Raw genomic sequence first — 142,521 nt, 5'->3', positions numbered from 1 at the left:
GATTTTTTTTAAGTTTTTGCAAAAATTTTAAGTAAGAAAAATGTTCTAAGTAAATTTTCTAACTTAGGCAATAAATTACAAAAAAAAAATGTTTTTTTTTATTTTTAAAGCATCACTTAATTTTAATTTTAATGCTTTATTAGAAAGTTAATTAAATATTTTATTTCAATAGTTTAGCTTCAGGCAGTGGCGAGGCATTAGACCTTCTTGGTTATTGGAACAACAACCACTTTCTTAGACAAAGCCTCATAAAAAAATTTAACGTTTAATTTTCTCGCTAAAAGCCTTAATTTAAAGAGATTTAGTCTAGGAACGATTTTGGAACCCAGTATAGGTTACTTCCTACTGGATTAATCAAAAACTTAGGGGGTGCATAGTTTCTGGGAATTTTTCTAAGTTGTCCCTGATGTTTTCTAATGTACTAATTTAATTTTCCATAAATTCTAAGTTTTGAGTTTTGAAATTTATTTAAGCATGCATGATTATTTTTCAATTTTAATTTTTAATTTTTCATTCTCTAATTTAAAATTATCGTACATTTATAGAGGACATGCTTTTTCTAAGTTTAATTTTAATTCATCATTTTCTTTTTCTAATTTAACTGAATCTTTAGTAAGCATTTTGATAAAGTGAAAAGACTGATTAGGGGTTAGAGTACATACCTGACTTACCTCTATTTCTGATGCTCCCCCTTCATCATGGCTTTCTTCTTCTGATGATCCTCCCCCTCCATCTATGCTCATTTCTGAGCTGGTCTCATCTTCTTCTATTTGATAGTTGACCATCAGTGCTAATCCCGAGAAGGCTTCCACTTCAGACTCGGAGGATGAAGATTCATCCCATGTAGCTTTTAGACTATTGCGTTTAGAGGACCTCGGTCTTTGAGACTTCTCCTTATCCCTTTTCTTTAATTTGGGGCAGTCATCCTTGATGTGCCCTTCCTCGTTGTAGTTGTAGCATCGGATCGTCCTTTTGTTGCGTTGATGTTTTCTTGACTGCGATCTAAATTTATTAGTTTTAATAAATTTATTTAACTTCCTTATCAATAGTGTCGCTTCAGTTTCATCGATAGATGCTTCGGAGTCGGGATCGTCCATCTCCGCTTGTAGAGCAACATTGAGATTTACCTTCTCTATTTGTTTAGGTTCTGCAATTCGAGACTCATGAAGTTCAAATGTAGAAAACAAATTTTCTAAAGTACTTACCTCAAAGTCCTTAGAGATGTAGTATGCATCTACTAAGGACGCCCATTCTGGAGACCTTAGGAAAGCGTTGAGCGCATACCGGATCGAGTCTTAGTTTGTTACCGATTCTTCGAGGTTGTTCAGTTGCGTTATTAGCTCCTTAATTCTTTCTTGAAGTTGCGCTACCTTTTCGCCGTTGTTCATCCGGAGATTTATAAGCTGAGTCCGGAGAATGTCACGCCTTGCTAACTTCGCTTCTGACGTGCCTTCGTGGAGCTCCAGGAATTTCTCCCAGAGGTCTTTGGCGGAGTCATAGCTTCCGATCTGACTTACCTCCTGGGTTGGCAGAACACTGAGCAGATGGAACACTGACTTTCCGTTGGCCACGAAATCAGCTTGCTCCTTTTTCATCTAGTTGTATTCTTCCTTATCTTTAGGGGCTGCAAAATCATATTTCATAATTAGAAGAATATCAAATTCTGTTTTGAAGAATACCTCCACTCGGCGTTTCCACATAGCGAAGTCTCCGTCGAACTTCGGGAGATGAATACTTGCAACGACCATCGTGTTGATCTTTGTTGCTTCAGACGACGGTTTCTGAGATGGTCTGGCTCTGATACCACTTGGTGTACAACGGGGATGGCAAAAGGGGAGGAGTGAATTGTCTGAAAACTAAGAATACCCTCCTTAAAACTTTCAACTCAAAAATAATAGCAACAATAATAATAAGAAAATAAAATAAAGAAAAGCAGGAAGACTCGGCGAGTTGACTTAGTTACAACCAAGAAGGTTGTTAATCCTAGGCGGTTGAAAAAGCGCACTACGAATCTCCTTCACTGTAGGCGGAGAAGCCTTTTTACACACTAAGAAAGCTCAGAAATTGCTAGAAACTTAATACAAAGTTGAATGAATAATTCCTAGCTCCAGGGGCCTTTATATAGCTCTTGGAAATTCTATCTTGACTCTTGAGGGCGCCTCCAAGGGGATAAGCGGATAAAACTTTATCCGCTCGCAAAATGGTCAGATTGACCAGTTAAGGGCGCCCTCAACAGTGTTGAGAGCACCCTCAATAGTGTTGAGAGCGCCTTTAATGTTGAGGGTGCCTTCAATGGTGAGGGCGCCCTCAACACTGGTGAGGGCGCCCTCAACACTGGTGAGGGCGCCCTCAACACTGTTGAGGGCGCCTTCAATGGCTCTTTCAGCTTTTCTTCATCTTTCGAAACTCCGATTGCTTAGGTGATTGGGGCCAACCGAAATAGGGCTCACCCAAACCCAATTTCCGGCCTTCTCCTCGAGCAGGCTTCCGTCCCAGCTTCTCATCCCTCGAACGTCGCGCACGTTCTTCTCAACCACCGGTGTACTCTTCCGCAACTCTTTCATCATTCGGACGCATCGAGCACGTCGGCTTCTTTCCCGTGCCGTCCTTCTCGCTAGCTGCATCTTCCACTCGACTTCCTGCGCTCCTAAGCGCCTTCACACTTAGACACAGGGATCAAAACCAAGCAGGATCTAACCTAACTTGGTTGATCACATCAAAACAACCACGGGGTCCAACAATAAGAATGACTAACTTTCGATATTTATCAATTTGTTGTCATTTATAAAAATAATAACAAGTATAAATAAAATATCCAAAATTTTGAACAAAATACAATAACAACAAAAATTAAGTCTTATTCCACTAAATAGGGTGGGCTAAAAGATTGAGCAAGAAATCAAACATAAAGTGCATACCTTAGTAGACTTATTTTCATCAAAACACAGTACACATGAATTACATTTTCAACCGGTATAATATCTGTATTGATCACCTTAATTGTTATTCGTACAAAGTTAAAACAAGTCTGTTTGCAAAAAAACAAATCACCATAGGATACAAAATGCAAATTCATCAGCATGTTCTTGAGAAATTAACTTCTGCAATTCCAACATATTATATGTAGAGTTCCATCCTAGTAGCAGAGTAAAATGAACAAACTGAATGAACAAAAGAAAATTTAATAAGTCCTTCCTTATGGAGCATCCCTTCCAAGACACTTGTTAACAAGTCTACTGTCCATGCAGCAAATGGTTACCATCTTTCGTCAGTGAGAACAATCAGTACACATGGGCCATCCAGAGGTTGGCAACAAACCAAAAGTTCACTAATCGTAGTCTAATATCAAATAAAAGGATTCATTGAAACACTTCAACGAAACTCTATCTGAGTTTGCTCGTGAAGTTGATGAAATGTACAGAACATCTGTGAAAGCTAATTATGGAATAAAGAATGAAATTAGGGTGGAAAAAAGTAAATGATAATGCTTCTAATTAGGAGTGAATATTCTGTTAAAACTGAATCGAATCAAATCAAATTATTTGAACTGAATCGAATCGATTTTTTCGAACAAACCAAACCAACTGATTTTAAAAAAAAAATCAAACAAATTAAACTGATAAAATATTGGTTAATTTGATCGAAGTTTTTAAAAAAAAAGTTTATTTTTCGTAAAATTCAATTTCGATTTTAAAAAATAAAATCTAAAAATTCAGTTTAATCCAAAAATTCAGTTAATTTGATCTATTCGGTTTAACTGAATTAATAAGAAATTTTAAAATCAAAACCAAACAAAATTATCTGAAATGATCGATATTTTTAGGAAAATATCGAATTTCCAAATAAACCAAACCACATTTTAAAATTCGGTCAGTTTGTTCGATTTAACTGAATTTTTGCCTACCTATACTTCTAATAACAAAATTGTACCTCGAATAACATCCATGGCATCTAAAAAAAATTGGTGATATTGGTTGGGATCTCCCGTCCGGAGTAGCAAGAGAAGAGAAACAATGATCTCAAAGACAACTCCATGGCAGAAACTATGGTAACAGTAACGAAAACTATTGTTATTAGATGCAATGCAAATGTTATCAGATCTAGGGTTAGAATTGCTACCTGAAGGAAGGCTCCATGAGGAATGAGAAAGGTGGCAGCCGACTATAGGAATTATGCTAGCAACCCGATTGATCTTATCTGAGAGCTACGGGATGAAGCGCTGGGCGATGACGGGCGATGATTCCGGCGAAGATGAACAAAAAAAGGGGTGATCCGAGAAAACCACAGCGGATCTGAAGAAGCCCTGATGCAGAAGAGTAGACCCGAGAACACCAAAGCGGATCTATATGAATCACCTTGATGGTTGAACTCCAGCGGGATACTCCTGTAGAAAAGTAAATTCCGGTGAAGAACCCCACGAACTAGTGATAGATCGATGTTTCAATAGGCGACCCCGCTTCCTGCACATGACGAGACGAACCAACAAAGCATTAGTGACCTAAGACCGGGGTGAGAATCCTTGGCTAGGTCCTCCGACCCTCAAGTCAGTCCCTCTGTTTCGAAGAAGAAGAAGTATAGTAAAATTGAAGTGGAATTAGGGTTTGAGTTCTGATGTTGTGCGTGCCTTGCCAATAGAGAGGATTCCCCCCTTTTATACCACCTCATATAACCCCCACAGTCATGAGGTGAACTTAGGTTATTTAGAATTTGTTAGGAGATGACGTAAGCATAACCTGCAATAATAGTTTAAGTAATCTTTTTTGAACCCAATTGTACCTTCTTTGTCGTTTAGCATATCTACGGGAACTTCTAGAAGCTATTTCTCGCTAAGTTAAGCAAGCTGCCATATGATCACATATTATTTTCATATTACTCATGTATCACATGTTACATTAATCTCGACTGACTATGTTCAAGAAGTCTAATTTATACTCGATCGGCATCCTTTACTCGATCGGGATTTTATCATGATTACTTGTGTCCGGTCGGCCTTTACATGGCCGATAATATGCCAGAAACCATATAAGGTCGAATGTCTTTATGCTTGGTTGACCCTATATGCTCGGCCCGTATTCGCCTACCGAACATGTTCGGACATTTACTCGATCCACCTGTATAAGACTATGTGCCATTATACTCGGTCGGTCATTTAATTCCGTCCGTTCCTAGATTACCGGGTGTACATGAATATTCTTGTCTGGTCACTCTTTGCTCGGTTGATCACATATCAAAGCCGAATAAGGTTGAATCTGTTAGAACCCCAAGGTTATTTTGGTGTGATCAACAAGTTAAGTTAGGTCCTGTGTGTTTTTAATTTTTTGTCTAAGTGTGCAGGAGCTTATGAGCACAGGTTGTCGAGTGAAAAAACGCAGCTAGCGAGAAGGATGTCACGCGGTGCGTCCGAGGGATGAGGCGCTGCTGAAGAGTACACCGGCGGATGAGAAGGAAACGTGCGGTGGTTCCGAAGGATGAGAAGCCAGAGCGGAAGACTACTCGAGGAGCAAGACACACAGCTAGCGAGAAGGTCGACACGGGGTGTGACCGAGGGACGAAGACTGCGGATGAGTACGCTAGCGGACGAGAAGGAAATACGGGACGATTCCGAGGGACGAGAAGCCAGAGCGGAAGCCTGCTCAAGAAGACTGAAAGTTGGGTTTGGGTGAGTCGTATTCCGGATGGCAGAGGTCACCCAAGCGAGCGGAACCGGAGTTGAAGACTCGGACTGAGGCGACCTGAACCGGAGCAGAGGATCCGGACGAAAAAAGTCAATTGGAGTTGACTTTTAGCTCCGGGGCGCCCGGAACAGTCCAGGGCGCCCAGACCAGCCGAGGGCACCCGAAATGCTTCTGGGCGCCTGGACCTGACTTTTGACCAGATCGAGTCAAAACTCGATCTGAACGTTAGGGGATAAAGTTTTATCCCCCCAGGGCGCTCGGAACCCTTCGAGACGCCCCGACCAAGGCTATAAATATAGCTTTGGTCCAGAAGCTTTTCAACAATTCCAAGCAATTCATTTCCAACGCTTGTGTGCTTTAGTTTAGAATTGGGCTTCTATTTTCTACGCTTCATCGTTATAAGAGGCTTCTCTGCCTGAAGAAGATACTAGTGCGACATTCCTTGGATTAACAACCTCCTTGGTTGTAACCAAGTAAATCCCGGTGTGTCTCTTCCTTTCTGCTTTTCATTTACTTCTTTTATTTTGCAAGTGCTTGGTTGACTTTAAAGTTTGAGAAGGGTTGTTTTCATTTTTGTGTCTACAGGCTATCCAACCCCCCTTCTAGCCGGCCCAGAACAGTCCAACAAGTGGTATCAGAGCCGACGCGCTTCAGGAGGACTAACCGTCGATCGAAGCAAAGACGATGGTCGGACCGAGCATCTACCCGCCGAAGTTCGAAGGGGAATTCGCTAGCTAGAAAAAGCGAATGCAGGTATATTTTAAGATTGATTTCGAATTATTATTAATTATGGAATTTGGTTTTATAGCACCTGAAGGCAAAGAAAAGTACCAATGGATGAAAAAGGAGCAGGCCGACTACGTGACAAACGGGAAGGTAGAATTCCATCTGATAAGCGTTCTCCCGCCACAAGAAGTCAACCGGATCGGCAACTACGACTCCGCAAAGGAACATTGGGAGAAGTTCCTTGAGCTCCACGAAGGAACATTCGAAGCTAAGCTCGTAAAACGAGATTTACTCCGCAACCAGCTCACAAGCCTGCGACTTGGGGAAGACAAGACAGTTGCGCACTTGCACTCGATAATTAAGGAGATCATCACCGGACTCTCGAATCTCGGAGAAAAGGTAAGTAACCGAGATTCGCTCAGGTACGCGTTAAATTCTTTTCCGAGAAATTCAACATGGGCATCACTAGTAGATGCCTTTAATATTTCTAAAGATTTAGAAAAAAAATTCTTTGGAAGAATTATTCTCGACATTTGAAGTGCACGAATCAAGATGTGCAGGTACGAAGGAGCCCATGAACAACGTCACCCTCAAAGCATCGAGAGACGAACCTGAGTCGGAATCTTCTCTCGACGATGAGGAAATGGTAATGATGATAAGACGGTTTAAGAATCTTTGTAAATCTAGGAAATCTAACCATCCACAGGGTAGAAAGAAAAGGACAATCCACTGCTACCACTGTGACGAAGTAGGGCACGTCAAAAACAACTGCCCCAAGCTCAAGAACAAGGACAAAGATAAAGGGAAGAAGCCCGTTCAAAAGCGCACGACCCTAAAGGCGACGTGGGATGATACGTCGTCCGAATCGGAAGTCGAGGCATTCTCCGGACTCGCACTAATGGCGAGTCATCAACACGACGACTGCGATTCAAGCTCTTCTGAGATGAGCATCGAGAGCATCGATGAAGGGGGAGCTACGTTGGAAGAAAATAGCAGTTCAGGGGGAGACACGGACAACAAGATTGACAAGGTAAGTCAGGTACAATCTCTACCTCCTGATAAACTCTTTAAGTTCGTTAAGTTATTAACTAAAGACTGTTGTAGGTTAGAAAGAGAAATAAAAAATTTAAAAGTAATATTGGCTAAATCTTGTCCTTTAGAAGAATTAGATAAATTAAAATTAGAAAATGAAAAATTGAAATTTGAAAATGATGATTTAAAAATATAAGTTAATAACTTGAAAACCCATGCATGCTCATCTAAGACAAATATTAGAAAATTTAATCTAAATTGGTATTTTAGATACCATAAGGGACAAATTAGGAATGTTTCAAAAAGACATGTCCCTAAGAAATTTTTAATCAATCCAGTTGGCTGGAACCTATATTGGGTTCCAAAGTCCTGTTTGACTTGAACTTAATAGATTTAGAGCTTTCAGCGAGAAAATTAGACATGAAATTTCTTTATGAGGCTTTGTCTAAGGAAGTGATTGTTGTTTCAATAACCAAAAAGGACTAGTGTCTCGCCACGACCTGGAAGCCAAAATATTGAAATGAAGTGTTTAATTAACTTTCTGGTAAAGCATTAAAATTAGAATTAAAATGCTTTAAAAAGTTTTTTAAACATCCTCTTTTTGGAAATTATTCAAAAAAAATTTACTTATAAAAATCTTCAAAACTTTCAAAATTTAAATATCTTTCAAAAATTATTTTGGCCTAAAGTTCAAATTTCTTCAAAAAATTTAAAAATTACTGCTTAAATTTCTCTTTACTCAAGAAATTTTCTATCTAAAGTTTTACTTAGAAAAATTCTCAAAGATTTAAGTTATAATTTTGTTTTAAATTATCTAATTTAGATTTTTTTAAAACTTAGAAAATTTGTTGAAAATTCTTTTACTTAGAGTTTCACTTAGAAAATTTTACTTAGATTTTTTTTGGGAGACTGTTTATGTGTAAATTATTGCAAAATTTTTAAAGGTCTCAAAATTTTCTACCCTTAGATTTTTTTCTTGGAACCCCAATTTTTTATATGATCAAAGGGGGAGAAGAAAGAGTATAAGTCTAGGAGGAGATAGACAAAAATTTTAATTTTTTATCTGTTTGCACTTAATTGCAAATTTAGTTAGTTTATTTTATGTCTATTTTTATCATACCTTAACTTGGGTTGCTCACATCAAAAAGGGGGGGATTGTTGGAACCCCAAGATTATTTTGGTGTGATCAACAAGTTAAGTTAGGTCCTGTGTATTTTTAACCTTGTGTCTAAGTGTGCAGGAGCTTAGGAGCACAGGTTGTCAAGTGGAAGATGCAGCTAGCGAGAAGGACGACACATGGTGCGTCCGAGGGACGAGGCGCTGCAAAAGAGTACACCGGCGGATGAGAAGGAAGCGTGCGGTGGTTCCGAGGGACGAGAAGCCGGAGCGGAAGACTACTCGAGGAGGACGAAGACTGCGAATGAGTGCGGGGTGCGACCGAGGGACGAAGACTGCAAATGAGTGCGCTGGCGGACGAGAAGGAAACACACGGTGATTCCGAGGGACTAGAAGCCGGAGCGGAAGCCTGCTCAAGAACACCAGAAGTTGGGTTCGGGTGAGCCCTATTCAGGATGGCAGAGATCACCCAAGCGAGCGGAACCAGAATTGAAGACCCAGACCGAGGTGACCTGAACTGGAGCAGAGGACCCGGACGAAAAAAGTCAATGCTCCGGGGCGCCCGGAATGCTTCCGGGCGCCTGAACTTGACTTTTGACTAGATCGAGTCAAAACTCGATCTGAACGTTGGGGGATAAAGTTTTATCCCCCCAGGGCGCCCGGAACCCTTCGAGACGCCCCGACCAAGGTTATAAATATAGCCTTGGTCCAAAATCTTTTCAACAATTCCAAACAATTCATTTCTAATGCTTGTGTGCTTTAGTTTAGAATTGAGCTTCTATTTTCTGCGCTTCATAGTTGTAAGAGACTTCTCCGCCTAAAGGAGATACTTGTCACGCCCCGGAGGAGTCTCTGTCCGAAGAAATTTCGGCAGCATCTCCCCTGTACGGCGGACAATCTGAAACTTTCTACATATCCACATATCTCAGCCACATGCGGCTGGAATAATAGCAGAAATAAAATACAATCACAGACATTCCACGCAGTTTATATAACAAGTAAACAGAACAATAATACTCTGACTCGAAATCAACCCTACTCAACTACACTCGTAAAGCTCAAATCCGATTTTTCCTACTCCACTACACTCATAAAACACAAATCCGACTAACTCACCTCTTCTGTCGTCCAGGCAGGCATGTAGTAAAATATATCGAATAAAAATCCATCAACAAGGACAATCCATACAATATCCAGGTATCAAACAAAACCAAGTGTAAACATGGTCAAATAAGAAGCAAAACAAAACCAAAAGATCCATAAGTCTTCGGGGTCTTCAGGGGACCAGCAACTAGAACTCTCTCTCCTGACAGCATCATCCTGAAATATAACAACAATGGAGGCGGGGTGAGTCCAACACTCAGCAGGTACAATTGATATGCAAAGTAAGGAAATAACACCTAGCACTAATCATGCGTACAGTCTCCTGATAAAATAAAGGTAAATGCAAACCGAAGTAAAACAGGAGAGAAACTGTACTAACCAGGACCTGGGTATCAGGACAAACAGTCCGAGTGGTATATAAATCCTGTATGCATGTCAAACATAGGTATCCAAATAATATGCAGCATATAAATGCAGCAAACACAAATACAAGTAATAAATGCATCATGCATATGATGCCAATGTCATGGTCACCCCTGACGCCAGTCAGCCAACTCACAACAAAAGTGGGACCGAGTGGGTAGGGTTGTGACAACCGTGCACTCTGCATCACTACTCCTGATGAGTGACCGAGTGGACGAGATGCTGTCGGAGTACACACATACTCCTACCCTAAATCATAAATGGGGGAGCGCAATGCTCTCATCTCCCAGTACACGATGACGGGGAGGGGTCCCTAACGTGCTACACGCTGCGTCACACTACCCCTGAGCGGACCAACGGAGCACCGGAAGAGCAAACTAACGTGCTACCACGCTGCATCACGCTACCCATAAGCGTCACAACGGAGCACCGAACAGTAATGAAACTGGCAATGTGCTCGACAATAATAAAGCAATCTATCACATAGCATGCAATCATGCGAATGGTGCATGTCACTAAGCATGGTAATATACTAAACCAATCTATGGACATATAATGATGTGCACCATAGTGAACAAATCATATCAAAGTACACTGATCAAATAAGGTATCAAACCTAGGTCCTGAACATGGTGAAACATGGTTATATCACTACCCCTATGAGCATGTGTAATCAGGTACATAACAACATGAAATGCAAAACAAACAATCAATCAAGCAGGTAACAGGTAGTCGGGTAGTGATTAACCGAAACAAATGAGGAACATAATTAATGCAACTTGTTAATTTCATTACTATGCATATCAAAGACAATAAGTCAAAAGTACCCGCCTCTAAAGAAAGGTCCAAATCCGACGTTGAGATGCTCGTCTCGCGTTAAAATCCTGTAATATCAAACATATAGGGATTTAGCTAATTCCCTTGTATATTTAATTAGCTAACCAACCATTAAACCAAATCCAACTAGGTTTAACCTAATCCATTTCACAATTACAATGGATTAGATATCCCCAATTATCTATAATCAAATTGTATTAGATTAATACATGAACTAATATCTAACCATATAAAAATCCGAATTCTCTACAGCATGTATCACGATCTAAAATAATCAAATTACACTATGATCTACAACTAAGACCAAAAACCCAGTACCTTACCTTGATTCCTAGCACTGTTGTTGCTGGATGAATTTGATGTCGTAATAGAAAGTCCATAGAATAGCCTTTCTTGCTAGTATCCTTCATAAAATGGAACAAGATGAGATCCAGCAAGAAGATTACAAATCAAACAATGCCTAATCTCTACAGACCTATACAGAAAATACACACTTCCTACCAATCTGATCTCACTGATCTCAGCCATAGCTTACCCTAACTCAGTGCCGACAGCTTCCTCTCGTTGTAATCCGCTGCAGCACCGTCGCTTGGTCCAATCCGGCGAGCAAAGAGGGAAAATAGCACTGTGAGCGGCGCGAGGAGAGGAAAGAAAGTAGGGCCCTTGGCGTCGGCACCTAGGGCAGAAGCAATGGGCACGCTGGGTCGGATTTGGTGGGCGGCACTGTTCTGTGCGATGCCAATCTAGGGCAGAGGCGTCGTGAGGGAGGAGGAAGAAGGATCGGCCGGGCTAGGGCAGAAGCTAGGAGTCGAACCGAGGAGAGGAACGGAGACCCTCGGTTGGCTCTCGTCGGCCAGCGATGAAAAGCTCCGCGTGTGGTTTGTGCCGGCAGAGGAAGAGAAGAAGGAAGATGCTTCGGCGTCGCGGAGGTTAGGGCACAGGCGGTTCGGCGGGGGAAGAAGAGAAGGAAAGGGAACGGCTCGCGTGGGTTCGGCGGGGAAAAAGAAAATGAAGAAATAAAGAAAAAGGAATTAAGAAATAAACATTTCCTCGCTAAAACGGGGTAGCCTAAACAGGCTTTTCCGGACCCCGTTTTTATCCTCGTAAACTCGTCCATACGGTCTCCGAAAAATTCCAGAAAAATTTCTAAAAATTTCGGAAAATTCCCTTATCATTATTCGCCATTTTTCGATATTTTACAATACTAGTGCGACATTCCTTGGATTAACAACCTGCTTGGTTATAACCAGGTAAATCCCTATGTGCCTCTTCCTTTCTACTTTTCATTTACTACTTTTATTTTACAAGTGCTTGGTTGACTTTAATGTCCGAGAAGGGTTGTTTTCGTTTTTGTGTTTACAGGCTATCCAAACCCTCCTCCCCTTCTAGCCGGCCCAGAACGGTCCAACAGAATCCCTTTATACTCGATTAGTCATTTATTTACGTTTGCTCTTTCCTTAAAACACACTTAAACATCCTTGTTCAGTTAATTTCCCATGCCCGTCCGTTCGATCGTGCTTGGCCGGTGTATCGTTCTCGGCCGATATTATATTCTCGACCGATATTAGCCTACCGAGCGTATACGAACCCTCGTGCTCGATCGGCTTTCCCTCGGTCCGCCACATGTTAAGGATTATATAAGGCTAAATGCCTCTATGCTCGGCCGGTCATATATTCTTGACCGAGATTAACCTACCGAGCGTATACAAAACCTCGTGCTCGATCGCCTTTCCCTCGGTCGACTGCATGTTAAGGATTATATAAGGCTAAATGCTTCTGTGCTCGGCCGATCATATATTCTCGACCGAGATTAGCCTGCCGAACGTATATGAACCCTCGTGCTTAATCGACTTTCCCTCGGTTGGCTGCATGTTAAGGATTATATAAGGCCACATGCCTCTGTGCTCAGCCGGTCATATATTCCCGACTGAGATTAACCTACCGAGCGTGTACGAACCTTTGTGTTCGATCAACTTTCCCTCGATGAGCCTATATAAACCTTTTCATTCGGTATAACCTTTTTTTGGTCAACTAGTGTTGGGGTTGCAAGGTTGCAAACAAAGTCCCATATTAGAAACACATGAGAAAGATCATGGGTTTATAAGAGAAAAGATATCTCCATTGGCATGAGGCCTTTTGGGGAGAGCCCAAGAGCAAAACCATGAGGGCTTAGGCCCAAAGTGGACAATATCATGTGATTGTGGAGATATCTAAATTCTTTTCGATCCTACAATTGGTATCAGAGCCCGGACTGCCCACTTGAATTGACATGGTTGGTCGATCAAATGTAGACTTATTACCTGAACCAACAAAGTGGGATGTTCGGATCAAGAGGACCAGACACCAGGCAGGAAATCCTAGTTGCGACTAGGCAAGGAAGTCCTAGTAGGTCGGGTGGACCGAGGGGCAGGAAGACCTGGTGGGTCGAGGATCGGGCGTGGGAAGCCTATGGTCCTTTGTTTGAGGGGGGATTGTTGGGGTTGCAAGGTTGCAAACATAGTCCCATATTGGAAACACATGAGAAAGATCATGGGTTTATAAGAGAAAAGATATCTCCATTGGCATGAGGCCTTTTGGGGAGAGCCTAAGAGCAAAACCATGAGGGCTTAGGCCCAAAGTGGACAATATCATGCGATTGTGGAGATATCTAAATTCTTTTCGATCCTACAACTAGTTGTCATCATGCTCGGGCGACCTATTACACCCGGTCGAGCCTCGACTTTCCTAGTGCATCACTATTTCCTCATCCTATTCTTTTATCCTTCCTTATCTTATTATCCCCTTTCCTCCTTACTACAAAGAACTCACCTCTCATAACCCGTATCACTGACCATGGAAGAAGACACTTGGATAGTTGTGGGTTATGAATGAGAGCAGATTGAGAATGACAGTGATGTCCTTCTTGTTACTGATCAGAGGGACGATATAGGCATGGAGAAGATCAGGCAAGACTCACGTAACTTGGCCTCCATTAGTTCCTCGTTATTGGAGGATAACGCAACGACGGAGGCTGATGGGGAGGCGGAGATAAGCTCCCTCAACTTGAGGATGACGTTGGAGATGTTGGCCATAAGCTCCCTCAACTCGCAGATAACGAGGTGATAAGCTCCCTCAACTCATGGTGACAAAAGGCGAATACGCTCAGTGTAAGAAAAGTAGTTTCTATGGCTTTCGATCAAAGATCACTATGTGGGCACTCCCAAATGTGCGGCCAGATCAAGTCTCTTCTAATCTAGCTCCCTGAACTCATGTATCGACAGACGAAGGTTGTGACCTCTTTAGTCCAAGAATCACTTTCTTTGGTCACTCTTTCATTAGGTTTGTAAATAAAGTATATGTTCACAACTTAGTGGTCGGTTATAAATTGACCTCGTGATTTACCTTCCTTTTATATAACCTAAAACGAGCTATGAAGGTCATCTAGGGTGAAAGTAATCACGCTATAATGAACATAATTATAAACTATATTCTTTGATAAAATTTCTATAATATATTAAATATATAAAGAAGTTTTTAAAAAATAAAATATATAGAGATAAGAAGGAATGATAATAAATAAGAAAGAAATACCTTTTTAATGATTCTAATTAAGAAGAGTGTCTTTTTATTTATATCTTTTTTAATTGTAAATTTTTATTATTAAATTAGTATTGAAAATATTAAAATATTATATATTGTCATTAAATTTTATCAGCTACATTTTATTTAATATAAAAATATATTTAAAAGAGAAATAACATAGAAGTAAATTAAATTACGATCGATTAGAATCATGTCATGTCCAAGGTCTGCTCAAGGAATAGGCCACTAAGATATACCTAGGGCCCCTATTATATTGAGGTCCATTATATTTATAGCATGCACACTCGTCTGGTGAGCGACTCATAAAAGACTCTCTATGAATTTGGGTGCCCTGAGTGGATTTCGGCCACCTAGGGCACATCATATATTATTGATATATGAGTTTAGATAGTAAATATGTGAGATCTCGGAAAATTTAAATAAATAGGGTTATTTCAGAAATAGCCTTATGGAATTTTTTCGGAATTTTTAGAAATTTTCTGGGAATTTTTCGAAGCTCGTATAGAGGGTTTTGAGGGGATCAATCGACGGGCACGGATAAAACCTGTTTGGGATATCCATTTATGTGAGGAAATGTTTTATTATATAATTCCTTTTTCTTATATTTCCTCCTTCCCCTAAAAACGCCGACCCGACTTCCCCCTCCTTCCCCGATCTCCCCTGCTCGAAGCCGCGCCCTTCTCCCCTCTCTTCTTCCTGATCTCTCCTCTGTGCTCTCTCTCGCGGACGAGTGATGCCACGGGATTAGGGTTCCAGCTCCGGCGATCTTTCCTCGCCAGCATCGACATCCATTGAGCTCCGATCCAGCCAAAGCCCTTCTTCCTCTCACTCTGATCTCCCCGACGACCCTTTGGTGGCTAGGGCACGGTGAGGAACAAGGTTCGACGCCGCTGGATCGAGCCAAGCCATCGCCGATCACCGGCGTGAAGGGATAATTAGGGTTCCACGGGTAGGCAATCAAACCTTCTTTCTCGCTGTGGTTGCGTTCTGGTTGCTATCCATGCCCTAGATCCATTGCCGGTGCTTTGCCCCTTCGGATCATTGGTGCTAGATGTTTACCCTATCAGATCTTGATCCTTATTCTTCTTTGCGGCTGAATTAGGTCACGAATTGGAGGGGATCAATGAGTCTATTCTGTGGGGATTCGGTTGAAGAGGTGTTTCTTGAGCTATGGTTGTGCTTGATCAGTAGTCTTCTTGCTGGATTCCTGCTTGATCCGATTGATAACAGCAAGGTGAGGTTCTGTTCCATTTCTGTGGTGTTGATTTCTTGATCGCCTGAGATGTTATCTTCATCCGATCAGTAGGAAGGACTTAGCAGCGAGGTTGTGTTGTTGTGATGCTGGAATTGTGGTCATTGAGGTGGTTTACAGCAGCAAGTTTGATCCAAACAGAGGAGTTGATCCCAGTAGATTGTTCTGTTCTGTTGTGTGTTCCTGTTGGGCAGCAACCCCATTCCAGAAGCTTGATTGAGGTATGGTGTTAGGATTTTCGATCTTAGTTGTAGATCATTGTGTGATTTAAATTCTAGATGATCTTGTTCTAGATTGGAATTAGGATTTTACTTAGTTGTTATGTGGAGGGATTTTGATACATGTTGTAATTAGTTGTTAAAATTGCGTAGATGTAATTGTGTAGAATAAATCCAATGAAATGGTTAGGGTTAGGGTAATTAACCCTAATCAACCGTTGGATTTCTAATCTAATTGGTGATTAGGGATTAGGTAACTAATCCTAATTAACCATTAGATTTAATTATGTAAGTTGAGATTGTGGATTAGGGTTTTATCCTAATTTAGTGTTAGAGATTTTATTTAGCTATTCATGTGGATTTAGCTAAATAAAATATATATGTTGTTTGACGCAAGAGTCTGATTTGAGACAGGCGTCTCGACGTTGACTTCGGATTTGGATTGTACCTTCTATTTGAGGCGGGTACCCTCTGACTTATCTTTTGATAATGTCTTATGATATGTGTAGCTTATATATATTTACTAGTGGTAGATAGTAGATTAATTCTTCCCTGGTCTTAGCTAGTTGATACCTATCACATGCTTCATCTGCTAGTTGCTTTACTTCAGGATTGGATATTTTATCTCTTGCCATGTGTATATATGTTCATAGCGATGCATATCTATAGTGCTTTACTCTACTGGATTAGTTGCTTTACATGTGTGATACATGCTCTTGGATTCATGATACTTACATCATTGTTATATGTGATGTCTTTGGATTTATGCTGTTTATATCATGGTTATATATATGCGTTTACCTTTGGGCACACATATATGGAGGAGGCTATGTTCGGTATGACATCGTAGCCGCATGCACCATATTGCATGATTGCATCTTTGGGCGATTGACGACTCCATTATTGTTGAGCTCGTCGGCCGGCCACACCCGCATACAACGTTTCACTGCATGGGTAGTGGCACGGCACTCAGGGTGTGTGAGATTGCCCGGTAGTGCTCCGCTAGGACGCTCATGGGGTAGCGTGACAGGGCGTGGTAGCACACGGGTCCCTCCCGTCATTGCGTCAGGGAGATGAGGCGTTCGCTCCTCACTATGTTGAGGCGGGAGGATAGGTGTACTCGACAACATCCCGCCCACTCGGTCACTCAGGGGTAGTGAGTTAGCCCTACCCACTCGGTCTCACCATTGTGTGTGAGACGACTGAGCATGGCAGTAGGGGTGACCAGGACATGTCATTTGCATCATATGCACAGATTGCATTATTTATGATTGATGCATTTGGGTGATTGCATATGATTGACATGCATACAGGTTATATGCTTTTGCTCTGACTATTTTTATCTGTGTATGTTCACAGTCAAGCCTCGCAGGTGAGTACAGTTTATTTCAGTTATGCACTTCTTATATTCTTGCAGTAGATTGTATTGCCTGCTTATTGTTGGTTACTGCAGTTTATTTAGTCTTGCATACCTGTTATACTTAGGAGACTGGACTATATAGATTGTATGGTTAGAGAACTGTACTACTGATCCTATGATTTAGGAGACTGTACCTTAGGTTTTTACTGGTGGATATATATTGATGTACATGTCTATTGGTTTACCAGCTGAGTTCTTTGAACTCACCCCGTTGTTACTATTTTTCAGGTTGAGGCCGTCAGGAGAGATTCCAGTCGCTAGCCCCTTTGTCGCGAGGATTTTCTTTGTCGGATTTGTTCTGCTTTTGCATCTTAAATACTTGTATTGTGGGTTGTATTGTGGACATTGAACATTCGGGTTTACTACTATTGTTTTCCGCTGCAGATATTTTCATTACTTCGTGGATTTGGTTTTCTTCGATGTAGTGGAGTAGGATGTGTACATATATTTTCGAGATTTTATATCGTCTTTCCTTATTAAACTGCGTGATTGATTATATGTTGAATTATGTGGAATGTTGATATAAACTGCGTGGCTTGTTCTTTTGTATTGTATTATTCCGGCCGCGTGTGGCCGAGGTATGGAGATATATGTATACTGAGCTTCATATTGTCCGCCGTACAGGGGAGATGCTGCCGAAATTTCTTCGGACAGGGACTACCTGGGGGCGTGACAATTTTTGGTATCAGAGCAAAGTTTTGCGATACCTACTTGTCGGGTTTCGAATTTACGATGCTTACTTTCGTGAGCCTTTCTTGGTATTCTCGGATTGTACGGATTTTCGTCGATTTTCTCGTTTCGGAATTCCGAGGTATTTTGACGCGGTTTTATTGGTTCTATTTGGGGCTAAGCAGCGACAGGATATCTCCAGACGGCAATAGGTAAATCAGGTAATTTTATAGTTTTCATACCTGTAGTGATATCTGGATATATATGATACGTGTTCTAGTACTTAGACGTGGTCGCACATGTATGAGGGCGATCGATTCTCTAGAGACAGTCTCCAGAGAGTTCTGTTAGGGTTGAGCCTGTCCGTCAGGGATAGACTCCTCAGGATATTGTGACCACGTTAGACCGGGCGGATCCGACTTCAGAGGTACCTACCTCGCCTGTACCGCCAGTAGTACCTACAGGGTACTCGGCACCTTCTCTAGCCGTGCCTACTGCGTACTCGGTACCACCACAGACATCTGTGCTGGTTACTACATACTCGGTACCTGCACCAGTAGTACCGGTTACATCTTACCCGGTACCGCCCATCGTACCTTTAGTCGTCCCTACTTATGCCTACTCTGTAGTTCCACTAGTGGTTCCTACCCTGTTTATGTGGCAGCACCAGTGGTACCTCTTCCAACCTATCCATCAGTACCACCCATAAGATCAACTCCAGTGATTCCGCCAGACCTCAGCGATATCTACGATATGGTTGTGGCACGAGCATGGATCACCTTGGCGGAGTTGGTGAAAAGCCAATTCACGCTATTTCGCTGATCCGAGCGTGGCTCAATCTTTGATAGAGTCTATGGAGCGGACATTTTTTCATGGCTCGCTCGAGTGGGAGAAGGTGGTGGCTGCTTACCACTTACGACGGCAGGCGGAGATCCAGTGGGACACAACGATTATAGCGGCGACATGTTATATATCTAGATTTAGAGACATTCGAGTCAAGTGTTTTCGGGCGATCGGATGACACGCTGGCGGGATTTCCTGAGTCTTCGGCTGAATAACCGCCGGTGATGGAGTATAATGCCGAATTTAACGGTTGGTGGATTCGTCCCGAGTTGGTTATGGATCTCGGATGCTTCATTGTCCAAGGATCGGGCATCTTCATCAAGATGTCGGTTTTGTACTTTGTCATACGAGATCGGATGGAGCTCTCATGATTGAGTCTACTCATCAGTAAGCCGATAAGAAGAGGAAGCAGATCGGATGCGGGGCGGAGCCCACGAGACTACGGGCGCAGAGCAATCGCACTCAGACGGGTCAGGGTACTTCTGGGTCATCTGGCCGACCCCAGAAGTTAGGACGATCTTCATCAGGACGTTCCCGGTCTTCTCAGCAGAACCGGAAACTATCCACGGGTGACTCTCACGGCACCCGATGTGGGTCCCGAGATCACACCACTTCTGCATGCACCTTGGGACAGTCAGTTTGTTATTATTGCAAACTGCCTGGGCACTTGAGCCGAAACTGTTCGCTGAAGGCTCCGCATGTAGCTTCTGGGGTTTCTGTTCCGAGAGGACAGTTTAGTCAGTCCAGGAGATCCGCAGTTTCTTGGGCTTGGTTGGATATTACCGACGATTCGTTGAGGGTTTCTCCAGCATTGCTAGGCCGTTGACACGTCTGACTAGGAAAGGCGTGAAGTTCACGTGGTCAGAGGCTTGTGAGACCAGCTTCCAGGAGCTGAAGCGGAGATTAGTATCAGCACCAGTTCTGGTTTTACCTTCTGGTGATGACGGATTCATACTTTACACAGACGCATCTCTTCAGGGCTTGGGCGCTGTTTTGATGCAGCACGGTAGGGTAGTCTCCTATGCTTTTCGTCAGTTGAAGAAGCATGAGAAGAACTACCCAATACATGATTTAGAGCTAGCTGCTATTATCTTTGCTTTGAAGATTTGGCGACATCATCTTTATGGTATTACTTTTGAGATTCTTACTGATCATAAGAGTCTCAAATATATTTTCACCCAGAAGGAACTCAATCTCCGACAGAGGAGATGGATGGAGTTCCTGAAGGATTATGATTGTACTATTAGCTACCATCCGGGTAAAGCTAATGTGGTTGCTGATGCATGAAGTCCAGAGGGACTTTAGCTTGTCACCGATTGTTACGGACTTGATTCAGGATTCTCCGAGTTAGGCCTTGAGGATGGAGAAAGCAGGGTATTCTTGTTACCATGATTGCTCACTCGTCGATCGTGATGAGGATTCGAGAGGCCCGGCGGAGATCGAGATTCAGATTCATTGGCGGCGATAGCTTCGACTGCAGGAGTTTACACGAGATCGAGGTATTATTATTTCGAGGAAGATTATGTGTACCTCAGCCTCACCGGTGGAGGAGTTACTCAGGAGGCTCATCGTTCTAGATTTGCTATCCACCCAGGTGGGACTCGTATGTATCGCGATTTGAGACGTTCCTATTGGTGGAACGGCATGAAGAAAGACATCGCAGATTTTGTAGCTAGATGTCTTGTTTGTCAGCAGGTGAAGGCTGAGCACCAGAGACCTGCTGGTTTACTTCAGAGGATCCCTATTCCAGAGTGGAAGTGGGAGCACATTACTATGGATTTCGTGGTTGGTTTGCCTAGGACTCGTCGAGGCCATGATGCGATTTGGGTAATCGTTGACCGATTAACCAAATCCGCACATTTTATAGCGATCCGGAAGACTGATTCTCTGGATCGATTAGCAGAGTTATATTGTCGAGAGATTATCAGATTGCATGGAGTTCCGTTGAGCATTATATTTGATAGAGACCCACGTTTCACGTCCCGATTCTGGCAGAGTCTGCAGCAGGCCTTGGGCACACAGCTTCGTTTCAGTACGGCATTCCATCCGCAGACAGATGGGCAGTCAGAGCGGACTATTCAGACATTGGAGGACTTGCTGAGGTCTTGTGTCATGGACTTCAGAGGTAGTTGGGAGGACCACCTGCCATTAGTGGAGTTCGCCTACAACAACAGCTATCATTCGGCTATCCAGATGGCACCGTTTGAGGCGTTGTATGGTAGGCCTTGTCGGACACCCATCCTCTGGGAAGAGGTTGGGGAGGCTCAGTTGGTAGGACCTCAGAGAGCTCAGCAGGATGCAGAGCTGGTTCGCACTATCAGACGGAGGATGTCAGAGGCCCAGGACCGTCATAAGTTATGCTGATCAGAGACGGAGACCCCTGGAATTCTCCGTTGGTGATCACGTATTTCTTAGAGTTTCACCCACGAAAGGGGTGAAGAGATTTGGTCTCCGAGGTAAGCTAGCTCCCCGATATATTGGACCATTCCAGATCTTGGAGAGGATTGGAGCAGTAGCTTACCGTCTGGCGCTACCACCATCTCTAGTCGGCATTGAGGAGATACGTATCCGATCCGGCACATGTTCTGTCAGATATATCTGTTCCTATTCAGCCGGATGTACTTACGAGGAGGTTCCGGTACGGATTCTGGACCATAGAGAGCGTCGGTTGCGGAACAAGACTGTCCGGCTGGTTAAAGTCGGATGGCAGCATCATTCTGACGAGGAGGCTACGTGGGAGTTGGAGGATACGATCCGAGCTCGATACCCCCATCTTTTTACTTGAGGTATGTGGGTTAGAGTTTCTTCAGCATTTATACTGCATGGTTATATTTCAGTGTTTGCTGTTGGTTATAGCGAAATTTGGGGATCAAATTTTTATTAGTAGGGGAGGATGTGAGATCTCGGAAAAATTAAATAAATAGGGTTATTTCATAAATAGCCTTATGGAATTTTTTCGGAATTTTTAGAAATTTTCTGGGAATTTTTCGGAGCTCGTATAGAGGGTTTTGAGGGGATCAATCGACGGGCACGGATAAAACCTGTTTGGGATATCCATTTATGTGAGGAAATGTTTTATTATATAATTCCTTTTTCTTATATTTCCTCCTTCCCCTAAAAACGCCGACCCGACTTCCCCCTCCTTCCCCGATCTCCCCTGCTCGAAGCCGCTCCCTTCTCCCCTCTCTTCTTCCTGATCTCTCCTCTGTGCTCTCTCTCGCGGACGAGTGATGCCACGGGATTAGGGTTCCAGCTCCGGCGATCTTTCCTCGCCAGCATCGACATCCATTGAGCTCCGATCCAGCCAAAGCCCTTCTTCCTCTCACTCTGATCTCCCCGACAACCCTTTGGTGGCTAGGGCACGGTGAGGAACAAGGTTCGGCGCCGCTGGATCGAGCCAAGCCATCGCCGATCACCGGCGTGAAGGGATAATTAGGGTTCCACGGGTAGGCAATCAAACCTTCTTTCTCGCTGTGGTTGCGTTCTGGTTGCTATCCATGCCCTAGATCCATTGCCGGTGCTTTGCCCCTTCGGATCATTGGTGCTAGATGTTTACCCTATCAGATCTTGATCCTTATTCTTCTTTGCGGCTGAATTAGGTCACGAATTGGAGGGGATCAATGAGTCTATTCTGTGGGGATTCGGTTGAAGAGGTGTTTCTTGAGCTATGGTTGTGCTTGATCAGTAGTCTTCTTGCTGGATTCCTGCTTGATCCGATTGATAACAGCAAGGTGAGGTTCTGTTCCATTTCTGTGGTGTTGATTTCTTGATCGCCTGAGATGTTATCTTCATCCGATCAGTAGGAAGGACTTAGCAGCGAGGTTGTGTTGTTGTGATGCTGGAATTGTGGTCATTGAGGTGGTTTACAGCAGCAAGTTTGATCCGAACAGAGGAGTTGATCCCAGTAGATTGTTCTGTTCTGTTGTGTGTTCCTGTTGGGCAGCAACCCCATTCCAGAAGCTTGATTGAGGTATGGTGTTAGGATTTTCGATCTTAGTTGTAGATCATTGTGTGATTTAAATTCTAGATGATCTTGTTCTAGATTGGAATTAGGATTTTACTTAGTTGTTATGTGGAGGGATTTTGATACATGTTGTAATTAGTTGTTAAAATTGCGTAGATGTAATTGTGTAGAATAAATCCAATGAAATGGTTAGGGTTAGGGTAATTAACCCTAATCAACCGTTGGATTTCTAATCTAATTGGTGATTAGGGATTAGGTAACTAATCCTAATTAACCATTAGATTTAATTATGTAAGTTGAGATTGTGGATTAGGGTTTTATCCTAATTTAGTGTTAGAGATTTTATTTAGCTATTCATGTGGATTTAGCTAAATAAAATATATATGTTGTTTGACGCAAGAGTCTGATTTGAGACAGGCGTCTCGACGTTGAATTTGGATTGATTGTACCTTCTATTCGAGGCGGGTACCCTCTGACTTATCTTTTGATAATGTCTTATGATATGTGTAGCTTATATATATTTACTAGTGGTAGATAGTAGATTATTTCTTCCCTGGTCTTAGCTAGTTGATACCTATCACATGCTTCATCTGCTAGTTGCTTTACTTCAGGATTGGATATTTTATCTCTTGCCATGTGTATATATGTTCATAGCGATGCATATCTATAGTGCTTTACTCTACTGGATTAGTTGCTTTACATGTGTGATACATGCTCTTGGATTCATGATACTTACATCATTGTTATATGTGATGTCTTTGGATTTATGCTGTTTATATCATGGTTATATATATGCGTTTACCTTTTGGGCACACACATATATGGAGGAGGCTATGTTCAGGTATGACATACTGTAGCCGCATGCACCATATTGCATGATTGCATGCTGGGCGATTGACGACTCCATTATTGTTGAGCTCGTCGGCCAGCTACATGGACCCGCACACAACGTGTTCCTCTGCATGGGTAGTGGCACGACTTTCGGTGTGTAGGGTAGATTGCTGGTAGTGCTCGCTAGGACGCCATGGGTAGCGTGAGCGTGGTAGCACAGGGTCCCTCCCGCATTGCAGTCGGAGATGAGAGCGTTCGCCCTCACTATGTTGAGGCGGGAGGATAGGTGTACTCCGACAACATCCCGTCCACTCGGCCACTCATCAGGAGACAGAGTGCACGGTTGTCACACCCTACCCACTCGGCCTCACCATTGTGTGTGACATAGCATGGCGAGGGGTGACCAGGACATGTCATTTGCATCATATGCAGATTGCATTATTTATGATTGATGCATTTGGGTGATTGCATATGATTGACATGCATACAGGTTATATGCTTTTGCTCTGACTATTTTTATCTGTGTATGTTCACAGTCAGTTGCACAAGCCTCGCAGGTGAGTACAGTTTATTTCAGTTATGCACTTCTTATATTCTTGCAGTAGATTGTATTGCCTGCTTATTGTTGGTTACTGCAGTTTATTTAGTCTTGCATACCTGTTATACTTAGGAGACTGGACTATATAGATTGTATGGTTAGAGAACTGTACTACTGATCCTATGATTTAGGAGACTGTACCTTAGGTTTTTACTGGTGGATATATATTGCTGTACATGTCTATTGGTTTACCAGCTGAGTTCTTTGAACTCACCCCGTTGTTACTATTTTTCAGGTTGAGGCCGTCAGGAGAGATTCCAGTCGCTAGCCCCTTTGTCGCGAGGATTTTCTTTGTCGGATTTATTCTGCTTTTGCATCTTAAATACTTGTATTGTGGGTTGTATTGTGGACATTGAACATTCGGGTTTACTACTATTGTTTTCCGCTGCAGATATTTTCATTACTTCGTGGATTTGGTTTTCTTCGATGTAGTGGAGTAGGATGTGTACATATATTTTCGAGATTTTATATCGTCTTTCCTTATTAAACTGCGTGATTGATTATATGTTGAATTATGTGGAATGTTGATATAAACTGCGTGGCTTGTTCTTTTGTATTGTATTATTCCGGCCGTGTGTGGCCGAGGTATGGAGATATATGTATACTGAGCTTCATATTGTCCGCCGTACAGGGGAGATGCTGCCGAAATTTCTTCGGACAGGGACTACCTGGGGGCGTGACAATTTTTGGTATCAGAGCAAAGTTTTGCGATACCTACTTGTCGGGTTTCGAATTTACGATGCTTACTTTCGTGAGCCTTTCTTGGTATTCTCGGATTGTACGGATTTTCGTCGATTTTCTCGTTTCGGAATTCCGAGGTATTTTGACGCGGTTTTATTGGTTCTATTTGGGGCTAAGCAGCGACAGGATATCTCCAGACGGCAATAGGTAAATCAGGTAATTTTATAGTTTTCATACCTGTAGTGATATCTGGATATATATGATACGTGTTCTAGTACTTAGACGTGGTCGCACATGTATGAGGGCGATCGATTCTCTAGAGACTCGAGAGTTACTCGTAGGGTTGAGCCCGTCCGTCGGTGATAGACTCCTCGTGATATTGTGACCACGCTAGGCCGATCCCGGCCGACTTAATACCTACCTCACCTGCCTAGAGGTACCCACGGTACTCGGCACCTTCTCTAGCCGTGCCTCACACTCGGCACCACCACGGACATATCCGGTTACTACATACTCGTGACTGCACCGAGTAGGTTACATCTTACCCTGCCCATCGCACCTTTAGTCGTCCCTACTTATGCCTACTCGTAGTTCCACTAGTGGTTCCTACCGTTTATGTGCACCAGGGGTACCTCTTCCAACCTATCCATCAGTACCACCCATAAGATCAACTCCGGTGATTCCGCCCAGTACCTCAGCGATATGTACGGATCCCAGCCTTGGCGGAGTTGGTGAAAAGCCAATTCACGCTATTTCGCGGAGAGGCCAGCGTGGCTCAATCTTTGATAGAGTCTATGGAGCGGACATTTTTCATGGCCCGCTCCGAGTGGGAGAAGGCCGAGCTGACTACTTACGAGACGGGGCAGAGATCTGGTGGGACACACAGCGCTCGATTATAGGCGAGCAGCATGTTATATATACGAGATTTAGAGAGACATTCGAGAGTCAGTGTTTTCCCTGGGCGTATCAGATGACACGTTGGCGGGATTTCCTGAGTCTTCGACAGAATAACCGCTCAGTGATGGAGTATAATGCCGAATTTAACCGGTTGGCTGGATTCTGTCCTGAGTTGGTTGCCGATGACAGATCTCGTATGCTTCAGTTGTCCAAGGACTGGACGGGCATCTTCAGCTGAAGATGTCTGGTTTTGGTACTTTGTCATACACCGAGATACTGGATGGAGCTCTCATGATTGAGTCTACTCATCAGAGAGTAAACGCTGATAAGAAGAGGAAGCAGACTGATCGGACTGCGGGACAGAGCCAGCAGCCACAGACTACGGGGCAGCAGAGCAATCGCACTCAGACGGGTCAGGGTACTTCTGGGTCATCTGGCCGACCCCAGAAGTTAGGACGATCTTCATCAGGACGTTCCCGGTCTTCTCAGCAGAACCGGAAACTATCCACGGGTGACTCTCACGGCACCCGATGTGGGTCCCGAGATCACACCACTTCTGCATGCACCTTGGGACAGTCAGTTTGTTATTATTGCAAACTGCCTGGGCACTTGAGCCGAAACTGTTCGCTGAAGGCTCCGCATGTAGCTTCTGGGGTTTCTGTTCCGAGAGGACAGTTTAGTCAGTCCAGGAGATCCGCAGTTTCTTGGGCTTGGTTGGATATTACCGACGATTCGTTGAGGGTTTCTCCAGCATTGCTAGGCCGTTGACACGTCTGACTAGGAAAGGCGTGAAGTTCACGTGGTCAGAGGCTTGTGAGACCAGCTTCCAGGAGCTGAAGCGGAGATTAGTATCAGCACCAGTTTTGGTTTTACCTTCTGGTGATGACGGATTCGTACTTTACACAGACGCATCTCTTCAGGGCTTGGGCGCTGTTTTGATGCAGACTGGTAGGGTAGTCTCCTATGCTTTTCGTCAGTTGAAGAAGCATGAGAAGAACTACCCAATACATGATTTAGAGCTAGCTGCTATTATCTTTGCTTTGAAGATTTGGCGACATCATCTTTATGGTATTACTTTTGAGATTCTTACTGATCATAAGAGTCTCAAATATATTTTCACCCAGAAGGAACTCAATCTCCGACAGAGGAGATGGATGGAGTTCCTGAAGGATTATGATTGTACTATTAGCTACCATCCGGGTAAAGCTAATGTGGTTGCTGATGCACTTAGCAGGAAGTCCAGAGGGACTTTAGCTTGTCACCGAGTTTTAGTCACGGACTTGATTCAGGGATTCTCCGAGTTGGGCCTTGAGGAGCAGGGACGGACAGAGCAGGGTATTCTTGTTACCATGGTTGCTCAGTCGTCGATCAGGATGAGGATTCGAGAGGCCCAGGCCGGAGATCAGCATTTACAGTTCATTAGCAACCAGATAGCTTCCGGACAGCAGACCGAGTTTACACGAGATGCTGAGGGTATTATTTATTTCCGAGGCAGATATGTGTACCTCAGCCTCACCCGGTCATGGAGGAGTTACTTCAGGAGGCTCATCGTTCTAGATTTGCTATCCACCCAGGTGGGACTCGTATGTATCGCGATTTGAGACGTTCCTATTGGTGGAACGGCATGAAGAAAGACATCGCAGATTTTGTAGCTAGATGTCTTGTTTGTCAGCAGGTGAAGGCTGAGCACCAGAGACCTGCTGGTTTACTTCAGAGGATCCCTATTCCAGAGTGGAAGTGGGAGCACATTACTATGGATTTCGTGGTTGGTTTGCCTAGGATTCGTCGAGGCCATGATGCGATTTGGGTAATCGTTGACCGATTAACCAAATCCGCACATTTTATAGCGATCCGGAAGACTGATTCTCTGGATCGATTAGCAGAGTTATATTGTCGAGAGATTATCAGATTGCATGGAGTTCCGTTGAGCATTATATTTGATAGAGACCCACGTTTCACGTCCCGATTCTGGCAGAGTCTGCAGCAGGCCTTGGGCACACAGCTTCGTTTCAGTACGGCATTCCATCCGCAGACAGATGGGCAGTCAGAGCGGACTATTCAGACATTGGAGGACTTGCTGAGGTCTTGTGTCATGGACTTCAGAGGTAGTTGGGAGGACCACCTGCCATTAGTGGAGTTCGCCTACAACAACAGCTATCATTCGGCTATCCAGATGGCACCGTTTGAGGCGTTGTATGGTAGGCCTTGTCGGACACCCATCCTCTGGGAAGAGGTTGGGGAGGCTCAGTTGGTAGGACCTCAGAGAGCTCAGCAGGATGCAGAGCTGGTTCGCACTATCAGACGGAGGATGTCAGAGGCCCAGGACCGTCAGAAGAGTTATGCTGATCAGAGACGGAGACCCCTGGAATTCTCCGTTGGTGATCACGTATTTCTTAGAGTTTCACCCACGAAAGGGGTGAAGAGATTTGGTCTCCGAGGTAAGCTAGCTCCCCGATATATTGGACCATTCCAGATCTTGGAGAGGATTGGATCAGTAGCTTACCGTCTGGCGCTACCACCATCTCTAGCTGGCATTCACGATGTATTCCACGTATCTATGCTGAGGAGATACGTATCCGATCCGGCACATGTTCTGTCAGATATATCTGTTCCTATTCAGCCGGATGTACTTACGAGGAGGTTCCGGTACGGATTCTGGACCATAGAGAGCGTCGGTTGCGGAACAAGACTGTCCGGCTGGTTAAAGTCGGATGGCAGCATCATTCTGACGAGGAGGCTACGTGGGAGTTGGAGGATACGATCCGAGCTCGATACCCCCATCTTTTTACTTGAGGTATGTGGGTTAGAGTTTCTTCAGCATTTATACTGCATGGTTATATTTCAGTGTTTGCTGTTGGTTATAGCGAAATTTGGGGACCAAATTTTTATTAGTAGGGGAGGATGTGAGATCTCGGAAAAATTAAATAAATAGGGTTATTTCATAAATAGCCTTATGGAATTTTTTCGGAATTTTTAGAAATTTTCTGGGAATTTTTCGGAGCTCGTATAGAGGGTTTTGAGGGGATCAATCGACGGGCACGGATAAAACCTGTTTGGGATATCCATTTATGTGAGGAAATGTTTTATTATATAATTCCTTTTTCTTATATTTCCTCCTTCCCCTAAAAACGCCGACCCGACTTCCCCCTCCTTCCCCGATCTCCCCTGCTCGAAGCCGCTCCCTTCTCCCCTCTCTTCTTCCTGATCTCTCCTCTGTGCTCTCTCTCGCGGACGAGTGATGCCACGGGATTAGGGTTCCAGCTCCGGCGATCTTTCCTCGCCAGCATCGACATCCATTGAGCTCCGATCCAGCCAAAGCCCTTCTTCCTCTCACTCTGATCTCCCCGACAACCCTTTGGTGGCTAGGGCACGGTGAGGAACAAGGTTCGGCGCCGCTGGATCGAGCCAAGCCATCGCCGATCACCGGCGTGAAGGGATAATTAGGGTTCCACGGGTAGGCAATCAAACCTTCTTTCTCGCTGTGGTTGCGTTCTGGTTGCTATCCATGCCCTAGATCCATTGCCGGTGCTTTGCCCCTTCGGATCATTGGTGCTAGATGTTTACCCTATCAGATCTTGATCCTTATTCTTCTTTGCGGCTGAATTAGGTCACGAATTGGAGGGGATCAATGAGTCTATTCTGTGGGGATTCGGTTGAAGAGGTGTTTCTTGAGCTATGGTTGTGCTTGATCAGTAGTCTTCTTGCTGGATTCCTGCTTGATCCGATTGATAACAGCAAGGTGAGGTTCTGTTCCATTTCCGTGGTGTTGATTTCTTGATCGCCTGAGATGTTATCTTCATCCGATCAGTAGGAAGGACTTAGCAGCGAGGTTGTGTTGTTGTGATGCTGGAATTGTGGTCATTGAGGTGGTTTACAGCAGCAAGTTTGATCCGAACAGAGGAGTTGATCCCAGTAGATTGTTCTGTTCTGTTGTGTGTTCCTGTTGGGCAGCAACCCCATTCCAGAAGCTTGATTGAGGTATGGTGTTAGGATTTTCGATCTTAGTTGTAGATCATTGTGTGATTTAAATTCTAGATGATCTTGTTCTAGATTGGAATTAGGATTTTACTTAGTTGTTATGTGGAGGGATTTTGATACATGTTGTAATTAGTTGTTAAAATTGCGTAGATGTAATTGTGTAGAATAAATCCAATGAAATGGTTAGGGTTAGGGTAATTAACCCTAATCAACCGTTGGATTTCTAATCTAATTGGTGATTAGGGATTAGGTAACTAATCCTAATTAACCATTAGATTTAATTATGTAAGTTGAGATTGTGGATTAGGGTTTTATCCTAATTTAGTGTTAGAGATTTTATTTAGCTATTCATGTGGATTTAGCTAAATAAAATATATATGTTGTTTGACGCAGGAGTCTGATTTGAGACAGGCGTCTCGACGTTGACTTCGGATTTGGATTGTACCTTCTATTTGAGGCGGGTACCCTCTGACTTATCTTTTGATAATGTCTTATGATATGTGTAGCTTATATATATTTACTAGTGGTAGATAGTAGATTAATTCTTCCCTGGTCTTAGCTAGTTGATACCTATCACATGCTTCATCTGCTAGTTGCTTTACTTCAGGATTGGATATTTTATCTCTTGCCATGTGTATATATGTTCATAGCGATGCATATCTATAGTGCTTTACTCTACTGGATTAGTTGCTTTACATGTGTGATACATGCTCTTGGATTCATGATACTTACATCATTGTTATATGTGATGTCTTTGGATTTATGCTGTTTATATCATGGTTATATATATGCGTTTACCTTTTGGGCACACACATATATGGAGGAGGCTATGTTCGGGTATGACATACTGTAGCCGCTTGCACCATATTGCATGATTGCATCTTTGAGCGATTAGCGACTCCATTATTGTTGAGCTCGTACCGGCTACATGGACCCGCACACAGCGTGTTCTATGCATGGGTAGTGGCACAGACTCGGTGTGTAGGGTAGATTGCAGTAGTGCTCGCTAGGGCGCTCGGGTAGCGTGGCGGGGCGTGGTAGCACAGGGTCCCTCCCGTCATTGCGTCACGGAGATGAGGCGTTACGCTCCCTCACTATGTTGAGGCGGGAGGATAGGTGTACTCGACAACATCCCGTCCACTCGGCCACTCATCGGGGGTAGTGACGACAGAGTTGTCATGACCCTACCCACTCGGTCTCACCATTGTGTGTGAGACGACTGAGCATGGCAGTAGGGGTGACCAGGACATGTCATTTGCATCATATGCACAGATTGCATTATTTATGATTGATGCATTTGGGTGATTGCATATGATTGACATGCATACAGGTTATATGCTTTTGCTCTGACTATTTTTATCTGTGTATGTTCACAGTCAGTTGCACAAGCCTCGCAGGTGAGTACAGTTTATTTCAGTTATGCACTTCTTATATTCTTGCAGTAGATTGTATTGCCTGCTTATTGTTGGTTACTGCAGTTTATTTAGTCTTGCATACCTGTTATACTTAGGAGACTGGACTATATAGATTGTATGGTTAGAGAACTGTACTACTGATCCTATGATTTAGGAGACTGTACCTTAGGTTTTTACTGGTGGATATATATTGATGTACATGTCTATTGGTTTACCAGCTGAGTTCTTTGAACTCACCCCGTTGTTACTATTTTTTTCAGGTTGAGGCCGTCAGGAGAGATTCCAGTCGCTAGCCCCTTTGTCGCGAGGATTTTCTTTGTCGGATTTGTTCTGCTTTTGCATCTTAAATACTTGTATTGTGGGTTGTATTGTGGACATTGAACATTCGGGTTTACTACTATTGTTTTCCGCTGCAGATATTTTCATTACTTCGTGGATTTGGTTTTCTTCGATGTAGTGGAGTAGGATGTGTACATATATTTTCGAGATTTTATATCGTCTTTCCTTATTAAACTGCGTGATTGATTATATGTTGAATTATGTGGAATGTTGATATAAACTGCGTGGCTTGTTCTTTTGTATTGTATTATTCCGGCCGTGTGTGGCCGAGGTATGGAGATATATGTATACTGAGCTTCATATTGTCCGCCGTACAGGGGAGATGCTGCCGAAATTTCTTCGGACAGGGACTACCCGGGGGCGTGACAAAATATTTAAAATTATAGCTCAAATAAATTGTAGTTAAGATTTATTTTCATTGAAAATTTTAATTTTTTTTTGCTAGTCAAATTAGATTTCATCAATAATTTTTAATTTTTTATAGATTAAAGTTATTTGGTTGTTTTAAATTTTTTACTCGTTAAATTTAGATTTTATTGATAATATAAAGTTTAGGTTTGGTTGTTAATTTATTTTTTTTATTAAAATTTGATGGAGAAATTTTAATTTTTTATTAATAAAATTTAATTTACCGATAAAAATTAAGTTTGATTAATAAATATTTAAAATATTTATTAATATAAAGTTTCGGTAAATTTTGTAGTTTGGAGCAGAAATACAGACCGAACAGCTTCAGTGTGACCACCAGAAGGAACACCCCACCTCTCGCAGTAGAAATCCTTCCGGCCACGGTGATTACCGCACTTTTGCTTTATTTTTCAAACTTAATTTTTTTTAAGCAATTTTTTCTCTTTAAATCTACAATGAATTTTTTGATTTTACTTAGCTAAAAATTTTACAAGAAAATTAATTCTAAAAAGCTAAGTGTTTATCAAAGTATATTTAACCCTCTATTTTTCTATCTTTTTGAAAAATAAGATAAAAACTATTTCTGGAAGTTAAGGGTGTGTTTGGTTTGCACGTTTTTCATTTTTTTTTAAAAACGTGTATTTTTGAAAAATAGTGTTTGGTTTGCATTTTTCATGTCCGTTTTTTAAAAAAATAGATAGTTTTTTCTGGAAAAATAAAGAATGACGAAAAGTCATTTTCTATTTTCTAGAAAATACATGTTTTTCAGAAAATAAAAATGGAACATGCCTAAACCAAATACACCTTAAGTTTTCTCAAAACAAGCTAAGGCCATTGATCACTGTTTTTTTTTCTTTTATCTCTCTTTACTCTCTTGTTTATTTTAATATATGACAAAGCGGGAGAGTATAAGGAAATTCAAAGAAAAATCAAAAATTTTGGGAAATTTAATTAAGGGGGAACTTTAATTAAGGGGGAGCCTTGTATAAAATTTACATTTATGCTATGATTATTCATTTATGCTTGCACTCTTATTATTATAGCATTTCTTTATTCTACTTAACTTTGAATTTCGGTTACCATAATCAAAAAGGGGGAGATTGTTGGTGTGGGAAGCATCCGACGATCGAACTCAAGTTTTGATAATCGCAAAAGGATTCAAAGTTAAGATTATTTGTTATCTAATGTGTCTGATTGAGCTTGCAGGAAAGTCCTAAGTGTTTTTAGGCAAAAGTCCTAGCTGCGGTTAGGCAAGGTGAAAACCCTAGAGGGTGGTAAACCTAGGTCTTAGGGGGTAGTAACCCTAGGTGAAGGAAAATCCTAAAGGGTGGTAACCTTAGGTCATAGGCGATGGTAACCCTAAGTAAAGGAAAATCCTAAAGGGTGGTAACCTTAGGTCCTAGGGGTGGTAACCCTAGGTGGAGGAAAATTCTAAGTGGGGGTAACCTTAGGTCCTAGGGGGGGTAACCCTAGGTGGAGAAAAATCCTAAAGGGGGGTAACCTTAGGTCCTAGGGGGCGGTAACCCTAGGTGAAGAAAAATCCTAGAGGGTGGTAACCCTAGGTCTTAGGGGTGGTAACTCTAGGCGGAAAGTCTAGTCGGTCTGGAGGACCGTTTTGGTATCAGGTAATCTCTCCTGAGGAGAGTAGGTGATGACGCGTTCCCCGGAAGAGGAAACAGTAGATGTCGGTTCGACCTAGGGTTTCCGATCGGAAATCCGAAGTCAGAACCGGACAGTCCGATGACTGTCAATCACTTGATTTATCATGTTTATATCGATTCTAACTTTGTTTTGCAGGATGTGTTTGTGTTTGTGTTTGTGGACTAACATGTTTTGCAGGGTCAAAAAGACAGAGTTTAGCCTCGGATGAACAGTACCCGAGGCGCCCTCATGGAGCTTGAGGCGCATCGGGTGCAAGGCTGAAGCTGGTTGCACAGTGGAGCTGGAGGCGCCTCAAAGGTGAAGTTGAGGCACCTTGGACACTTCCTTGGAGGCGCCTCCAGGCAAGATAAGCAGCACGCAGCGAAGGCTTATCGACGCGATCCAATCGGGATGAACTTTGGTGTTTGAGGCGCCTCCATGGGGCATTGGAGGCGCCCTCAACAGCCAATAAAAGGCAGTCTCGAGGCAGCAACAATTGGAATCACCTTCTACGCAACCTGTATGCAACAAGCTGCTAACAAGACGCTCCGACAAAGTTGCGACTTGACACCGACGACTTGGAGCTCAGAATCTTCAGTTTTTCTTTCATCATTGGTAAATCTAAGTTGCTTTTTAATTGTACTTTCAGTTGAAACATTTTTACGAGATTATAAGTGTTGCCCAACGTAAACGCTCAACGAGCGTGGGCCTTGAAGTAGGAGCCGCCACAGGCTCCGAACCAAGTAAACCCTTGGTGTCTTCTGTGTTTGCATTTTATTTATTTCCGCTGCATTATTGGATTGTTTTTACTAATCCGAGACGCGTGAAAGCCACGAGCGCTATTTACCCCCCCCCCCTTCCCCTTCCTCTTCCTCTTCCTCTTCCTCTTCCTCTAGCGCTTCTCGATCCAACAAATTCAACTTCATTTTGAAAGTCTTTTTCTTCATATATGCTTCATATGTTTGGCTCAATAATGAGGCATGTGTAGCCTGTGTTAAATTTTTTTCTGCTCTATTCTTTAGCTTTCTTGGTCGTAGAATAATGCTCGTGCCATGGGATATAGCTAGAACGTATTTCTTGCTCCAACATCACATTCCAAGTGATTTATGCTCCATTTTTATAGCAAAAACGCGTCCTATCAATCAAAATAAGCAAAAAAACAATTCTCCAAATCAAAAGTCTCAAAATGAAACACAAAGAGATGAAAACATGAAATATATACATATAAAATATGACAAGATGTATGTCAAACTATAATAAAAATATATGATTTTTAAAAAACTTTATTTATTTGTTTTTATTACAATAAGGTAAGAGATCAATTCAGGGGCACATATTTTCAGGAAAAAAAATTCCTCTCACCCTTATTCAACTGAATGGTCGACTATAAACTAATAAATTAATCTTATAATTTACCTTCATATAATTAAACACAGCCATAAAAAATATTTAAGATAAATGTAATCATCTTCTACTCTCTAAGTACATTATTTACCTTCTCAAATATCACAGAATGAACTAAATTAAAAATCTCAAAATAAATACAATGATTTACCTTCTTCAAAAAGTGATGACTACAAATTTTAATTTAGACTTCATCTTCGATACTTGTGATTCAATTTCAAATTCTCAATTCCACGGTGAACACTAGCATTTCAATGTTAACAAAATTAAAAATATTGCATGTCACAAAAATAATTGCATAACAAATTTTAGTTTATCAATCAATTACAAAGTCAGAAGAACAATTAAGAATTAGTTACCCCATATAATCAATCAGGATCCTCTGGATCACATCTAAAGGATGGACTATATAAGATGATTAATTGATGAGGATGAATATTATCTGTTTAATAGATAAAATCCATTTCTATAAAACCATAGATATAGTAATTCATTCTCTCAATCTTAATTTGCGATCCAAAAGATCTGTGCTCCCCAGATAATGGTGCCAGGTATGATATTTTCTTTTTACAATTTTTCAAACACATAAAACTTGAGTCTTAAGTTTTGATAAATTAATGATAGTTTTTTTAATAGATAATAAGTCATCCATTAAGTACCTTCCAATTTAAATTTTTTTTATAAAATCGAACCAATCCCCTCCAAATTAATGAATGTAAACTTAATATCTAGTAAAAATTCAAAATTAAAAATTACAAATTTCGACAATTAAGAGATGATAGATTAAAATTGCGAGATCGGAATCGAGAACTAGAGAGTTCAATTAAAATTTATAAAAAATATAGATTAAAATCCATTCCTCAACTACTCTACTTGACTGTTACATTAACCAATTTAACTAAACTTTGAATTTTATAACAACAAAATTAATCAATATTTTAAAAAAAATACCGAAGTGAATTTCTAAAATTAAATCATTTTGACAGATTATTTCAATTTAATTAAATTTTAATCGCTCTCAGTAATTATCCATTATGAAAAAAGATACAAAACAAAATACAAAATTATTATATTTTACTCATTAAAAATGCACTCTTTTATCATTATTATTTTCTAGAGAAAAGATAGCTATTAAATTTAATATTTGAAAATACTTGAGAAGAAATCTCAAACTTGACTTCTAATATGTTTCTTATTCTCTTTACGAAATTGTTAATTTCAAATACTTGAGGCTTGTCCCTCTATTGAGGAAGCAATCAATCATTTACATATTGCACAAAGCATTTAGACTAGGCAGTCATTTAGTAAGAACTTGGTACTCACAAATTCATTATGTAAAAATTCATGTAAGACCCTTGGGTTTTCACCTTCCAGTCTAATAGGAAAATTTATGCCAAGAACATCAATAAGTTAATAAAAAGTAATAGCTCAGCAATCTAAAATATATTAAACCAATAGCTGTGAAATGCTCAATATGTTAAGTAAATGTCATAAGTCATATAGTCCCACAACTCATTGATAAATGACGATCACAAGTAGAGAATTCTGGATAACTTACGGTGATTGAAATCTAACCCCATAATCATGCAGCACTTGATACTATAGACTGACTGCTTTCCCATCATTTGAACAAAGAGTTAACTTCTGGAAAGCCAATTAGGATTGATAAACAGGATAAAGATAATATCACTTCCGTAATACCTGATTTCACCAAACGGTCAAGACAGACGGTGGTGCATCAATTCTTGGGCCAGTAATACTATTGTAAATATAGAGTTTTTTGACAGGTAACATATCGCGCCGTAAAAGATCACGCCGTGAAAGATCACGCCGTGACTGCAACGTCCCTGCATTCTCATCAATAACCTCCACGCTAAGCCGTGGCATCTTCTTAGCTAATAATCTGCATTCCCCCAGTGTCACAGAGCATGATGACATCCAAAGGCATCGCATTGTCTTCAGTTTATCTGCATTGTCCAATAATGCCTTGATCCCAAACGGGCATTTCCTAATTTCCAGCATGCGTAATTTCCTACAACCAGATAGAATGTAATGAAGACCTGCATCCCCATCACCAGCAAAACCAACTGAGAGCCGCTCAAGACGATTTGCTGAGGCCCCAATAGTTTTGAACACACGATCAGTAAGAAGACCAGACATGGAGAGACGTCGGAGGTCCTTGCAGGATTCAACAATAGCCCCAAAGCCAGCATCTAGAGGTTCTTGAGTAATATAATCAGGGGTGTAAGGCTTGACGATGCAGAGCCGGAAGCATGTGAGATTGGGGCGATTATTAGCAATAGTAAGGAGGGCAGAATTAGTCATCTGCCGGCAAAAATAGAGAACAGACTCAAGCATTACACAACCAGAAGACACAGCAATAAGGCCAATTTCTGTGAGAGAACAGTGAGGTGGATCAGAAGGAACTATTTGCAATTTTCGGAGGAATTTGCAGGATGATGCCACAGCAATAAGCCCATCATCTTCAATTAAGTCCCTAACCTGACAGTATGTCCCTTGTTAATATGTACACACAAGCAGAAGCACGACATAGTATCAGGGAAATAAAACAATCATATCAACTTTTTGTGAGTAATGACAATTCTACTAATAAAATTCATCAAAAAATAAAACCAACAATAAAAATTTAAGACTGCCAAAAGTGAATTGTACGAAAAGATGTGCACAGAGAAAAGACAAACTATCAATAAGGAATAAAAAAACTATGCATGTGTAAAAGTGAGACCCTATCACTGGAATAGCTGGATAGCATATCAAAAGATGCAATTGCTTAAAATGAAGAAAATGATATTAATTAGACGAGGTCATGAAGATGTACCCATAGTTGTTGAAGATTTTTACACTGGCTAACTACTTTTGAGAGCTCTGGTGCTTGTATGCTAGAGTCAAAGAGATGCAGTGTTGTAAGACCTTCACAAATTGGATATATTGCAGGCAAGTATAATGGTCCAGCTTTCCAAAATAGATTCTTCAGATGTTTCAAGTGAACAAAAGCAGATTCAAGCTTGGAGAAAAGTCCTGGATAACCTTCTCCTATGAGAGTGCCAATTCCAAGGTCTACCAGCTGTGGAGCCCTGTATAGAAGGCTAACAAGTTTTTCTAGAGGAGTGGCATGATTGAGTCTGAGGGTCTTGAGATAGGGACATCTGCTAATGAGGCTCTCAAGAATAGATACATTCATCTCACAATCCAGACATGCAATGTTGAGAGTAACCAGGGAAGTAAAGGATTCTGGAAAATGAGATATCCAGTTTATACAATTCTCCTTCGCTTTATATTGATGCAGATCAAGTACCTTCAGATTCCTGTCGTGGAGGGAAAAAAATCATCATAATAAATCAAAGCAGCAAAAGGATACTCGTTAGTAAAAGTAGGAGTAAAACCTATCGAGTTTACATTTGCTGAACAATGTTAAGAGAATTGACTATCAAAATGTTCAAGATAATGGTCGCATGTGGACATAATCTTTTAGCATAAAATCAAATATCTAATTAAGCTTAAGAAAATTCTTCTCACTTGCCAGTTAAATCAGCTAGGCTGGTAATACTTTGACAAACACTTTTAACATTGAGAAGGCAGCTAAATGGTCACTGATTGAGAATCATGTTCACTTTCAGTAAATTTGCCCACAATACTAAAGATGGAGTGTCTCTGCCAACTTCCAGAGCAGCTCAATGGACAGTTTACAATTAAGGCAAATAATGAAGATGCTGGTTTTTGTCAGTAGATGTTAAATATATATTCTGATACACAGTAAAATTCGAGCACCTCTATTCTTAAGATTAATGGGTTTCAAATCATGGTGCACTTGAGCAACACCTAGTCAAGAAAGTCACCTCATAACAGTCTTCCCAGCAATTGGTTCTGACAATCTTTTATTTCATTGGAAGTTTTTCTAGTTTTCATAAATCATCTCCACATGCAGTTTCTTCTTAAAAGAGCTCATCAAAGCAATCAAATCATTGGCAATGTTATTGTCTAGACTTGATGAAGCAAGAAGTTAGGAGATCCAGTATTCTAACAAATGCTGGTTTAACTCCCCGTTCATGGCATCTCTATAATTATCATCAATATCTGAATCATTACAATTGAAAACACTACCAAAAAGCATAATTATCATTTATACAACAACCAAATCTTATCCCACCAGGTGGGGTCAGCTAAGCATAATTATTTTTTATAATAATGATATTTTTCTTAAAGTGTGAGATTAACATGAATTCCCCTGTTGTTTAATTTAATTTAACTACATAGTGCACATGTATTCCTGCCTTTGATTTTACCATGTTTCAACAATGAAAAGCTACGAAGTTGACAACAAAAAACTGTCTCATAAGTATACAAGTTACGTAAGATTAAGCTAGGATTATAAGATAGTTCTACTGTTGATTGAAAGAATTATAATAATAATAGCGGTAGTAACATGTTCTTCATGAAAGAAAATCCATAAAACATAAAAACCTCTAATCTCATAATTAAGCACAACTGAGGATATGTAAACAATAAGTAGCTACGAGGTCATTATTATAGCACAAAACAAGCAACTAACTAAGCTTTGGTGGATAAAACAACCAAATTACCACACAAGTGACACTACCTATCCATCTGAGTCAAAAATACAAACCAACAAAAAGATACTTAAATTTAAAGAGTAAAAAAGATGTCTATAAAGGACCAAATTAAACCAAAATTTGACAGGGGAGAAAAAATGGGTTTCCCTTCAACTCCAGGGGAAAATATCCCAGTACAAAGCAACTCATGGTACCAATGTGGAGTTGATTCGTTTCAGGTAATCAGGCTAATGGATCTGAATATCCATCATTAAATGTCAATTAATGGTCAGTTAAAAAGTAGATAGAACTCAAAATTTCAAATTGGAAACTAAAAGTAAGAAGGGTGAAATTTGGTGCAGCACCAAATGATCTTTCTAGAATTAGAATACCAAATTATAACTCTAAGGCCAGAATTGAAAGTAAAAGTGAAAATTAAGAGAAGTAGACATGCAAAAAAGAAAATACAGACTCTGACCTGCAGTTGGCTGCAATGGCAGCCAGCCCGAGAGTGCTGAACCCTTCGCAGAAGACTAGAGACAAAACCCTAAAATTCTTAAACGACTGGGCAATAAGCTCGAGGCAATCATCAGAGACCACCATTCGCTTGAGGCGAAGCTCCTCTAGAAGTGGCCACCCCTCGGCCATCCCTTGGATCCATTTCCCCGCCTCGCCGCCCCAATTGGAGCGCAATAAATCTGCAAAACATGGCTTCCCCTTGATGGTTGCCGCCCTGACCTCCGGGAATCGCCGCACCACTGCGGCTGGTGCCACCGCATAGCAGTTCCGCACGATGATCTTCTGCCTCGACATCCGTTCTATCTGATACCAAGAGCGGCAAACCAGGGACACAGCATGGCGGTCAGCGTCAGTCGGGAGGAAAGAGAAAATGTGCTCCCACACCTCGTCGAGTAAGGTGGCCGCCCAGGAGAAAGCTCTGTCCTACAATTATAAAGGTAGAATGTTTTTGATCAATATATAAAGGGCTATATAAATTTCCAGCTATTTTGATTTGATGTAGCAACACTAGTATTATCAAATGCCTTCAATTACTGATTTATGATTAAGTAATTCATCTATGATAGAGCAACCAAAATTGCACAATGGCTCGTCAAAGAAGCAGCTTTTTTTTGCTACAAATCAAATATCTTCAACAAAAAACCATTTTTCTATAATAAGAACAATTAAGAGAGATTTGTGATTCTCACATCTTCATCTGAAATTGCATTAACTAAAACAGGGTCAAATTCTTTTTTGTAAATTTTATGCATCTCGCTGGCAACAGCTCAGCCAATGAATCCTATATACACAGTAGGACAGAACACAAAAGTGAGATTCTAACATAGTTTCAATTCTCGTTCCGTTTCACATAGAAACACTTCGTTCTGCTCGCGGACCGACAAAGGCACGCCTCCCGTGGAAGCGCGCCTTGATATATATATATATATATATATATATATATATATATATATTATTTTTAATTTTTTTTAATATTTAGATAAAAATTTTATTTAATATATTTTATATTTAAAAAATACCAAAACTATATCGGTATGATACGATACCGAAATTATATCGTTCTTGTCCGGATCAAAATCTCGGCACGGGTCGAGATTTTAAATCATGGATTCAATAGGAAGAATGAGAATAACACCAAACCAATAGTGCATAAAGATTTGAATATTTACTTGATGAGCCTCAAATGAAGGATTAAATGAACAGCCTGGTGGCTCCACTTCAATAGCTAGAATGATGGAAGCCTTCTGTTTCTGCGAGAACAAAAATGGGAAGAAGTTATTAAAAGGATATGTTAAAATCAAGTGGTTGAGAAATGAGAAACTTCTATGCTTATTAAGGAAGGAACAAACAATAAAAAGGAAAAGCCCTAATCCGATGTTAAGAAAAAATGGCACAACATGATCCAACAACATCATAAATAAATAATCCATCTTGTCAATGAAAGCAAAAAACTATTAATCATATGCTTATGGTACATTATGAAAATTGATTAGCTCAAGCAGTTTTAAGGATTTTATCTTCTCTCATTCAAAATATTTTATTTAATTCACATAACAGTTTGGAATAATCAAAAGATTAATTTGGCTCTCTATACAATATCTTAAATGGGCTTTCTATCTTAGCTGGTAAATGCTATAGCAGCTATTCAGCATTTTCCATAGGCCCATTTAAGGACAGTATTATGCAGAAAAAAGATTGATCATATAAAATTTAGTGGCATTAGTACTTGTCCTACTAAACGATATCAACAACACAATATCGTTTTGCATCACAATTTACAATCACAGTGGGGGAGCAAATGCTCATTTCAGATATTAATGGTTCAACTAATGAAATGATCAAGATAGTAGTGGTGATACGTTATCATGTCTTGTATTGGACCAAAGACAAAATCAAATAGACAAATAGAAAATTCAAGTCCCTTAAATTTACCAACAATTTTTTGGGATCCATTACAAGACTATGAATTTCGGAAACAAATAATTATCAGACACTTTCACATGGGTACCAATGACTTGTTACCCAAAATTGATTGCCAAATAAAGAAAAACTCACCTTTTTAGGCCTATCAGTTGCTTCACCTGCAAGATTTAGAGATAACTTATGATGTTGAATTCAACTTTTAGAACTTAGTGATACAATAGACCAAATGAGAAGTAGAGAAGTCAGAGAACCTTCATTATTCCATATGTCAGTTAGAGTGGAAGTTATATCATCTACCTGAGGACATAAACAGTATAGGAGATGTATATCATAAACTTTTATATATAAAAAAAGAACACTTAAGAGAGATTGTACCTGTGAAGATTTGTCAGTCTCTATTATTTGTGTGTTCACTTGTTTCTTTTTCCGCTTTGATTTTTTTGAAGAAGACGATGGAACAGCTTGGACAAAAGGATTTTTCTGAAGCAAGCCATCATAATGGAGGACTTTTTTATTGTGTTTCTCAATTTTTCTTTTCACAGGAATTTCTGCATCAGTCGATAACAATCAGTAGACCACGATAACATGGTATTCTACCTACTTAAGTTACTAAAAGAACTACTACCCAAACAAATGCAGCTACTGATTGCAGGGAACCAATTGAATTCACTAAATAGCATGGTCATGTACCATATGTGGCCAAGCTACTACTGAATTGGAATGAGAATTTCACATGGAACAGAGAGAAAAGCAGCATTCAAAGGTTGCTTTCCAAGTTGTTTCATACCTCAACTAACAAGATAGTAAGATACTCAAATTTATCCATCATACACTTGGGAGGAACATAACTTACACACTTGAGATAGAATTTCAACACTTTCTATGTTGTATTCTAAAAAGAAGAAAAGTATATTTTCTTATCCATCTCTCTGAATAGCATCTCGTCAAACCACAACTATTAGTTTTAGTTCTTGGTTTTTTTTTAAAAAAAAAAAACTAAATTCATTTAAGGGAATACGGTAGCAATGTATGCCACATTCTTCTTGGAGGTAAGAGAACTTTTGGCATATCAAAGAAAAATATCTTGAGAAGGAGAGAATATTGAGTGGACAGTGTCAATGACTTGGGACACTCCCAATAACTTTAAAAAACATAGGAAACTGTGTTAAACAATGAAAAAAAACAATGTTAATTTAGTATGTCCAACATAAGACCTGACCGTTCACCGTTCTTGATATTTCCAGTGGGACACCAATGATATTAGTTTAGTTAGACACAATAAAGCCTAATCATCATCTGATATACGTGATTGGATCTTCACAATAAAAAATATGCTAAGTAATGTGTAAACCCTGTTTAGTACCCTAGTTGAAGACAACCATCACCAGTAAATTGTCAAATACTTGAGTTTGACAAGTGAGAAACGATGATGGGTTTTTATTTCTATGTGCAGTTACAACACTGTGGATCAATCACTCGGTTTAGATAGCATTGGACAATTTCTCATTACCCAAAAAAACGAACTACCTATCCTATGGTGTAACTATTTAAATCAAAAGTAAGATCATTCCGATCCTCAAATATCCCAATTCTGCAAGTGATCAGCATAACAGAACCACGTTTTTTTCCCTGAATGATTATAATGCCCTACAGCTCCATAGCCTCCATTATAGTCCACATTCCTAAGTTTCTTCTTCTTCATAGAAAAATTCATTATTGATCGATCAAGAAATCGTCAATCCAAGACCAGCGTCGTCATTCACAGCGTAAAACGGGAGAAACAAGAGCAAGAGTACTGGGCAGGATTTAGCCTAACAAAAAAAGGAAGAAGTAGAGGACACTTACTGTCAGTGGATTTCGTGTCGGAGGCCTTGCCGGTGAAGGCGTCCCTGATGGACTCATCGAAGTAATCGTCGATGTGGTTGGTGGTGATGTCGGGCCTCCATGGCTTCTTCCCCTTCCGCGATCCCTTGGCCGCCTTCCCCATTCGCTTCTCCGCCAACCTCTGCTACCAAATCAGAGGAACAAGAGAGAGAGGCAAAACTGCGAGTAAGAAACAATTTCGGTGGCTGCGTCACCTAATGTTGGGATTTATAAGAGAGATTATTTATATTTGTTCAATATATAAAGATATATCAATTTTATAAATAAATAAAAGTGATATAATATTAAATTTATTAACCAAATTAAAAAAGATTAAAAATATACCAATTTTAAATAATCAAATCAACTTAAATCAAGAGTTAGATAATACCTAAGTCTAAGTGAATGAAGTTCAAGCTAAATTTAAAAAAAAAAATCAAATCAAATTTGAATAACTAATTTAACGAGTTGATTTATTTAAGGACCTTTAACTCAGTTATTTTATTAAAAAAAGTTTAAATATTATGAAGTTTAACTCGGTTTATTTATTGTTAGAACAATCTACTAAGATATAAATCCAAATATGGATGTTAACTAAAATACTCATCGTATGATATAAGAAGGTCAATTTTTTCCCGTGAAAGCGCAATGATTAAAATACCCTTCCATTGAAATTTTCCTTTAAATCATGCAAAAATTCTTAATTGTCAATTGGTTTGTCATCTAAGTCAGCAAAGGATCATGACCAGCCTTCCCACCTCACCTAGATTTCTCCATCCAAGTCATCAATTTGGATTGGATAATTTAAATATGTGGGATTAAAAATTTATCGATTCAATTAAAAAAGATGACTAATCAGATGAGGCAGGGAAGGATTTTTTTTTTAAAAAAAAAGAAACTTAGATTATGAATTTTGGTGATATATATTTTAAAATGAAAATTATGATTTTATTTATAATTATTTTGACTAATATGTATAAGTGTAAAATAAAATTTTAAAATTTTATTGATGTTTTTTTTAGAAATATTTATTTATGAAATCATCAAATTCAATAAAGAAAAATAGAGTAGGAATATTTATTTATTCATCAACATCTTTTTCAATGTGAATATATAATTGCTAATTAAACCCGATAAATAATATAAAATTGTTTAATAAAATAAAATTAGATTGCGAAAGAGCCAACGATTTATACTATTTTTTTACTATAGCCATTTTATTTTACTTTAAAACATTAAAAAAATAAACTATAATTCAAAATTTAAAATACTATTATTTTAAATTATAAGATATACGATTATCAATAAATCATAAATTTATAATCAAATTAATATAGTCTTTAAAAAAATCTAGCTTACTTATAATTCATTTTTTTCCAACTTTAAATTTTTTTCTTCTTAAGAAAGAGACTTCAAAATTTTAAGTTGAAATCATCCAAATTCCAAATGAAGCTCAACATATTTCTAAAAATAAGTGTGAAAGAAAACTATTAATGAAATCGTTTAACAATGAAGATGTACTAGTTGACTTGACTGATTAAATCAATAAACATCAAATATTTACAATAGCTTAATAGTTGATCAGACACAAGAGAAGAGAGATTATAGTGTTGGATCTGTAAAAGAAAAGAAGAAAAAAAACATTTCACAGAACTTGGGATAGCCAAAAATGCATGTGAAAAAACTATATTGGTCCTCTCTAAAACTCTATAAATAAGAAAAAAAAAATATAGATTTTTCATCTACATCTGTCATTGCTACTATGAAGTGCAAGAAAAAGGGATTATTCTAAGTTGAAGGAAGGACATGTCCTTCAATAGTTAATGATTAAGGATAAATAAAATTTTAGTTAAATTTGAATAAATTGATCGAATTTTAAAATGTAGTTTGGTTTATTCAGAATTTTAATTTTAAAATAATAGTTAATTTGATTTTAAAATTTATTATTCGATTAAATTGAATAGACAGAATAAGCTAAAATTTTAGACTAAATCAAATTTTCAGATCCTAATTTTTACAGTGAAATTAAATTTTGATAAATTGAATTGAATTTTTTAATTCTAATTAGAAAATTTCGATTAATTTAGTTGAAAACTAAATTAACTGATATTTTATCGGTTCAGTTTATTATTTTTAAAATTTTCAATCGATCAGTTAGTCCGGAAAAAATTAATTTAATTCAATTCGATTTAAAATCAGTTTATTATTTTTTTAAAATTCAATCGATCAGTTAGTTCAGAAAAAAAATAATTTAATTCAATTCGATTTAATTTTAAACAAATACACAACCTTATTAATGATAAACTAAAACTTCCACCATGCTATGTTTAGAACCAAGGTCTTCACCATGTTCACATCTTGTTGAGATTTTTTAGCGTGATGACTTCTTTGACAAGGCGCTGGGTTGTCCTTCCACGGTTCATGGTAAAGAAGTGCAGCTTGATGTTGCTGATAACCCTTTAAAATATATTAAATGTTGAAAGATTACGTGAAAGATGAAAAAAAATGTAAATATGAATTAGAGTATTTTCTTTCCACTCAAGTTCTTTCTATAACTTCAACAAAGAAATAAAATTCATACTTTATTTGCTTGCTTAGAAGTAATTAGAGAGGAGAAGTTTATTAATTAACATAGTCTATCTTGAATTTAACAAAGTTAATTGTAAATTTACCTGAAGTTCACCTCTCTCTATGCCACATATGGATCTAGAGAAAGCATTAATAATCTCACCAAACGATAGATTCAATAGTCTTCGCTAGACAAGAAGAATGCAGCAAATGAAGGCAAGCACCCATACAAGAGTCATGTTGTGTTTCTTCAAAGAATTAATGCATCATTAGAAAGTTGAACGTAGTACTTTCTAAAAAAAAGTGTAGCAAGATAAAGTTTACAGTTGTCTCAAACAAATAAGACCGCGAACTTTTACTAACTTTCTATTATCTAAGAAGAGAAAAAAAAAAAGTTTGAGATCATCATCAATGGTTAATGAGTGAGCTATTTCAAGTTCTTACAAAAAAAACTCTCCAACACTACTAAACTACTAACCACATTAACATCTAACTAGTTGACAAGGATTGAATGACCATTAACATATTCTTACAGATGTGGTACTTTATTTTTTTCTCAACTTCTTATTCAATTACAGTAATAATCTCCTCCAAGTTGTTTACATTTATTAAATATCAAATTTTTATAACCTCCATGTAAAAAGTTTAAATATTATGAAGTTTAACTCGGTTTATTTATTGTTAGAACAATCAACTAAGATATAAATCAAAGATGGATGTTAACTAAAATATTCCTCGTATATGATATGATAAGGTCAATTTTTTCCCCGAATGATTAAAATACCCTTCAATTGAAAATTTCCTTTAAATCATGCAAAAATGCTTAATTGTCAATTGGGTTGTCATCAAAGTCAGGAAAGAATCATGACCAGCCTTCCCACCTCACCTAGATTTCTCCGAAGTCATCAATTTGGATTGGATAATTTAAATATGTGGGATTAAAATTTAATCGATTCAATTAAAAAAGATGACTAATCAGGTGAGGCAAGGAAGGATTTTTTTTTTTAAAAAAAAAACTTAGATTATGAATTTTGGTGATATATATTTTTTAAGTGAAAATTATGTTTTTTTTTTTTGTGATAATTATTTTGACTAATATGTATAAGTGTAAAATAATATTTTAAAATTTAATTTTATTGATGATTTTTTAGAAATATTTATTTATGAAATCATCAAATTCAATATAGAAAAATAGAGTAGGAATATTTTAGAAATATGTCATATAATCATTTAGATATTTTAAAATTTAGGTTCTTACTTATGTGGTTATGTAAACGTTTTCCTCTCACCGTTTTAAATTCACATTTTCTTTTATCATGTTATTTTTTCATCAACATCTTTTTCAAAGGTTAGTCAAAAAAACACAATCTCAAGTCTAGCTACGATAGGGCAAGCGATAGGGCAAGCGTGTGTTGGGTAGAGCAAATTGTGTTGAAAATTAATTATATAACTAAGTAGTCGAAATAGTGACATAAATAAATAATTATTTTTAAGTAAACAAAAAATTAATATTAAAATTTATTTAAATAAAAATATTGAGACTAAACCAGAAAGGTATATTCATAGATAGATGTGAATATATAATTGTTAATTAAAATCGATAAATAATATAAAATTGCTTAATAAAATAAAATTAGATTACGAAAGAGTCAACGATTTATACTATTTTTTTACTATAGCCATTTAATTTTACTTTAAGATATTAAAAAAACTATAATTCAAAATTTAAAATACTTTTATTTTAAATTATAAGATATACGATTATCAATAAATCATAAATTTATAATAAATCAATATCGTCTTTAAAAAAAATCTAGCTTACTTATAAATCAATTTTTTTTTCAAACTTTAAGTTTTTTTCGTTCTTAAGAAAGAAACTTAAAAATTTCTAAGTAGAAATCATCAAATGCTTAACATATTTCTAAAAATAAGTGTGAAGGACACTATTAACGAAATCGTTTAACAATGAAGATGTGTTGACTTGACTGATTAAACCAACAAACATCAAAATATTTACAGTAGTTCAATAGCTGATCAGACACAAGAGAGGAGATATTACGGTGCTTGATCTGAAACTGAAAACAAAAGAAAAAAAAATATCACAGAACTTGGGATAACCAAAAATACATGTGAAAAAACTATCATGACCCTCACTAAAACTCTAGAAATAAGAAACAAAAAAGGATAGAAGATTTAATAGCTATGTAAATTTATTGTCTACATCGGTCATTGCGATTATAGTTAATGATTAAGGGTGAGTATAAAGTTAGTTAAATTGAATAAATCGATTGAATCGGTTGAATTTTAAAAAGTAGTTCGGTTTATTTAGAATTTAAATTTAAAAACAGTTAATTCAATTTTAAAATTTATTATTCGATTAAATCGAATAGAAGAATAAACTAAAATTTTTTACTAAATCAAATTTTTAGATCCTAATTTTTACACGAAATTAAATTTTGATAAATTGAATTGAATTTTTAGAGACTAATTAGAAAATTTCGGTTAATTTAGTTGAAAACTAAATTAACTAATATTTTATCAATTTAATTTATTATTTTTTAAAAATTCGGTCGATCAATTAATTTGAAAAAAAATCAATTTAATTCAATTCGTTATCCTTTCATAGTTAATGGTAAAGAAGTGCGGCTTCAACCTTAATCATAATTCCTTGAAGGCGTATCTCGATGTTGCTGATGACCCTCTAAAATATATGAAATGTTGAAAGAAATTTAAGTGAAAGAAGAAAAAAAATATAAATATAAATTAGATTATTTTCTTTCCACTCAAATTCTTTCTGATAACTTCAACGGATAATTGCAAAATAAATAAAATCCATATTTTATTTGCTTACTTAGAAGTAATTAGAGAGGAGAAGTTTATTAATTAACACAATATATCTTGAATTTAACAAAGTTATATTATAAATTTATCTGAAGTTCACAGCTCTCTGTGCCACATATGGATCTAGAGAAAGTATTAATAATCTCACTAATGGTAGAATCAATAGTTTTAGCTAGACAAGAAGAATGTAGCGAATGGAGGCAAGCACCCATACAAGAGTCATATGTTGTGTTTCTTCAAAGAATTAGTGTATCATTAGAAAGTTGAACGTAGTACTTTCTAAAAAAAAGTGTAGCAAGATAAAGTTTACAGTTGTCTCAAACAAATAAGACCGCGAACTTTTACTAACTTTCTATTATCTAAGGAGAGAAAAAAAAAAGAGTTCTGAGATCATCATCAATGATTAATGAGCGAGCTATTTCAAGTTCTTACAAAAAAACTCTCCGCTACTAAACTACGAACTACATTAGCATCTAACTAGTTGACAAGGATTAAATGACCATTAACATATTCTTGCAGATGTGCGACTTTATTTTTTTTCTGAACTTCTTGTTTACATTTGTTAAATATCAAGTTTTTATAACCTCCATTAGAAAAATTAAATAAACTCACAAACTAGCTTGTGGGATTAATGAGAAGAATGGTATTAAACTCTATGTGAAGATCAAAAGGAGATAGTGTGAAATATCATTTTGTAGATAAGAATGACTACCTTTTGGCATTATTTTTATGCATATTTATCAATTTGTTACCATTTCTAAAAATAATAAGTATAAATAAAATATACAAAAGACTAAACAAAATATAATAACAATAATAGCAAGTCTTATCTCACTAAGTAGGTAGGTAAAAGATTGATAAAGAAATCAAACATAAAGTTCATACTTGAGCAAACTTATTTTCATCAAAACATAGTACGCACACTATTAACAAATTACATTTTCAACCGGTATAATATCTACATCGATCACCTTAGTTGTTATTCATGCAAAGTCAAAAAAGTCTATTTGCAAAAAAAAATCACCATAGGATATAAAATACTATCTTGATAGCACGGTAAAAGTGAACAAACTGAATGAACAACAGAAACATTAATAAGTCCTTCCATGAGACACTTGTTAATAAGTCTGATTGTTCATGTAGTAAATGGTTGTCATCCTTTGTCAGTGAGAACAATCAGTACACATGGGTCATCCAGAGGTTGGCAACAAACCGAAAACTCACTAATCGTAGTCTAATATAAAAAAAAAAGATTCAATGAAACACTCCAACTAAACTTTATCTGGGGTTGCTCTTGAAGTTGATGGAATGTACAAAACATCTATGAATAAAAGCCATTAAGGAATAGAGAATGAAATTAGATGAAGCGGAATAGAGAATGAAATTAGAATGAAAAACAGTAGATGACAACGCTTCTAATTAGTGATGAGTATTCTGTTAAAACTGAACTGAATCGAATCAAATTAATTGAACCGAATAAAATCATTTTTTTTTAACAAACCAAACCAACTGATTTTTTTTTTAAAAAAAAAATCAAATAAACAAAACTAATCAAATATCAATTAATCCGATTGAAGATTTTTTTTAAAAAAAATCATTCTATTTTTAGTAAAATTCAATTTCAGTTTTAAAAAATAAGATCTAAACACTTAGTTTGATCTAAAAATTCAGTTAATTCGTTATATTCAGTTTAATTAAATAAGAAATTTTAAAATCAAAACTGAACAAATTTATCTAAAATGACCCATTTTTTAAGGAAAATATCAAAAGGAGATAGTGCTTTTGATATTATTTTTGTCCATATAAATAATAACAAGTATAAATAAAATATCCAAAAGACTGAACAAAATATAATAATAATAATAACTAAATCTTATTCCACTAAATGGGGTGGATAAAAGACTGAGCAAGAAATCAAACATAAAGTACATACCTTAGTAGACTTATTTTCATCAAAACACAGTACGCACGAATTACATTTTCAACAGGTATAATATCTGTATCGATCACCTTAGTTGTTATTCGTGCAAAGTCAAAACAAGTCTATTTGCAAAAAAAACAAATCACCATAGGATACAAAATACAAGTTCATCAACATGTTCTTGAGAAATGAACTTCAGCGATACCAACATATTATATGTAGAGTTCCATCCTAGTAGTACAATAAAAATGAACAAACTGAATGAACAAAAGAAATATTAATAAGTCCTTCCATATGGAACATCCCTTCCAAGACACTTGTTAATAAGTTTATTGTCAATAGAGCAAATGGTTACCATCTTTTGTCACTGAGAACAATCAGTACACATGGGACATCCAGAGGTTGGCAACAAACCGAAAGTTCACTAATCGTAGTCTAATATAAAAAAAAAAGAATTCATTGAAACACTTCAACGAAACTCTATCTAAGGTTGCTCATGAAGTTGATGAAATGTAGAGAGCATCCGTGAACAGAAGTCAATTACGGAATAAAGAATGAAATTAGGGTGGAAAAATGCAAATGATAATACTTCTAATTAGGAGTGAATATTATGTTAAAACTGAATCGAATAGAATCAAATTAATTGAATCGATTTTTTCCAACAAACCAAACTAAATGTTTTTTTTAAAAAAAAAACAATCAAATCGAACCGATAAAATATCGGTTAATTCGATTGAAGTTTTTTTTTTTTTTTTTAAAATATTTTTAGTAAAATTCAATTTCATTTTTTAAAAATAAAATCTAAAAATTCAGTTAATTTGATATACTCTGTTTAACCGAATTAATAAGAAATTTTAAAATCAAAACCGAACAGAATTATCCGAAATGATCGATTTTTTTAGGAAAATATCGAATTTCCAAATAAACCAAACTGCATTTTAAAATTTGATCGGTTTGTTCTATTTAACTTAATTTTTGCCTACCTCTACTTCTATAACAAAATTATACCTCGAATAACGTCCATGGCATCCAAAAAACTTGATGATATTCGTTGGGCTCTCCAGTCCGGAGTAGCAAGAGAAGAGAAGCAATGATCTCAAAGACAACTCCATGGCAGAAACTATGGTAATGGGAACGAAAACTATTAGTTATTGGATGCATTGGAAATGTTTTCAGATATAGGGTTAGAATTGCTACATGAAGGAAGGTTCCTAGTTATGGGTTGTGAATGAGAGCAGATTGAGAACGGCAGTGACGCCTCTCTTGTTACTGATCAAATTAAAGGGACGATATAGGCATAGAAAAGATCAGGCAGGACTCACGTAACTTGGCCTCCATCGGTTCCTCGCCGTTGGAGGATAACGTGATGACGGAGGCTAATCGGGAGGCGTAGATAAGCTCCCTCAACTTGCGGATGACACGGCGATAAACTCCCTCAACTCATGTATCGACAAAAGAAGGTTGCGACCTCGTTAGTCCAAGAATCACTTTCTTTGGTCACTCTTTTGTTAGGTTTGTAAATAAAGTATATGTTCGCAATTTAATTATCGATTATAAACTGATCTCATGATTTACCTTCTTTTATGTAACCTAAAACGAGCTATAAGAGTCATCTTGGGTGAAAGTAATCACGCTATAACGAACATAATTATAAACCATATGCTTTGATAAAATTTCTATAATATATTAAATATATAAAGAATTTTTAAAAAAATAAAATATATAGAGATAAGAATGAATGATAATAAATAAGAAAGAAATACTTTTTAATGGTGAAGAGTGCCTTTTTATTTATATCTTTTTTAATTGTAAATTTTTATTATTAAATTAGTATTGAAAATATTAAAATATTATATATTATCATTAAATTTTATTAGCTACATTTTATTTAATATAAAAATATACTTAAAAGAAAAATAAATTAAATTAAGATCCATTAGAATCATGTTATGTTCAAGTTAGACTCAGAGGAATAGGCCACTAAGATATGTCTAGGGGCCCTTATTATATTGGGGTTCATTATATTATAGTCTACATTTATTTGGTGAGCGACTTATATAAGACTCTCTATGAATCTGGACGTTCTTAGTGGATTTCGACGTCATATATTATTGACATATACGAGTTTAGATAGTAAATATTTAAAATTATAGCTCAAATAAATTGTAATTAAGATTTATTTTCATTGGGGATTTTAATTTTTTCGCTAGTTAAATTAGATTTGGTCAATAATTTTTATTTTTTTTATAGATCAAAGTTAAATTTGGTTGTTTTTAATTTTTTTTACTCGTTAAATTTAAATTTTATTGATAATATAATTTTTTTACTTAATTAGATTTGGTTGTTAATTTTTTAAACAAATTTTATTAAAATTTGATTGAGAAATTTTAATTTTTTATTAATAAAGATTTAATTTACCGATAAAAGTTAAGTTCGATTAATAAATTAAAAATATTTATTGATTATGCTCGATATTTTTATACTTTGAAAGTCTAAACTATATTTAATATTGTACTATTACTTCTTTCTAAATTTTATTTTTTTTTCTCATTCTTTCTTTTTCTTCGTTATTATTTTTATATCTTTAGTGTTGTAGTCTTGTTCTTATGTAAGTTATTATACTCTCTTTCTTTTTTTAATTTGTAATCGATGTTTACCAGCTAAATTGTTTAACTAAATAAATTTAATTGATAGTTTATCAAAATTAGAATCGATAAAAATATAAATTGATACATAAAACTCTTTGCTGGTTATTTCTACTACTCAACCTATTAAATTGATCGACAAAAAAAATTAAATAACAATTAAAATATATATTAGTAGTATTATTATCATTTGTTACTCATTATCAAATTAGTTAGTATTCTTAATATTTTATTGATGAAATTTAACTTTATTTATTTAATTAAAAATATTTATTAGATAAATATATTAATTTTTATTAAATTATGCTTGAAAGTTTTACATAAAAGAATTTTTATTTTTTAAATTTTACAAATAAAAAAGCTCACTTGATACAAGATAAAATAAAATTATTGATATGTGACCTAATTAGCCACCACTTTTGATTGCGGTTTTTTTTACAATGTATAAATTGTCCTTTTAAATTTTGCTATTACAATTAAATATTTATTATAATATTTTATTAAAAATATATTTTTACAAAAAGAGTTTTTTATTTAAAAAAATATTAAAGTTTTAAAAAAATTGGCCATATCAAAGAAAAGGATTCCCTAAAACACTTGAAACTCTATCTAAGTTTGCTCCTGTAGTTGATGAAATGTATGGAACATGCATGAACATAAGCTAGTTATAGATCAGAGAATGAAATTCTCTAGGAGAGAGAAAATTAGTAGAGGATAATACTTCTGATTAAGGGTGGGTATTCAGTTAAAAATTAATTGAATTGAATCAAATTAATCAAACAGTCCTAATCAATTTTTTTTAACAAATCAAACAGACCAAATTTTTTTTAAAAAAATCAAACAAACTTAACTGATAAATATCGATTAATTTGGTTGAAAATCGAATTAATCAATATTTTTTTTAAAAAAAATATTTTTTTAAAATAAAATTTGATTTCGGTCTTCAAAAATAAGATCGCCAAATTTGGTTTGACCAAAAATTTAGTTAATTTGGTCTATTAGGTTTAACTGAATAAGAAATTTAAAAATAGAAATGGAACCGAATTAATTGAAATAATCAATTTTTTAAAAATTTAACTGAATTTTCGATTAAACTGAACCTAATTTTAAACATGATTTGTTTGGTTTAACCGAATTTTGCTCACTATTACTTTTAATAACAAAATTATACCTCAAACAACGTCCATGACATCCGAAAATAATTGACGATAGACTTTGGGCTCTCCAATCCGAAGTAGCGGGTGAAGAGAAGTTATGGTATCGAAGACGACTCCATGGCGGAAACTACGGAAATGAGAAAAAAAAAAACTATTAGTTATTTGATGCATTAGAAATGTTTTCAAATCTAGGGTTAGAATTGCTATATGAAGTAAGGTTCCGTATGGAATGGAAGGAGACGACCGACTACAAGAAGTATGCCAGTGACCCGACCATGAAGAAGACATCGGGGCAGTTGTAGACTGTGAATGAGAGTATATTGAGAACGGTGGTGATATCCCTCTCATTACTGATCAGAGGGATGATAAAGGTGTCGAGCAAATCGGGCAAGACGCCGTGTAACTTGGCTTCCACGGGTTCCTCACCATTGGAGGATGATGCGACGACGGAGGTTGATCGGGAGGCAAAGATAAGCTCCCTCAACTCACAAATGACAATGAAGATGTTGGCCAAAAGGCACGGATCGGTATACAAAAGTGGCAAGCTTGTCAGTCAGTCTAAGAATTAATTTCTTTAGTTAACCTTTTGTTAGGTTTGTAAATGAAATATATGTTGGTTATTAGTATTAACGTTCATGAACATAAATTTATAGAAAAAAACATATATACAGAGGTGAGAAGGAACGATAATAAACTAGAAAGAAATACCTTTCTAATAATTCTAATTAAGATGAGTGTCTTTTTATTTTTATCACTTTTAATTATTTATAAATTTTGATTATTAAATTAGTATTGAAAATACTAAAATATTAGATATTATCATTAAGTTTTATCAACTACATTTTATTTAATATAAAAATATATTTACAAAAAATAAAATAGAAGTAAATTGAAGGATGGTCCATTAGAATCATGTTATGTTTATATCTAATGCAACACAATTCATATAAAGATAAGTTTGCTAAGCGTAATCCATTTTTATCGGGCTAAATGGGGCCACAAATACCCAATTAAAGAATGCTTAAGTTGATAACCTTACCTTTGTTCGACATTATAACAAAGTGATGGTGAACATACTCAGCTACATGTTCTCCACACCACATTTCAAAACTTTAGTTGGGGAATCAAAAATTAATTAAATAATAACAATCTTAAAATGATATAATAAATAATAATATTATTATATATTAACAAGCTCACATATGCCATGTCATAATCAATAGATCTCTCCTTTTTTAAAATTAAACTTAGAATTGAAAAAGATTGTTCGTGTCTTCATAATTTATGTTAATTAAGTTAATTAATTTGGGCTATACACGAATATCAAATCTTAAAGATTTCTTCATTAATCTCTTTCTTCGATATGTATAAACTTTGCAAGTGTATCTTAAATTATGGATCGATTATATAAGCTCACACTAGTATATATAAATTAGATTAAGTAAATCGAGTAAATAGAGCGAGTCAATTCAACTATCGCTGATACTATCTTTTAGAAAATGGTTACTTCTTATTCATTCCAATATTTAAGACTAATTATTTTATTTTTTATTTTTGTCACAGCTGTAAATCATGGAAGGAGCTCATCTACTACATCAATTATATGTTCTTTTTTTTTTAAAAAGAAAAAGTGTTATTAATTGATCTAAAAATAATTTATTTAAATTGATGGATGAACATGAATCAAGTGTAAGCACAGTGACAATACAAGCCAGCCACTAAGTCAGGTTCAATTTCAATATTCATTTTTTTTAAAATAAACAATAGCATTTTTTTAATTATAAAATTTAAGCAAATATTATATATATAAATATTAGTGGAAAAATAAACTAGTTATAATTTAATGGTGCCAAGTAAGCTCCTGATCAGCCCATTTATCTTTTTCTTTGACTGAGAGATTTCACATATTTGATATTATTAAGAGATTGGATCAAAACAGAAATGTCAATTTCTTTTAATAAAAAATATATTAAACATTAGAAGTCAATTGAAGATTTTTGAGCTGGTAAGAATTTCTAATACAATGGAATTTCATTTGGCTGAACTAGATTTTATTGTAAAATTTTAATTATACAATATTAAATATTTTTTATTTAAGAAATATAGTTTTAAATAAAGTATCGACAGACGAAGGCTGCAACCTCATTAGTCCAAGAATCAATAGGTTATAAATTGACCTTCTGATTTAATTTCTTTTACATAACTTAAAGCTAGCTATGAGAGTTATTTGGGGTAAAAGTTATAATCACGCTATAATGAACATAATTATAAATTATAATATACTAAATATATAAAGAAATTTTTTCAAAATAAAATGTATAGAGATAAGAAGGAATGATAATGATTCTAATTAAGAAGAGTGTCTTTTTATTTTTTAAATTGTAAATTTTTATTATTAAATTAGTATTGAAAATATTATATATTGTCATTAAATTTTATCAGCTACATTTTATTTAATATAAAAATATATTTAAAAGAGAAATAAAATAGAAATAAATTAAATTAAGATCCATTAGAATCATATTATGTCGAAGGTCAGCTAAGGAATAGACCACTAAAATATACCTATGCCCCTTATTATATTGGGATCCATTATATTTATAATCTGCACACTCTTTTATACTTTTGAAAGTCTAAACTATATTTAATATTATACTATTACTTCTTTCTATTTTTTTTTTCTCTTTCTTCCTTTTTCTTCATGAGGTCTTGTTCTTCCGCAAGTTATTATACACTCTTTTTTTTTTATTATTCATAATCGATGTTTAGCAGTTAAACTTTTTTACTAAATAAATTTGATTGATAGTTTATCACATAATTCTGGGGAATAATCTATTATACGTAGTGGTTATTTCTACTACTCAATCTATTAAGGTTTCATCATAATAATTTTATTGTTGTGAGACTTTTCTTCATAAAAATAAAATTGATCGATAAAAAAATTTAAATAAAAATTAAAATATATATTAATAATATTATTATCATTTGTTACTCATTGCCAAATTAGTTAGTATTTTTAATATTTTATTGATGAAATTTCACTTTATTTATTTAATTAAAAATATTTATTAGATAAATATATTAATTTTTATTAAATTATGCTTGAAAGTTTTTCATAAAAGAATTTTTATTTTTTAAATTTTACAAATAAAGAAGTCAGCTTTGGTACAAGATAAAATTATTGATATGTGACCTAATTAGTCACTATTGTGATTTTTTTTATAATGTATAAATTATTTTTTAAAATTTTACTAATACAATTAAATATTTATTATAATATTTTATTAAAAAAAAAAAATATATATATATATATATATATATATATATATATATATATATATATATATATATATATATATTAAAAATTTATTTAAAAAATATGAAAGTTTTAAAAAAATCAGACAGTCTGATATCAAAGAAAAGGATTCCCTGAAAGCTAAATTCTATATGAGGTTGCTAATGTAGGTGATGAAATAGAACATCCATGGACAAAAGTCAGTTATGAAATAGAAAATGAGATTCTCTAGAAGAGAGTGAGAAAACTAGTAGAGGGTAATGCTTCTTATTATGGTATGGATGAGTATTTAGTTAAAATTTAACCGAATTGAATCAAATTAATCAAACTGATTATAATCAATTTTTTTTCTGAAATAATCAAACCGATCAAATTTTTTTACAAAATCAAACAAACTTAACTGAATCAATATTTTAAAAAAAAATCAAATTTTTAAAATAAAATTTGATTTCGGTCTTCAAAAATAAGATCTCCAAATTTGGTTTGACAAACAATTTAGTTAATTTGTTCTATTATATTTAACCGAATAAGAAATTTTAAAATAGAAATCGAACAAAATTAATTGAAATAATCAATTTTTTAGAAAAATAAGCTGAATTTTTGATTAAATTGAACCGAATTTTAAACATGATTTGTTCGATTTAACCGAATTTTTGCTTACTCTTACTTTAATTAGTAACAAAATTGTACCTCCAACAACGTCCATGACATTCAAAAATAATTGATGATAGACTTTGGGCTCAGGCCAGTTCGAAGTAGCGAGTGAAGAGAAGTTATGGCATCGAAGACGACTCCATGGCGGAAACTACGGAAATAGGAACAAAAACTATTAGTTATTTGATGCATTAGAAATGTTTTCAAATCTAGGGTTGGGATTGCTATCTGAAGTAAGGTTCCGTATTGAATGGAAGGAGATGACCGACTACAAGAAGCATGCCAGTGACCCGACCATGGAAGAAGACACCGGGTAGTTGCGGGCTATGAATGAGAGCAGATTGAGAACGGTAATGATATCCCTCTCATTACTGATCAGAGGGACGATACAGGTGTGGAGCAAATCGGGCAAGACGTTGTGTAAGTTGGCTTCCACTGGTTCCTTGCCATTGGATGATGATGTGGCGACGGAAGTTGATCGTGAGGCAAAGATAAGCTCCCTCAATTCATGGATGACAGTGGAGATGTTGGCCATAAGCTCCCTCAACTCGTAGATGATGCGATGATAAACTTCCTCAACTCACGGATTGGTATACAGAGGTGTCAAGCTCGTCAGTCTAAGAATTACTTTATTTAGTTACCCTTTTGTTAGGTTTGTAAATGAAGTATATGTTCGTTGTTAATATTAACATTAATGAACATAAATTTTTAGAAAATGACATATATACAGAGGTGAGAAGGAATGATAATAAACAAGAAAGAAATATCTTTTTAATAATTCTAATTAAAATGAGTGTTTTTTTATTTTTATCACTTTTAATTATTTATAAATTTTGATTATTAAATTAGCATTGAAAATACTAAAATATTATATATTATCATTAAGTTTTATCAACTAATTTTATTTAATATAAAAATATATTTAAAAAAAATAAAATAGAAGTAAATTGAAGGACGGTCCATTAGAATCATTATGTTTATATCGAATGCAACACAATACATATAAAGATAAGTTTGCTAAGCGTAATCCATTTTTATCGGGCTAAACAGGGCCACAAATGCCCAAGTTAAAGAATGCTTGAGTTGATAACCTTATTGTTCGATATGATAACAAAGTGATGGTGAACACACTCAGCTACAAGGTCTCCACACCACATTTCAAAGCTTTAGCTGTGGAACCAAAAATTAAATAATAACAATCTTAAAATGATATAATAAATAATAATATTATTATATATTAACAAGCTCACATATGCCATGTCATAATCAATAGATCTCTCCTTTTTTAAAATTAAACTTAGAATTGAAAAAGATTGTTCATGTCTTCATAATTTATGTTAATTAAGTTAATTAATTTGGTCTATACACGAATATCAAATCTTAAACATTTCTTCGTTAATCTCTCTTTCTTCGATATGTATAAACTTTGCAAGTGTATCTTAAGTTATGGATCGATTATATAAGCTCACGCTAGTATATATAAATTAGACTAAGGGGGCGTTTGGTTCTTTCCTAGGAATAGGAATCGGAATGGGAATCATTGTATTGTGGAATGGGAATGGGTATGAGCATGGATATCACTCTTAAAAGCAATGTTTGGTTAGTTGTATATCTTCTATCGGAATAAATCAAAGTTTCCTTTTTTACCCTTAAAGGAAAATAAGAGAAAAAATTAGATGTGAGAGAAAGATGAATGTGAGAGAAAAATATGATGAAAGAGAATGATGAGAGAGAAAGTATTATGAGAGAGAAAGTGTGATAAGAAAGAATGAAGAGAGAGAAAGTGTGATGAGAGAAAATGAAAAAAGAGAGTGTGATTGGAGAGAGCATGATGAGAGAAAATATGATGTGAGAGAAAGTATGATAGGAGAGGATGAAGAGAGAGAAAATATAGTGAGAAAAAATGAGGAGAGAGAGTGTCATGAGAGAGATTGAGGAGAGAGAAAGTATGGTGAGAGAGAAAGAGAACAGTGAATATGATAGGAGAGGAGAGAGAAAGTGTGTTGAGGAAAAAGTAGTAAGTGTGATAAGAGAGATTGAGGATAGAGAAAGTATGATGAGAGAGAAAGTGTGTTGAGGAAAAAAGGAGGAAGTGTGATAAGAGAGATTGAGGAGAGAGAAAGTATGATGAGAGAGAAAGTGTGATGAGAAAAAAGAGAAAAGAGAGTGTGATGGGAGAGATTGAGGAGAGAGAAAGTGTGATGAGAGAGAAAGTGTGATGAGGAACAAAAGAAGGAAGAGAGTGCGATGGAAGAGATTGAGGAGAGAGAAAGTATGATGAGAGAGAAAATGTAATGAGAAAAAAAGAGGAAAGAGAGTGTGATAGGAGAGATTAAGGAGAGAGAAAGTGTGTGATAAAATGATGAGAGAGAAACTATGATGAGAGAGAAAATATAATGAGAGAGAATAAGAAGAGATAAGTGATATGAAAGAAAAAATAAATAAATATATTTTGATATTTAATATTAATGGAGAAAATTTTAGTTTTAAGTCAAGGGTATTTTTGGAATAAGGGAATATTTTGATTGATGAAAATAGGGTAATGACTCATTGAAGGGGGGGTACATAGGAATGAGTCATTACCCAATTTCAAGGATTCATTGCCTTATTTGTATTCCTATTCCTATAATCCAAATATTAACAATGGGAATCAATGATTCCCATTCCCATTCCCCACTCCTATTACCTTAAACCAAACGCCCCCTAAGTAAATTGAGTAGATAGAGCGAGTCAATTCAATTATCGCTGAAACTATCTTTTAGAAAATGGTTACTTCTTATTCATTCCAATATTTAAGACTAATTATTTTATTTTTTATTTTTGTCACAGCTGTAAATCATGGAAGAAGCTCATCTACTACATCAATTATATGTAATTTTTTTTTTAAAAAAAGTGTTATTAATTGATCTAAAAATAATTTATTAAAATTGATGGATGAACATGAATCAAGTGTAAGCACAGTGACAATACAAGCCAGCCACTAAGTCAGGTTCAATTTCAATATTCATTTTTAAAAAATAAACAATAGCATTTTTTAATTATAAAATTTAAGCAAATTATTATTATTATTATTTTATTATATATATAATATATTAGTGGAAAAATAAACTAGTTATAATTTAATGGTGCCAAGTAAGCTCCTGATCAGCCCATTTATCTTTTTCTTTGAATGAGAGATTTCACATATTTGATATTATTATGAGATTGGATCAAAACAAAAATGTCAATTTCTTTTAATTAAAAATATATTATAAAATTAGAAGTCAATTGAAGAATTTTTAGCTGGTAAGAATTTCTAATCCAACTGAACTAGATTTTATTGTAAAATTTTAATTATACAATATTAAATATTTTTTATTTAAGAAATATAGTTTTAATTTTTGAGAATTAAAGGAATGAAAAAATCGTTGTTTGGGGTGCTATATAATAGAACAGAGAGGAGAACGAGTGAAGCAGAAAAAGAAATCGTTCCTTTTCCTGTTGATGCATCTGAAGAAGAATTGCGAGTAGAGAGATCTTCGATCGGTAGGCGATAGATTGGATATTTGTTGCTGTGATTGTTCATTTTGCGGTCATCTGCTAGCTTCCGTACCCGTGAATCGCTATGAAATCCCGGAGTCCGTCAACGGAGGAACAGGGAGGTTGAGGAAGCGGCGGCTTCTCCGGCGGGAGGTCAGGAGGAGGCTTTCCGGCTGCATTGCGCTTGAGAAGGAAGCAAGGAGCATTCCCGCCACCGTCCGTCGGTAGGTTTCGGCTCGGACGCCCGCTTTCGCCGGTCGTTATTTACGTTTTCCCTTTTTTTGCTCAAGGATTTTGAGATCTTTGCTTTTTACTTGGTAGGTTTCCGCTTAAGGTTTTCGATTTTTGTCGGGTGAAATAGGGAAACCGCTGGCGAGGGTTAGGGTTTATATCATTGGTTTGGGCATTTCCTGCCTGTGGATGTTTCCTAATGCGATTTCTCAGAATTTTCTGCTCATGCTGTAACGAGTAGCTGATATCGTTGGAAGAAGTTGAGATCTCTCGTTTTCTAGTGAAACTCGCTTTTTGTGATTTGGAACGCAGTTTTGAATTTTGCCTCGTAGATAGTCAATTTTTAAGGTCAACGAGTGAAGGTTGACCTAGATGGATATTACAAGTGAAGTCTAAGAGATCCATCTGCGGTTGGCTTGTTGTTCATCTCGTGGTCTTCATCTCTACAATTTGATGATTTTTATTTGAGTGGCTGCCATCTTTTGTATAATTTCCCATAATCTTCAGTCATGTGCTGTGAATCTCTTACAATGGTGCAAATGAAGGATTGTTTTGTAGCTAGCTTTGAATGCTTATTTCATGTTAGATTGAAATTATGTGTGCAGTACATCGACGTTGGCCACAGAAAATGCAGGGAGCTGTTCTGGTCGCCATTGCTGCTGCAATTGGCAATTTCTTGCAGGGATGGGATAATGCCACCATTGCAGGTAAAACCAGAATCAAATGTTCAATTTTTTCCTTCTCGAATGAAAAGCAAAATGTTTGATATTGATCCCTATGATAGTGCATCTAATCTCATCATGCTCAGCGTGATCTTTCTATTAAATTTTCTTGGAAGATGACCGGAGAAAAGCTTTGCTTCTTGATTCTCACATGCTTGTATCTTTCTCAGGCTCTGTTATTTATATAAAGAGGGAATTTAAGTTGGAAGATCAACCAACAATGGAGGGATTAATAGTGGCCATGTCACTTATTGGTGCGACTGTCATTACGACATTCTCAGGAGCAGTATCAGATTGGATTGGTAGGAGGCCTATGCTAATTATCTCTTCAATTCTGTACTTCCTCAGTGGCCTCGTGATGTTGTGGTCTTCAAATGTGTATATGCTGCTCCTTGCAAGGCTTATAGATGGATTTGGAATCGGTTTAGCAGTCACCCTTGTTCCTCTATATATATCGGAGACAGCCCCATCTGAGATAAGGGGATTGTTGAATACCCTTCCACAGTTCACTGGATCTGGAGGAATGTTTCTCTCGTATTGTATGGTTTTTGCGATGTCATTACAGATCCAACCTGACTGGAGAGTGATGCTCGGTGTACTCTCTATTCCTTCCCTTCTATATTTTGTGTTGACTGTATTCTTTCTGCCTGAATCACCGAGATGGCTTGTTAGCAAAGGGAGAATGAAGGAAGCCAAACAGGTTTTGCAGAGGTTGCGCGGAAGAGAAGATGTCTCAGGTTTGTTCTATAATAAAGTGCACCACCTGATAGTCATTTTTGCATAATCTTCCATGTGTGTTTATGGCTTAGTTTCATTATGACTCCTTAATCTATTTCTTGAGCTAAAGAACACCGAAGAGAATCAGTTTTTGCATGACCTTTCATGTTGGTTTGAAATTTTAATTTCTGTTCGTTATCCTCTATTCTATTTTTTATTTATTGGATGACTTCAAGTCTTATGTTATCCAATTGCATTTAGCAATAAAGTCGAACAGGTAGTTTAATACATAATCGATGTGTCATTGCAATTACTGGAATCAAAGTCCTGAAATAGATGGTGTTTACTGAACGAAACTTGACACTTAACATTTACTTAGATACTCCAGTTTCTTTTTGCTCGATAAAATTTGATTTTTGATGTGAGATTCTTAGGAAGGCACAATGAGTTTCAGGAACTTGCAAGTTTTGGCTTTTAGAATGTGCTTCGTAATTGCTTATGTTCAGACTAGAGTTTTTCTTTCAGCAAGAAAAAGGTGTTTTTTTAAAAAAAGTTTTAGCTAATGCAGATCTTTGCTCAAATACAAAACTTTATTTAATTAAAAAAAAAGATCAACTTTTTTTTCATCTACCAGATTAACTAAACTTGCTGGCTTGTTTAATACTTTAAATGTTGATGTTCATCTATAGTCAATGTATCTTCTGTTTTCTTTTTACAGGAGAAATGGCACTTCTTGTTGAGGGGTTGGGAGTTAGTGCAGATACATCTATCGAAGAGTACATAATTGGACCTGTAAATGAACACCTCGATGAACAGGACCCAACAGCTGAAAAGGAGACGATAATGCTATATGGCCCAGAAGGCCTCTCGTGGGTTGCACAGCCAGTTACTGGTCAAAGTCATCTTGGAAGTGCCTACGGTCTCGTATCACGCCAAGGAAGTATCGTAAACCAAAACATCCCTCTTATGGACCCTCTAGTTACCCTATTCGGGAGTGTCCATGAGAGGCTACCCGAGATGGGAAGCATGAGAAGCACTTTGTTTCCAAATTTTGGCAGCATGTATAGTGTGGCGGAGCACCACCACAGAACCGAGGAATCCGACGAGGAGCAAGGTCTCCCCGAGGGTGACGATTACATTTCTGATGGTGCAGGTGGCGACTCCGATGACAATTTGCATTCCCCGTTGCTCTCACGCCACGGAACCGGCATGGGTGGGAAAGATATGAGGCATAATAGCAACCTTATGCAAGGAAATGCTGGAGAGGCAGTTAGCAGTATGGGAATAGGAGGCGGGTGGCAGTTGGCTTGGAAATGGGTTGAAAGTGAGACCGCAGATGGAATGAAAGGAGGCTTCAAGAGGATCTATTTGCATCAAGAAGGCGTGCCTGCGTCGCGTCGAGGTTCCCTTGTTTCAATTCCCGGTGGTATCCCAGAAGAAAGTGAATATATTCAAGCTGCAGCATTGGTAAGCCAGCCCACCCTGTATTCGGAAGTCACTGGCCATCATCCAGCTGGTCCAGCAATGGTTCACCCATCGGAGGTTGCTTCCAAAGGGCCAAAGTGGCACGACCTTTGTGAGGCAGGAGTTCGACATGCACTATTTGTTGGCATTGGCATGCAAATCCTTCAGCAGGTAATTACAAACAATAGTATAAAGAAGGAAATGATCCATTTTCCTAACCTTTCTTCGAAGCAATATAACTGCCTTTCTAATAGTCATCTACTGGTTTCTTGTCACCAGCATAAGCATGAAGTCGAAAGAAATATCTCTTTTTGTATTTAGATTTATTCGGGAAACTAGTTCCTCTCCACACGAGAGAAATGTAGAGAATGTTAAAAGTATTCTCTTTAGATTGAGGTTTTATATCGACTATGAGACAACTATGAAAGTAAATAACAAAGAATAGCATTCTGATCGGGTAATATTGTTGTCAGAAAACTTATCTTTCTCTTCATCGAAGTATGATTGTTCTTGTAGTTTAATGATGACTTAGCAGTCCTTTCGGACTCACTAGCAATATGAACTATAATTGCTTTCCATTTCCCAAGATTGCCTCATTCACTCGAACCTAAACTGTCTCGTAAACTATCGTGAAAAATTAACTTCATTGTAGTGAAGGTTTACTTTCTTTCAGTTCAAGGTTGTTAATTAGTATGATACTGTATTTTTATTAACTGAAGAACATTGTCACTTGGTACAATTTGTAACTCAAGTTTTGCTAGCCGGTTGTTCTTATATTTAAACTCTTGCAGTTTGCTGGCATCAACGGAGTTCTTTATTACACTCCACAAATTCTCGAGCAAGCTGGCGTGGAAGTTCTTCTTGCAAACTTAGGAATTGGCTCTGATTCGGCATCCATACTTTTAAGTGCTCTTACAACTTTACTGATGCTTCCATGTATAGCGGTCGCGATGAGGCTCATGGATGTCTCCGGTAGAAGGTAAACTCCCATCTCAACTCTGACTACACTATTCGTTTTCGATATCGTGCTCATGCAATTTATTGTGATTTCCTTTGTGCAGAACTCTTTTGCTAGCTACGCTCCCCGTGTTGATTGCTTCGCTTTTCATGTTGGTTCTCACAAACCTTGTCGACTTGGGGACCGTTGCTCACGCTGTGCTCTCAACCATCAGTGTTGTGGTTTACTTCTGCTGTTTCGTCATGGGCTTCGGTCCAATCCCCAACATCCTTTGCTCCGAAATCTTCCCAACTCGAGTCCGCGGCGTGTGCATAGCCATATGTTCCCTCACCTTCTGGTTCTGTGATATAATCGTCACCTACACACTTCCTTTGATGCTCAACACCATTGGTCTCGCAAGTGTCTTTGGAATATATGCTGCCGTCTGTCTCGTGGCTTTGCTGTTTGTTTTCCTCAAGATTCCTGAAACTAAAGGCATGCCTCTCGAAGTGATCATCGAGTTCTTCAACGTCGGGACGAAGCAGCTCACCAGGGACTCGTTCAAAGATTGAAAATGGCATTGAAACATAGTACAAGTATACTTTTGAAGGGGCATGTTTACTTTGGATGCCCATTCTGGTTGAGGATGGAAATTTGAAAGGAATGAATTTGTTTCTTTATACTCGTTTCGTTATCGATCTGTTTGGTGAGCTACTTCTGTTGCACATTCTATATTCAAGCTTTAGTTTTGTTTGTCGATATACTCGTCCAATAAAACACTGCTTTGAAAGAAAGAATATGTTCTTGGGAATTTTTCAGTGTCTTTTGTCGTCGGAGTTTGTCCTTATAGATCCAACTATTTCTGCTCCGACGGTGAGCTTATCGTGTTGTTGGCAGCTTGGTCCAGTGGCATCGTTAATGTTCATGTTGTCGAGATAGTCGAGACATCCATTAGCGCAGGCATACTCCCCTTCAATTAGTTGGCACTCCCCTTGGTCATTGATATACCTTTCGATTTAGTCGGCGGCTTTTGAATCAATTTACTCAACCCTTTATGATGGTCCCAACAACAACTTGTCATTGGTCATATTGAGATACCCTTCGATTCTCTGGTGGCAAGCCCTGTAACGAGTACCAACTCGATACATTCTACAATATACAATTTTGATCTCGAGAGGTCACAACTTTGATTTTAAATGCTTGATCGATATTGCTTATGTATATGACGCTCATAAACTATGCTCCAGTACAAGCTCATTTCTTGATTGTTTTTTTTATGTCGTTTAACTAATGGGACAGAGGAGACACAAAATTACAGGACAGAAGATTCAACCTTCATCTGATCAGGCCATACCGAACCGATGAATAAGCAGACGGGATCCTCTGTCCCAGAATCTTGCATCCCCCGTGTACCACACGCCATGGCCCACCCACCGCCCGCGGCTGCCGGCCCAATCTAAACTATATCTTGAGAGAAAGGTGAATCCAAAGGGATCACGGCTAACACGATTGCGGCCGAAATCTGCCAGCAGAGGAGCAGGAGCTGGAGTCGATGGCGGAGGAAAGCCAAGGTCCGACAGTGGCATGATTCCGATAATTATTGTGCCGGCCACAATCCCCTTTGGTTCACCTTCCCATAGTATAATTTGAGTCAGGTCGACACCGTCCGATAGCAAATTGCGATGAGTGTGACACCGGGACACGGGATTTTGAAACCGGGGATCTCGTTTGATGAATAAGATGATTTCCTTCGTCACTTGAATAATTTTAAATATTAATTTATATAAATGAATATAAATGACAGTTTTCTGTTAAATTTATTAATTGATCTTATAAGGCTTGTCCATTTGGGCCCAGCTGGTATGTGCTTGGCCCAATATTTTTGAACCTGCTAACTCAATTCACCGGCTTGAGCCAGCTCAAACCAAATCGTCTGTGTGCTGAGATACCCAATTAGAATTTTAAATTAATCGAACGTTTTTAAATAAATTTAGTATTTAGCTTGATGTTCATGAATATTCGTGAATAAGCTTAAACAACACGTTTAACTAAATAAAAATACTTAAATTTATATGTATTCAATTCATTAATGCTCATGAACGTTGTTTATGTGATAAAAGGTGATTCGTTTGTCCTCAGGTAAATCACAGATAACTACTAACCATTAGTGTAAATGATCAAGACATGAGGGAGGATGTGGTAACATCCCATATCTTAACCATCGTACTACCCCGAGGGGACCTCATGAATGTTGTTCACGAACAATATTTATGAACAATATTTATAAATAATATTCATGATCATATTCAATAACTAATCTCATAAATTCAATTCAAACTCACTAAATAAATATAAAAATATTTAAAATAAACAAATAAATTTATATAATCAAGTTCAATAATTAATCAAATAAGTTTAAAATTTAAAAATTTTATACAATTAAATAAGTTTGAATTGAATATTCAATAATATCTAAATGAAACAAACTTAAACTAAAACTAAGCTCATAAACAAAATCAAATTAAATTTGAATAATTATTTTAACAACTTAATTAATTTATTTATTTTAGACTTGGTAGAACTTGTTTACATATGTGATCTGGAAGACCGGTATCGATGAAGCCAATTTAGCCGGACTCAGTGGATGTTCGACCGGGTTTAATCGATTTGGGCCGCCCATGGAGGTCGGAGTTATCGATGACGAGCGGCAGTTGCCCTTCTCGAACTCATCGACCATAAAAGCGCCATAATCCCTTGCGAAAAGGATCAGATTGCTGAGCACCATGGCGGCGATCGCGAGCTCCCTCGTCTCCGTCAACGGGCCCTACCTCCAACGGAACTCCGGTAAGCTTCGTGCCTTGGTTCTCGGGGTCCTGGCGTCGATCCCCCATGTTAATTGTGCTGTACCCCTAATTTCTGTTGATTCTGTGTAAATCGCACGGTCTGCCGTCTCTCGTGTTTGTGTTTTTTTTGGGGCAATTCTTAAGATCTGATGCAGGATTATGGTTACATTTGTTCAGTTCTTTAGTCGAAAGAATTTTTTTCCCGCCGATTTCATGGCTCTATTGGTGTGCTCAGGATCGATTTTTTTTTATACTTTTTCGTTCCAGGAAATGCGTTGAAGATGTCGGAGAAATGTTTTGTCATTTGCCATCCTCTCGGTTTGTCTTCTGCTCCTCTTCGCCGAAAGAGTGCTGGAGTCGCAATTCCCAAACGTCGATGCATTCTCAGAGCTTCTTATAGGTGATTTAATTGCTAAAAAGTGCCTATTTTTTTTCCTGTTATCTGTTTGTTGATTTGCTAGAATTTAGGCGCTTGCGCAAGAACTTAATCTATTAAGGGAGAATTCTATCTGTATGTTATTGTATGCTCAACCCTCCCCTTTAACTGTTGATATACAAATTAGACACACCAATTGATTTAACATAACTATAGATCAGTAGCAGGATTCTGACTCAAGATCTGAGATTTTTTAGTGTTGGTTTAAATAAGTTGAGTTTAGTGTTTATTAACCAAACCAGGGCTTAGGTTCTGGTGTAAATTGAATAATGATTCACATAATTGTTGTATAGTTCTTTCCAAGGACTTGCAATAATATTGTAGTAAATTAGACATTTATGAACTGGCAACCATTACGGGCTCTTAGGCATGGATATTCACTTAAGAAGCCTGGTTGTTTAATCTTTTTAGATGATGCCAAATTTGACACCACTATATAAGTCTAGTGGATTCCCATTAGTGATACAACTGGACTCAAATTTGAGGCCTGTCACAAAATCCAGAAAGGAGAACTGCTTTATCAATTTTATGCACCAAGGTTTATAATTATAAACTGTGAAGAGATTCAACTTTCTTCCTGTCTAAATAAGCAGCAATTTGTTGTGCTTTGTGCAATCAAAATAGAGAGGGGGGGAGGTCAAGCACTGCGAGCTCATTCATTGGTGGCTTTTTGCTGGGAGGAATGATGGTTGGGACACTTGCTTGTGTCTATGCGCCTCAGGTACAAAGTGATCTTTTCTTTGTTAGCTATCATCTCCATTTTGATATGTTCCATGTGTGGATGACTCAACTTCAGCATAATATGCAAATTCTGTATCATATACCGCTAATAATGGTAAAACTTCACCTTTTGCATCATTTTCCAGTTGTAACTGAACCAGATCCGCAGTCTTTATAAATTAAGCTGTAGAGGTAAAGGGGAGAAACTATAACATTTGCTGTTATCTGACTTCAAGAGTACATGAAATCTGTTGTGTTAGGGCATGTGCATGCGTGTGGCGTTTCTATGTGCATTTTGATCTTAAATCAGTTCTTTTAAAAATGTTCTATAATGATAGTAAATGATTTGTAAACTTTCATTTCCAGATTATGCAAATGACATTCACAAAGTTCAGCCGTGATCATGTCATTTTTCTATTCCTCCTGATAAATGATTATTATTCCAGATCAGCAAAGCACTGGCTGGCACAGACAAAAAAGAACTTATGAGGAAGTTGCCAAAGTTCATCTATGACGAGGAGAAAGCTTTGGAGGTACGTGTTATTGTAACAGTATTAACATCTGTGGCAGAAGGACCTTGCTACAACCAAACATATATATACATGTTGAAGTGGACACCGAAACAGAACTAACGATTAGGTTTTCTGGACACATCTCTTTCCTCTTAGTTGACTCACTGATCAACTCTTGTTAATAAATAGAATGACATAATTCCTCTAGTGGTAGAAAAATAAGTAATGAATCATATGAACTTTGGGAAATTGAAGAACAACTGAAAATGAAAATTGTTTGAAATCAATATGTCTCATGTTGGAAGATCAACCAATAGATTGTAATATTTGTAACAAGCTTCCTTGATAGTTATTCTGGATTTGACACAATTAAACAATTATTCATCAATCATAGTCCCTGAACATAAAGGAATACCAGTCTGTAAAGAAGATTACAGATTTGCAACAACAGTTACACGAAATGGAGTTTCCACTGGCCATTATTTGCGGAGCTTACATAAGGCCAGGATATGATCCTTGTAGCTAATATAGTTTGGTCATACATATTACCACTAATGATAGATGTGATTATTACTTGGAGCACAATCGCAGAATTAATCACATAGCCAACTTCAAATAGGTGTTATTCCTTGATGTGGCTGAAAACAAGGTTTTAAATTCAAACTTATCATTCATCCCTGACTGCAATATGGAGCACTTTGAACTCAGTTCTGCAAGTTGTGAGAACCTTATTCAGTTCCGGGCTAGCATTTTCCACAGCCATAAGTGTCATCTGCAATTGTGGTGAGCATCTGCAGTTTTGGCTGCAAGCAGAAGTGGGTTGGTAAATTCATGGGGTAGGCTGATGGATAGTTGCTGTTGGGTCTTCCCAAAACCATGATTGTCGGCTAGGGCAGATTCAATGAGGTAAATTGTGAGCCTCTCTTTTTCTCCCTCTTCAGCTTCTGCTGCTCCTTGACTCCACTCCCCTACTCATCGATGCTACTAATTCCATCTGTTGACCAGCACCGCATCAATACTATTTTATCCTTGCTGGAGACTCTACTTTGGCTCAAACGAAATTGTAAACTTTGGTAAAAGGGGTGAATATGGATTCATCACATCTGTTCTACATTGAATGATTGACTTAACTAGTCATTGGACACATAATCAGGAGTTTTCTAAAGGTGATGGGACTTCAATCTCAGGGTTAAATGAGTAGTCACAGATTCGAGTTATGAAAATAGCATGGGTAAGGCTGTGTAATAGACCCTTCCTTGGGACCATATATTAGTGGAAATTTTGTGCACTAAGTTGCCCTTTTTTATATCTTAATAAAGGGCAGAGGCATCTCCAAGCTAATCTTGTGTCTTTTTGGTTGCTCCAGACAATTGAATTCTAGTTCTATACTGAATTAGCAAGTTCATATCGCTCACAGTTTCGCTAACTTGACAAAGAATCTATACTTTCGTGCCTTTACTTTATGTTTAGCCCAGATTTGGTACCTGATTTGAGCTGCACTTATGCTCACGATAGCGAATTGGTGATTACAGAAAACCAGGAAGGTGCTGACACAAAAGATTGATGAACTTAACCTGGCTATCGATGAGGTTTCTTCTCAAATCCATGCAAATGACAAGCCAAATGGAGTGGCTGTGTCTCCTGATGAGATTGAAGCTGCTATATGAATATCAACTATGTCCAGCAGTTGTGTTCGCTAAGCTAGTTCTCCTTTTACCGTCTGCTTCTTTTCAAGTTGCAACTTGTCGATCGGTTGGAACTCGTCAATGAATAATATGGTTCTTGATTCACTAAAATATGTAAACCCTAGCCGCTTGGTTGGGTTGCATGGATTGTTAGACTTTATGATTGCATCACAGTGAAATTTAGTTGTAAGTGTTTATTAGAATTTCTGCCTTTTTAATCACCGATGAAGAATATGTTTCTTTGTTGCAAAGATTATGCTTTAATGGGACATTTGGTACATAAAAATTAGCTGGAATATTTTTTTTATTTGACGATAAAAATAAATTAAACATTTTAATTCTCATGGAATTGCTGTTTATTATTATATATATTTTTTATTTGAAGGAATATGTATATTTATTTATTTATTTATTTATTATTCTATATTTTGTTTAATTCTCCAAGCAATATGTATGTTGAACTTAAAACTTATATTTTATGAATAAACCAGGTCAGCCAGGTAAATTATGTCTGGATGATCTAGTACGTAAATATTTAACTTTTAAAAATTAATTTTGAAAGATAATAATTCAATGAATCCATTTATTTATCTGATGGACGATATTGGACTCCCCATAGTGTAAAATCGGACTGGTCATCCCAAGCTCGAGGTTATTAATCATTTTTTTTTCTTTTATCTGAACTTAAAATTGGCTATGACTTATGAATATATATATAACTTATATTTTAAATTTATCTGAACAAGTTGAAGAGGTTTTCAACTCCGAAACAATTATTTTCTTCCATATCAAATTCATCCAACACGAGTGAATAGACAATAGGCTCCAAACATGTCCAATAAGATGAAAATAAAATTAGGATCGTATCAAGTTTAATGATATAGTAGCATTGGCTTTGAATGCATCCCTCAACTTCAAATCAAACAAAAATGATAAAATGGTGTCTTCGTATCAACTTTCGGGTTCACGATTGGATTCAAATGTTTGTGATATCTCCTAAAAAGAATCTTTGGTTATCGTTTGATTTTCCGCTACAGCTCTCCGTGATCCATCGCGGAGGAACCACTGCAACCAACACAACAAAACATCAGCTTAGTATATAAACTGTACAAGTCAATCATGAAGCACAAGGACGTACAGATATATTGTTATGAGTGCAAACCGGGAATTGTGAAGATTCTTATCGATGAAAGTTCTAGAGGATTGGTATAATGCAACTAGATTGAAAGAACCATACTTGTCTCATGAACAATTTCAAATGTATCATCAAAATTTTACGACCGCTAAGATGCTACTAAATTGGAGAAAAAAGTTGCAACAATTTGATCACTCCATGTTTGTATACATACACCCACCATTTTAGGGGGCCATAATTATTTATCAAAAGTTCTAGGAGCATTGGGAAAATGTTACTAAATTGAAAGTTCTTTCAGCAAAACTTTCAATAACTTGACTTATACATGAACCAACTATTTTAAGAACCTTGTCTCTTGACCAAGGTTTCAAATGCCGCGTCTAAAAGTTTTAGGACCGGTAAAATGCTACTAGATTGAAAGCATCCCACTGCTAATCAAATTAGTATATCTCTTGACCAAGGTTTCAAATGCCGCATCTAAAAGTTTTAGGACCAGTAAAATGCTACTAGATCGAAAGCATCACACTGCTAATCAAATTAGTATATCTCTTGACCAAGGTTTCAAATGTCGCATCTAGAAGTTTTAGGACTGGCAAAATGCTACCAGATCGAAAGCATCACACTGCTAATCAAATTAGTATCTCTCTTGACCAAGGCTTCAAATGCCGTGTCTCAATGTTTTAGGACCAGTAAAATGCTACTAGATCGAAAGCATCACACTGCTAATCAAATATTAGCATTGCGTTTGATCACTCCACATCAAATGCATAAATGAATCCCACAATAAAGACCGTACTTGTCTCATGGGCTAGACCCAGAAGAGACCGAGGCCTTGGAAATTATTAAAGATGCGCTCAAAGACCACAAGCTATGGCACAGATAAAAGAATGTTCTGAATTAGTAGGATCATGCACCCGAAATGTGATCTACGAGTTCTAATGGCAGAAATAGCCAACAGGAGATCACCACAGGGATGCTAATTACCTGGAGTAGCTGCAGTGCTTACTGAGATCTTGACAAAGGGCTTTGCTTACACCGCCGGCTTGCGTGAATCCTTTCTTTATCCACTCCGCAAGCTGCGAAAAGAAGATGTTCTTGAGTCAGTGTTGTTGCAGCACTACCAAGAGCAAAATAATCGATATGTCTTGTATTGGCTGTACTTTTGGTTGGGTTAACTTTGTGTTGGAAACAGATCGACAAATAAACATTGGAAAAACAAAATTATCAAGGATGCAAAATGAAACCTCAGCTCACCTCATCCTCTGTGTCCTCCAGCAACCTGAAATGCAACAAAACATCAGGTCACTCGATCAAACAGGGTCTCCCTATGGCACGATGTCAATAGGAACTGACAGTTCTGATGAGTTAAATTTTGTAGATTAGCTAATCCATCATCTAAGATATAGAAAGCTTAACATTATCGACACCATGATGAGGTACTAAAAAGAGGAGTACAAGGTCCACATTACCGAAAACAATGTTAAGAAATTGAGATTCTCATAAATAGGGTTGAAAGCGAACTAATATTAGGGAACAAATTCAATACTCACCTAAATAAGAGTTCGTACATGTTCGTTTCAAATAAAAAAATATATAAATGAATGCTCAAAGACTAGTATGCTCAACTCATTGATATTCATAAACAAAGCTCATTGTGATCTTGTTTCTTTAGTTTTTAATTCAAAGATACAAAAGGATATAAAACATGTGTATATTTTGCAACCTTATAAATTCCAAGTTTCAAATTATCTGTAGTAGGTTAAAAATGAGTAATAATATCAGATTTATTTATTGGATCAATAATTTAACTAAATAGTTAGGACAGACACATCATTAGCGAGCTCATATAAGTAAAAGCTGATTTTTAATAAACAAATTCAGACAAGCTTGACAAGATAAACAAACAAAAAAAGATTGAATACCCTCAAGCAAAAAGCATGGAAGATAAACGACAATACGCGGGACAATAATACATAATCTACCTTCCACAAAACGAGGATAACTGTTTCGAGTATGCTAGTGCTGCTTGCTTATCTGCCTCCAGTAAACAAAAAGAGAAGAATAAAATAGAATCAGAATACTTTGATAGATAACAGTTAATTTTCTCCCCACATAAATAAACAATCAAAGTGATTAGCATGAGGGAGTAATGTCCTCTAAACTGGGTCTACATTTAAGAGCAACAGTCTTAACCGGCCATTAACTGATGTATCATAACTGCCAAAAACAAATGCCCAAGACCAGAACAAAAGCAATCATCCATCTCGGTCTCTTTAAGAGGATAGATAGAATACAAGAACAAGAAACTGTCTGCAATAGCAGAAATATAATATCATGAGGATTCTTTCTTTCTTTTAGTGGCCAGAAAGAAGGAGCTATATTACCTAGAATTTAGAAATAAGGAAATGGAAATATAATTCATCTTATAGGAGTGAAAGAAAGATTATTGCAATAGTATTATTCACAAATTACATGTGATAAAACACATCATACTTCCTTTACCAAATAATGAAAAAAAATAAAACAAGCCTTTTTCTATTGCTCAGTTCTTTCAATTGCACATAAGAATTAAATTTTAAAATTGATTGCATAAGTGATTTGCAACTTTGTGAAACACAAAAGACGAATAGTTTAGCTACTCACCACCTTCAATCCTGTCCCAACTTCTTACTTTTACCCACATTTGTTCGCCTGAATCTGACTGCAAACATTAAATAGAAGTCATTAGCAGGAAACATAGTTACACATTTTCCATTTCTCTGTTTCTAAGGCAGAAGTGAAAATTGTGCAGACTGACTAATGGAACTCAATTCTCTCGAAGAGAAAACCTACCTCCTCAAGAGTAAAATCCTGCATTTTTTCACAGAGACCATCAAGGAGTTCAACCACCCTTAACTCACTAACCCTGTTTGAAGTGAATATCAAATACGTTAATCAGATAAAAATAATCACAAAGAACCCAATAGTTTCTGTGTGATTCATTGGCTCCATATAGAAATCCTTCCATTGTAAGGTAAATATAATAGAATTTATAAAAAAAAAGCAAGTTGATTTTTGGTGCTTATCAGGAAAAATTAAGCTTAAGAATTGAGTTGTCAATATATGAAGACACATCTGCTGCAGACTGATAATGAATACTATAATGTATGCAGTACATTGATACCTGTAATCAATTACTTTTCCTTCACGCTGTCCTCTTGAGTCCAATCGATGGCGCATATCTAGATGATTTCTTGGTTTCTCCTGCAGCAAAAATCAATTACAAAATCATCACAAAATCATCAGCATCTGCATGTGTGTCCACACTTAAGTTCACATAAGACCATGAACAAGATAGCAAAAATTGAATCAAATAACATAATCCAAATTAGGTTTATTTTGAACATGTTTTTATCTGTGCAACCTTAAAAATAAGAATCGTGGGGAGGGCAGGAAAATAAGATGGAATTTTCAACTGACAAATGGCCTCATCAGTTGATCTTGAAATATTCTCCTAATTTACATTGTACAAGGTATTCAACGGTAGCGTTTTAACTTGAAGTGACTGTTTATGGATCCTATTACTAGGAAACCTTCCTTCAGGCACTCAAAAATCTACAATTGTACTGTAGGATTCCGTAAATAAACTATTTGACACCAGAATGTAAAATATTATGTTGTTTTATGGTTGCCAAACTCAGCTAAAATTCCCCATAGTGCTTTTAGGTAATGAAAATTACAGCAATTGAATTCAAGTCATGATAACTGTGACTAGTGGAGACACACATGTAAATGCCTATTGATACTCGATGCTGATAGACATGATAACGAACTTCCTTGTATAAATACCTGTCTCATGCAATGTTTGCAACAAGCAAGAATGCATATATTTGTTCACAATACCAATAAATTAAGCAATGCAAAATAACTATAGAAACCTCCATCAATCACTACATTTGCTTGCATCTTTATTAACATCTGATGAATGTAATTGAGTTAGAAATGAGCTTTGGGCAAAGGTGTCTTCAATTTGAATCACAAAAGACAAAATTGAGATCGTTCTAAAAAAAGATGGACACACAGTATGTGGAACATGAAAATAGAACATAATACATGATGTGAGAGTCCAAACCAATATGTTAATAGTGAATGGAGCAACAATTAACTAGAAAAGTAGATAGTGTGATACTTACATTAGAAAGTACAACCTCTATTTCAGCCTGCAAAAATTTACAATGTATCTCATGTAAGAAAGGCAGAAATCAAGGATAAGATACTGGCTATTGATGTTTGCACAACTTAGCAAGTAATTTGATAATTCTGTTCACTAGGTGATAATCAGTGACAGATATGGCAATTATAATATAAACATTACTAATTACAAATTTCAAATCTTCAAAAGGAATCACAAAGAATAACCTTGCCATCAATAGTAAGGTTAGTCCATCACCTCACAACCAAGAGTGGAAGTGAAGAAAGTGTCTCTATTTATATGGTCGGCCCTCTTCCAAAATGGGGAAAAAAAACTAAAATGCCCTCTTCTACAACATCCACCTCCAACATCAAATTGCAACATCACACGTTCACGAGCATCATCACCCACAAGCTCAGTCTTGTTTTGCAACCAGGTGTTGGAAATGGGTAAAGGCATAATGGTCGTATTTGAGAAGATAGTATCTTTCTTCCCAGATTGTTGTAATCAATCATCATTATCATCATCATTGAGCCATGTGCCCCAACTATCTAGGGTTGGCTACATGAATCTTAAAAATTCTATACAAGATCATATTACTAGCAATAACTATGACTTCATTGAGCTTTCTGAGGACCATATTACTAGAAATATCCAAATTGGAGTAACCAGAAGCAATATCTATCCTTCTCAACAGAAACGGGTGCTTGAGGCTCGATCCTCAGAATTATTAGCAGCTACTTCATTCTTGCACTTCAATATAAATTTCGAAACCTCACCGTCTTGGAAACTCATGGCAAATGTTTTCAAGACTAAAATTCGAAGTAAATACGAGAAATAGACAACGACATCATCGTCCAGCTACAAATACTCGTAAATAACTTCGGGATCCACGGAATCCACGATAAAAATTACAAATATAGCAACACGAAAGGGAGGCGAAAGGTACCGCGACAACGTTGCACGCGGCGCATCTGTCATCTATTGAAGCGACGGAAACAAAAATCGCTAGAAACGCAACGAGCTGCAATGCGGATCCGGCGATCGCCGCCGCCGTGATCTTCCTCGTCGCCTTCATCTTCGCCGCTACGCTGCGATCGACAATTGGCAAATGGGGATTCACTGACGAAAGCCCTCGTTAATTACCTCGCTAATCGGGTCGGAACATCGTGGCCCAATTAAGACCCACTAAGTCTAGTTATAGTCCACTATTTTCCATGGTTATTATATATATATTTTTTAATTTCTGCAAAATTTTCCCCCTACTTTTATGAATTATTAAATATTTTTCAATGAATTGATTATTCAAATGTATAAAAAAATTAAAATATTTATTTCGGTTTACAAATATGAGACAGTATTTTTTTCCATTTAATTTTAACAAACAACTTTATATATATAATCAAAAATCAAAAGAGTGCTCTTAAAAGTTTTGACACCCCTCTTTTTAAAAATTATTAAAATAATATTTCATTTATAATTTGCTACTTAAAATATTTCATTAATAACTTTAGTTAAAGTTGCTACATTAAGGTGGTGTAACTTTGATCCAATTGTTACTATGACGTGGTACAATTTTAATGACAGATGGCTCGGGTTAGGGTAATGGTATAATGGTAAGATGTCTTTTTAGTTTTTTTTAGATATTTAAGGATTGAATCCAGTTTTGATGAATTAACGAATGAATTTCTCTTAACGTATGATTAATCAAAGAATGATAGATAATGGATCATCCGTTATAAGTACTTTCTGATTTATCTGATGATCCGATAAGAAACTTTTGTGTTGCCAGACTAATTTTTCCTAAGATTAATCGACATAATTTGGATACTGATATCAATTTTTTTTTTAATGAAAGATGCTTTAAGGTGGTACAGTTCATCAAAACTTCTCTGAGGTAGTGTAACTTTTACGAAAATTATTTAAAAGTGGAGTTAAAAGGATATTTCGAGTGTCCCAAAAATATCATTAGGCCAGTAAATGAGCTAAATTTGATAGTATTCAATTTTTTTTATATGATAATCGATCCAAGTTAATTCGAGCTTAAATGAATCAAATTATTAATATAGTTGTTTTTGATTTTTTTTTTTATAAGTTTGAGATTGATTTAACTTAATTTATTTAGATGTTTTCAAATTCTCAATTTAAAATTATGCGATTATTTGAAACTTTTACATTTTAAAATTTATTTAATTAACTATTGAGTTTCATAATACAAGTTTATTTATCAATATAGATAAGAGTTTGCTGTTGGGTAATAGTGTAGTGTCTTCTCAGTTTCTTAAACATCAAAAAATAAGCCTCACTCTCGATGATTAATAAAAAAAAATTTCTTAATTAACGATTAACCTAAGAACATTGGGTTAATGGGTCGTCTGTTATAAACGCTTTCCAATTTATCCTAGTGATCGATGGAAAACTTTTATAAGATCAAACAAAAAGAGACGGGTAGGTTAAATGAATATAAATAAACTTTTTAAGCTAAATCAAACTTCTCAAAATGTGTAGTTGATTTATAGCTAAGCTTAATGTAATGGTTGGTTTGAACTTGATTTGGGTTTGATTTATTTAGTTGTTATCGAACTATTGAGCTTAATAATACAATCTTATTTATTAATGTTGATATGAGTTTGTCCTCAAGGCAATGATAAACGATACGACAAGATGTCTTCTCAATTTTTTAGATATTTAAGGATCACGTCTTACATTAGATGAATTAATAGATTTTTTTTTAATCGACGGTTGACCTAAGAATTAGGGATGACAATGGGACAGATTCAGATCGGGTTTGGCCAATCCCAGAACCTGCCCCGCCAGAAAAAATGAACCAAAACTTGGACTCGGCCCGCTTACTTTTTCAACCTGCCAAACCCCGAACCCGCTCAAAACTCGAAGGGTTCGGGGCGGGTTGGACCCACCAACCCGCTATATATATATATATATATATATATATTTTGGGGGCGAGTTCATTGAAATTTGTAACCCGTCCAGAACCTACTTCTAAACTCGATCAACGGTTTTAAACTCATTCCGTAACCAGTTTGACTTGGTTTACACCCACCCCGAATGGGACGGATTTAATACAGGACCGAGTTTAAACCCAACTTATTATTATCCCTACTAAGAACACTGGGGCGATTGATCATTTATTGCAAACACTTCCCAATTTATCTTGATAGTCAATAGAAAACTTTTTTAGGATAGGACCGATCACCTTTAGGATTAGTTGATATAAGCTAGATATCTAGTATAAATTAAGTTTATTGATGAATATGATTGATAAATTTTATTCTTGAATATTATTTAGAAATAGTTTACAATCTATTTATATTCATTTAGTTTAACTAGTTATTCAAATGTATCTATTTAATTGATCTAGTAGATTAAATGAATATAAATAGATTCTCAAAATGTTTGGTCGGTAGCTTGAATGAATATTAATAAATTCTCAAAATGTTTGGTTTGTTTATAGCTAATTGTAATTTAATGGTAAAACATTAACTCTCAAATTGGAAAATTTAAGTATTATTATAGTATCAGTTAATTTTGTGGGCCGGAGATAGTAGACTTAAACCGCTGATATCTGTCGTAAGATAAACGACTATCTCTCAGGCCTCCTCGAATGATTCTATCATAGAGGTCAATGATAGATAATAACTCCTCCAAATACAAGTAGTAAGAGAATTAGAATTTAAATTTAAAATGGAATAAATATTTTAAAGGTTGAGAAGGTGCTTGGTATACATTCAGCAATGAAAATGGTAATCGATTTTAATTGAGGGGTTAATGGAAATGTGAAGAATGTTGGATTGATGGTACTTGGTATAGATACTGAAATTTATATTATTTTCATTCCTGTTGCTTGGTTTGCCTTAAATTATGGAATGAGAATAAGTAAAAAATTTCCATTTTACCCATATATGTAAAATACAAAATAATCACATAAATTCATGGACAGAACAGTTTTATGAAAAAACAAAATATGATGAGTATTTTTCCAATGTACAAAGGACATAATAGAACACAATAATATCTTCAAAATAAACCATCATCATATATTAAACAATTTTATCAATAGTTTTGCATAATCAAAACATTTACCAAGGTAATCAAAATAATGAAAATTATTTCATATACTTATGTTGTGCAGTTGTAAAATTACTTGAATATATAGATTGAAATGACGAACTGTCTCACCAGGGGCGGTCCTGAGAAAAACTAGGTCGAGGGCAAAACTATAGATTTGGCCATTTGGGCACTCCCTCTTACATGAACTTAAAAACTCGAGAGAGGGCAGCATGGTGAGGGATGATGTCGTCGTGCCGTCACACCATCGTGCTGTTGCACCGTCGTGCCGTCGTAGGGAACTTCGGAGTACGGCAACGATGACGACGAGGGGGGGGGGGGGGGGCAACTAGAGGGAGGTCGCAGCAAGAGGGAGGGTGACTGGGCGAAAGAGTGGTGGCAAAAGGTGGCAAAAAGGCAATATCACTCGCCCCCAGCGCCCTCTGCCCAAGGCCTTCACGAGGGAGGTAAATCACGGTAGCTAGAAAAGTTAGTGCGCAGTGAAAAGAGGTACACAGGGATCAGGGAATTACGTCCTGACTACCCTGCGGTTCGAACCCACGCTCTCAAGTGGCAAGCTTCTACGCACTAGGGAGAGAGGGAGGACGAGAGAGCTAGAGAGGGAGGGCGAGTTCGCTTCGACGAGGAGGGAGAGGGCTAGGGCGAGAAGGTTTCAATTCGGTGAGGAAAATTTGACGAGGAATTAAAACTATATATTTTTAATAATATATTAAAATAAATTATGGGGCCCCACCCAAAATGGACCTAGACAAATAAGACTACAATTTTATTAATAGTGGCATTTTTTATGACTTTTAAACCCCTAACATCTTCTACCATATAACACAATATCTTGAATGTTCTCTTATCTATTCGAAGTTCACTAACGATACGCAAGTATTGAACACAATATCTTCTACCATATAACACAATATCCGTTTATCCTCTCTAGTTTTTATTTGACGAATCCTACTTCGACGATATGCAAGTATTGAAATTTGATAAAGTACGATAACCAAACAAACCATGAGCATTTCATACATATTCCACAAAGTGCACATTAATCTAGTTCTTCTATGGTTAAACGGTAGTCGTGTCATGTTTATCTACATACGATGACAAATTAAACACAATTCCGAAATTAACTTAGAAAAAATCATAATTCCAAAATCACTCGGATAAAAAGATTTACTTACATATATTACAATTTTTTCCCGATGGCAGCAGCTTCGATTGGAAGGAGGAAGCTTCGATACGAAGGAGGAAGAGAAGGGGAAGGGGGAGAAGAAAGGGAGGAGAAGGAGGAAGGAGGAGGAAGGGGGAGAAATAGTTTCGATGACAACAACTTAATTCAGTTGGAAGGATGAAGCTTTGATGGCAGCAGCTTTGGTTGGGAGGATGAAGAGAAGGGGAAGGGGGAGAAGATGGCAGCAACTCGGACCACCGAGCAAGGAGGAGGAGGAGAAATAGACGCCGAGAAGAAGGGGGAGAAGAAAGGAGGCATGATTGAGAGGAGGAGAATGGAGGAGGCTTGGGCGGGTGGAGAAGAGGGGCGGAGAAGAGGCTCGTGTGTAGAGGAGGCTCAGGTGGAGAAGTGGCTCGGATGGCTTAGGGTTGTCCGAAAAAAAAAAGAGACGAAGGAATAGGGAGGAATAAGTTTAGGGAGGAAGAAATAGGGAGGAATAAATTTAATGATAACTTAAAAGGAGGGTTATGAAATCAGGGGTATCAAATATTTATTCTGATTCCTACTAGTCTACCAAGCAACAAGAATGATAATAAAATAGATTTCATTTCCTTTTCAACATCCTAAATCCACTTACCAAGCATCTCATGATTTTTCAATATTAAATAAATTGTTCATTGAATTTATACATTTATCTTTAAAAATAATCCGTTCCAAATATCTAATCCATTAAAAATAAAAAATATTATAAATATTAAATTATGGATAAAATATTATTTTAATATTTTTTAAAAAAATAGGAATATTTGTGTCCTTTTAATTTACCCATCAGCATGAAATTTGTGCGAGATCAAGTTGACCATCACATAATTAATGGGTATAAATTGAATACCAGATGCAACTAAAAATTTAAATAATAATAATAATAATAATATTATTATTATTATTATTATTATTATTACGAATGAAAACGGAAGAAAATAGAGGGGAAGAGAAAATTAAGATGGAGATCAATCTAATTCCTCGCATTCTTAATCCTAACCCTAATTTGTAGCTTCCCCGAGATTCCCCGAAGACCAATGGATCCCCTCCTCCCATCGTTGGAGGAGCGTCAGCTTCTGGTCTCGTCCTTTCTCCAGATTGTCGTCGGCCAGACGACCGCCATCGCCACTCAATTCCTTCAAGTACGCCGGCTTTGTGCAAAAGTTTGTTTGTGCTTGTGTAGTTCTCGATCAGTCAGTTCCTCTCTCGGCGTTCCCGTTTTGTTCCCGATTTGATCTGTGAACTCCACACAGGAAGCAAGATGGAATCTTCACGACGCTATTCGACTATTCTTCTATGTCAAAGACAGCGGTGGGGTTTCATCGCATTCCATGCCTCCGCCGACCAATGGAAATCTCAGGTGAGCTTGGACGGATGCCGCCCATCAGATTTAGTTCAATATTGGATTTTTTTTTCTCCCGAAAATTTTGCTTCCTGCAGTGAACTGGAGAGCTCTATTGGCAACATAAGTTTTGTGCGAGATGATCCAGTGGATGAAGCTCGACCTTCGTCGTTAGCTAGGTATAAGATGATTTCTGGTTGATTCATAAAATATCCAGTTTCATTTACTTAAAAAAAAAAAAAAATCAAATTACAGTCTTTTCATTCACAAGTTGAACCATTTAGTTAGAACTTAGAACGCCCAAAATGAGTCTTAAATTTGGTGAACAAGTGACATTTTCAGTGCTCGAGTAAAAGATGAATGTGTGCTTTCATCAATCTTATTTTTCAGTCAGGGAAACTTGGAACTTATTAGTTTACTTATTGCATTTATTTCAACTACAATGGATTGGAAAATTCATCTTTTAAAGTTGTCAGATTGGCAATTTGCTGTTAATTCTGTTCGAAACTTGATTCAGCCTGCCAAATGGAAGAAAAATATTTTGGCCAACATGTTCATCTAGTAGTAACTATATCGTATGCATCTCCACGTTCATAACCGTGTATGGTTGATATTCAAGATAATTGAAAAAATAATGTACCTGGTACTTTTGTGGAATGAAGAGAATCGAATGGAGTTCTAGATTCTGGCCAAATGAAGTTTTTTCTGTGAGGATGTCTGTTTCTAAGCTAGGTTAAAAACTATTCAGTAAATATGAAACTATATAACTTGTGCATATTCTAACTAGAGATCAAACAAAGAGAAGTTTAACCTTATTCTGAAGAATTATATATTTCTCGTGACAAACTAAACAAAAACCTGTAGCCTTGGTAAAGATATTCAATTATATACAAAAAAATATCAAAAGTTCAATTAGATTAGATTATTATGATCAAACACGGCTATCAATCAGTAACGTATTGATAAGACTATGCTGTATGTAATATTGCTAATCTTGTCCTTTTCCTTCATTCTACTTCAGGCTTCAATCAGGTCAAGTGGTTGCACCCTGCAATGATGATTCAGTATCAAGACGATCTGCTGTGCGGGGATCAAAAGAAAGTGCACCGTCAACGGTGAGTTCCTCCCATGATAAGCTTGCTTCTCTACCATTCAACTTGATTTACCAAGGGGACGTCCGAACAGGTGTCATACTATGAATTACCATGTTTTCTTAGAAATTTTACTCAGATCCATTCGCTAATTTTTTCTAGTGGTTTCAGGGAAAATCTAGGAAACATGAATTAGTTATTTGCAAGTAACAATTGATTGGATTCAGAAAATGCATGTATATCTAATGAGAATGACTTATAGTTAGCATGCTTGTCGTCTTGTACCCAATTTTATTTTATTTTTTGTTCCTTTCGCTTACCCTTCATCCACCAGGTTTATCATATGCTAGAACAATTTTCGTAGGCCTTTTTTTATGTTAGTAACATGTTAATATTGTATGCAAAACATCGTTGATTTATTTATATCGAGAGGGATTACAACAACAAGAAGCTTCGGGTCTTGCTTATTTGAGGCTAGCTATATAGATTTTCTCTTCAATGAACTCTACATGGGTCTTTTGATTCACATTTAAACAAATCCTGTGAGGTTCTCTTTTTTCTTGCTTTGATTATCTCACCTTCAACTATAATTGTATTTCTTTTCTAGGTTTCTCTTCCATTTCCAGAGAAAGGTTCAACGGCGAATCATATGTCTCTCTGTCAGAAACGTCCAAGAGAATATGATTCTGTGTTCACGAACATACAAGGTATTCAGACCGTGTTGCTTACTATAGAAAATCGGTCATCAAGTCGAACAATTGGGTTGCTTATCGTAATTCTTGCATCATTTTTGTTGTCGATGCATACCTAAATCAACTATTGAATTTTCATGTTTGCTTCGTACATGATAGACACTGAGGATCCTTCTAAGAGGCAATGCCTACTCGACAATGAACCTAACCGGGATAAAAATGGTGGCGCCTTCTCAAGTGGAAAGCTGGCACATCGTATTCTCCCGGAAGAACCGAAGGATACAAAAGAAGTTTGTAGAATTCGGATTCGTCTCCCTGATGATGGGCGTTTTATTCAGAGGAACTTTCTTCGAACTGACCCAATAGAGGTAGTAGTTTGTTTATCAAATTTCACTCACTCCTTTCCTAACATGAATTCCATCCTCTGCCATGCAGCTTTTGTGGCCTTTCTGTTCTTCGCTTCTAGAGAATGGGCAAGGCCACGGCCGCGGTTTCCACTTCACTCAAGCCATTCCCGGTGCATCGAAAAACCTAGAATACAATAGCAACCTAACTTTCGAAGAAGCGGGGTTATCAGATTGGGTGGTTACCTTGGTTTTGGATTGAAAAACAGTTTGTCAACAAGGAAGGTTTATGTAATGTCACCTTGTGCATAGCCACCAAAATAGATTCTTGTTTTCGAAGTTGTTTGGTCGCATTGAAGCCATGGGTCGATCTAGACCTGACGAGCTCGATTGTAAATGGCCAAGTTCTTCCAAAGCTATTGAATGACACTGGAATGGATCAAAACTTTTAAGTTTACTGTTTTTTTTAAAGAAAATCTATTTCTTGATCTTTGTTTTCTTTTTTTATTCTTCAATACTTTCAAATAGGAACACTAGTGTTGTTTCGATACATGTTGATATCATCAGACTCTCAATACACAATATAATCTAACTTTTTAATATTATTTCAGTTTAAATTTTTAAAAGTTTAATTAATTTTAAGTCATATAAAATCGGCATAAATAACATTATTAATATTTATTATACATTGATATTGAAACTTCATTTAAATTGGAAAAGTTGTTAATCTTCATAGTTTTGTTGCCCTCACTAATTTATTTTATAATATTTAAAATTTAAAAAATAATATAAATATCATGTATGCAACAACAATGTCACAAATGAGCAAAGTCAAATTTTTAATAAACAAACTCGATAAAAAAATAAACAAGCTTAAACACATTCAAATTCGACTCATTTACCCCCCTACGATTTTCATATGAAGTATTATTTAGTAGAGATTTTGGCGTAATGAAAGTCCTATATTTCATTAGTAAGGATTTGCCCTAAAAATTATGCAACTCATCCAAGAAACTGAGAGCTGTTTGTATAAACCAGTATGCATTGAACAGTCTCCAATATTCTTCTTCTACAACATGGAAGCAATCAGTATTGTAGTGATTGCAAAATAAAGTTTCACGAGGTTGTTCGAGACCAAGTTCGGGGGCGATGAATTTGTAAAAATAACTCGAAAAAATTTGTGACTTATTAGTATATATGCTTGGTGTAATGCACCTGAAAAGAATCTGGTTCTGCAGTCATGCTGCAGCTGATTGCTCCTCGCCAAGGTTGTTGAGTTTCAGAGCTTGCAATAGCTTCGGCCAAGATTCAGAGATTCCTCCAGGCAGCTCGAACTCCAAGAGCTTCCCGCGCTTGCGATAGAACTCTTCTACGGGTTCGCTCTGCAAGGATGAATGATCATTTTTGATTGAAGCCTAGGTTAAAAAGAAGCAGTTTAACAGAGTATGATGATGGATTTTGGTCCACAAGTCTAAGGAATCAGTATGTGTATATTTGGTTATAAAAATGAACTAGCAACAAAGATTTCCATGAAATTGCGATCATCAATAGTTATTCCTTATTCCATTGCAGGGAAAATACATTCCGACTCTCTCATTCTCAAAAGAATATCTATTCCTAAGATGGATCAGGCATCAAACTAAGCGAACTAGACAGGTTGAGTGAACTACACAGGGCAAGTGAAGCAGAGAGATAGTATGAGTCGTGAAAGGGCCAAAAGGACCAAATGAGCCAATTGAGTGTACTCACACTTGGAATGAACTCTTTTCTTACCATGAAGGATTGATATTTGGGAACCGGACGGGACTCAATCTGAATCTAGCTCAAATGCTCTTGGGTCAATTATAAATCTATTCTTACCTGCAGCTTAATTCACTCTTGACTCTCCCACATATCCAGTAGTTAAGAATTCCAAACCTTGCCCTTACGCATACATTCAAAGATAGATAAGAGGAGCCAATGACTCCGCCTAGATATTGAAATCATGTAATTGAGTTGCTGGTGCCCTATAATATCCTGAAGTTCACAAGAATATGCGAGTAATAACTTATTTTGTCCATTACTTCGTCTAGCAATAATATGTGTTCTCAATAGACTAAGCTGTAACGAAGTTTTGAGAATGATGCGATGAAGTAGATTAAAACAGAATTTATATGAATTAAGTTCCTCCATATGTAACCATAAATTAGATGTGAAACTAAGCAGTGATGTAAGGAATTTATGCATTACCATTTCATGGTATACGCGCAACCGTTCTTTCACCACCTCTCTAGTGTCATCTGCTCGAGTAATGAGCTTTGACATACAATGTTCGGGAGGCAAAATTGGAGCCATAATTATATCTGGTCTCCCATTTTCTCCCTTGATATCAATGGAGGCAACATTAAAGTTACCCCCACATTGGCTGCAAATTCTTCTCCCGAGACACTTTGTGAGCAGTATATCTTCTCTGAGTCTCAGGTTGACAACCAGGTCAATTTCTGTTACTCCCCCTAGAATTTCCTGAGAAATAGAATTTCATGTAAAATACTCTAAAAAATAACAAGTGGTGATCATAACAATTTAATCACTAGTTTTCAGAGCATGAAATTATCTCTAAGACACTAAGGATTCTGCGAGAAATGGTTATAACCAGAAAACATCAATAAAAAATTTACAATATGTCATTAAAACAAGTATAGGGGAATCGTGGCAGAACAGAACTACCATGAGCAAAAGACAGAATTAATGAGAACCTTGAAAAGAATAAAATTATCCAATTGTACTGAAAACTTCTATAAGCAGCTTGTAAATTTAAATTGAGAAGTGCCCCAAAGGGTGGGGTAACACAGGTTTTGTTAAAGGAGATTAAGTTAGAAATTTAGTATCAATTAAGGCGACTTGCTTTTAGAATTTGGATTGTTAGGCAAAAAAGCTTGTTCTGGTTAGATTTTGTGCTGGGGTCTTTTCATGATTCATATACCACAACATTTAGGCCAGAGAATTATTTGCTTGGATGTAGTGATTTGTCAGTAAGTGATTAGAACAGAATTTCCCCTTGTCTCTCTTTATTTCTCCACTCAATACTCATGTGTGTTCATCTAGTCTGGTATTTTGAATTAGAAGGAAGATTTCTCTGAATCCAAGGATAGTGGAACCAAAAAACTAAGTCAAGTCAAGACAAATATCAGAAGGTTCACACAATCTAAGAAAACAGAAAGAAATATTAGGAAAAAGAAAGATCTGATAAATCTATATGAATATGGGGATTCAGTGCATCGGCTATTTAGCAAGAAGTTTCCAGCCAAGTTTAGCTAGATAGAGCTGTTCTGAATACCTAAAAGGCAAATCATTTAGGAAATATCTACATGATATGCAGTTTAAATTAGTCATACCACAGTGTTAACCTTCAAAATCTTCTAGGCAAAGAGCACCTTAGAAGAAATTTGTTACCATTCTAATTGCCAAATGTTGTAAAATAAATGCATACTAAAGTGCCATTTTTTGTGGAAAAAAATTAGATATACAGCCAAGTATTGCAAAAAAAGGCTTTGAAGAAGCAGCAATTGGTAATAAAATGATGCCCTTACCAATTAAGGGGAGAAAGTATACGATACACTAATTTCATAGAAATTTAAGTCTTAACTTTGCTATTGTACTCACTGCTTGTCGTGTTGTTCGAGGAAAACCATCAAGAATAAATCCTGATTCACCTTTATTTACTCCATCTTCTAGACGCTTGGATAAGAGATTGATGATAATCTCATCAGACACTAAATGTCCTTGATTCACAATTTCCGCAAGCTGCATAGTTAGATTGAGATGGTGTAAGTCACATAGAATCACAGACAGCCTATACAAAGTGCATTGCAAAGATAAACAATCACGAATTGATTATATATAAGTATTGAATAGTAGTCCTGTGAAATAAGTGTGAACTTTCTTCTATCCAATACAAAATCATAAGAGAGAATGCATCTATCCAGCATGGATGCATAAGATTTAGAAAGATAACATAACAAAGAATTCATTCAATAGCTCACTTTTTATCAAAGTATTTTTGTAGTGATCATTTTCCCTCACTTTCGAGCATCCTTCATTCTCAATTTTTCATTAAAACATGTAGAAAAATGAACTGAAACTGCAAAAGTATGAACAAGTATAACAAATACGCCAACTTCACTTCATAATTAGCAACACTCACACTCAAAATGAGTTCATAAATATCCACCTAAGTCATACCTATTTACCACATGCTAAATAGCACCAGTCACATTACTCCGCTAAGACAGTTCAATTTTATACCTTCATTAGTATTTCTTATGAATGTTGCATCTACACATCTTATCTTACCCACAGGAACACAAAATTTCTTCCCGTGTACTTATGTAATTCCTTTTGTTTGCACAGGAGAAAAACATTTATTTGTTCTTTCATCAATCTCTTTGGGTGCAATTGTTCCTTGAGGCTTAGCAAACTGAGCAAGTACTCTGCAATCCTAAAACAGGAACAATAACAAGTTATCCAACCATCTCATTCAGGCAAGGGATCAGCCATAAGTGCATTGCAGTTTGAATTGATGAAATACATTTCCTTTATTCATGCTCCAAGAAGAATGGCTCCAACGAGCTCACTGCTTCCAGAGGCATATCCAGCAACTGGCATTGTGTGTGAATGACTATTGAAGACCAGAGAACTTGAAGAGAGATTTTTTTTTCTTGTAACAGTTCTTGTATTGCCCGAAAGCCACGAGGGTGAGAATTTGATTGTATTTCTTCATCAGCTTTGAGAGAAGAGCCTAAAAGTGTTGAGAGCTTCGTCTAAACATTGTGTACAATATTTGCATATGTATTCTTGTATTTTTGCTCTCCTATCATAGAGATTTGGATTCTCTCCTTATGGCATAGACTTAGGTCCAAATTCATTATATTGCTCTTGGTTTGAAATTTGTTTGCTGTTGTTGAAACTGAAGGTAACGGATTCAGATGACAGATTAAGATATCTACCATATAGATGTTGACCATACATTTTTCGGTTTTATTAATTCCAACAAGTAGGGCTACAGTTGATGTAACATCCTCGCAAGCATGGTATGTCACAAATTAAAGAAAAAAATCGCACCTTTTCCATTCAAGATATCAAATTATACTTAAACTCCTTCTCAATTAGATCAAAATCAAGCTCAAATCCTCGCGATCTAGTTGAAATCACTCGTAAAGCAAATCAAAAGCCAAACTAATACCTGTTTAGAGAGAGGTCCAGAGGAGGCGAGCTCGTCCCTGACGAGATCCCCTGTGGCGATGTGAGGCACGCTGACGAGCCGAGAGAGGCGACTGGCATAGGTCCCCTTCCCGACGCCCGGGCACCCTAGGAAGACCCACTGCACGCTCCGCAACCCGGGATCGCTCGACGAAGACGAGGATCCCTTGTGGGAAACGCTCGGGCGACACCTCATGTCCGAATCGGAAATCTCCGACGACGACATCCACCTCACCGCCTCGCGTACGTTGCGCGCGGTCGCGCGTCTCATCAGGCGGGTCCGGGCCGCCATCTCGCCGCCGGCGAAGGGTGAGGAGCTCAGATCGGAAGCTCCCTTCCCTTGCGTGGATCCAGACGTACAGCAAGAGGGCGAGAGAAGGGATCGGATGGAAAGGGAAAGGAGAAGAAGGAGGAGGTGAAGGTGGTGGAGCGGAAATTAGGAAGAAGAAGAAGAAGAAGGGGGAAATTCTCACGTGATTCAATTAACTCGGATATTTTCAGCTATATATAGTCATTTTTCTTAAAAGGAGAAGTTTCATTTTTGCACCCCAACTTTTCCAATATTTTACTATAAAATTTTGAAAATAACAACAACAACGAAATCTTATCTACTAAATGAGATCGACTATATGTATCCTTTTACGTCATTGAATTCTATCTCCTATTATATCATCATCTATATTTAAATTAATTTTATCTTATTTTATTATTATTAATCATTTTTTTATTTTTCTCTTCCTTATTTGATATGTGAGTTTGTGGTAGTCAAATTTTGAAAACTATTTTACTTTATTGATAAATGTAGTAACTATATCCGATGAATTGTAATATAAATATATATTATTGCTTATAATTCTAGTTTGTATCCCATAAGGTCAAAAATGAATTAAATATTCATGAACAAATTTGATATTTCAGTTTGATTAGAGTTTTTTTATATTCATTCAATATAAAGAAGATGATTTAAATGAATAAGCTTAAATACATGTGTATTCAACTTGTTAATATTCGTGAACAATATTCATGAATTATGTTCATCAATAAAACTCTTATCAAAATACTAAATAAACAAAGAAACTTTAAAAATAAATAAATAAATTTGTATTATCAAGTTCAATAATCATCTAAATAAGTTTAAAATATAAAAAATTTAAACAATCAAATAAACTTGAATAGAGAATTCGAAAATATATAAACAAACTAAGTTCAAGTTAAGTGTAAATCAACTCAAGCTCATAAAAAATATCCAAATCATATTTAGACAATCATTTTAAGGATTTAATTCATTTTAAGCTCCACTTGACTTAACTCAATTACTTTATTAAATAAACTTAAATACCATATAGTTAATTTGATACAATTTGATGTGTTTACGATCCTAATATCCGAAGGCCTATGACTCTTCTAAGTGTTACTCTTGAAAGCACATTAGTTTTGTCCTACCTTAAAATGAAGAAGCATCTTAGCAAAATACAAGTATACTCTTTGACTTTTGAATGTTTTTCCTCTTAATCCATCTTTTAAAGCTTTTAAAAAGTCTTAGCCCTTCATTTTGTCGATCAATTGATTATGATTGACTAAATAACACTAAATCTGAAACAATTAGTCTAGTTCCATAAAAAATTTTTATTGATCATCAGAATAAATTAAGAAATATTCATAGCGGACAACTCAACAGTCCAATATTCATTATTGGGCATCTCATTTAAAGAAAAAGTCTATATAAATACATGAGAGGTTGATAAGCTAATTGAATATAGGAGTAGTTGACTATTTTTTATAAGTATTACCATCTTCAATATATTGACAATTACCTTAGCTGACTTTCCACCTACCATCAATCAAGTGTTTTACTGTAAATCCTAGGTCACCAATAGAGTGTTTTACTATAAATCTTGTCTAAGTTATAATCTCTGTCATATATATATATATATATATATATAATTTTAATGAGTAGTTGAATTTAGAATGTTAAATTGATGAGTTATTACTTCCCAATTTATCTATAGAAAATTCAAGTCAACTTAAATAAAAAAGTACATTTACTACAAATAACATATGTTGTTTCTCCAAATATAAAAAATTCATAATCATAATTATTTTAACTTTGCTAAAACATTCAAAATAATCCATGTATAATTTTAAAAATGTTTTCTGAAAATATTAATGTTAAAGTACCTTTGAAAATTTTATTTTATTTTTTAAAATGAAAGGAAAAATATATTTCAGAGAGTTTTTTTTTTAAGTTACTAAATGTTAGGAGTATTTTACAAAATCATCCTTAATCATTGGCGTGAAAAGTATGAAAAGACTCGAGTCAAACCCTTCGTTATCAGCAGTCGTGTCCACATTTGTTACCTTAACATTTTAAGTGCCAAAAAATTAAAAAAAAGCCCTTTACTTTCCTTGAAATTAGTTTTTTAATTCCAATAAAAAAAACTTTTTAAACTTAAATAAAAATAAGTATAACAAAGATTTAACTTTCTAATTTTATATATAAATTTAAGTAAATTTTATTTAACTTAAATAAAGTTTAAATAAAACTATGGATCACATGTAACTTGAAGGGTATAGGTATTTAAAGATTGAATTTTAAATTTGATAAATTAACGGATAAATTTTTTTTTAATGAACAATTGACTTGAAAATATTAGATTTGATAGATCATTTGTTGTGATCACTTCTCAATTTATTCCGATAATTATTGAAAATTTTCCATGGAATCATATCAGTAATTAATTGGTATAAATTGGATATATGATTAGTGCCAACTACAAAATATAGATGTTAAAGGGTTGTTTAGGTAGTTTTGAAAACGAAGAGTGCCCATTTAAAACATTCCTCCACCTGTTATAGAGCCACGTGTCGTGTGAATGGGAAGAATTGCGTGCGAATATTTGATTTTAATCGGTGCAATAAATTCGGTGGATTGTTTGAATTGACGGGCCCTAAACACGCATCACGAACCACGCCGTCCATTAATTTAATTAATTAATTACTCAATTAAGGAAATTTTAAGCGTGGATGCTTGGGCATGCTCAATTATTAATATTATTTTTAAAAATATAAATTAGAGCGATTATTCTAGAAATTCACAATTGAATTAAAGGTGAAAAAAACATTAAAAGGAGATCCCCTATTTTATTGTTATCCTTAAAAATATAATTTTAAAAATGTGTAATTCTATATTTATTATCAAGTTAAAAATATTTTTTTAATAAACTAACGAGAAAACTAAGGTGTAGGTATTTTTATCAGTGAAAAATGATTAATCACGTAATATAATATTGAATCTGGGATGATCGATCTAATCTCATAAAGATTTCCTATGAGTAGTTAGGATAAATTGAGAAATCCTCGTGGCGGACAATTAAGAAATCTAGCATCTATCAGTTGCACGTCTTATTTAGAGAAAAAAATTCTTTAAATGTGTCATAGTTAGGAATGATATTTGTATCTTCATTTACTTGAAGATGGTCGACTCGATCCTATAGAAATTTTTCATTAGTCATTGCATAATATACTAATGCTCTATATAGAGGAGGAGCCTTGGCGTAACTATAAAATTACTATTGTATAACATGATGGTCATATGTCTGAGTCATATAAATAGTCTTCTATAATATAAGATAAGATGGTGTATGATAAACTTTTGTCCATGATCTTTATATTGGCAGATATATCAAATTACCCTTAGTATAAAGAAAGGGAGCTTAAACTGATAAAATTATTATTATATGACCTTATGAATTTGAATTGCAGAGAGCAACCTCTTAAGAATAGAGATCAAATATGGTGATCCAAATTATTATATATGATAGCAATTTGATTAAAACTACTCAACATTATAGTAGTTTTGGAACTATTATGATATATTGGACTAGTGGAGTAAAAAAGATAATTTTCAAATAAAATTTAGGATGGGACGCTGTTTCAGCTACTATAATTTATCTAATATATCGGAAAAGTCTAATCCATTGCCCGTTTGCAACAGAATATCTAACTTAAAAACCCAAATCACACTCATTACATTATTGTTCTTCCAGATGTAATGAAATCTCCAAATGAGTCCCAAATGCCTTTAAATCACTGCGGTGTTATATACATCAAGAAGACAACATAAGAAGTTGTAGCTCAAACTGATGCAGCAGCATTCATGATCCATCAGAGGATTTCATATAGAGATTTCAGTCCTGGAAATCAAAATGCCGTCACTGTCTGCGTAGAGCCACTCGCCGTCACAGATCCTCGTCCCGGCGATGTTAACCGCTGCGTGCCTCTCCCCGAACCCCTTTTTGTTTGCTTTCATGGGGTGAGAGCCCAAGGCCCTCACACCGATGTCGCACCCGTTGATCTCGTCCACATCCCTGATGCAACCGTTGACCACGATACCGGCCCAGCCGTTGTTCTGTGCCTGCTGAACCGGGTTACCTCCCAAGATGGCGCAACGCATGCTTCCTCCTCCGTCGACAACGAGAACACGGCCGTTGCCTCTCTCCTCGAGGAACTCACGGATGAGGACATTGTCCTCAAAGACCTTGAGAGTGACGATGGGACCGGAGAAGACCTGCCTCCGGCCATAGATTTGGAAGATTGGTTGGAGGGCCCGGAGCTCGCCGTTCAGGATTAAATGTACATTGGCATCGCATGCTTCAGCAGTTGCTAATGGTAAAGCAGACATTTTGCTCAGTCAGTATCTGGGGAAACAAAGACAGTTATAGGGGCGAGTTTTGGGAAATACTAACAAACAAAAATTTATACAAACTTGCACAATTTACATGGTACAAATGTACAATGCGATCAATCTACCATGTCAGCCCAGCCCGAGAAAGCCAACTGGCCCATCGGTCTGTTCAAAAGTTTACTTTCCTGTTTCATGTTGGGGAAGAATGTTTACAACATTGAGTTTAATCCCTTTCACTATATCTACTTCAACCGTGAGATGTTTCGCGATAACCTGCTACCACTGGTGACGACGATAAGCAGGCTCTGAACAATGATATCATCTTGCAACATTCATTCCCTGTCTGCCGATCGCTAAGGGAACCTCTCCTGATGAACAACAAGCTTATAACCCAGTTGACTTGCTAGTTTTAGAGGTTTCATCAAGGACTTCTAACTTAATGATTAACCTTCATCACAAACTGAGAAGATCAACTGCGTTATAGGCTGGTTTGAACCACCCACCTAGTCCCCTATTCCCAGGTCTAGTATAAATTTACTAGAATCATGTATTGGGGAAACAAATAAGTGGGAATTAGAATTCAATTTTCATACAAAATTGAGATTCAAAAATGCTATCGAATTGATCAGATTTGTGTTCAAGAATTCAAAATCAAATAGATCTACGTTCCACAAGTCCACAAGAAATGAAATTTTGATTCTCTTTTTCCCACTAAAACTCCAACAGAAGATTTGAAATTAGAATCCTTGAGAATTCATTTCTGATAATTAGAATTCTTATCCTATAGAAGAAATTGGCTCAAAGCAAACTCATATCACATACGACATTTCTTCATCTTGGCTAAACAACTAATGCGAAGAAAAAAACTTGTATCAATGTCATGAACTTGATAGAGGTTTTTTTCCTTGAAAACTACCAAGAAACACTAAAGGACAAGCAAATGGACAAAAAGCATAACCAGTGCACCAAAAATTAACTTTTAGATAATTTTGATAAGGCAACATTACTCTTTTTTGTGAACTCTACTCATGTCAATATTGCTAGTTAAATATAAATAGTTCTCCAAAAAATATTCCTTAGTTGTTAAGCGTTGCTAGATAAACTCTAACATCTAAGTTTGGGTTTCTATTGAGGAAAAAACATATATACTCAGGTGAGGATGAAGATTGCAATGATGAAATATTTAATTATTAACAGGCAACTAAGATTTCGATTTAGTAACTTGAATAGATTATTCTTTAAAAATATGAGCTACCAAAAATATATGTACAAAAGTTGTACTAAACTATTAATGGATAACCACTAAATTCTAACCACAAATGCATTTGCAAGCTAATCATTTTATGACGAATGTTAAATTGAAAAGGAATAGTAATACAATTACCCTTGAAGATATTGCAAATGATCAGTAACAACATATTAAAGATAAATCAAAGGCGATAACATACTTCTAGAGGCTTTTGGCACTATGGCTCTCAAAAATTGCACAAGTGGTAATTAGCATCATACTAGATATAAACAAGTGGTAATTAGCATCATGCTAGAGATAAACAAGATAAAAAAAGGGGAAAATAGTTATACTACTGCCCTTAGCTATTTTGACTAAAAAAGTAAAAAAATGAATAAAAACTGCCTAAGAATGGGCGTATTCCCCAAGCTACATATGGATGAGATTCAAGATCACACAGACCAAAGCTAAAAATCACTAGCTCTTATGGATTTCCTGCGGAGTCAAAATGGGCAATTGATCGTTGCGGTCAGAAAACAGCGTGATCGAGCAGCAGTGAGAAAGCGACGACTCCAGATTTACCTGCCTAAAGATCGCGAGATCGACGAGAGAAGGGAGGGGAGGAGAGAGATCGAGATGCTTCGTACCTGATGCAGATCGAGGGCGGAGGGAATCGAGCTGATCGCGAGGGAACGAGGGAGAGGAGTGGGCGAGAGCGAAGAAGGGGAAGAAGGCTAATATGGTAATATGGCGGAGTGAGGTTGATGCATTTGGCATATACACGGACGGGGATTGGTCAAGAGAGGTGGGGCCCGACTCCAACACAAGAGATTCCATTCACCCTCTGCTTTCTCGCCCGAGAAAGTTAATTGAGTACAAATGAAACGCGGGCCTCAAAATGAGATTATATATATATATATTCCCCCATTAAAAAGGTATTCTTTATTTTATTTTAGTTATTATAAAAAAAACAACTTAAGGAATATGGAAAGATACCTTATCGCATTTTTCATCTTAATACTTTTATTCTAAGTAAATTTGCTCAAATTATCTATTTATCATAATATTAAAATAATTTTAATTAAATTAGAGTAATTTTGTTCTACATGGTAGTAATTTTAGTCAAATCTACTATACAAAAGATATTTTTAAAAGAAAATAAAATAAGACTTTTATTTTTTATTTTTATAAAAATAGTTTCTATTTTTATTTTTATTTAGGCATCACTATTTTTAAATTGCACACATTCAAATGCCATGTCTCACCTCCCTTTGTTGTTGGTGTACTCAGAGATCCCCCTTTGCCTCCTAGACTTCGTCTTGGCCTCATGCACTCCATTGGGATCAACTTTGGCTAGCATGATCATTCGATGAGAAGTCTCTAATCTAGATGGTGCGAATATAGGACATGATGCAACACTAATTTTTTATTTTTTACAATGAAAGTTAAATAGATCATCATCAAAACGCACAATAATATTCAAGTGACCGAACATGTATGATTCTATTAATAAAACTATTTTTATAGTTTCAATTTTATTATATTTTCATATGAATACAAATAACTTATTTTTTTTACTAGACCTTTCAAAATCTAGGGTCGACATTCTTCATACATGAATGACATGGCAAGATAGTGTTCCTGATGGTAAAAGATAATTCGCTCGCCTCAGTATCTCCGTAGCAAGATAGTGTTCCCCTCCTGACTGCCTAAGATTTCCTTCAGCTTCTACCTGCGTCATGTGTCACCATCCTTTGATCCCTATCTATGTCAGGTCGGCCAATATTCCATAGCCTCAAAGTAGTGTTCCATCGCAACAACAAAAGGAAGGAGGCCTTTATAGATCAATAACGAATGATACCATTCACAATCGAGGTGAAGATTGGGAGCAAGGTGGTGACGACGACAAAGTGAAGCAAGAAATCGACCATCGTTATAGCCTACTTGTCGGATTCAACCTATCACAAACAATCCAACCTCGTCGCTCAAGGTAGAATTATGGTGCCATAAAAACACACTTAGCAAGCTGAAGTTTCAATACAGAGAATGATTTGAGAAGACACAATTACCCACAAATAATTCATTTCTTCTGTGTTTACTTTAATTCCATTTCTTTAAAAATAATTATTCTGTTCTTGTTAATTTCATTTCCTGAGAGCATGATCAAGCATGATATGATAAAACAGCAAATGAATTGATCATTTTCTCCCTCTCGTGCAGCAAATAAACACAAATATATGATCAGAATTGGGTTGGTGAAGCATAACCTTGGAAAGGAGGTTTCTTGTAACCTTGTGCCTGGTTCACTACTACTACTATTTACAGCTCCTCTTCTGATGGTTTCCCGACCGAACACTCTATCGAGAAAGCTGGGAAGAGAGGTTGTGCAGAATTTTGTGAGAGAATCTTACATAATTGAGTTCATTAAGTCAACCTGTATTAGGAGGTCTGTAGCATGTTGGATCCGACTGCAAGTTACTGCTGCTTCCACCAGGTGTGGTGTAGATAACCTTCAAGAATTGAACATTTCGGGGTGTTTTGAAAACATAAAGGGTGTGTTTAGAAAGAAAATGCCGGCTGAAGGAAGCAACAAATGCATAGAGATGAAACTTACATGTTTATTCAGAGGTATGAGGCTGCTGAGAAGCTCATCGTTTGCGGATACTGGAATAGGAGGTATTTGTTTCAATGACCCAGGAAGTTGGTTCATTCCTCTAGGTAGAGTATTTATTCTGAAGTATGTTATGTTTCGAAATTATTGTCAACAAAATGTGCGTGTAGAGACAGAAGGTAGAACAAAGGGAAAAAATGATTACCTATTCTCCGCGGTGGCAATGTTGTTTCTCATATAACGGAACAAACTTAAGTTGTTTTGCATCTGCAATTTGAGGACATAATTTTAAGTGACCAAGAATGGCAATGAAGATAAGCTGAAATTTGAAAAGAATGATCAAGACAACAGCATGTCTTTCACAGGACTTTGCTCAAGGCATCAAGGTACATTGTTTTTTATTATTGGAAAACAAAAGTAACTGGGCGAGCCAAGGGTCATCTGAGCTTCAGATGCATTGAAGGTAAAAGCAGTGCACAAATGAACAACATACAACTACGTCGTTAAGTGTCAACATTTCACACAGTCTTGTTGAAGAAAGATATCGATATGCAAAACAAGACAATGTTCAACTGCAATTAAGGTACTCTTTGGTTTTTTGATCTCAGGCCAGAAGGCATGTGGATTGTTCTCAAGGAAGGAGATTTATCTCCTACCTGATTCTTCTGCTCCTCCTATCATACTTGACCTATTCATTTCAGATTCATCTATGTAGCTTTCACTTGTGCTGTTCATTATGTTTATAAAAGACAAACACATGTTATTATCAATTTATCGAATGCATATTCTATTCCATCACATGAGCTACCAAAGATTTGAACATTGGTTTCAATGGTCAAATTTTTAAGGGATAGATAGACTTAAAGACTTTTGGTAGAGGCAGAATAAGTATGACAGTTAAGGTTAAGCTTAAAAGCATTTTTGATGATTCTCTTGTCTATCCATTGGTAATATTCTTCTCACCAAGGATTATATTATCATTTATTTAGGTCATACGCCAGGGCCTCTCTAGGACTTGATTTCTATTGTTAGTGTGAGAGGAGATTAGAAATCTCATTTGTTTTGGCCCAGTTTTCATCCTTTTAAGGTTTCATCATCGAGTGGACATCCATAGGTTTGGATCAAACTTTCTAACTTGTGAGGTTTCATTCTTGCATAGAGCTCTCTAGCATGTGAGGTTTCATCACACGTGATTGATAATGATTGAATTCAGTTGTACTTTTGCGAGTATTCAACATCTATTCACCCCTAATCAGGCCATTGGTCCTTAACACCTACTACAATTGAAACTACAAAGAACAATAACAAATAAACTAAGAAAATATACGCGATCAAATTAGTCTAAAAATGATGTGAATAAAAAGCCAACTATAAAAAGGAAAGAGGGTATAAGATAACAAACCATGCCTCCCTCAAGATTTTGTGCAATTGCTCTTAGACATGTTTCATTTTTTATGAGAATACTCTTCATTTCTGCATCCAAAGCAGCAAATCTAAGCAAAATAACAATAATAATACAAATTATATGAAAGCTCATGAATTAAAATGAGAAGAAACAAGATGACTTTGACATGCTGTAGCATACTTTTGGTAATAATTAAAAGATTTCAAATCTACACAAGCACACTTAGAGGAGCTTGAATTGTTGCTTTTGTTTGTGATATTGACCATAAAGCACTCTCTCTCTCGAGAACGATGGTTGAATAGATGATATAGTATTTTTAGGGGAATGGGAGGTCATTGGCAAGCAATATATTTAGTATTAGAGTCTATGCAATATTAATGTACAAGGTAGAATTTAGATGGAAGAAAACATCAAGAAGTATAATTTAGATGGAGAAAAAAATAGTCCAGATGAAAAAAGATGTGCAGGGAATGGTGTTTTAATGAGAACATAATCAGATCATCATGAGGACATTTGAAACAACTATATTAGTGCTTCAAGATGGCCTAGATGCCAGTGAGAGGACACTGATTGCCAGCCAAACAGGTAATACATAGAATGTGTTACTGCACCAGAACAGGTAACACAAGTAATACATTAATGAAAGAACAAAAAGTGAAACATAGAATGCTTCACAAAATACCATTAGCAGAAAGCATGTGTAAAGGAAAATTGAAATTAAACCTGACTTGAGTTACTATGGAGAAACATGTGGAGCTCCAAGTTTTTTCCATTTTGATGTAGTATCTTGAATCCTAACTAATGGACTAGCTCAATTATTATGTCTATTTTAGCTTCAAATGCATTCCTAATCCACATTGTTCTAGTCAGAAAAAAAAAATCTAGTCAATATACCTAAGGATTCCCATGGTTATGCACTAAAAAATGTGAAAAGGCTTGTGTGTGTGTGCAAATGTATAGTCAGAGTACTGGTAAAATGTAAATGAAGGATTCTAACGCATTTCTGTCAAAGGAGAAAAGTGAAAACTCAATAACTTTTGATAAAATGTAACAGTACAGTACGTGACCTTCAGATAGAAGTTGATCATGGATGTTCAAATGATGCATTGTTAGTAGATCAGGAGCCATAGAAGTACTTGCTGAGGGAATGCCTGTCATCCTTTCCTAAAACATCAAAAGAAAAAAGAAACAAGGCTGCAACTTATTCAATGACAGCACAAGCTAAAAATGTCAATGGGCATCCAAGCGCTAAAGCTTCACAGTTAATATCATACATGTCTCACGAAGAATATATAATCCAGGTGAGAATAATATAAATCAAACACTCAGATTTTTTTTAAATACACACACACACACACATTCTCTAGATTAGTTCAATACGATCCCAATCAAGACTTTATACTGACTTCCTGTCACAAGACTCTGGGTCTAAGGGTTACCTTCGTGTCTTTCATCATTTTTGATGCATAATATTCTCCTGTCTTCCTCCTTTTTACATTTTCCTTGTTCTGCAAGAGAGGTCAATACATTGACTAATTTTAAAATCGAGTATATGAGTGGGGAAAAATTATCCATTTACCTAGCAGTTAAAGCATGCTAAGAGTTTTGCTAGTAAAATACTTTAGCTGTTTAACTCATTTAAAAATAAATGTTGTTAGTAGGAAAAATGGTCACACTTCTTCTTTGTATTGAAGTATTAGAGCAATTCACGTTCTAAAATTTTGGCGTTACTACTTTGTGTTAATATGTTTCTTGGTGCTTCTTCATGGCCATATTGGCCTTAGTTAATAATAACTGTCATGTGATCATCAATCATTCATCTACCCTATTAGCAATTGGCATTTGAAGCATGTACCGAGGTAGGTTTACCAGGGTATTAAAGATGAAAGTGTTTAGTATGCATGTGACAATGTGTCTGAAACTTGAAAAGGGAAGAAAAACTGTAAAATGTTGGTTTTGAAAGTCTCCCATACACCCCTTCCTCTTTGGTATCTGAAACAAGTAGATATTGACATGTAATCCAAAACGGACCATTAGTAACAGGAAGGAAAAAAGTATGACTAGCACTACAAGTAAAATCTAAAATAATGGGTCTGGCTTGGAGATGAACAGCTTCATTTTTCTGTAGCCAAGCTCGCTTGTTTGCATGTGCAACCCCCAGGATGCTGATAATGATAAGTGATGCCAATTGTAAGTAAGTTCAGTGAGGCAAAGTTGGCCCAGTTATAACTATTTTTGACTCCTACAATTATAATACCTACCATTTCTTAAATTCCATTTTCCAAATGAAAATATCCTCTGTAGATGTGGGTTCTTCAGACCTGATATTTGCTAACTGGAGGTTCATAGATGATCCTAGTTGAGTGTGTCTGGTAGCACAAGTTACGATTAACTACATATTAGCTCCTTTAACAGAAGTTAATCTGGATTTGATTGTACATAGCAGAAAACTATGATATTTCATTTGGCACAATTTGATATGGAGGCCAAGCAAGGTGAGTCACAGAGCAACACTAAAATTCTAATTGCAGAAATATTAAAAAAATGAATGCAACAAACTCTCATGGCCAATTCAGTATCAGTAGGTATGCTTCGCAGGTGCAACATGCTTGTGTGCCTTATGTGATAATCAAAACCTTCCAATGACAAAAGGCAAATCAGATTGTACTTAAAATCTTTCTATATGTATCGAATTGTTTAAGAACATTATTTATAAATTACAATATTATTAATCTTTGAAGCAGCAACTTTAACTTTTCTCTATTTCTTTGAAAATGAGTTGAGAAAGACATCATTCAGTTCTCATGTGGTGGTTGCCCAAGCAGATCCTCTTCCAGTTATATCCAATCACTTAGGGGGTGCTTGGTTCATTGAAGGGAATGGGAATAAGAATGGGATTGATAGAAGTAGGGAATGGAAATGGGGGTTTTCCCATTCCCCTCCTTTTACTAGGGAATGGCTCATTCCCATGTTTAGGGTAATGAATCCATGGGACTCACCACTAATCCCCCAAACCAAACACCCACTTTCAATCCCTTTCCCATTCCTCACTCTCATACCATCCAACCAAGCACCCCCTTAAAGGTTATAAAGATAAGGGTTCTTCAGCATACATATAGTCAGGTCTTCTTCCACTAACAGTTTTGAAGTAAAGAAAAATGTCAGCTTGGTCTCTTAGAAAAGGTGAGGACGTGAGGTAGAGTTTTTAACCAAAGCTTTTGTAGAAGAAAATGATTATCCCAACCAACATATCTGAAATTTTGATGGAAAGAGACTGTCCTAAGTCCTGATAATACATATAGGTGAAGCTATGGTTGAAAAAACTACCTCAAGTCGTTGTAGTAAATAAAGAAGCTTACAATAATCCATTGACATCTCAAAGCAACATCCCGTATAGTCTTCTGAGGCAGCATAGCAGCTATCTTGGAGTACTGTTGTATACTCGATTCACTTGCAAAGCTATCAAACACAAACAAATACTTGATGTAGGATGAAAGGAAAAAAAATTACAGTAAATTCAAAGTTATAGAAATTAAAATCTGAAAAACATGTGAATCTAAGTTATGCTTTGAGTACCAAATTATACAGACATAACAAAAGAAGTTCATGCCCCAAAGAAAGCAAAAGAATAATCCTGTCAAGAGAATGATTTATATGGAAGAAGATCCAGATCCAATTCAAGTGAAAATTACAAAGAATAAAAATGGCAACTTAGTCAATGTGGTGCTTCACAGTCACCATAAAGATAAGTATTACAAAAGTTACGGAGTTAGTATGCTTCAGTTGAAACAAGGGAAAACTTTTTATTTGTTGTTTACTTGGGCGGATTGACTTAAGGAGGAAAAGTAACTGATAGAAAGTTAGTATAATTATTTATTACTTTTGTATCTGCCCAATTATGGGTGAAAATGGAGGGGAATTTTTTTTGAAGTGTTGAATAATTAAATTACCCTTTTCTATGAGAACTAAACCACATTCTCCATTCTCACCTTCAACAAATTCTAGACAATGAAAAAAAACTTGTCATGCCACAACTGCATTGGCAAGACTTGTGTCCCTGACTACCGATGATAGCGTGAACATTACCAATCACCAGAAATTGCAACTGGATTTGAGAAAATTTTGATACATACCTTATGAGGCCTCTGTTTAATATATCAACTTCTCCTGGGGACCAATACGCAGGTGAACCAGAAACATTTGTAAACCTAGGCATCAGTTCCTGAAGAACAGATCCAGGAGTGTACTGAGCTTGAGTTGCTGTATCCATGTGATTGATCACACCAGAGCCAGCGCACATAAAAATGCTGGCCATGCTACTGTTTCCATCAAAAGTGGGTATGTAACCATTAACCATCTCTGTTGAGCTATCTACTGTTCCTGGCTGGAAAGAGACCATGCTAGGATGACTAAATGAAGAACCTATACTTTTTTGCTGAGAACCATTGTTAGTAGTAGTCTCCATCTTCTAATATTGCACGTAGATGATGCCAATTTATGATGAACTAGCCATAATTATACCATAACCATATAGCAAAAAGAAATCTCAAGAGACAAATGTCCAGAAAGATTCCAACACCAGCCGTTTCTAATGGCACATAGGCAAAATTTTCTCCATCACGGAGAAAATTCCACTTCGAAAAGGCTAGAAAATTACACTCACCTGCAATATAATCCAGGGAAATGAAATTAGTAAAATTCAACAGAAGAAAATACAACAATTTTATCAATCGCGAGCCTCAGATTCGAAAGTCTGCTCAACAACCAGAGACAAACTTAGTGCTTGCAAAACGATACGTTGATCAGATTCCACAAACAATTGAAGGCAATATAGACCCCCAAAACATCAATCTGAAGTTCCACACGGAGGACCTCTCAAATTTGCACCCTTCAAAAGGAATCATTTTGCCATCCATCGCATTCATAAAAACCCTAACCTCAACTAATCAGAGCCACATAAAGATTCCCCAAACAACCAAGACGAGAAAATCTCTCGAACATTAAGAAGGGGGGAAAAAGGAAACTAAAAACAGCACAAAGTGACGACGTTAAGAAATCAAAACCAGTCTCCAGTAACACCAGTGGCCAATCAATGCGCACAGACAACAAAATCCCAACGAGATTCGAACCTTTTCCTCCTTTTTTTATTCCGCGTCACTGCTTTCTCTTCTCTCCAATGGGAAGGCACAAAAAAAGGCCCCTCCTTCTCCGAGCAGAGAACGATAGCAGCGGATCTCCGGAATTCGAAAGAAGCAGAGCGAATCTGGACGCCGATATAAGAAGCCAATCCTTCCGCTCCCTCCTCCACTGCCTTTTTTCTCTTTTTTTTACCCCATGCTTCCCTCAAATCTTCTCCCGTTCGTTGCCATTACGCCTCCACTCTTGCTTCCCTTCTCGCTTCCCAAATCTCCTCCTCCTACTCCTCCTTCCGCGGTACCAGATTTCTAGCAGCTGGCGCAGTGGCCATCCCGTTCCACCACCGCCCTCGCCTTCTTTAGCTAAAGCGGACGCCGCCATCCGCCCCTCAAGTCCAGCTTAATTACGACCGCTGCCCCTTTGGCGGCAAAGACTCGAGTTCTAACGGCGACAGGTGGCATGATCACCTCCCTTCGATTCTGAAGATCCTGATCGGACGATGGGAATCGGTCGAGTTCGTTGCACCGACCGAGGGAATCTCGAATCCACACCGTACCGTCAAATCAATTTCTTAAAATTAAGGTCAAGATTCTTCGCCCTTTCCTTTTTATTCTCGCGTATTGTTACCGAACTTGTCAGTGGAGACCGAAATGGGGCCAGCGTGATTCCCATTCCGAGCACGGGTAGGTGTCGTGGGGTAGCCGTTCTTGAAATGAAATGTAAAGTGGGTCTAGAAATAAAACGGTTTGGGGACCGGAATCTCGTGTGCAAGGTAGCGGACGCTATATTTAAACCCTAGCAAAAACTTAAAAAGCACCCTTATTTTTATTATTATCAAACGACGTACTTTTGATTTAAAAATTATAAAAAAGACACACTTTATCTTAATTTGTTTTCCTAAAATATCCTTCTTTCTTAGAACGACTAATGCTATTATAACAGCTTTGGTCACAAATTTGGCTTAGGATTTTTATCTCATTTTTCATATGTTAAAATTGGACAATAATATTTTTTTTCCTCACTATCTAAATCTGTACTTACTACATCTTCTTGTTTACCTAGAATTGCTTCATCGATCAAACAACGACACATAAAGGATGACTAAGCTAGGCCACTGATGTAGATATGGGAGGGATCCAGGAACATGGCCCGTCCATATTACCTAACACAATTTGTTCATGTTATCTGACACGACTGTGTTTTATTATGTCCCTTGGCAAGGAGCAACCAAGAGTTCTAGCAAGAAACATGGTCAGCTTGTGTCCAAAGACATGATCGTGTTCCATTCCGTGTCGCGTTGAGATGCAGACAAGATTTTCGACACACAAAACAACCAATGTATGTTTTCTGACATGATCATGTTCACTTGACTTCTTAACAAGGGAGTTTCTAACAGAAAACGCGGCCGACCACTCCTAAGCACGGTAAGACTGTGTCTACTGACACGGTCATGTTTCGTCGCCGTATGTGGAACAGGTGAACTCCAAATGAGATTTTACCATTAAATTAAGGTTATTTTCCTTTTTTGCATGGTTAGGACTAGGGTCTATTTAAACTTTGTTTAGTTGTTATTTGCATACTTTTCCACATGTTTATTTAAACTTTGTTTAGTTGTTATTTGCATACTTTTTCACATGTCTTTCTCTAGAATTCTTGGTTGAAATTTCACTTTCAGAATAATCATTATCATGTTCAACATCAACCACTATTTGCACATTCATGGTGGCCAAGTCAAGAGGGCACATGATAGAGTATGGACAGTGAAAATGAGGCATAAGGAGTATGGATACATATCAGGATGACGAGGCATGAGCAGTATGAATAGAGATCATAGGCGATACTGATTGGTACCTTTGCTCAATAGGTGGTACTGAAGATGAGCACACAACCAACATGCACTGTAGAGTATGCCAGAGTTGATACACGAGTGAGCACATGTATGATCTGACAATTCATCAGACATGAGATAGGGGTTCCAGGATCATTTTATATAATTGTGTATTTTGATAATATGTATTTACCTTTTCATTGAAAAAAATAATGGCCAAATCTAATTCTGTGTAATTCACCCTTTATTTATTTGTCTTTTGAGGCATCATGATTTATCTTTTCCATATTAATTCTTAAATAACTAACTGATAGGTCATAGAATGATGGGACAAGTACTTTACCTGTTTTTACCATACGGTGGCGGCGAAGATTTTTTTTATTAAAAGTGGTTAAAGATCTTTCTAAGCATCCATATTTTAGTATTTAACTTTTAAAAGTAATAGTGAACAAAATATAATGAAATTGAAGTTTTAAAACTTTTAGGAATGAATTGATATTTCCCAATTCAATAATTATTTTATCTAAACCCTGCATTATTTTAAATTACACTAGACACACCCCATCTCCTTCGTATATTCTTTCCATGCCAACCTCGAATAATATATATGTATCGCAAATAAAGCCCCTCCTCCCACTTGTGCTTTCTTTGTCGTTGCCCATGGCGATTAGCTCCAGAGGCGCCGTCAACTTCTTCCTCGCCATGCCCGTTCCTTGCCCTCCTTCTCTCCCCATTTCCACCTCCTACGCTTCCCCGATCAAGCGAATGGTCGGCGTGAGGTTGGGCGCCGCCATTACCGGTCCGATCTCTGTGATCGCAGGTTTTGGGGATTCGAAGGGAGGATCTGGTCTCTTGGAGCGACCTACCTTCGATCTGTCCCAGTTCGATGCCGTTCCTCAAGTCCAGGAAGGTAATCTACTAATCTTAATATGATCTTGTAGATCGATCTTGTTTTCTTTAGCTGCCGTCAAAATTTTCCCCCTTTTTGGTTGCGTTTGTGTTCTTTGATCAATAGAAATCGATATTTATGTATGATTTCTCATTCATGGCTTCATCGTGCACTCAACTTTTTCCACTTTGCCAAGAAAATGAACGCTGGGTATTTTTGTTGATCCAAAGAACTTAAGGTAGCGTTTCTTGAAGGACACAATTCTATCGAAAAAACAATTAATGGTGATTAAAATTCTGTAATTGTTTATCAATACTTTTAGAGGCCATTGTAGATGCTAGAGATAATCTTTTAGTAGTTCAAATACAAAGCAGAGAGTTTTAATCATCAACCTTCTCGCCTATTATTTTGTTCAATGAAAACTTGAACAAAACAGAAAAATCTCAAGTGCTCTAAGTGTCCTAAAAATATCCATGTTCAAAAGTTAGACTGTTCTAGCTACACTACCTTAAGTTCTTGATGTTCCATTCAACTAAATCAATGTTGTGTGACCAGGAATTAGTTGATAGCTTATATCATAGTTTAAAAAAAAAAACATCTCTGCATATTTGCCGTCCACATGTGTAGATAAAGAAAAAAAAAAACTTTTTTGGTTCATCTAAACCCAACTAAGCCACATTGATTTTGTATTAACTTAAGTAATTCAATATTGACTGCAAATGCCTCCAGTTATTTCCCCACATATCGTATTTGTGCAATGTTGGCTTATATCACCGTGGTGTGATTTAAGATGAAGGATGATTTGGTATTTTCTTATTCGACGAGGATGGATTAGTGGTGACCAGAAAAGTTGATAATATTATAAATAAAGGACTTTGTGGAGGTCACTTGGAATGCAACCACCACCCTTTTGTGTCGATACAATTACTTTGTGTTGTGTAATTCACCATGTTGATTGAACATCACCTTCAATGGTGAAGCAGAAGCTAATAAGTAAATCAGTGTTAATCAAACCAACAACTTATGACTATAGTAATCTATATCCAAAACATCCTCTAGAATTTATCCTTAGGCTTATCACATCAACTAAGTCGAAAGTTTTTATGTGAAAACACGAGAGGAACTTAGTTGAAGTTTCTTTCATGATTTCAAAAACCAAGTAGCATCTGATTTGTTTCAATCTAGGCTCCAGGTACACTGAAGTTAATCATGTATCCAAATTTTTTGCTCATGTTCTAGGTGGGGATATCGGTCGGCTTACTACAAGGAGGGGAGTGGGAAGAGGAGACAACTATAAAGTTCTGCTTATTGACGACCAAAAGCACACTGAAAAACTTGGTATGTTGATTATTCTTTCTTTCTCTCAAGGTGCACAATAGCTTTGTTTCTCGTCATTTGTCATTAGGATAAGGTTCTTAGTTTTCACAAAATATAAATCGTTTTGGCCATCTATTCACACACATAACATACCTTCTCACAATCCCACTGATTGGGAAATTTAAGTTTTATGTGTGTATGTATGATGAATGACATTGGAATTAGTATCCTTTCAAATAGTTATAGCTGCTTTCATCAAACATGTAAAATTTCTTGTATTTAAACTTTAAACATTTGGATAATCATAAATTAATGGTTAAAAATATACTATTATCAATTTATCATATAAATGATTTGTGTTTTGTTAGTCAATTGCTCAATCTCTAAACTTTAATTGTCATCAAGAACCTGAAAATACCTAAGTGTCAACTTTATTAGTGAAATCTAATAATTATACACTGTAAAATCGTTGTTAATGATTTCTTCTGAAGCTTCCTTTGCCCTTTTGCAGTCAAAAATGTGTTGCCACAAGTTGTTCCTTCAGTTACTTCCGATCTCGCTAGGGAGCTCTTTCATGAATCGCGGGAGATGGGCGCCGCATTGGTTATCATTACTGTCAAGGTGCTCAGAAAGCCCGAAACACACAAACTATCAAATTCCACCCATTTGTCGCTACAAGCTTATCGCTTACTTTTATATAATTGAACAGGAGCATGCGGAATTCTACGCCCACATGATGACCCTTCATGGATTGCGATCAGCAATAGAAGCAGATTCCAACTTGGAAACATGAAGAACTAGCAGTAGCATCAAGCCCTTGGATTTTCTCACTCGATCTTATGGAAGACTAACAAATTGAGTATAGTTTTGACAGAGCGAATCTTTCTCATTGTTTTTGTTGCTCATTTTACATTCTTTGTCAGTTCCATAAGCATATGATTTAATAGTTGTTGAATGGTAAATTCAATCTACATTGCATACCAACAATAATGTCTTCTAACACATGGTCCTCTACCTTAGTCAACTTAGCGGTCGGCTATATGTTGATCCCGTAATTTATTTTCTTCACATAATATGGGGATGTACTGTGAATGATACCTAGAGTGAGTCTAATATTCATCTTTTATTACAATTATATCTTCTAACACATACAATAAGACTTGTTAAAGCCAGCCTAGCCCTCTGTTTGCAGTGCTCACAGATATTTTCTCCCCTTCTTATGCAACATAAGAAGAGGCATATAGCATGTTGCAGGATTTTAAAACAAGCTTCCGATAAAAGGGCAAAACTGAAGGGGTGCCGCAGTTTTTTTTTTTTAAATATTAAAACAGTGATTTATTTTTTCATCTTGAAAATATCAATTTTATTCAAAATTATTTTAACATATCGTAATTTGATTGGCCAAAATTACTACCCGTATAGCTGTTTTGATTAGAGATATTACAGTAATTTTGAACAGAATTACTACACGTTATAGTATTTTTTTTTAATAAATATATTACAATAGTATTGAAGCCATTTAATTAAGTTGGAGTTTTGTTTTATTAATAATCTAGGTGTCCGATAGTACTAAATTCTCATTAATGTGGAATATATAAGAAGAGTCCGACCATCTTAGATTTATGGTATGTAATCTCATCTTATATTATAAGAATAATTTTGCGATTCAATCCATGACTATTAAATTATATGATAATAATGTGTCAATCCTCCTCTTTGTATATATAGCAATATTGTTATTTCAGAGGTTGTCATATATTTTAAATTTCATCATTATTTCAAAGATAGGTAGTCGTGATTTACCTATTTCGTAGTCGACTTTTGCCCTAATATTGAGAATGATTTTATTTTATATTATAATAATTTTGATAAAATTATTATAATATTATTGTAGTAAGAATATTTCTTTTAGGAAAATGGGATATGACATTGTTTTGATACTTTTAAATATTGTTGAAAAATAATTTGCATTTATTAATTATGTCATAGGGAAAATGGGATATGACATAATTTGCATCACTTTTGTACTTTATTAATTATGTACGTTATTTTATATGGCAGAATGATACCACGTGCACATCACATTATTATTCTATTTAATTTTCGAGTGAGGACAAAATTTTAAATACTGCTTTGCTAATTTCGTAATTTAATTGCTGTATTTTGAAAAATAAAATAAAAACTAGCCCCACTCAAGCATATCGAACCATATTACTTAGTTTAAAAAAAATAACAAAAAGGAAAATCGTCAGTTGATGAAAGGACCTTGAAATTTAAAAAGTATTAAAAGACGCATCTAATTTTATAATTTTAAAAGGAAATCTTAAAACCAACGTCACTATAATATTATATTTTAAAATTAACATCACAGCAATATTAATTTTTTAAAATTTAACATTAAAATGAGATTGTCTTTAAAATTCAGTACCACAGTGCTCTTTAATCATTGTCAATGGCGGAAAGAAATTCATGGTTAAACACATATTAATCTCATTGAAATAAAGAAAAACATATTATAAAAAGAAAAACAAACCGAGGTGCAGAGTGAAATATTAGAACTTCTACGTCGTCAATTGAATAAAACCCGGATTCCACCTTGGTTGGCGCTCGTTTCTCGAGAGCCCACGGTAAGGCGATAAAACCCGCTTCTCTGCTCTCCGATTCTCCCAACTCCACGCCAAACCAAAACCGCTTCCTTCCCTTCTCTTCCTCTCCTTCCCTTCTCTACCTCTCCTTCTCCCTTACGCATTGTTTTGCTTCTCTTCCCTTGATCGGATCGACGGGAAGCTGCGCTGCTCCTCTCCCCGCCCTTCTACCATGTCTGCCGACTCCATCGACGATTACTGGATCGACGCCGGCGGATCGGACGGCGAGCTGCGGTGCGCGATCGAGAGCTTCTGCGGCATGCCGCCTCACGCCGCCGCCGAGTGCGGGAACTTCTCTTATTCCCTCTCGCTTTGATTGTGCTATTAGTTGGTGGATTTGGGTATCTTGAATGATGGGCATGGGATGGAACGTGTTTGGCAGGGTGGGATGCGAGGAGGCTTGCGCAGCTGATGGTTGTGCCGTCGAAAGCTCGAGGAAGAGGTTGGTGTTATCTCGATCTAGGGTTTGATTCTGCGTTAATTTTTTTTGTGTGTGTGTGTGTTGATATGAACATAAATTTTAGAAGGAATTGAATTATGCTCATTTTCTTTTCTACTTTTGATTTTCGTCCTAATTTAGATCATAAAACAAACAAGCTTGGATGTTTTTACATCTGTATCATGTCTAACTACTCCTGGTACCTGCTTTGTTTTTCCATAAATATCATATGAATCTCCTTAAAAAAGACAGAAAATTATGCCTTTTTCATTGGTTAAATACTTATGGAAGGGAACTACTCTCGGTACATATATCCTGCTTCCAGAAGATCTACTACTTGTACTTCCGTATCTATCATGTGAGTCTTCTTAAAAATTAGTAAGAACCCTAAAATTATGGCCTTTTTTTCTTTGTTCAAATAATTATGGAGGGGGAAGAAGATTGATTGATGTTTATATTATGTAGAACATATCAAGAATTTTAAACCATAGCCAAGAACCAAGCTTGCTCCGGTCTGGTTAATTTCTCATGGTTTTCCAGCACCATGCTTGTGCCGATTTTGGTGTTTCCCATCTTCCTTCCTAAATTGGATTGTTGGGTTGGCATCTTAAATTTTCTTGCACTCTAATTTTACAGGGTAAGAGATGGCTCATGCACTGGGCCTAAGTCGAAAGCTTGTCGTGAAAAAATACGGCGGGATAAGTTGAATGACAGGTGCTTGTTCTTAAACTAATGTCTTGCAAAATCATAGTTTTCTTGTGATTCACATGGTTAATTTATGCATTCTTCTGTCAAGTGAACAACTTTAATTGCCAAAAAAATTGTTACTTAGGTTCTCAGAGCTGTCTTCGATCTTGGACCCTGGTAGACCTCCTAAGTCTGACAAAGCATCTATTCTGAGCGATGCGGTTTGTGTTTTGACGCAGTTAAAAGCTGAAGCAGAAGAACTAAAGAAGTCAAATGAAAAACTCCAAGCTGTGATCAAGGATCTAAAGGTCTGACCCCTATCCTTATGTTCTTTTTCGCTCTGTTCACAAGTATCCACCATTGTATTGATAACTTACGAATAAGTTCAGACATGGAACATTATTTGGTTTGTGGTGGGATATGTCTATCGAGATTGGTTTCTATATATAGACTCACAAAAATACTTAACTTAGGATGCAGAAACTATGATGTTAAGTTAGTGAAATGGTGATACATGTATTTCGTGCTGTTAGTTAAATACTGGACACTGGGAAAGTCATGAAAAGTTTCATTCTTCCTATTCTTCTCCAATTCATGGTGGTCTGGAGGATTGAGTGGTGTGTGTGTGCCGTAGTTGGAGGGGACGACAAATAGTTTTTGGCTTTGTTGTTCTTTAAGACAAATATTTGCAGACTAGACTTATCGGTTTAAAAGTGCAATGTTTCAAGTCTTTTTCCCCCCATCTTTTTATCATTTGCATACTGCTGCACTCAAATTCCTTTTCACAGCTAACTCTCATTAATGTAGGTGGAGAAACATGAGCTTCGAGACGAGAAGATGAAACTGAAGGCCGACAAAGAGAAGCTAGAACAACAAATCAAGGCTCTGAGCATGCCTCCAGCAAGCTACATCCCTCATCCACTCGCATTCCATCCTGATGCTGCCGCTGCCCCAGCTGCATTTGCTCTGCCTTGCGTCCAGGCCCCTCCAAACAAGCCAGCACACTTCGCGGCTTACCCTGGCATGGCTATGTGGCAGTGGCTTCCGCCTGCCGTCATGGATACCACACAAGACACCAAGCTTTGGCCTCCTCATGCTTAACATCTCGCTGCCAACACTTGAAATGCTATTCCCTTGTTCATGTCGCAGCAAGCATGAGAGTTGCCTGACACTTTAATTAATCAACTCCTTGAATTGCCAGCTTTGTAAGCCTCCAAAATGTAAGAGTTTACCTGTAGCATTTCTTTACAGCAGGTAATGAATGCTTTAGCTTAACCAGTTGGGGTTAGTTGATTGAGTAAGGTTTAACGAGCTAGCCATGAGCAGTGGTGGATCTAGGGAGGAGCGGGGGTGTGCTTGAGCACTCCCTTGCTCCCGAAAAATTTCACTAGTATGCTGCAGTCCGAGGGGCAGCGAGAAGGAAGATAAACCTCAGCTCCCTTCTTTGAGCACCCTCTTCCTTTTTTATCTGGATCCGCCACTGGCCATGAGTTTGTGGTGATTTAGTTATAGGCTCGTGGCTCAGCCATGTCGGTGAGCTTGCTTCAGCTTAACAGGTTGGGTTAGTCAATTTGGTAAGGTTTAACCAGCAGAGGAAAAGAAGCGAACTGCAGGAAGAAAAAGGAAAAGCAAAGAACTTGTGACGACCTGGCCGTGAGCTTGCGGTGACGTAGTTTCGGACTCGTGGCTGGGCCATGTCTGTGAGCTTGTCGTGAACTCACTGTTGGATTCGTGATAGGTGGTGACGGGAGAGTTAAATCGGGTGGGAAAAGAATGCTCTCAATTTCAAGTGGATCAAAAATCAGTGAAAATTGATCTTTCTTGAATTTTGAATCTCTTTTTTATTAATAATTTTGATTTAAACTATCTCCATTCATCTAAAATTCATTTTTCATGTTCATTTTATTCCTAAGTCGAAAATAAAATTAAGTTGCTAAAATCGCGATTCAAACTTAGTTTTTTGTTATTCAGGGTGTTTGAACTCATTTGAGCTCGATATAGTTTAAATATTAGAATAGTAAAGATTGACTTTTTTTAACGCAAAAGCAAAATGAGCTTTCTTTTTATCCAATTTAACGTCGCATGTTGATTTTTTTTATATAAAAAGATGTACCTACTGTCTCCACTGTACGGTAGTAGTTTATACAGATTATTATCTCTCTTAATTTGGCTCGCTTAAATCGACAGGTTCGTAGTTTCTATACCATGAGATTTTTTTTAAAAATTAAAATTGTTCAAAAATATTCGAAAAGAATTTAAACATTAATTTTTGAGCCTCAAATTGGATGGTTGCGAGTTTCACACCGTAACATCTATTTAATATATTATGCGACTTATGATTAAATCTGAATTAAAAATTATGATTTTCAAAAATTTAAAGTTTATCATTTACATTATAATAATTATTGTTTTGTAATTACTATAATTTAACAGTCATACAATTGTAACAATTACATAGTTATAGTAATTACGATTTTATTATTGTTACATTATAAATGAAATTTTTTTGAGAGATTAAATTATAGTAACTATGATTTTATAATTATTGCAACATGAATATTAAATCCTAAACTTTGAGAGGTCATAACTTGTAACACTAGATTTTAGATTTAAAAAATATCATTTAAGTTTCAAATAATTTTAATTTTATTTTATATTATCGTAGCTACTATAATTATATAACAATTAAAACTATAGTTATTATAATTATATGGCCGCTTAATTATAGTTGCCACCAACTATAAATTTTTAACTGCTTCAACACAGCAATATAAGTCGGTATAGTTTAGAGTATTTGGGTAATTACATGTATCTTTTGCTTAAAAAAAATAAAAATGGGATGTCATTGTGATAATTTTTTAAAAAATAAAACCTTTTGACTATTGTCTAATTTATTTGTTATTAAAATAGTATGATATTTCATCTCAATCTTTTTTTTTATTTTAGAAAATATTTTTCCGACGATTTCAATAAAAAAAGAAATGGTCTTTTAATTTTTCTCAATATTATTTATATACAAATAATTCATAATTTACTTACAACTTATAAGTATAGTTATTCGCTTCGCGTCCATTTCGCCTTCCGTACTCTTCTTAGCCTCGAAGCCTACTCCCTTCCCGCTTCTACACGTCTCTGAGGACGCCGATCAGTAGGGTTTCTCCGCCGCATCTCCCGATCCGTCGCCACTGCATGCTCTACGTCAGGTACGTCGTTTCTCCCACTTTTATCGCTTTCTGGATGAGGAAACTGAGACATCTCTAGATCGAGCTTTCAGATTTTGATTTCAATTATATGATTCTGGAAAACGTAGAGTTCGAATCTTAGGGCACTGTATCGGAGAGAGTTTTTCTTACAATTTCGTGACTGTTAGCGATTCTACTGCCAAGGTTTCCTATTATCAATGTGGGTTTATTGCTGTTCAAATCAGTATGATTGCGTTTCTTTAAATCGTTCCTTAAATTGGGTTTTTCATCTTGCACGTTTAAGAAATCCAAGGAATACTGTGTGCACTATAGCATTTACTGTTTCATACCTGTAAAAATGAGGGTTTTGGTATATCTGGATGCCTATCGATCTTGTTTCATCTATTATAGAATTTAATAGGACTTTGATTTCTAGCAGAAGTTGTCGATTCGTTTTTATCTCTTTCTTCTTTATTGAACTATTCATTTAAAAATCAAAATACATTTTTTTGGAGGGAATCATCAAGATAACACCCGATTTTATTCATTCATTTTTTTTTATTTAAATGGCACCACCCCACTTCCATGCACAATTATACAACTACCCTCCATCACACAGTATCAACTTTATTTCCATTATTATCTCTCTCCTATTTTTTCCGTCTAAATCGATCCGTTGTGGCAGCTACGAATCAGTAGTTGCTATATAGTTGTAGCAGCTACAGTTTCGTAGTTGCTACAATTGAACTGCCATAAAGTTGTTGTAGCTATGACTTCGTATCTGCTACAACATGAAATTTTTTTTAACACTAAAGTTGTTCAAAGCCTCCGAAAAGAATTTAAATGATATTTTTTGAGCTTGAAACCTGGCCTTTACGGATTCCACCCTGTAACTAGTTGTAGATATCTGAACAAACTTCGATTTGATATATTGTGCGTCTCGTAGTTCAACTCAAGTCAAAAGTTATGACCTCTCAAAATTTAGGATTTAACATTCACATTGTAGCGGTTACAAAACCATAGCTGCTACAACTAAGCTACTACGTAGTTGTAACATGTATGGTTTCGTGATTGTTATACAGTTGTAGTAGCTACGATTTCATGACCGCTACAATATGAATGTTAAACCCTAAACTTTGAGAGGTCATAACTTTTAACTCAGGTTAAATCATGAGACACACAATATATCAAATCAAAGCTCGTTCAGAGATCTACAACTAGATATGGGGTGGAAACCGTAATGGTCAGGTTTGAAGCTAAAAAAACGTTGTTTAAATCTTTTCAAAGGTTCCGAAAATTTTGGTCTTAAATTTTTCTTCTTCATGTTGTAGCAGCTATGAAACCATAGTTGCTAAAACTATGTAGCAGCTACGAGTTCATAACTGCTACAATGTGCCCGACCAGTTCAGGGTTTACGTGGGAGATGAAGAGGATAGTTATATCATTTTATAGGGGGTGAGGTGCCTTTTTGATAAAAAATCAAAATGGGGCACTCTTTTGACGATTCAATAAAAAAGGTGCTCTTTTGACTTTTGCCCATTTTTTTTCCTTGCTCATTGATGCTTCACACAGTTGGAGTGAATGCAACACCTGACCATTGCAAATGCAAGCAAGAGTTGGACACTCAAATTAGATGTAAAGTCTGAAGAGAATTCATGAAATCTTTTGGTTAATTTACAAGACTTGTAGGCAGTGTTGCCACTCCAAGACTATTACTTGATGTTTACATTGCTTTATCTTGCTCAAGTGTTGTATGCAGTGTGATTGTGAATTGGTGGGCGACTCTGCAATGAATTAGATTTTTCTATTGGGAAATTTCTCTAGAACAATTCTGACTTCTAAGAAGAATATGATAGAATGTACATGTTTTAATATTCTCTCTTCTGGACTGTCACATCCATGGTATTTATAATTGTGTCTGTCATCCAAATCCAAAGACTTTTCCACCTTCTTACATTTTATGAGTTCCAATAAAAGTCATACATTCACTTGCTAGCAATCCACTTATTGCTGGCGTTAATGGCATCTATCATGTAACTATATTTTTCAGGTCGAAATTTTGTTGTTTCATTTTGTAGATTTGGTTTTTCGTGATTTAATATGATTTGCATCCCATAGTTAAATAGCATGTAATTTGGTTGCAGGATATGACGAGTATTATCTCAGGCAACCCTTGAAATTTACCAATTCAAGTTTTCAATAGTTTCACAAAGACCAGAGTCACCAGACTAAGTATAATACAATGTTGGGATGTTAAGGCACAGAGTTTCTTTCTGCTGGAACTTCATATTACATAAATCAACAGCTCAGTAGTAATCATCAAAAAGGACAAATTTCTAGGCTGGTTTTTGTAAGAGAAGTTAATAATGGTGAAGCTGAATCAAACAGCTCAAAAGATGATGACAAGGACCAAGAAAGTGAAAAGGTAGATGTACTTTAGTAAAAAAAATTTCTTCATTTTTTGTTCATTCTGGATTTTTACAAGCAAAAACTACCTCTATGCTCTCATATGTTTTTACAGGTTGTTTTTGTTTTGAATAGTTGATGATACTGTATATCTGTTTATGTGATACCATCACAGTTTTATGAGGATTCCATTTTTTCAGAAGAACAGAGGATAGGAGTCTCAGATTAAATTTGTAAATAGTGAATACACCAAATGGTAACAAATCCTCTGATCAGAAGCAGAGTACAGTCACATAGATGAGGCTTACAAAACAATCATGGAAGGAAAAGAAGGATTGCAAAAATTAGCATATTTACTATGGCCTTGTTTGTTTAAGGAAGATTTTCTTTTGTTTTTTAGTAAATAAAATTTAAAAGCTAGAAAGAGATGTAAAACTAATATTTAGCATTAATTGATTTTTTTTACAAGTTTAAATTTATTAGAGGTAAATGATGTGTTAAATATCAATTTTCTCTTTCTAAGTTTTCGTGGGTTTTTTATTTTCTAAAAACTGCAAAAAAAATATCATGAACTTATTGTTTGCCAACCTAGACAAGTTTGATTCTCTTAGATATTTCCAAAGAACAGTATGGTGCCAGGACTGCAGTACCTGTTAGAGTTTGATTAGCATGTCGTGTAGTTTTTTTCACGATGAAGACTGCTTTTCCTTTGTAGTCACGTCGTCCAGTTCCATGTCTCATTGAAGGTTTTGTTATATTTCTGTCCTTTTTTTCATAGATGTGTTCAATAATGGTTTCAATGTTTGCTCTCTCTTCTATATGTTTCAAAGATGTTGCAGTTTTGCTTTATTGTTCTATTAAATATGCACATACTCAAAGTTAATCACAATATAAACTCTGCAATTATTTTGTCTTAACAGTATTTGATGGGTTATCCCGTGAGGCTTTGGAGCAAATAGTCGTAGCAGGCGATTCAAATTTTAGTGGAATGGATCTAGCAACTCTGATCAGAAAAAAAGTACGATAGATTGTAGAATATCCAACTGAAAAAAAGAGGTATTTTCTTAATCGTTGCACATGCAACTCCAACTATTGGGAATATATTTGCAAAATCTTCCCTAGCTGAAGAATTATGTTCTCTAGAGTTGAATACTAAATTTTGTATTAATCTCGCAAACCTGAAGTAATATGTCTGATATGTTTGTTATTTGATATCAATCAACAACAATTTTTATCTTCTATAAGAATTTGATTATCGATTTATTCAAATATTTATGGCAAGATTGGTATCACTATTGTACAGATATTTAGTAAGTCGGTTATCTATTTATTTCAATAGATATGAACTGAAATAGTTTTACAAATCACGAGTGTTCGACCCATTGCCATCCTAAACATAGTCGACACAGGTGGGCTCCCTGAACAAATGAGTCTTGAAACTTCATTCAATCTCTGAAACTGCTGTTCTTTTACCCTTGTCTTCCCTTTCAGGAAACCAGTAGATTTGCTAACATGCCGGCACAAGGTTTTGTGACTGACACTTTCATTCTTTTTTAAGGAAAAAACACTCTGATTACACGATAAGTACAATTATGCTTTCCTAATGCACTAACATAAAACAAAATTAGTGGTCCAATAAATAAGACAAGGTATGCCCTAATCCTTGAGGCATTGTTTTATCAGCCCCCTTTGCATGTGATCCTACAAATAAATCTTTGTCCTTGTGCTAATTCAGCCTTGATGATTGCAAAAGCATGTCTCCTGATAATGAAGTTTCAGTGGAACTTACACATGCATCTGCAAATGAAACAAAATGATGATTGATAGCTTTATATTTTACTGCCCAATGGTTCTAACTTTTATTTGTTTCACAATCTTCCAATGCTGTCAATCTAGTCGTTTATATTGGTTTCTTTGTTTGAAAAAACAAGGGGAGGTTGGTTAGGTTCACGGTGTCATTAAGATATCGATTGCTGAAGATGCGATGCTTTTGTTTGTGTGCTCATTCTTTCAAAAAGCTTGATTTAGGGTGGACCTTATTGTGATCTTGATCTTGATCTTGCATCGATTCTTTCCGAGAGGTTCATTCTGTGGGTGGTCTTGCTTCCGGTTGTCGGAGAGCATTAACTATTTCATCATAAAATGTACTTTATGACATCAAGTTTCAACATGGATTCATATTTTCTATGATTGTTCCTCTTTCTTTAGTAGTCAAAGATATAGATGCACAATTCTATCCAAGAAAATGGAGGAAAATATGAACATAGATCTCTTTTGCCACTTTGTTTTTGTCTATATTTTCTTTTCTCATAGGGAACACTATCGTAAAACTTTCTAATACCATTTTATATGCATTTCTTTCAGGTTCCAGATCCAGATCAGGAGGTATGTGATTCATGAATTGCAGTAAGAGCTTTACAAATGATCTAGAGAAAAAAAATTCTAACAAGGAGAGGAAAACCTCTCTTCAGCAGAGCTTTGGCATTCCGCCCCGGCTTATGTTGCCATGGCTCAAAGACTTCTTGGCCATCTTAGTCATCTGGCCCTTCAAGCTCTTGCACACCTTTTCCAACTCCTTCACCTTCCTTTCCATCCGATGCATTTCTTCCCTCAGCCGTTCCTTTTCCTCCTCGTCATCTGGTGCTACTGCCGGAGAACACAGTATCGTCTCTGCAGTAGTTGTGGTTGTGGTGGCGGCGGCGGCGGTTTCCATGTGTAGCTTGGATCGCTGGGAGACCAATGCTTGCACTGCAATTCCGGGTGGAATTCTCCTATTTTTAGCTAGGTCTTTGCAGGACTCGAGAGTGAGCTTCTCATAGTTGAGGCAGCGACACAGCTTCGCCACCTCCTCCCCAGATAACCCCGGGTGCGACTGCATAACCATACAAAAAAAAGATTTCTAGTTTCGAGCATCAGCCTATGATCAAACATGCTTCAAGCTTGAATGCTCAACTATCTAAACAATGTGCAAATCTCAAAACCCAAAAGGGAAGCATGGATCTAAAGAAAGAGGAAGGGCGTGCTTTCGCGGCCGAGCCACAAGAAGTCACTATCGATTTAACTTTGGTTGATCGCTTAGGAATGGTTACACTCGAAATCCCCCTATCGTTAGAAAGATCTATAAGGTCCCCAAGCGACAATTCGATTTAAGGTTTGGTCCTTAGATTGAAGCATGAATCTAAAGAAATAGGAAGTGTGCGCCTTTGTGTGCAAATCACATGAAGTGCCTACCGATTTAGTTTCGGTCATTTGCTTAGGAATGCTTACACTCGAAAGCCCTCTACAGTTAGAAATATCTATCAGGTATTTAGAGTTTAGGATTTAGAAATCATGAGCACTTAATCATTCATTACCTGAAGGTAGATGTCCATAGCCCTATAGACCCCATCAAAGCAGTCCCTCGCAGAGTCCGGCAATGCCTCTGCCACCTCAAGGAACTTGCCCACCTTCAAGCTCTGGTCAGGGCAGATCTCTCCCAAGTACTTGTCCATCAGCCTCCCCACCTTCCTCATCCTCTGCAACTCCACCTCACCGGCGCCGGCGGCGCTGCCCGCAAATGTCCTCACCAACCTCACCACCAAGTTCACATCAAACGCCACGCCATGGCCTGACACCAGCAGGTCATCCAGCGTGGCCTGGTCCAGCACCTGCCCCATCAGCTTCTCTAGCTCGTCCCTGACCTCCCGGCTCACCCCCAGGCCGGTGACCACGCGCAGCACCCAGAACAGGCCTCTGCACGAGAAGGCTCCCGGCGTCGACCTCCCGATGGCCACCACCCCGTGCACTGCAGTCTCTGCGAGCCCGCCGACCGCCGCCTCCATCTCCTTCCTCGAGCCCGGCCTCTGGGCCACTGATTTGAGGTAGTGCAGGAGGAACCTGGTCAGGAGCAGGCTCTTGTTGTCGGCCATGAACGCCTCCAAGCTCCTCGCCATTTCCTCCACCGTGATCGGCGCCAAGACGGCGAGCTCATCGAACCACCACTCTCTGCGACAAAACGGACCCGGAGAATGTAAATTTTCTGGCGATGGAATCGATCGCCTTCTTCTTATTTGTTAGGACTTACTTCTTCTGCAGTGAGTCGGAGGGCGTCGCCATGGATGACTCCGGGGAGGTGGAGGCGGCGGAGGAGGAAGAAGAAGGAGGAGGAGGAATCGACGCGGTGCGATCGAGGGGTATTCTTGAGGTGAGAGAAGAGATGAGCCTGCGGATGAGGCCGCAGGAGTTGGCGGCGGGGAAGAAGGCCTCGCAGCACCTGAGCGCGGCGAGGGCATCGCTCCACTGCCATCCGGCGGCGCCGTCCAGGAACGCGGAGGTCTGCTCCAGGAGGGTGTCGGCCATGTCGAGCGCGACGGCGGAGCAGTGGAGGAGCGCGACGTTGGAGGGCGTGAGGTCGATGCTGCCATTGTTGTAGCAGAATCTCGACACGAGCTCGAACCCACAGGGCCCTCCGGGGAACTCTCCGACGCTGATGCTCTTCTTCTTCTTCTTCTTCTGGTTTTCTTGCTTCACCAGCTTCCTCATCTTGCCTGAGAAGGCACAGATCACTCTCTGCGACGATGATTCAGGTCACTGTCAAAGGAAAGTTCTTATTTTCTTTCCTTAATTAGAAAAAAAAGAGTAGAACCTGGTGGAGGAAGAAGGTGTGCTGGTCGTTGACGAGGACCTTGAGATCACAAAGCTCCTGCATTGCTGAAGACTGACGTGCCGGAGAGAGAGAGGAAGGGGAGGAGTTCAGTGATGGAGCATAGGATGGGAATCGTGTAATGAAGGTATTGGATCAGCCATTTACTAAAAGCACTCACTTATTTTCTAAAATATAACTTTGAATAATATTTTCATCTTTCATATTTATAATTATTATTTTTTATTATGTCATTTCTTTATCAGTCGAGTGCTTAGAATCAATAATTAAAAATTTTAAATTATTATGTTTTAAGTTTTCTTATGAACTATTTGTGATAAAACATCTTAAATGCTGTATCAATTTTAAACTTTTATAGTTTTCTATTTATGATATGAAATTCATGTTTAATGACATGATTACACATTTGATTTAAAGTGTTTTTGAGATATCTAAGGCCATTTATTGAGATCGACAAACTTTAAGATGTTTTGTCACAAGCTCATTAAAAAATTTAGCACTTACTGAACAGAAAGGGCAGCAAACGACCGGAGAGTTATGGATAGTCGATTATTAATAAACGATGGATATAATAGAAAATGATTATATGTTTTAGTCTTTATGAAAATTCGACTATGCAATTCAATAGATTATCATTTTATCAAATCGATACCAGGTTTGGAATTGCAGCCAACGGCCACGACTGGTGCTCGCAATGATTGGCTACGACCGCAACAACTTGCCGACTGGCCACGAATCGCATGCGTCGATGAGTTTTTTTTATTATTATTTTATATATATATTTAAAAGGATGATATTTAAAAAAAAAATGCGTCGTTTGTTAAATATAAAAAGTTTAGCGAACTTTTTAAAATACTATTGCAAGTTAAGTGTGTACTTGGATAAGTTCACTGATTTGGTGGATTCACAGTGGGGAGTCATATTGATTTTGTCTGGACCTGGCGACCCGCTTTGGAAGACAGCCACAGGCATATCCTGCGGGTATAGTTTTTGTGGTCGATTAGGGTTCAGGAAGAACAGAATAATGATTGTTCTCTCAAGTGGGTTTGTCACCATTAGGAGCATGTGGAGTTGGAGAGCTACAGTTAGGGTGTTGAAGGGCAGGCAGATTAGGGAGGGATGAGGGACCAGCATTGGAGACTGTTTTTCTCATGGAATAGAATAATGAACAAGGTTGGTCAGTAGCATCTCGCTGTGGGAGGTCATGCGTTCTTGAACTTTTAGACTAGATTGATCGATTTGACTTGTTTTATTGATTCGCAGTTTTGAAGGTGGTTTTGTGTCGGCTGGTATGAGCGAAACATATCGTCCGGCTTGTTAATTAGCTAGCTTGTAGAACGAGCTCGAGATGGCATGTGAATACTTTTGCGTAATGTCTATTGCGATGTTTGCACGAGGCCTCTGTGTGAGATGATTCAGGCAGTGCTTCTTTTGTGACAGGTCCACCATGATGAGGGAAACAACTTTGCAAGCAATGACTTTGTGCGTGGCCATTATCATATGACGAAGACTTTGGCAAGGCTTTTGTGAAGCAAAAACAATTTCATTTAATTTAGAGATACAACATTAGTTCCTCTAAGGATGATTGTGAGCATAAGGAAGGATCCTCAAGGAGATCCTATACAAAGATCACCCTATCAAGGAAGCCAATGAAAGGTACCACAGCGAAGGCGAAAGCTTGGAAGGAGAAGTAGAAACCCTTTCAAGAAACAAAGGTTCACCATCTCTGTCTATTACAGATGATAAAGATCTTTTCCTCATGAATCAGTTCACAACTTAAAATGCAATGTAATTAGGCATCCTATAATCAATCGATATCATATATTTTTCTTTTGACCTATCGCTTGGTGATAAAACTCTCAACCAATATAGAAATGATCAAATCAATGAGATTAATAGGGAACCTTAGACTAATTCAGATTGCTACTTCACTTCCATCACTCTTTATGAGGAAACAGAGCCAGCCTTGGACTTTGAAGGTCCGGTGCAAAACAAAAAAAAATCTTTTAAATTCTATTAATGTCAATGAATGCATAATGACAATGATAAAAGAAATGTCATTGAAGTATCATTTCAAAGTGGAGCAACAATCTGGTTCATCAACCATGACATTTTTTGGATTTAATCATAAATTAGCCTTTTTGTTGCAACCTTAAACTTTTACCAAGCTGTGATGCTTCATGAAGGTCTGCTAGTTGTTATGAATAAATTTTCTAAAGAGTGATATTTAAAGTATATGGTCAAAATAAATTCCACCGAAATGTTAGATTACTAACCAACTTTATTACTGTGCTTGTGTAATATATCTTGTAATACCTAAATCACATATTCATGGATATTCTATCCTTGTCCGGTTTCCCTATAATAGCACAATGCCTATCCTTTAATTACCCATCTTAATTACTAGAAATCCAAAAATCACATATTTTAGAGAAAAAATACTTTAATTTGATATTGAACTGGCAATCAATGGAAAATATAATCCAACCAAATATATTTAAGCAAAACAATAGATGCATAAGTAGAAATAGAAACCTGATATGCCAACTTGATGGTGACCATGAAGCCCAGAGGTGACTATGAATTTGTGATGATGGTGCTCGAGATCACTAGAGTTCTCGACTTCGCGTGATCAATGCGTTGTTTGCACCCAATAAAGCTTGTCAAGCCTTCAACATCGACGTCGGTGTGGCCGAAAGGTTCAAAGAGCAAAAGACGACAAATTAGGTTTAGTCGTTTAGGGAAATAGAAGACGGTGGAGGAAGAAAATGTCCTGGATATTTTTATAAAAATAAGACCATAACAATTTGTAATTTATAACTAGATCATTTTTAATTAATTTTTTTTTCACGGATTGTTTGTTAATACTATAAAAATATAAAAACTTTATTTAAAAATAAACAAATGGGCCCACTAGGAGATGGAGCCTGTGTGATGGCTCCCTTTAGGCCGGCACTGTAAGGAAAGCTAACGGGATAGGCATGGTATCTCAATCTAACTCATTGGAGTTCTTGAGATTCATGATTCTACGGGAAAAAAGAAAGGGAAGATTGTTTCTTTTCTTTGTCCTCCGTCTTTTAAGAAATTTGTATCCAAATTCGATCCACCAAGGCCGAGAGGGAAGATCGCTACTTCTTTACTAAGTCTCAAAAGACCCCTTTCATTTCGTGCCAATTTTCTCATATTTAAATATATGACATATTTTTTAAAAAATATATATAATTGAATAAAAGAATTCAAAACATTTAATATTTACTAGTAGCACGAAGCACTGGTGCACTACCGACCTCGGTCGGCCATACGCCAATTGAGTCCACGTCAATCAGCGACGTGGACTGGAATCGACCCGGATCGTTGCAAATGGACGGAACCGAAATAAACCCTGTCAAAAATTGAACCACAATTTGGCTCGCATAAGTTAACCACTTGTCGAACCGGGCCGAGGAGATCGGAAACCGAACTGAACCGGTCAAGCCGTATGCCTGAACCGGAACTGAGCCGGCCAGTCTGCTCTAGAAAAAGAGCTGCCCCAGTCCGCATGATCCACGAGGCGTCCAATCGCGCGCCCCCACGCATTTCGTTCCTCCTCGCCGCCTAATCCATCGCCATATCTGCCACCGCCCGATCTCCACCGCCGGCGAGGACTCCTCCTCCGCCGACGCTTTTGGATGGTCCGCGCCGACGACTCCTGCCGGTATCTATGTCTCTCTCTTCCTCCGACGTGAATCGGATCGGGTGTAGCTCCCGTCCCCCTTGGAATGTCTCCGCCGCAGGATTTTTTGGTCCTTCCGCAGATTTGCTTCGGCGCCGGGCTTCTCTTACCTTGTAGGTCAGGCGACGGGATCCAGGGACTCCATCGTCTCCGACTGAGTACCCGGAGATGGAGATGCGGCGCGGTCATTGCCTCCGCTGAGAACAGTAACCCTAGATTGAACGTCGATTTCTTGAACTCCACCAAGAGGACTTCCAAGGCTCATAAGACCTTGGTTTCGAGGCAGCTGGAGAATGGGCTGGCCGACGGGGAATCGGAGCCATCGCGATCGATGCAGTTGGCCTCCGGCTTCGCCAGCTACGAAGAAGACCCCTTGGTGGGTAAGTTGAGGACGCAGCTGGGAGTGCTTCATCCCATCCCTACTCCCCCAATCAACAGGAACATCATCGGTTTCTTTGTGTTCTTTTTCTTTGTCGGTGTTGCCTTCGACAAGGTTTGGACCTCGAGGAAGAAGAAGACGCAACGAGATGTCGAAAATGGCACCTGGCCTCAGGTTCCGACCAGCTTCTCTATGTTCTTTGAGAAAGACCTTCAGAGGAAAGAGTCGGTGGAATGGGTGAACATGGTTTTAGTGAAGTTGTGGAAGGTTTATAGGTCTGGGATCGAGAATTGGATCATTGGACTGCTTCAGCCAGTTATAGATAATCTTACGAAGCCTAGCTATGTGCAGAGAGTTGAAATCAAGCAGTTCTCACTTGGTGATGAACCACTGTCTGTGAGGAACGTCGAGAGGCGAACTTCCCGACGTGTGAATGATTTGCAGTAAGCTTTCCTTATCATATCTACTACACAAAATCGTGCTAGAGAATTTAACAAATCAATTTGATACAATTGTCATACTGTTACATTGCATGTAGACTGAAGCAAAACCTCTACTACTGTTACATTACATTGCATGGACCTGAAGTCTGAAAACTTGTTCTAGAATATTGTTAAATGGTTTTAATGATTGGCATTTATGAACATGAGAGAGTAGGGATGGAAAAGTGGAAAAAAAAAAGAGGAGCAAAATCTTACATTTTCTTACCAATTTTGATTCTGACATGTGCCATAACTTGTATCCTCGTCCCATAAGACAATGTTTTTCTTAAAAAAGATCAGCATTTATATTAAATTTGTGTCGTATCAAAGGACTTTCTTTTACTGAATCTTGTTACTGAGAATAGATATCTCTTCCAAATTCAGGTATCAGATTGGACTTCGTTATACAGGTGGTGCTAGGATGTTGTTGTCTTTGACATTAAAGTTTGGGATCATTCCCATTGTTGTACCTGTCGGCATTCGAGATTTTGATATTGATGGAGAGCTTTGGGTTAAGCTAAGATTAATACCAACTGAACCATGGATAGGAGCTGTATCATGGGCATTTGTTTCCCTTCCAAAGATCAAGTTTGAGCTGTCCCCATTCCGTCTGTTCAATCTTATGGGTTTGTATCCTTTTCAGTTTACTGAATTTTCCTAATCTCTTCATGACACTAGCAATTCTGCTTCTACTGGATTGCATTGTTATTTCTATCTACTGTTTTTATGATGCAGGGAACCACAATGTTAGCATGTCTTCATATTTTGTTATTCATGCACGGTAATAAAGTATACATTTAAATACATATGTTTGTACTAAGCTTGTTAAAAGGAAGTCTAATAGTCCATTGCACAGAACAACTGACATGATATTTCGAAGAAGTGATGGTTTTGTTTAGGCTTTGCCACAATAAAGGTCTTGTGTCCCATGTGATATTTGCTCATACATAGACAAAGATCTATCCTAAAAACCAATCATAATATACATGTTAGTTGCAGTGTTTACATCCTACAAAGCCAGTTGTGTATTTGGTACTGCTTAATTATTCCCCTTCTACATCGATACCGGTGTGGCCTGAATATTAGATGATGCCTTTTTCTGCTTCTTAACGTGTCTCTATTTTTTTTATGTATGTACTTGCTGATCCTCCTCCAGCAATTCCAGTACTCTCACTGTGAGCATATCTAACCTTCATTTCCATATTGCATTAAAGTATTTTCATGCACGTATATTAACAAAATTGTTCGCTAATATAGATTCTAGAGCCTAGTCAAGTAAATTCCCTCTGTTTATTTGACTTGCTTGGTTTGCAACTAATGCTTTGTTTAATCTCTTGAGCTATTCATGGCATACTCTGCATTGTCTTTGCACTAATATATAATTTTATTACAACCATAAATCAACATACTGTACTATATCTATTGATTATTTTTCACCTGTGGATTTCGTGGCTATCTGAAAAACAATGATGGAAGCAGAGTGATCTAAAATTATTTAGGGGAGTTTGTGTTGGCCATACTTGGAGCCATGCCCATGTCGGATACTCGTTTCTTTATACTTATCGTTAAATACTTGAGCAGAAATTTCATGTTCATGTTAGCTACACTTTGTTGATTGATAAGCTGCGCTTACTGTGCAGTTTATTGCAAGGGAAAGTGATTAGTGCTCACGAATGGGTGAGGTAGTGAGGTTAGCTAATGGGATGGGAATTGGGAATAGAATATATGATGATGCTGTTTTGACATCCATCCTTCATGATATGTGGAATGCTTCATTTGGAAAATTGGAGGGTGCCGATATAGTACTATTGTCAATTTCAAATTGATTACTATCTGAATTGTGCTTCATAATTTTTGATAGGCGATGATGTTGCAAGTCTTCCTTTATGTGTGTGTCATTCATGTGGTGTAAATCGTTTCTCTTCTCCTCCAACCTTACGGTGTTTAAACAACTGTTTGTAGTTTTTGCTTCCTTGCTTGAGTTTTTTTTTAAAACCTTATTTTACTTCGATAGACGATAACATTCTCTAGAATTCTAAATTACGTTCATTCATGACTAGCTTTCTCACAAAGTTGTTAACTGAAGATCTGCCTCGGCTTTTTGTGCGTCCAAAGAAGATTGTTCTTGATTTCCAGAAGGGAACCGCACTTGTACCTGTTCCAGTCAATTTTAAAACAGAAGATATTCAAGAAGGAAATAAGGATTTTGTCGGGGAGCTATCAGTGACCTTAGTTGATGCTCGGAAACTTGCTTATGTTATATTCGGTATTCAGCCATTTACCCCCTTTTTTTTATAATTATCTTACGTTCTTTAACTGAAGTTTGCTATTCGGGGTATTTCTTTTTTATTGATTGTCAAGGATGAAGTATATGCATAAGTTTTAGATACTTACGTCCGTCCTGTATCGTAGTTTTATGGTTATACAAGAATTTTTGCAGTTGGAGACATTTAAGTCTTAATGTATGTTTCTTTGGATGGACAGGGAAAACCGATCCATTTGTTGTTTTAAATCTCGGTGATCAAGAAATTCGAAGTAAGAAGAATAGTCAGACAACAGTCATAGGCGCTCCTGGAGAACCTATATGGAATCAGGTAATCCATTGATTCCAACTCGCTAATTTAGCAACCGATGTAGTATACGACCATTGGATCATTGACTGATGATTACGTTGGCATGTCAACAGGATTTTCATCTCCTAGTAGCAGACCCAAGGAAACAGAAATTATATATCCAAGTGAAGGACTCTATTGGTTTCACAGACTTCACCATTGGCACTGGAGAAGTAAGACTATAGATAGTATTCGATCGGTTCTTAGGCCCTAGGACTCTCAGATTCTGTTCTTGGTTTGGTTTTAGGTTGCTGGAGCATCAATCTTAGGCCCGCTTTCTAACATTTATGATATTTGTTGATAAGCAGGTCGAGCTTGGCTCCCTCCAGGACACAGTGCCAACTGATAGGGTCGTAGCTTTACGAGGTGGGTGGAATTTTTTCAGGAAGCAACTATCCGGGGAGTTGCTGCTACGCCTCACGTACAAAGCCTACGTAGAAGATGAAGAAGATGCAATAGAGAAGACACTCACCGACGGTGATGCATCGGACGATGAGAGCTCGGAGTTTGAACAGGCAGCTGAGGTGTATGGACAAACGTTTGGTGGTTATCCTAGTGGGGGAGAAAGAGAGTCCTTCATGGATGTGCTAGCAGCTTTACTTGTCAGCGAGGAGTTTCTGGGTATAGTCTCATCTGAAACAGCTACTTCAAAAGCTACAGAGTCGTCTGCTTCCCTAGAATCTCCGATACCAAAAGCACGCAATCCTATCACTCAAGGATCGACTCTCAATGCTAATAGGGCACCGGGTAATTCTAAAGGTACTACTACTCCCTCGTGCTCTCCTGATTCCATTTGTTGAATTTCAACTTTTTTGTTGTATCATCGAAAGTTATTGGTTTCGTAGATTCAACATTGGTATGGCTTGCTGTGGCGACCAGCATTGCGGTGCTGATTGCTATCAATGTGGGAGGTTCAGGCTTCTTCAATCCATGATAATGCAAAGGTAACTAAGGCAATCTATCTTGCTGTATCAGGTAGATTTACAAGTTTATTAAATTTTACTTAGTAAAAGCCATGTCCATTCATAGAATATTCTCATGGCGGGTAATCTAATCCAACTCTCAATCTTCTTTTTTATTCAAGAAATGAAGAGAGCGTAGGTGTTCTCTATAATCGTAAGATACCACTAACATTTAAAGGAAAATTTTATAAAATGACAATTAAATTTGCTATGTTATATGAAATTGAATGTTAGATTATGAGTCTCCTCGAGACGATCTAGTGGCTAGCGCATGAGATGTTGTCATCATGAGGTCTGGGGTTCAAATCTCAATAAAGTTGAGGTAAATACCTCTCTTATGTGTTAGTCTCTATTCCAAAGACTAGTAGGCCCTAGGGCGGATTAGCGGAAACGTTGAGGACGAGCGTATTCATTTTTTGTCATCATATGTTAGATTATGACTTGAACACACTATTAAAATGAGAGTCATAGAGATGAGAATGTTAAAGAATGATATTGATATATATTTAGATGATCAATAAATATTCTGATCGGGTAATATAAAATTATAATAAATATACATATTAAATGAAGAAGTGAAAAACTAAAGAAGATTTAATTAGAAATAATAAAATAGAATAAAATTTATTTAAATATAAATAATAATATAATAGGAGATAGAATGACTAGGAGGATCTAAATAATCAATCTCAATTAATAAGGCAATTTCACTTTTACTTCAATCCCAGTTTCCATGATATGCTACCCAGTATGTCATTGGGTTGTTGTGCTAGAACCAATGCCCCCTCCCCCAAAGTGTGATTTACTCCCTTTCAAAAAGTGTGGGGTCGAAGGGGACTAAGATGACAATTTCACTTTTGCTTCAATGAGTGGGTTTGTGTACATGACAATGGTAGAAATGCCGAGTCTTCAAACACAGCTAATTAACCTACCATTATTTGATCGAGTCCATGAATACGGGTATTCACAACCGTAGTTCTATATAATTCAGATCACTTTATTTTACATGTATACGTAAGAATTTGTATTGTAGGGACTGACTTTAACATATCGGTAAGGATCATTATATCTTCATGAAAACTTAAATATTATATTAAATAGGTAAGAGTTCTTGTTGGTCCTCTGACGGCTGGTAAAAGATGGGTGAATTACCTTGAAAATTAAAATTAACCTTTCTCGACGTATCAAATTAAATTAAGAACACACTTGTATAATAATAAAACGTAAATGTATAAATTAAAAAGCAGAGACAAGAGGATTTATTAAGTTTGCAATAAAAGGATTGCTAATCATAGACAAATGAAGTTCACTCAAGTCTCCTTTGGACGGAGTAGCCTCTTTATACCGTTGACAGCTTACAAAAGTAGTAGAACAAGAATAGAAGTCGTTTTACAAGTGATATTCTCTGTATTTTTCAGTGTTATTTAGCTTCTAGGATCAGAGCTATATTTATAGTTTTGATCGGGGCGTTTGGAAGGGGATAAAATTTTATCCCCGTTGCAATGGATCGCGACACATCGCGTTTTGATAAATTTTTTGATCTGGGCGCCCGAAAGGGTTCCAAGCGCGCGGACGGTGTCGATCCGGCCCCCGCTGGGCGAGGCGCCCGGATCGAAGTCAACCTCCCTGTTGACTTTTCGATCCGGGCTCTCGTTCCGACTCCGCTCGCTTGGGTTCACTTGGATTCGGGTCTTCTTCTCTGTCTCCACTTACTTGGGTGATTCCGGTCATTCGGAATAGGGCTCATCCGAATCCAAGCGAGCGGTAAAATTATAGAAAAATTAAGTCTAATATTTGGAACATAGAAATTCTCACTGGTAAATCAATGAAGATAGTAGATGTGATAATTAAGAGAAAAATTAGTATTTTATATATACAAAAGACAAGAGTAGGCGAAAAGATCTTAACATTAAGTGGTAGAAGTTAAAAGATGCAAAACGAAACATATTTAAGGAGAAGGTAGTAGTACAAACAAATACAGTAATTCTAATACGATATGAGATAAAATGATATCAAAGTTGAAAATAGTAACTAAGAGTGTATTTGCTAGGACATGCACCACCAAGTAAGGAATCTTGACGGTGGAATAAGAAAATATAAGAAAAAGTGAAAGAAAAACAAACAACTTATAAGTAGAGGAAAACTTAAAAAAAATATAGAATAGTCAATAAAAAAGCTAAGAAAGTAGTGAATGAAGCAAAGAATAAAATTTTTCAACAGTTATATAAAAAATTGGGTATTAAAAGAAAAGAAAAGAGACATTTATATAATAGTTAAAGTAAAAGAAAGGAAGATAAGAGATCTTATCTAAATAAAATATATTAAAAATGAATATAATTGAGTACTAGTAAACGATGAAAAATAAAAGAGCGGTAGAAAATTTGCTTCAATCAACTTTTTGAAGAAGGTTTAAGTGATTAACTTAACTTAACTTAGGTAATTTAAATAGATCAAATGAGTATAGAAATTTAAATTTGTATTATAGAACTCAAATTTTAAATTTGTATTATAGAATTCAAATTTTAAAAGTAGAACAAGCTTTAAATGAAATGTACAATGGAAAAGTCATTGGACCAAATGATATTCCGATAGAAATGCTTAGACAAATTATATATTGAATGACTTACAAAATTATTTAACATGATATTGAAAAAAAAAAAAAAATACCCCACCAATGGTGGGTTAATACTTTAGTTCTCTTATATAAAAATAAACAGGTATTAAACTAATGAGTCATGTCATGAAACTTTGTGAATAATAATAGAAAAAAATTAAGCAAAGAGAACACAGTGACAAAAAAATCAATTTAGGCTTATACCTGGAAGGTCGATAATAGAAGTTATACATCTTCTTAGACAATAAATTAAAAAGTATCCGGAGCAAAAATAAGATATGCATGTGGTATTCATTGACTTAGAAAAGCTAATGATAGAGTCCCCAAAAAATTATATGGAGAATTCTAAAAAAGAGTGCTATTAAAAATTAAGGATATAATGACTAAAGTGAAAACTTCAGATGGATTAATTGAAACATTTTCAATAATGATAGGATTACATCAAGATCAATTCTAAATTCCTATCTTTTTATACTAATTATGGACGAACTTACAGGACAAATTCAAGACAAAGTACTGTGATGTATATTATTTATAGATGATATTGCTTTGGTTCTAATTATGGACGAACTTACAGGACAAATTCAAGACAAAGTACTGTGATGTATATTATTTATAGATGATATTGCTTTGGTAGATGAAACGCGTGAAAGATGAAACGCGTGAAAGAGTAAATACTAAACTAGAATTTAATTAAAAATACTATAAGTGAAAGGTTTTAAGCTTAATAGAGTAAATACAAAATATATGAAATTTAAATTTAATAATATTAGGTGTAATGAGACAATTGTTAAGATAGAAGATGACGAGTTATTTGAAACTGAGAGCTTTAAGTATTTGGAATATTTTTTTAAAAAATAATGAAACGATTGAGAGAAATGTATTATATAGAATACAAATAAAATGGTTGAAATCAAATAGAGTGTTTAATCAAATAGAGTGTTTTATGCGATCATAAAATACATCTAAAATTTAAAGGAAAATTTTACAACATGACAGTTAAACCTGTTATATTATATGATACTGAATGTTAAGTTATAACTCGAGCACATAAACAGAAAATGATAGTTATAAATATGAGAATATTAATGTAGATGTGTGGACATATGATAATAGACCGTATAAGAAATAAGAGCATTAGATAAAAAATTAGAGATGCATCTATTTAAGAAAATTTTTGAGAGATTGTTTAAGAAGACATGGATATGTACTTAGACGATCGATAAATGTTTTAGTTAGGTGATGTGAAATTATGATAAATATATATATTATAAAAATAATAATAATTAGTAATAATAACAGATAAAATTTATTTAAAGTTTAAACATAGATGATATATATAATAAAGGATAGAGTCCCTTAAAAAAATCTATATAATCAACTCTATTCGTGGGATAAAACTTAATATTGTTGTTATAGTTTCTTATTTTATGATTCACCTAGCTTTATGAGATAAAACTTAATATTGTTGTTATAGTTTCTTATTTTATGATTCACCTAGCTTTATGAGATGAAACTTAATATTGTTGTTGTAGTTTCTTCTTATTTTATGATTCACCTAGCTTTATGATTCACCTAGCAGATCTAAATATTTGCACTGTTGTTTCCGTATCTTGCAGGTTTGTAGTTACTGAGGAGAGTGCAAAGTGAAACCGTACAATTTTTCCGTTTCCATCAACTGTAAATACTTGATAGAGCAGAGTCACATCTGCGGCCATTTTCAGTGTAATATTTTTTTAATCAATAATTCTTGGGCACGCTTAATCCTAAGTGCAGTATTTACTTTTTTTTATTATTATTTTTATTTTTCACGGCAATTTGTGATAGAGGCACTAAGTTTGTTTATATTTAAATTTGTGATAGAGGCACTAAGTTTGTTTATATTTATTTAATATATTAAATAGATAAAATTTGAATACATGAGTTTATTAATGTTTGTGAATATATATAATAAAATAAATATTTATGAGTATTAATAAATCCTAACATTTTAATTAAACTAAGAAATAATGAATAAAGAAGTTTCATTATAAAAATATAAAAGTTTTACCTTAAGAACTCGATAATATTTAATTAAATCAAATTAAGTTCAAATTTGAAAAGAAAATTCTAAGCTAAGTTTGAACATCCAATTCAACCGTTTGTATATGAATTTTGAACAAAATTTGATTTTTTATTTACGGTCCTATAAAGACAGCTTATTGACCTAATGAATACTTATACTCTAGTAAAATATGATTGCGTTCTCATAGTCTTTCTCAATTTAAAATAAGGGAGATCTAGACAAATGGTTAAGGGTGTAAGAAATTTTTTTTCCGATGACATGTGTCCATTGAAATTTAGTCCCTATCTCATTATAATTGATCCTGTCTGAATCAGGAGTCAACGGACACTGGGCACGTGGCGCTCCCTGCTGGATCCTCGAGTGCTCCGGTGAACCTGCAGCAAAACCGAGCCGGGAGGGGTGCCCCGGCGACGGCCCTCCGACGCTCAAGTTAGGCGAGGAATAACAAAAAGGTGGCCTCAGGATGAAGACTTGCCTCTTCACGGTGAAGAAATGGAGACCTTATATAGACCTCTCGAAGGAGCCTGAGCGCGCTAATCAAAGCAATCACCTGCTTTCGACCATGCCCAGGTATGAGTCTGTCAGAAAGACGTCCATAAGGCCATACCGCTACTGTATCACCCTCTCCATGATGTGACGGCGAGATCCTCCATCATGCACTTTTGTGTACGGCGTAATCATCAGACATGCCTTTGCTGACATCCCCTATCCTGAGCCGAACGAATAGGCCGCTCGGCTAACCCTCGTACCCTCGCCCTTATCCAGGCCGAACGGACCACCCGCTCGGCCCTTCGGTCCCAGCCGGGCAGACGCCCCGCTCGGCCATTCGGTTCTCCCGCCTTGGCGTCGGAAACTCAAGCCCATGGCTGGGTTATCTTTGGTTCCGCTCGGACCTACTCAACCACTCGGCGCGGCCATTAACCGCTTAGTCAGCCCTCCATCTGTCTTCAAGCTGAGACCCTTTAGGAAGTGGATCCCCCAATCTTACCGCCGGATCAATAATAAATCTATCATCCTCTAATTAATTGGGTATTCCGTGAAAACTATTAACACACAATATGAATCCATCCTACCAATTGGGTATCTTGTTGGGACTATTAACATACAATATAAATCTATTCTATCAATTGGACATCCCATGGAGACTATTAACACAATATGAATCTACCCTAAGTTATCATCAAACATTTAAAGGATTACTTAAGCCAAGTGTAGTATCCAACTAAATTTTATTGCCTCATCTAGTAATTGTTAATCATATTCACATATGAAATAAATAAAATTAATTATACGCGTTAATTTTTCCTCGAGAGGGGAAAACAATGTGACAAGTAATGATCGGTCTTAGAACATATATATTAAAAATAAATAATATCGACAGCACAGTAAATTAGTACAAATTCTCCTACTGAAAGACAATGTTGATGAATGAATAAGCCGATAAAATCACTGTGGCAGTTGCACAATAGGGCACGAGAGAGCCAACTGGCAAATGGGCCTGATGAGAAAATTCTCAACAGAATCACGATACCGCACAAAATTTATTCTTGTTCCAACTACTCCCTTACACAGCTACCGCAATTATTTATATGAACCAAACCGGTACCATCAAAAGCCAACTCAAAACCGGTACCTTTAGTTATAAAATTTAAGAGTTTCACAAGTGCGGTAGAGTGGCAAAGCAGCGCTAAAAGGATTCAAATTTATAGGCGAACTAGTAAAGAATGCCCGTTTATATTCAAAATTAATCAGGCAAAATCGAGACACCTAGATTATAAAAAAAAAAAAAAAATCGGATTGTGACAGCCAATTAATAAGGGCAGAAAATAAAAAAAAAACCTCTAACTTTCAAAAATTGTCAAAATAATATCCCATTCATAATTTAATAACTAAAAAACTATTCCCCTGTCTATAAAGACCACAATGGTGTAGCACAAAGGCACCAAGATGCGCTCCCACAAGCAAGGTGGGAGTTGGTGTGTCCTCTTGTGCTGCGCATCTATTGCACGCTGAGCTGGAACAATGTGATGACAGGTTTGCACCCATCACTGGTCCCTTGCCACCAAATCTCATGCAACCCCCAACTCAACTTCACCATCGATCACCACTGAATACAATTCAATCACTGCTTGTTAATCGAATCGACCGAATTGAAGCGGACCAACTTAGGCAAGGAATCAAAGGTTTGAAGGAAGGAAATGAGCAGGCAAGGCGAGCATTAGTTAAACTACTGGATGGATGGGTGAAGGTAGAAAAACTGCCAGGTCCTAAGGCTTTTTAATCCTCTTGCCAGTGAGCCATAGCATAATTGTCCTCTCCTCGCACAGGGCTCACATGATTGTCTTCCTCTTTTCCCCACATTCCACCTTCTTTACCTCTCTCTCACCTTTCACTGCCTTTGTGTGTGTATTATGACACTAATGCACCCTCCTCTATCGATCGACCTTCTTCATTTAGAAGCTTGTGCTTTAGTGATTATTCCTACCTTTTTCAACTATGTGAATCGAACCTTTTTGAGAAGCTAAGTTGTCGGTCTAACAGTTTGTTCTTTGAGGACAGTGGTAACTGTTCTTGGAAGTGTAATAATTAATGGTAATTTAAGAGATGATAATGGACATTAAGAATAGTTTGTGATAATTCAGTGAATTTACTGAAGGATGAATTGAACCATGAAAAGCAAGTTGAATCATGCAATAATAAAACAATTCTTTATTAAAATTAAATGAGACCTCTTTTGAAAGATCTACAACAACTTCTAACACTAGAATTCAGTGAATTGGAGCATGAAAAGCAAGCTGAATCATGCAATAATAAACAATTCTTCAACAATATTAAATGAGATACCGATTTCAAAAGATCTACAACAACTTCTTACACTAGAATTCAGTGAATTCATGACTTGCAATTCACACAAGATAGGTGACTGGAAAAAGATAAGGAACCGTGAATCATGCAATTATAATTTACAAACGGAAAAAAAAAAACTTCATCAAATGAAATTAAACCTCTTTTGCAAGATCTAGATGAGGAAACAAATTCTAAAAGTACTAAAATTCAGTGAATTCACAACTTGCAGTTGCATAATTGAGAGATATATGCCAATTACTGCAAGAGAATTCTCACTAAATTTGCAAAAAAGACTAAAGTCAAACTCAATCGCTAGAATTCAGTGATATAATTGAGATATAATGCCGATTGCTACAAAACAATTCTCGCCAAATTTGCATAAAAGTAGAGTAAAAATTCACACACAAAAATATATATATATATAACACAGAGAAACCTTCAAGGAAATTGAACGGCATGAAATCATAAATCTGGATCCAAATCTATCAGAAACCATATTAATTAAGATCTGGCATGGTTTCCACGGGCTTTCTTGAACTATCAACGTTAGTTAACCTTCCTCAGTCTTTTCCGTCCTTCTGAGAGTCCAATTCAGTGTAAGAATTCTCTCTGAGAAGACGAGATCGATAGTGAAAGGGGAGAGTTCACAGTTCAAGAAAGCCTGTGGAGAGCATGCCCACAATCTTATCACAAAATCATCTCAATTATCCAACCCCAGTTTTCTCCAAGCCCAACTGCACATCAAACCCTAGAAAATTGCAAGAATTCAACAAGAAAGAGATGGGCATGGAAGAGGGAGAGAGAGAGAGGATGGAGAGGGTAGAGGAAAAGTGATGACAAAGCTAAATAAAAAGCCGGTCCAAGCCTGGTTTAAATAGAACCGGAAGGGAACGCGAACCGAAGCAGTTCGATTCAGGTTTCCGAACCGCTTCGTGCCTCGTGCAGGGGTTCAGTTTCTAATTCTTTATACTCGCAGCGCGCTGATTGAATGGACGACTGACATGTGTCGCCGAGTTTGTTCCTAGGCGACGGTTCCTAAGGTCTAAGGAAATGGCTGGTCAGTTGGCGCCCGCGATCTCGGCCGTTAATTTTGGATCGAAAGAGTGGTAGTGAATCACATTATTATACATCGGCATTATCATCGCTGTTTTCATTTTTTAAAATTAAATGCAGACTATTCCATTGACTTCGGCATGTAATCAATATTTTATATATTTTTTATATATTTGTTATACTTTATAATAAATATATTTTTATATTATTATACATAATTTTAAATTTAATTATACTTAGAAAAAACGACAGCTCGATATACGAAACTCCGTCATCTAAATCTATTGCCAGGAAATTAAAAGGATCTATTGCCTACGTTTTTTTACAAGAGGTTGATTTCTAGGAATTATACTAAATTTATTACACCATAACTTGGGCTACTTTTTTTAATTTGTTCTTGAACATTAAGTATACTATCGAATGGTTGACAGATCATTAAAATTAAATAAAAGAATTTCTAAACATATAGTTGACAATCAACTAGAAGTATAATTGAATCGTGCTGAGCTGAACAGTAAAAAGTTAAAACTCGAGTTCAGTTGGTTATCCTAAGCTCAAGCTCAACTCAAGTTTAATTTGAATTTTAATTCTTCA

At 36.6% G+C, this 142,521-nt stretch overlaps 12 protein-coding genes and 1 long non-coding RNA gene across 15 annotated transcripts; 7 read left to right on the top strand and 6 right to left on the bottom strand.

Moving 5' to 3' along the window:
- Positions 1-36,497: 36,497 nt before the first annotated feature.
- LOC122047624 (transport inhibitor response 1-like protein Os05g0150500) lies at positions 36,498-44,127 on the bottom strand. Its single transcript, XM_042609016.1, has 8 exons — positions 43,912-44,127; positions 42,442-42,614; positions 42,318-42,363; positions 42,199-42,224; positions 41,313-41,393; positions 40,103-40,566; positions 37,893-38,379; positions 36,498-37,555 (listed from the first exon to the last, which is right to left on the bottom strand). Exons 1-8 carry the CDS (start codon positions 44,051-44,053, stop codon positions 36,761-36,763), a joined length of 2,214 nt encoding a protein of 737 aa, XP_042464950.1. The 5' UTR covers positions 44,054-44,127; the 3' UTR covers positions 36,498-36,760.
- Positions 44,128-62,435: 18,308 nt separating this feature from the next.
- LOC122047623 (monosaccharide-sensing protein 2-like) lies at positions 62,436-67,411 on the top strand. The gene is made up of 6 exons (XM_042609015.1): positions 62,436-62,753; positions 63,366-63,467; positions 63,653-64,219; positions 64,918-65,834; positions 66,455-66,642; positions 66,725-67,411. The coding sequence occupies exons 2-6, from the start codon at positions 63,389-63,391 to the stop codon at positions 67,170-67,172; spliced, it is 2,199 nt and encodes a 732-aa protein (XP_042464949.1). The 5' UTR covers positions 62,436-62,753; positions 63,366-63,388; the 3' UTR covers positions 67,173-67,411.
- Positions 67,412-69,278: 1,867 nt separating this feature from the next.
- Positions 69,279-72,999, top strand: LOC122047622. The gene is made up of 5 exons (XM_042609013.1): positions 69,279-69,444; positions 69,711-69,843; positions 70,504-70,600; positions 71,046-71,132; positions 72,644-72,999. Exons 1-5 carry the CDS (start codon positions 69,384-69,386, stop codon positions 72,776-72,778), a joined length of 513 nt encoding a protein of 170 aa, XP_042464947.1. The 5' UTR covers positions 69,279-69,383; the 3' UTR covers positions 72,779-72,999.
- A 629-nt stretch (positions 73,000-73,628) lies between these two features.
- LOC122047621 (protein canopy-1-like) lies at positions 73,629-79,245 on the bottom strand. Its single transcript, XM_042609012.1, has 9 exons — positions 79,052-79,245; positions 78,104-78,130; positions 77,095-77,174; positions 76,764-76,836; positions 76,575-76,632; positions 75,914-75,965; positions 75,186-75,210; positions 74,916-75,007; positions 73,629-73,861 (listed from the first exon to the last, which is right to left on the bottom strand). Exons 1-9 carry the CDS (start codon positions 79,178-79,180, stop codon positions 73,828-73,830), a joined length of 570 nt encoding a protein of 189 aa, XP_042464946.1. The 5' UTR covers positions 79,181-79,245; the 3' UTR covers positions 73,629-73,827.
- Positions 79,246-84,331: 5,086 nt separating this feature from the next.
- LOC122047618 (plant UBX domain-containing protein 7-like) lies at positions 84,332-87,335 on the top strand. 2 transcript variants are annotated; one of them, XM_042609010.1, is made up of 7 exons: positions 84,332-84,537; positions 84,649-84,755; positions 84,836-84,916; positions 85,759-85,852; positions 86,436-86,535; positions 86,680-86,888; positions 86,956-87,335. In XM_042609010.1, the coding sequence occupies exons 1-7, from the start codon at positions 84,433-84,435 to the stop codon at positions 87,124-87,126; spliced, it is 867 nt and encodes a 288-aa protein (XP_042464944.1). In that variant the 5' UTR covers positions 84,332-84,432; the 3' UTR covers positions 87,127-87,335. The 2 variants fall into 2 exon arrangements, with proteins under 2 accessions (XP_042464944.1, XP_042464943.1); XM_042609009.1 differs by having other exon boundaries at positions 84,332-84,558.
- Positions 87,336-87,888: 553 nt separating this feature from the next.
- Positions 87,889-92,576, bottom strand: LOC122047620 (probable adenylate kinase 6, chloroplastic). The gene is made up of 4 exons (XM_042609011.1): positions 92,086-92,576; positions 90,507-90,647; positions 89,094-89,366; positions 87,889-88,246 (listed from the first exon to the last, which is right to left on the bottom strand). The coding sequence occupies exons 1-4, from the start codon at positions 92,392-92,394 to the stop codon at positions 88,103-88,105; spliced, it is 867 nt and encodes a 288-aa protein (XP_042464945.1). The 5' UTR covers positions 92,395-92,576; the 3' UTR covers positions 87,889-88,102.
- A 3,485-nt stretch (positions 92,577-96,061) lies between these two features.
- On the bottom strand, positions 96,062-98,786 carry LOC122047617 (putative 4-hydroxy-4-methyl-2-oxoglutarate aldolase 2). Its single transcript, XM_042609008.1, has 2 exons — positions 98,662-98,786; positions 96,062-96,799 (listed from the first exon to the last, which is right to left on the bottom strand). Exon 2 carries the CDS (start codon positions 96,781-96,783, stop codon positions 96,277-96,279), a length of 507 nt encoding a protein of 168 aa, XP_042464942.1. The 5' UTR covers positions 96,784-96,799; positions 98,662-98,786; the 3' UTR covers positions 96,062-96,276.
- A 1,250-nt stretch (positions 98,787-100,036) lies between these two features.
- LOC122047616 lies at positions 100,037-107,489 on the bottom strand. 2 transcript variants are annotated; one of them, XM_042609006.1, is made up of 9 exons: positions 107,160-107,489; positions 106,164-106,693; positions 105,390-105,489; positions 103,470-103,538; positions 103,098-103,194; positions 102,028-102,098; positions 100,831-100,892; positions 100,629-100,746; positions 100,037-100,524 (listed from the first exon to the last, which is right to left on the bottom strand). In XM_042609006.1, exons 2-9 carry the CDS (start codon positions 106,493-106,495, stop codon positions 100,444-100,446), a joined length of 930 nt encoding a protein of 309 aa, XP_042464940.1. In that variant the 5' UTR covers positions 106,496-106,693; positions 107,160-107,489; the 3' UTR covers positions 100,037-100,443. The 2 variants fall into 2 exon arrangements, with proteins under 2 accessions (XP_042464940.1, XP_042464941.1); XM_042609007.1 differs by lacking the exon at positions 107,160-107,489 and adding an exon at positions 106,796-107,097.
- A 2,124-nt stretch (positions 107,490-109,613) lies between these two features.
- On the top strand, positions 109,614-112,202 carry LOC122049634 (ATP-dependent Clp protease adapter protein CLPS2, chloroplastic-like). Its single transcript, XM_042610994.1, has 4 exons — positions 109,614-109,904; positions 111,123-111,221; positions 111,712-111,821; positions 111,910-112,202. Exons 1-4 carry the CDS (start codon positions 109,655-109,657, stop codon positions 111,991-111,993), a joined length of 543 nt encoding a protein of 180 aa, XP_042466928.1. The 5' UTR covers positions 109,614-109,654; the 3' UTR covers positions 111,994-112,202.
- A 1,654-nt stretch (positions 112,203-113,856) lies between these two features.
- LOC122047615 (transcription factor bHLH115-like) lies at positions 113,857-116,246 on the top strand. The gene is made up of 5 exons (XM_042609005.1): positions 113,857-114,127; positions 114,228-114,287; positions 114,921-114,998; positions 115,117-115,279; positions 115,779-116,246. Exons 1-5 carry the CDS (start codon positions 114,018-114,020, stop codon positions 116,070-116,072), a joined length of 705 nt encoding a protein of 234 aa, XP_042464939.1. The 5' UTR covers positions 113,857-114,017; the 3' UTR covers positions 116,073-116,246.
- A 1,792-nt stretch (positions 116,247-118,038) lies between these two features.
- LOC122047614 lies at positions 118,039-123,056 on the top strand. The gene is made up of 4 exons (XR_006130601.1): positions 118,039-118,174; positions 120,298-120,578; positions 121,480-121,615; positions 122,924-123,056. It is a non-coding gene; the product is annotated as an uncharacterized LOC122047614 (long non-coding RNA).
- LOC122047613 (BTB/POZ domain-containing protein At3g19850-like) lies at positions 122,875-125,315 on the bottom strand. Its single transcript, XM_042609004.1, has 4 exons — positions 125,184-125,315; positions 124,623-125,107; positions 123,913-124,543; positions 122,875-123,431 (listed from the first exon to the last, which is right to left on the bottom strand). The coding sequence occupies exons 1-4, from the start codon at positions 125,244-125,246 to the stop codon at positions 123,027-123,029; spliced, it is 1,584 nt and encodes a 527-aa protein (XP_042464938.1). The 5' UTR covers positions 125,247-125,315; the 3' UTR covers positions 122,875-123,026.
- Positions 125,316-128,728: 3,413 nt separating this feature from the next.
- Positions 128,729-137,732, top strand: LOC122047612 (synaptotagmin-3-like). Its single transcript, XM_042609002.1, has 9 exons — positions 128,729-129,735; positions 130,159-130,400; positions 130,931-130,949; positions 131,835-132,040; positions 132,259-132,368; positions 132,461-132,559; positions 132,695-133,145; positions 133,232-133,330; positions 137,582-137,732. Exons 1-8 carry the CDS (start codon positions 128,960-128,962, stop codon positions 133,318-133,320), a joined length of 1,992 nt encoding a protein of 663 aa, XP_042464936.1. The 5' UTR covers positions 128,729-128,959; the 3' UTR covers positions 133,321-133,330; positions 137,582-137,732.
- The last annotated feature ends 4,789 nt before the right edge of the window (positions 137,733-142,521 follow it).

This window comes from Zingiber officinale, chromosome 2B, assembly GCF_018446385.1.
Source record: "Zingiber officinale cultivar Zhangliang chromosome 2B, Zo_v1.1, whole genome shotgun sequence".
Lineage (NCBI taxonomy): Eukaryota > Viridiplantae > Streptophyta > Magnoliopsida > Zingiberales > Zingiberaceae > Zingiber > Zingiber officinale.
This window is presented reverse-complemented; position numbering and strand designations above follow the sequence as displayed.

Bases quoted from the DNA above. Each gene is read 5' to 3' on its own strand.
- LOC122047624 (XM_042609016.1), bottom strand. From the start codon at position 44,053: ATGGGGAAGGCGGCCAAGGGATCGCGGAAGGGGAAGAAGCCATGGAGG. The intron at 42,615-43,911 runs GTAAGTGTCCTC...CGACTGATGCAG, and splicing joins CGACACGAAATCCACTGACA to AAATTCCTGTGAAAAGAAAA. The intron at 42,225-42,317 runs GTTCTCTGACTT...TAAATCTTGCAG, and splicing joins TGACATATGGAATAATGAAG to GTGAAGCAACTGATAGGCCT.
- LOC122047623 (XM_042609015.1), top strand. From the start codon at position 63,389: ATGCAGGGAGCTGTTCTGGTCGCCATTGCTGCTGCAATTGGCAATTTC. The intron at 63,468-63,652 runs GTAAAACCAGAA...TATCTTTCTCAG, and splicing joins GGATAATGCCACCATTGCAG to GCTCTGTTATTTATATAAAG. The intron at 66,643-66,724 runs GTAAACTCCCAT...TCCTTTGTGCAG, and splicing joins ATGGATGTCTCCGGTAGAAG to AACTCTTTTGCTAGCTACGC.
- LOC122047622 (XM_042609013.1), top strand. From the start codon at position 69,384: ATGGCGGCGATCGCGAGCTCCCTCGTCTCCGTCAACGGGCCCTACCTC. The intron at 69,445-69,710 runs GTAAGCTTCGTG...TTTTCGTTCCAG, and splicing joins CTACCTCCAACGGAACTCCG to GAAATGCGTTGAAGATGTCG. The intron at 71,133-72,643 runs GTACGTGTTATT...TGGTGATTACAG, and splicing joins ACGAGGAGAAAGCTTTGGAG to AAAACCAGGAAGGTGCTGAC.
- LOC122047621 (XM_042609012.1), bottom strand. From the start codon at position 79,180: ATGAAGGCGACGAGGAAGATCACGGCGGCGGCGATCGCCGGATCCGCA. The intron at 78,131-79,051 runs GTACCTTTCGCC...AAATTTTTGCAG, and splicing joins CCGCGTGCAACGTTGTCGCG to GCTGAAATAGAGGTTGTACT. The intron at 76,633-76,763 runs GTAGGTTTTCTC...TAATGTTTGCAG, and splicing joins AGGATTTTACTCTTGAGGAG to TCAGATTCAGGCGAACAAAT.
- LOC122047618 (XM_042609009.1), top strand. From the start codon at position 84,433: ATGGATCCCCTCCTCCCATCGTTGGAGGAGCGTCAGCTTCTGGTCTCG. The intron at 84,559-84,648 runs GTTTGTTTGTGC...AACTCCACACAG, and splicing joins TACGCCGGCTTTGTGCAAAA to GAAGCAAGATGGAATCTTCA. The intron at 85,853-86,435 runs GTGAGTTCCTCC...TTTCTTTTCTAG, and splicing joins AAGAAAGTGCACCGTCAACG to GTTTCTCTTCCATTTCCAGA.
- LOC122047620 (XM_042609011.1), bottom strand. From the start codon at position 92,394: ATGGCGGCCCGGACCCGCCTGATGAGACGCGCGACCGCGCGCAACGTA. The intron at 90,648-92,085 runs GTATTAGTTTGG...CTAACTATGCAG, and splicing joins CTGGACCTCTCTCTAAACAG to CTTGCGGAAATTGTGAATCA. The intron at 89,367-90,506 runs GTGAGTACAATA...TCTATTTCTCAG, and splicing joins CTCGAACAACACGACAAGCA to GAAATTCTAGGGGGAGTAAC.
- LOC122047617 (XM_042609008.1), bottom strand. From the start codon at position 96,783: ATGTCTGCTTTACCATTAGCAACTGCTGAAGCATGCGATGCCAATGTA.
- LOC122047616 (XM_042609006.1), bottom strand. From the start codon at position 106,495: ATGGAGACTACTACTAACAATGGTTCTCAGCAAAAAAGTATAGGTTCT. The intron at 103,539-105,389 runs GTAAGCTTCTTT...CCTCTCTTGCAG, and splicing joins TGAGATGTCAATGGATTATT to AACAAGGAAAATGTAAAAAG. The intron at 103,195-103,469 runs GTAACCCTTAGA...TTGATGTTTTAG, and splicing joins AAATGATGAAAGACACGAAG to GAAAGGATGACAGGCATTCC.
- LOC122049634 (XM_042610994.1), top strand. From the start codon at position 109,655: ATGGCGATTAGCTCCAGAGGCGCCGTCAACTTCTTCCTCGCCATGCCC. The intron at 111,222-111,711 runs GTATGTTGATTA...GCCCTTTTGCAG, and splicing joins AAAGCACACTGAAAAACTTG to TCAAAAATGTGTTGCCACAA. The intron at 111,822-111,909 runs GTGCTCAGAAAG...ATAATTGAACAG, and splicing joins TGGTTATCATTACTGTCAAG to GAGCATGCGGAATTCTACGC.
- LOC122047615 (XM_042609005.1), top strand. From the start codon at position 114,018: ATGTCTGCCGACTCCATCGACGATTACTGGATCGACGCCGGCGGATCG. The intron at 114,128-114,227 runs GTGCGGGAACTT...CGTGTTTGGCAG, and splicing joins CCGCCTCACGCCGCCGCCGA to GGTGGGATGCGAGGAGGCTT. The intron at 115,280-115,778 runs GTCTGACCCCTA...TCATTAATGTAG, and splicing joins CTGTGATCAAGGATCTAAAG to GTGGAGAAACATGAGCTTCG.
- LOC122047613 (XM_042609004.1), bottom strand. From the start codon at position 125,246: ATGCAGGAGCTTTGTGATCTCAAGGTCCTCGTCAACGACCAGCACACC. The intron at 125,108-125,183 runs GTTCTACTCTTT...TCATCGTCGCAG, and splicing joins ACACCTTCTTCCTCCACCAG to AGAGTGATCTGTGCCTTCTC. The intron at 124,544-124,622 runs GTAAGTCCTAAC...GTTTTGTCGCAG, and splicing joins TCCGACTCACTGCAGAAGAA to AGAGTGGTGGTTCGATGAGC.
- LOC122047612 (XM_042609002.1), top strand. From the start codon at position 128,960: ATGTCTCCGCCGCAGGATTTTTTGGTCCTTCCGCAGATTTGCTTCGGC. The intron at 129,736-130,158 runs GTAAGCTTTCCT...TTCCAAATTCAG, and splicing joins CGACGTGTGAATGATTTGCA to GTATCAGATTGGACTTCGTT. The intron at 133,146-133,231 runs GTACTACTACTC...TTGGTTTCGTAG, and splicing joins GGCACCGGGTAATTCTAAAG to ATTCAACATTGGTATGGCTT.